Raw genomic sequence first — 109,734 nt, 5'->3', positions numbered from 1 at the left:
CCATGTTGACCAGGCTGGTGTCGAACTCCTGACTTCAAGTGATCTGCCCACCTTGGTTTCCCAAAGTGCTGGGATTACAGGCGTGAGCCACTAGGCCCCTCCTGGAGGTCCTCCTCCCTCCTGGTGTTCCTCCTACCTCATGGGTCCCTCCTTTGTGACCTGTGAGCCTTAGGAGCCCAGGGCGCGATCCTGGGGGGGTCTCTCCCTCTGTGCTAACTCCTTTGGTCTGCGTGTCGACAGCTCTGGAACACCAGCTCAAGCTAGAACTTTTCCTTGCACTAGAGTTCCACTGGCCTGGATGCCTTCAAAAACAGACTCTGGCCTGGCGCGGTGGCTCACGCTTGTAATCCCAGCACCTTGGGAAGCTTAGGTGGGTGGATCATGAGGTCAGGAGTTCAAGACCAGCCTGGCCAACACAGTGAAACCCTGTCTCTACTAAAAATACAAAAATTAGCAGGGGGTGGTGGTGGGTGCCTGTAATCCCAGCTGCTCGGGAGGCTGAGGCAGGAGAAATTGCTTGAACCCGGGAGATGGAGGTTGCAGTGAGCCGAGACTGCTCCACTGCACTCCAGCCTGGGCGACAGAGCGAGACTCTGTCTCAAAAAAACAAAACAACAACAAAAAGAAAAACAGATTCTAAGGCAAAGTGAAGTTTTATTCAGGAGTGAAACTTTAAGGAAGACAGGGAAAAAGGGAAGGCGGTGGGGGGTGCAGGGGGGCAGGGGAGGGACAGCAGATACAGGTGGTATGTTCCTAAGCTGAACACAGCCTTTCCAGAGGGCCCAGCTGGTTCCTGAGGCACTCACAGGCCTCGGGAAAGGCCAGAGAGAAGCGCGCTGTGTCTGGGAGAGGAAGGGACACCTCCTCTCCTGGCTGCCCTCCATCTCCCCTCTCTTATTTGTGCCACCTGGCCCCTCTGGGCAGCCTCTACAGAAGCTAGCAGCCGCACAGGGCCAATCTGGTGGGGACATAGCAGCTCCCTCCATGGAGGCCTGAGGTGGCCATGCCAAGGTGGGCCTGCACCCAGGGAAAGGCTGAGACTCCCGGAGGATAGAGGTCCCTGGAGTTTTATGACCACAGGACACACTGTTGCTGGGCTGCTCTGGTTGGGGAGGCCCAAAGGCTGGGTCCCAGTCACCCCCTACCTTGCTGCACTCAGCCTTCTCCATCTCTGACACACACGGCGGCTCCCAGCAGTCTCCTCGGATTCCATCCTCACCCCATGAGTTCTCTGGCTCTCCCTTTAATGTACCCTGCATCTGTCTCCGCCGTGGGGTGGGTCTTCCTCTCGGTGGTCACTCGGTGGCTGCCCCGGCTTCCTCCCCACCCCTCCTGTTCCACCCTTACCTGCCTCATCCCAGCTCAGCAGCCAGAGGACCCTTCAAAGCCACATCACTCCATGCCATCCCCTGGCTCCAAACCCGCCAAGAACTTCCTGTCAGGGGAACTGGGGGTAGAAGCCATGGCTTTGCTGGGGCCTTGGAGACCTCGTGCCGTCTGGCCTCCCAGTACTCCTACATCAGCTACTCTGGCCCCCCTGCCCCAACCAATCAGTGTCCTTGCTGTTCCTGGCTCACTCTCACCCTGTGATCTCTCTCTCCTGAGGAACCAGGACCCCAGCAGGAAATGCAGCTGAGCACAGAGGGATGGAACAAGCCCTGTCTACTGCTTTATTAAGCCCCAGCAGAAAATACACTGAAGCCAGGTTCTCAGTCACTTCAACGTTTCATTTGGGCTTCAAACTCTGAGGAAGCAAGCCCCACGAATCCCCTGTGGACAGGCATGACACAACGCTGGCAGGCATGTGCCAGGCAGGAAGAGGGTAGGATGGCTGGTGGACCCTCAGAAAGACCCGAGCTGAGCTTTCCCTGTAGGGACTGAGCGGAGTGGAGAATTGAGCCCCCTAAAGTGAGCAGCACAGAGCCAATGGGGGGCAGGGGCATCCCTGGCTGCATAGTGGGAAGGCAATGGCCTGGCCGCCAGGGACAGGTACAGGGATGCCCAGCCAGGCCCGCTGTCTCCCCGTGTGAGGAGTGAGGCGCCAGGGTATGCGGTGGGCAGGAAGCCACATCCTGAATGTCAAGGGGCAGCCCAGGCCGCTCCTCCTTCCCTCCCCTGCAGTGCAGCTGCAGCTCCTTGGGGTCTCCACTGAGGAGGAGGTCAGTGGGTACCTGCTGTGGGCACCTCCACTTCTGCTCCAAACCTAAGAGGGGCAGGGCAGGTCCCCACAGGCAGTGTCCTGGGGACCACCCAACTGAGACACAACAGGCTCTGGCTGTGATGCACTTTAATGAGTGCCCTGCCCCTATCCAACCATGCCTGGCTAGCTGTCCCATGGGCTCTGTCTGACCACCCCCTAGTCACAGGAGCCATCCTTCCAGCCGTCGCGCCAGCGCTCATCCACTTTTGAGCAGTCGAAGTCAGGCTTGCCCAGCTTGCGGTTCACTTCATTGTGCAGGTGGCACAGCCACTGTGTGAAGCATGCCCGGGTGCGGGTGTCTGGCTGGTTCCTGCACAGCCTGTGTAGGGAGAGCAGGTAAAGAATGAGAGGACGCAGCGGCTCCACTGCCCCTGCCAGTTCCCTGTCTGCTCTCAAGGAAGGAGAGCTGGGGCACTGCTGTGAGCTACACCTGGGAGTGCCCTTATGCTCCAAGGTACAGGCACTCCCAGAACAGGGCTGACCCTGCAGCTCCCCGGGTGTGATGAACTCCCAGGGCTGCGCAAACACCCACCTGGAGAGCTTGGCAAACTCCAACGAGGCCTCAAGGCAAGACATTACAGCACAGACCTGGCAATTTTATAAGCTCCTAACACCCAGGAAGCAGCATCCAGTGTCCCTGGCCTCAGGCAGAGTGTGGCCTGGGTGGGGCTGGGCACAGCCTTGTAACTGAAAACTGGACTTGTTTCTTAGCATCTGAGGGCAGGCCCTGGTGCGTCAGTTCAGCAAGAGACTTCATTCTAACTGACCAGGCTTATAGCAACAATGGCGGCTCTATCCTATACATCTGGCCTAGAAACACCTGCAAGGGCCAGTGCTGGCTCTTGGATGCCTCAGTGAGGAAGAGATGGCTCTTGGGAGCAAAAGCAGTGGATTTCCAAGATTTTGAAACCAGAAGTCCTACTCTAGAAGTCAGGCAAAGTGGAGTCTTCCCTAACTTGCAGGAAACCGCCTTCAGTGCCAGACAAGGCAGGGAATCCCTTCCTGGAAGCCCTGTGGCTGTGGCAGGAGCAGTACCCAGCAGCAGATCCCGACAGCTTGGCTTCTGAGACGAGAGGAGGAGGCTCAGATAGCCCCAGTCCTCACCTGTTGGAGGTCCCTGCTCCTCAGCAAACTTCTGCCACCTCTGCATCCGTTTCTCTACGTTCCCCGCTATAACGTCAGCCAGGAGCCCCAAGCCCAGGCTCCAGTGCAAAGCTCTGCTGCGTGCAAACATATCTTACCTTTTTCTTAGGTCTTCAGCACACTCCTCACAGGGGTAAAACTTAGAAAATAAATGTATGAACTGGGCCATGTCTTGCTGCTGTTCTGGGGTGGGCAGGTCGGGGTAGTAGGCGGCCAGGGTGTGGAGGACAGCCCAGCTGTGGCGGCCCAGTTCCTCGCGATCCGGCGGGCAGTCCTCCCTAAACTTGGTGTCCCGCTGCGGAAGCAGGCCGACCGAGAGTGAGTTCATTCTCCGAACAAAGGCGCCCAAAGCTCCCCACTGTACGGCCCAGCCGGTGGCCCACTGGACTCCGGCCAAAGTCCTGCAGACGATCCAACCCACGCGCGGATGAAGGCTGTAAGGCCGGGCCTACCCGGGGGGCAAGGTTCAGGGACAGGCAACCCTGGGAAGCTCTGCCGGGGCACCTGGGCGGGGGCGGGGACAGGGGCTGCGCGGGGCTGGGAGAAATCGGGCAGGGATCTGCACCTTCTGCTGCGTCCGCATCCACGTCTTGAAGTCGACGCAGGCCCGGCACGGCCGCCTCCGGGAGGCGTCCTCGGTGACCGGAGAATCGGAGGTCAGCGCCTGGGCTGGCGTCGAGGCCGAGGCGGCCGCGTCTCTCCGCCCCGCGCCCCGGCCCCGCGCGTCTGTCGCCAGGTCGTCCATCATCTCGGAGCGCGCGCCCCCCGGCAGGAAGAAGAGGTTCCCGCCGTGGAAGCGGCCCCGCTCGCCGGGCGCCGCCATGTTGCCCGCGCAAGGCCTGCCGGGTCAGCTCGGCCTCCAGATGAGCCTCCAGGTCAGCCTCCAGGCCAGCGCGTGGCCACAGGAGCCGGAGGCGCGCGCCGTGCTCGCGGGGGCCGGGCCCGAGCCGGGGCTGGGGGCAGAGTCGGGGGCGGTGCCTGCGCGCCGGCCCGTGTGGAGGCGGGGCCAGAGGCCGCGGCGCTGGCCGGGGCGGGGCCGGGCCTGGGGGCAGGGGCAGGGACGGAGCAGGAGGGTCGGACCCTGCTGGCGCCCTCAGGCGTCGATCCGCGGCGCACGCAGGGGTTGCGCCGTCCGTGGCGGCCTTCTCCCTTTCTCCAGTAAAAGAGCAGCGTATGGCGGAAGGTGCGCCTCGGCCGCGCTGTGGACCCGAGCTGACACCCAGGCAAAGTCCGTGTTGCGGCCCGCGACGTCCCCATCGCTCCGTTCTGAGTGTCCTGCGTGCCTGCGGCCAGGCTCTGTGCCCTCCGCTGAGGGGCGCGTCCACCCGCTGGCTGCCAAGCGCTCTCTCAACGCGGGCCGGGCGTGACCGCACAGATTGCGGCGCGCGCTAGGGTCCTGGGCTCTTGTCCCCTCACTGGCGCCATGGCAACGGGCGTCTGGCAACGCAGGGCGGGGCGCGGCCGCAGAGGGTTGGCGCGTGCGTTGGGCTCCCTGGCGCCCCTCGCCGGCTGTCGCGGATCCTAGAGCCCGGGATGAGGGGTCGGGCTCGCGGTTGGAGCGGCCTCTGGGATTCCTGTGCCCCCTTGCGTTCATTTATCCATTCCGCTATTATTTGCTCAGTGACCGCTCTGTTCCAAGCGCTGTTCCAAGTGCTGGGCAGAGCAGGGAACACAATTCTGTTCCCTGACCTTCTCTGTTCATAATCCAGTGGTCAAGACAGGAAAAAAAAACAAGGACTCACACTCATAAATGTTCACGTACAAACTTGTGGGTCCATGCAAGGGTGTAGTAAATCTGGAAGGCCTCCTTGAGGAGGTGACCCTTTCTGAAGGATGAGGAATCAGCTGAGGAGCGCCTTCGAGATCAAGCCCAAGGTGGCAGGGTCTTGGCATTTTGCAGGAACAAAAACGCCAGTGGGACGCTAGGGAGGGTTGTAAGGTGGGAGGGGAGATCCAGGGACGGACAGGGGCCCACCAAAGACTTGGTCGGCAGCTTCGGGGATTGGGAATTTATTATAACGGTAGGAGGGAAGATGCTAGACAGTTTTGGGCAAGGTTACCCAATCTGATCCCATTTCAGTTTGCTGCAGATTCCGCTGGCTATCATATGGGGAGTGGATTTTTTTTTTTTTTTTTTTGAGACAGGGTCTTGTTCTGTTACCCAGGGTGGAGTGCAGTGGCACGATCTTGTTCACTGCAGCCGCGACTGCTTAGGCTCAAGTCATCTCCCACCTCAGCCTCCCAAGTAGACTACAGGCACACGCCACCACGCCCAGCTAATTTTTGTATTTTTGGGGGGCATAGATGGAGGTCTCAACATGTTGCCCAGACTGGTCTCAAACTCCTGAGCTCAAGCAGTCCCCCTGCCTCGGCCTCCCAAAGTGCTTGGATTACAGGTGAGGCACTGTGTCTGTCCTTGGAGTGGATTTTGTAGGGGCAAGTGAGGAGCATACGGATGGAGGGTGGGGTGTACTATTCAGGCAAGAAAAGAGAGTAGGGGAGGAAAAAGTGGAAACCATGCAGGGCTGATGGGGTGTGGGACAGGAGCTGTCAGCTGGGGTAGGCAGGTGGCCTCAGAATCCCTCTAGGCCTCTGCTTGTGAATAAATCCTCCCCAGCTTCTCCTGTCTTCCAGGGGAGCAAGGTCTCCCCTGGGTTCACACGCTGGACCCCACCAGGTCAGCTGGGCCCTCAGCTGAGACAGGGAGAAGGTGACAGCTGGCTGGGGGAACCCTGCAAATCAGCCCTATGTGAGCAGGTGTTCATTGCCCATGCCAAGACCAGGGACAGCTTGAGGGCCTGAGAGAGAGTGCTGGTGGGACAGACACACAAAGGCCCTTTGTTGCAGCAGGGCAGCTTCCTGGAGGGATGCCTTAGAGGCTGACCGCTCCCTGAAGGGGCTGGAGTAGGGGCATCCCAACACAGAACTGGTGGCCCCAGCACGAGGAAAAACCACTGTGTGCCAGGGTTGAATGTGGCTTCCGAAGCCCGAACTATAAGGAAGCAGCCAGAGAGGTGGGGCACCTGGGCGAGCCTCTGCCCAGGCCATGTTTGCAGTAAGTCATGGCAAGTCATGAATTGAGAGGTGGTTCTCAAAACAGCCCTAGTGACCACTTCCCTGACCACCACCCCACCCACCAAATGCCAGTGACTGCACAGATGGGCCCTCTTTCTCCTACCCCAAGTCTCCTCACTGCAGGGGAACCCCTGGGGTGAGCCTGTGAGGTCTGCTCCTCCCCCAGCATGTATAGAAAAGCTCACAATAATTACGCATTTAACACACATTTCCTCCTCTATGAGTTGGGGACATTAAGAGACCTTTCCTCCAGCATTAGGATTAAGTCAGACAAAGCACTTAAAGCTGTAAGCACTGAGTCCTTGGTTCTGCACAGAAATCCCCAGGCCAGTTCAAAGACAGAGTTGTTGGGCGCACCCTGGCAGGGCAATTACCTCACAGGGTAGGGGAATCCAGAGAGGTGGGCAGGACAGGTGGCGCTTTGATTAGCCCTGCCTTCTCCTCCCTCCTCCTGTGGCCAGAGGCAGGCAGGAGGGCCCCAGGCAGCAGTCCCGCCTACCCTTCGCCCCTTCTTCAGTCTTGCAGGCCTCCAGGGCTGGAAAGCTCCTTCTTCTTCCTCCCAGCAGCTCTTCCTGGAAGTCCCCCAATCCCTGTGCTCCTGCCCCCAGATCGTGGGCTTGGGGGACAGCAAGAAAGCTGCAAAGGACTCAGCTGGGGCGGCTCCACAAGGACCCCACAGGCTTGAGGTGTTGCCAGGATTCTATCCCAGGCGGTTTTCTGGGTCCCCCAGAGCCCTCTCAAGCACGGGGAGGCAGAAGGGTCCTCGCCCATTTCAGGAATCTGCAGCCTGGAGGCCACAGCCATGGCAGGCCCCCGATACCCAGTTTCAGTGCAAGGGGCAGCCCTGGTGCAGATCAAGAGGCTCCAAGTAAGACCTGGCTGGGTCCCTAGTGGCCCCAAGGGATAGGAAGGGGGTGCCTGGACCAGCACCTCCAAGGCACTCCCAACTTTGTGTCCCCCAGACGTTTGCCTTCTCTGTGCGCTGGTCAGACGGCAGCGACACCTTCGTGCGCAGGAGTTGGGACGAATTCAGGCGGCTCAAGGTGAGTGACCCTGGGCCACCCTGATGCCGCGGTGGCGGCTTCCCCACGCGGCTGCCTCCCACTGGACTGCCTCCCATCAGTGACTCCCACTGGAGGCCCTTCGTTCCCGCTGAAGCTCCCAGCCCCTGCCATCCGGGTGAGGGACCCCGCCCTCTCAAGGGTGCACAGTGGGCTCTGGAAGACCAATGCCCTGGTTCCCGCCCTCAGAAGACCCTCAAGGAGACCTTCCCGGTGGAGGCGGGCCTGCTGCGGAGATCTGACCGCGTTCTCCCAAAGCTTCTCGGTCAGGCCAGCCTGGGTACGGGGGCGGGGAAGGCGGTGGCTTGCCTGGGGGCGCCAGGGACTAGTGAAGCCCAAAGCGGCGTATCACAGTACGGTTTTGTGGTGCCTTAAGATGCACCACTGTTGGGACGCGTGGGGCGCACGAGCCGCGGCCTGGCGCGCCTGCAGCTGCTGGAAACCTATTCTCGGAGGCTGCTGGCGACTGCAGAGCGCGTGGCACGGAGCCCGGCGATCACTGGCTTCTTCGCACCGCAACCCCTGGACCTGGAGCCCGCGCTGCCACCCGGCAGGTGCCTGACTCGCCCCAAACTCCCAGCATGCAGCGGCGTTTGGAGCTGGGAGAGGTCCAGGGTGGGGGGGATCAGCCAGCGAATAGGGGCAGAGAGTGGGAGGCTGGCGGTCTTGCCGGGGTGGCGCCCCCAGTTTCACCCTCCCCATCAGCCTACCTCTCACTCGTACGGGCTGCCCTTCCCAGCCGGGTGATCCTGCCCACCCCAGAGGAGCCGCCTCTTTCTCGCGCTGCGGGCCGCCTCTCCATCCACAGTCTGGAGGCTCAGAGCCTGCGCTGCCTGCAGCCCTTCTGTACCCAGGACACGCGGGATCGGCCTTTTCAGGCGCAGGCCCAGGAGAGCCTGGACGTGCTGCTGCGGCATCCCTCAGGTAGGGCCCCCCAAGAACCCAGGGATTTGCCCCTCTGCTCCTGGACCCGAGAGAGCCTCGAGATTTGAGTCCCTGCCCGCTTCTTGCGCACAGGTTGGTGGCTGGTGGAGAACGAAGACCAGCAGACCGCCTGGTTTCCAGCGCCCTACCTGGAGGAGGCGGCCCCGGGCCAGGGCCGGGAGGGAGGCCCGTCCCTAGGGAGCAGCGGTATGCGCCTAACCCCACCCCTCATGCCACCACTACGACTTGACCGTGTGGCAAGACTGGGCCAGAAGCACCGCGGGCAGGGCGGGCCAGGAGCCCGTGCTTGGTCTCCGCACCTAGAGGAAGCCCCGAACCGGTTTTAGAGCGGCCCCGCCGTCAGCAGACTCAAGCAAGGAGAATGTGGAGAAGGGTGCGGGCGGTCCTCGTCCTCTATGGCCCCGCGGTGACTCCAAACACCCACTCCCACCAGGTCCCCAGTTCTGTGCTTCCCGCGCCTACGAGAGCAGCCGCGCAGATGAGCTGTCCGTGCCCGCGGGGGCGCGCGTGCGCGTGCTGGAAACGTCAGACCGCGGCTGGTGGCTATGCAGGTACGCGGGAGCGGGCGTGGGCGGGGCAGGCTAGCCGAGGCGGGCGGGGCCCTCACCACACCCCGCCCCTCGCAGGTACGGCGACCGGGCGGGCCTACTCCCCGCGGTGCTGCTGCGGCCGGAAGGGCTGGGCGCTCTCCTGAGCGGGGCGGGGTTCCGTGGAGGAGACGACCCGGCGGGTGAGGCCCGGGGCTTCCCTGAACCCTCCCAGGCCACCGCCCCTCCCCCCACCGTGCCCACCCGACCTTCGCCGGGCGCCATCCAGAGCCGCTGCTGCACCGTCACACGCAGGGCCCTGGAGCGGCGCCCACGGCGCCAGGGCCGCTCTCGAGGGTGCGTGGACTCTGTGCCGCACCCCACGACGGAGCAGTGAGCGCGAGGATCCCGATGAGGGGATGGACCGCGCCATCCCAGGGCTGGGGAGGAGCGGGGAGGGCGGATCTCCCTGGCCAGCAGGGATGGGAGGGGGCCATTTGCTGTTCCTCTGAGTAAAGCTTGTTCTGAATGACCCCCACCATCTAAGCGTGCGGAGCCGCGGGCTGGATCTCTGCCAGGCCAGGGTGCGGGATGGGCGTGGCAGGGCCGAGACCATCAGCTCCAGTGCCCTTCTGGCTGGCTAGGTAGGGTGTTGGCCAGGGTGGGGGCTGGACTGCAGTCCAGAGAGACAGAGCCGGCCAAGAGAGCGGCCTTTATGGGTTTTCCAGGGGTTCAGGATGGACTGGAGAGAGACCGGACCGGCTAGGGGAGCGCGCCTTTATGGGTTTCCCAGGGGGTGGGGGCGGCGGCGGGCACAGGGAGCTTCATGTTGTGCCACAGGAAGTCCAAGAAAGTGGCGGCCTGGAGGGTCCTGCTGAGCCGCTGAAAGTGCCGCTCTGGGGTTGGACAGAGGGAGGTCAGGGGGGTGGTCCACACGCCCACCAGGATCCCCCAACCCCAGGCTATGCCCACATACCAGTGTAGGGCAGCAGGGCCTCAAGCGCTGCCCGCACGCCTTCGTAGGCCAGCAGCTCCTCGGGGGCCTCGCGCCTCAGGAGCACACCCAGCACGGCCTGGGCCTCGTGGCAGTGCCGCGAGTTGGTGTTCCACGTGACGCAGAAGCGCAGCAGGGCCTCTGTGGGCAACAGGACCCTCATCGTCTTGCCCAGCCAATCTGCCATGACTGGCCCTTGCCCACCGGGCCATCCACCCTGACTGGCCCCCAACCTTTCTGGTCGCGCCGCAGTCGGAGCATGGTGGCTTCCAGCTTCTCGCAGGCCTCGGGGTCCCTCCGGATGGCTGTGGGAGAAGGGAAGGCTGAGCTGGGGAAAGCAGAGCCCAGTGGTCCGAAGACCCAGCCCCTCGCCCCCCGGGGTGGGCACTGACCCTGGATGACAGTCAGCACGGTGTGGGGCCGATCCAGGGAGATGGCCAGGCCCAGCGCCCGCAGGTACCGCTTCTCATGCAGCAGGTTGTCCAGCTCTTGCTGCCTGCGGGGAGGGGAGGAGAGGCCACTGAGGGCCGCTGGCTGGGGCTGCAGGCAGAGCCATCGGAGTCAGCAGGCAGGGAGCCTGGCACTCTGCCTCGTTTTCCCTACAGCACAGAGCAGGGCTGATGTGGGGAGGGGCGCCACTGCCCTGGCCTTACCTGACCACCTGCTCCTCTTGCCTGGCCTGCTCCTCTGCCTGCTCCGCCTCGGTCACATCCTGGGGTTAGACTAGGGTTAGATGGGGCCTCCACTCCACCCCGACTCTTCCCTGCCCTTGGGGCCCACAACCTTCCAGAGGATGACTCGGGAGTCACTGGCCCCAGTGAGGGTGCGGTCGTCCAGCCGGCTGCAGTGCAGCCCCCAGACCTTGTCCTCGTGGGCATCCAGCGTCCGCACACACTCGTTGTTCTTGATGGTCCAGAGCTTCACGAGGCCATCCGAACCGCTGGGTTTGGGGTGGGGAGAGGCTCAGCGTCAGGCAGGTTCCCCCGCCACCCCCCACTCCATCGCTGCCCCCCCCAGCCCACTCACCTGGACAGCAGCTGCGTGCCACGGCTCACAAAGGCCACCTTCAGCACAGAAGCATCGTGCCCCTCAAATGTCTGCAAGGTGGGGGGTAGGGCATGAGATGTCACCAGGGCGGGAGGTGGGGAGGGCCTGGAGCGCTGCTTACCTTGAGACAGCTGAAGTCCTGGAGTGCCCAGAGCTTGATGGTACCATCAGCTGAGGCCGTGGCCAGCACCTGGTCCATGGGAGAGAACTGGACGCACCAGAGGCCACGCCGGTGGCCTGAGAAGACACCCAGCAGCTGGCACTGTGGCAGGGCCCAGAGCTTGGCCGTGCGGTCCTGTGAGCCTGTGGCCAGCAGCTTGTCGTTGGGGGCAATAGCCACGCTGTTGATGTCCTGGCAATGGGAGAAGGTGGTGGCTCAGCAACCCCCCATCTTCCCCCAGCAAGGGTTCGGCCACGCCCCCACCCCAGTGGCTATGGAGTTACTTTATCATGGCAGCGCTGAGTGGTCTGGGCCTGCAGGAGGATAGGGCCATTGTCTGGGGCTGTGTTCTTGGACAGCAAGGCTTTGGGAAGAGGCCACAGCTTCACAGTGCAGTCCTGGCTGCCTGTCACCAGGAAGGACTCCTTCAGCCTGTGACCCAACAGGAGAGGAGGAGACACAGCTGAGCCCCAGCCAGCCCTGATGGCCAGCTCCCCACAGAGCCAGCCTGGGAGCCCACGGTCCAGACCATGGGGCCTGTCCCAGGATGAGAGTTGGCCTGGGTCACCCCCAGGCACCTGTAGGATCAAGCCCTGTCTACACTGTCCACCTGCAGCACCGGGTGGCTCAGCCCTGGCCACAAGACCCTGGGCCTACATGCAGGGGTCACCTCTCCACCTGGGTCTCGTGCAGGGTCATTCTCTCTGCCTAATGCCCTTCCCCCTTTAACCACTTCGCCAGGGCTACTTCTGAGGACTGACCCCGAGGCACCTAGGGACTCTCCTGTCCTGTTCTGTTCCACATCTTTGGGCTGGAGCCTCAGAGCAAGCCAAAGCTGCCACTGCCTCCCCAGCTCCCTGAGCCGCAGCCCCTGCTGGCAGGCCTGGGCCTCCACCTCCCTGACACCCCTGGGCCCAGCCCGACTCACTACCTAGAGCAGCAGACGGTGCCCACGCTGTGTGTGTGACCGGAACCCTGAGCCACGCAGATCACCTGGCCAGCCTTGTTCATTCTCCAGATACGGACGCTCTGATCCTGGGGACAGGGAGTTGAGGAGAGAGGCTGGTCCGTGGGCCTACTGCATGGCCTCCCCGCCTGGTGCCCCTGCCCCTACCTCTCAGGGTGCCTCACCTTGGCACAGCTGGCAAAGAGCCACCCCTTCCGGAACACATCCAGGGCCAGGACGATATCTGAGATGTTGTGGGGAGGTATAGGTCACACAGCAAGACGGGGGAAGGGAAGCAAGCAAGGGACCGAGGCAGCTCCCAGGGTGTCAGGTGGGCTGGCCCCACTCACCCGTGTGGCCGTGGAGGATCTGGCAGGCTGACGTCTGCAGCTCAAACACTTTCAGGCAGGGGCTATTGGAGGCCACGACAACGTGGGAGTCCTCGGGCCCAAGAAACCGGACATCCAAAACCTCCTCACTGTAGCCAGCGAACTGCGGGGTGGCAGGGGCCAGGAGATGTGAGCCAGGACCTGTGCAAGAGGAGGGCTGGTGCCCGCAGCCTCCAGACTGAGCAAGGGCAGGTGTGCACCTGTTTCTGCAGCCGCAGGGAGCGAGCCTCGTAGAGCAACAGGTTGTGGTCGGCAGTGGCGGTGAGGACCACGCCGGCGGTGTGTGCCAGGGTGCAGTGGGTCAGCTCCCGCCCAGGGCCCGGCGGCTGGGCCTGCATGTACACACACTGCCCAGAAGCTGCCTCCCACACGCGCAGAGTGCCTGTGTGGGTGGGGACAGGGCTGCTGAGACTCTCAGGTCCACAGGCCTTCCCCAGCCCCTACCGCCTGCCCATGTCCCGGCCCAACACACCTTGGTCGCCTGCTGTCAGAAAGTACAGGCCTGGGGACTTCACACCCAGCTGGGACACCGGCTCCTCTGGCAACAGCACAGCAGCCTCCACGCTCTGGAGACGAACTGGGTCACAGGCTGCTATCATGCCCCCTCCCCACCCAACTCAACCAGCCCTGGCCTCCAGGCATCCCCACCTCAAACACAGGCACGGTCCTTGTGGCCTGGCAGCTCTGAAGGTCCCAGATGATACAGATCTTGTCACGGCCGGAGCTGAAGGAGCAACAGCAACCTCAGGTCAAGTCTTAGCCTCAGCCCCCACTTTCCAAGCCTCCCCCTCCTACGAGGGCCCACTGCTGACCTGAGCATGGTGTGGCCGTCGGCGCTGAAGGCCAGTGAGGTGACAGCGCTGTAGTGGGCAGTCAGCACAGCCAGGCATGACCGGTCCTGCAGTGACCACACGCGGATGGCGGCATCCGTGGCCGAGGAGAAGAGCAGCAGGCGTGTAGGGTCCGGGTGGAAGGCCACTAGGCTGCGGGCGGACGGGACAGGATGGGTGAGCTGTGCAGCCTGGGTGGTGCCTCTGCCCTGCCCCTCCACCTTCCAACTCACTGCACGACACCGGGCGAGCCTCGGAAGTGGTGTGTCCCGTAGTGCTGCACGATGTCCCAGACGCGCACGGCCCCATCACAGCCACCTGCGGGGAAGCAAGGTGAGGGGGTGGAATGCCCAAAGCCCCTGCATCTGTGCCCACGACCCACCTGCACGGCAGGGCCCTACCTGTGGCTAGCAGAGTGGAGGTGGGGTCGAAGGCCATGGTGGCCACGGGGGCTGTGTGTATCGCCTTCCACAGGCGGGTAACGCTGCCCTCTTGCCAGGCCCACTGAGCCAGCAGCAATGCACGACTGGCTGTCACCAGCACCTGGGGGAGGGTACAGGTCAGCAGAGGGGCAGCAATACCCTGCTCACATCTTCCTGGACTCAGTCTGGGAGGCAGGCGCTGGAGCGGGTCCCCTCCAGGCCCCGCCCCACATACCTCGTTGTCAGGGCTGAGGTCAAAGGCAGTGATGTCCTCCTGGTCCTCCTAGGAGAAAGAGTGGTGTGCAGAGCACGGTGTGAATGGGCTGCCCTCTCCACTTGCCCCTCACCCACCCAGGCTGCCCTCACCTGCTCCAGACTGCGCAGCACGGCCCCCGAGGCCACTTCCAGAATGTTGACTCTGGTGCCACAGACGCAGAAGAGGTGCTGGCCAGTCTGGTCCAGCTGGGGACAGAGAGGTCTCAGCCAGGCAACATTCAGCACCCCCCGCGGCCTCTGGCTGCCCGCCCCCCTGCCCTTCCCCAGGCTGGTACCTGTGCTTTTCCGCCTTTGTAGAAAGGCTCAATTTTGCGCTCCACAGCATAGCTGGAAGGAGAGCGGGAGGCGAATGAGCACCACCCATCCCCTCAGTCCCCAGGGCCCAGCCCTGTGCTCGGTGCTCCTCTCGAAGTGACCCCAATGGCCCCTGCCCTTGAGTTTCTGGGCAACAGCAGGGACAGGGCATGCGGTGGAACCAGCAGTAGTGCAGGGGGCTGTAGCTACCCTCGTCACTGAGAAGTAGAGACCCGCAGCTGGCTGGTGATCCCTGAGGCAGTAGGGGGTGGGCCTGTGTCAGCTGGAGTCAGCCCAACAGCCCAGGGCTCCCAGGGATTCCCCAGTGAGAGCCAGGGGGGTCCTTGGGGACACCGCTGCCGGCGGTGGGTGGCCAGGCCTGGGTAGCCAGCCCAGAGCACATCCTCCCAGTGTCTTCATCCCTGAAGTCTGGCATACCTCTTCCCCTCCCTGACTCCTCTCTCCATCCCCATGCTTGCCCAGAGCCCGGGTCCCACGAGCAGCTGTCATTTCTGTGACCTCACTCGTGCCCCTTCTCCTTCCTTCTCCACTGCCTCCACCTGGTCCAGGCCATCACAGTCTCTGGCCAGCCACTCTGGCCTCTTCACTGGACCCCCTACCTACCTCTTTTTATTTATTTATTTTTTGAGAAGGGGTCTGGATCTGAGAAGGGGTCTCCAGCCCAGGCTGGAGTGCAGTGGCGCGATCTCAGCTCACTGCAAGCTCCACCTCCCGGGTTCACACCATTCTCCTGCCTCAGTCTCCTGAGTAGCTGGGACTACAGGTGCCCGCCACCACGCCCAGCTAATTTTTTGTATTTTTAGTAGAGACGGGGTTTCACCATGGTCTCAATCTCCTGACCTCGTGATCCGCCCGCTTCGGCCTCCAAAACTGCTGGGATTACAGGCGTGAGCCACCGTGCCCGGCCTCCCCTACCTACCTCCTTAACCCTGCTGCCAGGTACCTTTCAGAACATAACTGAAGATGTCACTGCCCTGCGTCAGCCCCTCCCTTCTGCCCACACACCTCCCAGACCTTGCCCCGAAGAGCCTCTACCACCCTTGCCTCTGCTTTCTTTCCCTCTCATGGCCCACAGTGCACCCCACTGCTCCTGTCCCAGCCTCTGGGACAGGTTTCCTATCTTCCCCCTATTCCCTGTATGCGGCCTGGGCTTCTCTTCCCAGATGTCAAAGCCTGGCTCACTGCGCTTCCGGAAGCCTGACTGCCAAAACGAAAGCGGCCCCTCAGCCCCCGCACCCAGTTGACCCTCCCACGGCGGTGCTGCCAGCCTGGGACTTTCCTTTACCAGTGCTTGGCACAACCAAAGCCCCACAGCCGCCAGTGGAAACGATAATCCCATGAGGCTGCGCTGCCAGGGCGGGGGCACCAGCACTGCTGTTCGGCAAAGGCTTGGGGAGTGACGGGGTACAGCACTCAGGGCCTCCTGGGCTTCTGCGGACCCGCCCCTCTCCTGCATTCTCCCTGCTCCCTGGAGAAGACGGATCGCGGATGAAAGGTCCCGAGGCCGACTGCTCAGAGGTGGTTCTTCGCCCCCGCCGCCTCCCGGGACCAGCCCCGACCTAGGCTCAGCCCTCTCCTCCCCTCATCGGGACTTCTGGTCCCCACTCCACCCCATAGCCGGCTTCTCGATGAGCCCACGCTGCTGCTCCCGGCGGCCGGGCTCCGATCGCCGTCCTCCCCGAGAGCAGTCGGGGCCGGCTCTCCCGCCTGGTATCACCGCAGCCTCCGCGACCCCGCGGGCCGGCGCATAGCCTCTCGCCTCCACGGACCCCAATGCGTGCCCACCCCACGCGCGCCTCCGCTATGCCGGCTGCAAACCCAGCTCCCTCCCCGCACGGCCCCAGCGCTCCGGGCTCACTTGGTCTTGAAGCGGCCCACTCCGGCCGCGGTCTCTGCCATGTTGCCGCCGCCGCCGCTCCAGCTGAAACCTGCTAGGGTCCCGGCAGCCACCGCCGCGTGAGGGAGGTTAGCACCGAACTCTTCACAGAACGCCACACTCCCGGCGCGCTGCGATGGCGTCACCGCGCACGACCACCGTGACGTCCCCGCCGGCGCCGCCCACTTGGCGCCATCTTTGCTTCGGGCAGTGGCGGCTGCATCGGGAAGCGGAAGCGGGCGGAGACGTTTCCGGCCTGGAGGGAGGGCCGTGAGCAGTGAGGGTGCTTCGCGGGCCGGTGTGGGTAGACCGGCGGGTGTAGACCGGCGGGTGCGGCATCGCTGGTGGCCTGGCTCTTTGATACCAGTATAAAAAGGCATTCGTAGCCAGCGTTTACTCCTGCTTTTCGGCGTTCTGGGATTTGGGGGTACCAGCTGGCGGGTGTGGTCCGTGCGTAGAGCCGTCAACCTGACCCTGCCCCTGGGCTCGCAGTGTGGCTCTTGATAAATAACGTAGGTAAATGAATAAACCGGGTAATCTCAAAGGCATTCATGCATTGAGCACCTTCTGTGTGCAAAGCACTGTAATCGGCACTTGGCGGACACCAGAGAAGAAACAGAACGGGCGAGGAGTGATAGTTGCTGAGCGCGGTGGAAAAAGGAGGAGGGCCGGGCGCGGTGGCTCACGCCAGTAGTCCCAGCACTTTGGGAGGCCGAGGCGGGTGGATCACCTGAGGTCGGAAGTTCGAGACCATCCTGACCAACGTGGAGAAACCCCGTCTCTACTAAAAACAACAAAAAAAAATTAGCTGGGCGCGGTGGCACATGCCTGTAATCCCAGCTGCTTGGGAGGCTGAGGCAGGAGAATCGCTTGAACCCCGGAGGCGGAGGCTGCAGTGAGCTGAGATTGCGCCACTGGACTCCAGCCTGGGTGACAGCGTGAGACTCCGTCTCAGAAAAAAAAAAAAAAGAAAAGAAAAAACAGAAGGGAGGGAGCGGAAGGGAGGAAGGAGGAGGCTGTATTGAGAAGGTGACGCCTGAGCAGACACAAATTCGCGAAGCAGGGAGCCCTCTGGAACGAATGGTGTTGAGAACGGCCAGGGCACAGGCCCAGGACTGGGGGTGCCAAGCGTTGAGTAGCAACAAGCCGGGTGGCTGCAGGGAGTGGGTGCAGAGGGCAGAGGGCATGCAGTTGCCTGTGCGCCGTGGCGAGGAGTTAGCTTTTACTCCGAGTTCAAGGTTTTGAGCCGTTTGTGCTACTGGCTCTGAAGCTGGTAGAAAGTAACAGCCAGGCCGGGCGCGATGGCTCACGCCTGTAATCCTAGCACTTTGGGTCCGAGGCCGGTGGATCACGAGGTCAGGAGGTCGAGACCAGCCTGGCCAGCATGGTGAAACCCAGTCTCTGCTAAAAATACAAAAATTAGCCTGGTATGGTGGCGGGTGCCTGTAATCCCAGCTACTCGGGAGGCTGAGGTAGGAGAATCGCTTGAACCCGGAGGCGGAGGTTGCAGTGAGCCGAGATCGCAACGTCACTGCACTCTAGCCTGGGCGATAGAGCAAGACTGTCTCAGAGAAAAAAAAAAAAGTAACTGGGCCAGTCTGGGCATCATGGCAAGACCCTGTCTCCACATACACACACAGAAAATTTAGTGGGGGTGGTGGTGTGCCTGTAGTCCCAGCTACTCTGGAGGCTGAGGTGAGAGGGCTGCTTGAGCCTGGGAAGCTGAGTTTCTAGTGAGCTGTGATCGGGCCTCTGCACTCCAGCCTGGGCAACAGAGACCCTATCTCAAAAAAAATAGAAAAGAAAAAAATGAAAAAACGAAAGTAACTGAGAAGGAGAACTGAGAAGTATGATCAGGGAAAATCTCTGAGAGGAGAGCTAATGAGGGAAAGAAAGTAGGCCATCGTGGTGGCTCACACCTGTGATCCCAACACTTTGGAGGCAGGAGGATCACTTGAGCCCAGAAGTTTGAGACCAGTCTGGATAACACAGTGAAACCCCATCTCTAAAATAAATACAAAAATTAGCCGGCAGTCGTGGTGCGTGCCTGTAGTCCCAGCTACTCAGGAGGCTGAGGTGGGAGGATTGCTTGAGCCCAGGGAGGCTGAGGCTGCAGTGAGCCATAATCACGTGACTGCACTCCAGCCTGGGTGCCAGAGCAAGACCCAGTCTCAAAAAAGAAGAAAAAGGTATTCTGTCTATGGAGTAGCCATTCTTGTATTCCCCTTATTTATTTATTTTTATTTATTTATTTTTTGAGACAGTCTGGCTCTGTTGCCCAGGCTGGAATGCAGTGGCGTGATCTCGGCTCACTGCAAGCTCCGCCTCCCAGGTTCACACCATTCTCCTGCCTCAGCCTCCTGAGTAGCTGGGACTACAGGTGCCTGCCACCACGTCTGGCTAATTTTTTGTATTTTTTAGTAGAGACGGGGTTTCACTGTGTTATCCAGGATGGTCTCAATCTCCTGACCTCGTGATCCGCCCAACTCGGCCTCCCAAAGTGCTGGGATTACAGGCGTGAGCCACCGCGCCCGGCCTCGTTTTTTGAGACGGAATCTTGCTCTGTCGCCCAGGCTGGAGTGTAGTGGCGCGGTTTCCGCTCACTGGAAGCTCCGCCTCCCGGGTTCAGGCCATTCTCCTACCTCAGCCTCGCGAGTAGCTGGGGCTACAGGGGCCCGCCACCATGCCTGACTAATTTTTTGTATTTTTTAGTAGAGACGGGATTTCACCGTGTTAGCCAGGATGGTCTTGATCTCCTGACCTTGTGATCCGCCTGCCTTGGCCTCCCAAAGTGCTGGGATTATAGGCGTGAGCCACCGCGCCCGGCCTATTTATTGATTTATTTTTATGAGACGGAGTCTCACTCTTGTCGCCCAGGCTAGAGTGAAGTGGTGTGATCTTGGCTCACTGCAACCTCCACCTCCCGGGTTCACACCATTCTCCTGCCTCAGCCTCCCGAGTAGCTGGGACTACAGGCGCCCGCCACCACGCCCAGCTAATTTTTGTATTTTTAGTAGAGACGGGGTGTCGCCATGTTGGTCAGGTTGGTCTCGAACTCCTGACCTCAGGTGATCCACCCACCTCAGCCTCCCAAAGTGCTGGGATTACAGGCGTGAGCCACCCACGCCCGGCCTCCTTCCTTTGAAAAAGAAAAGATGAAAGAGAGCAGGCAAATGCCTGGAGAGGGCAGCAGGGATGCACCAGTGACAGTTGTGAGGGCCGCAGGCACAGAGGCAGGCAGGCCTGGGGTCCGCTTTTATTTACCTATTTACAAGGTACATTGGCCCTGGGCTCCACCACCTCAGCCCCAACGTTGCCTTCTGGGGCAGCCTCGGCCTCCTCCTGTGGGGCACCCTCCAGCAGAGCGGTGTCTTCCTCCAGGAAGTTGCTGAGCTCCGCCAGCTGTCTGCGAACGACACTGGTGGCTTGGTGCAGCCAGCGCACACGCCGCAGGAGGGACAGCAGCAGGGGCCGACGGCGCTCCTGGCGCGCGCTCCAGGCGTTGTGCAGCTCCCGGTAGCAGTTGTGGCGAGCACGCTCGGCCGGGTCCAGGGTGGCCCCGCAGCCCAGGGGGCAGCGCTGCTGGGACCCTTGCTGGCAATGCTGCCAGTGCTCTGCCAGGGTCCCACGCGGCACCTGCGAGGTGCAGCCCTCGTTGGGGCAGGCCGTTAGCTCAAAGGGGCATGAGTCCTGGTGCCCCTTGCGATGGGCCAGGGGGCACGTCACTATGCAGCCAGCGTCGGCGTTCTTGCACTGAGGGTGAAGGAGAACGTGTGAAGAAACCGGGCAGGACACCCACGGAATCCCCCACCCCTGGCTTTCCATTCGCCAGGAACCAGGGAACTGGGAGCCTCCCACGCTTTTCTGACTCCGGTGAGTTGGTGGAGAGAACACTGGGGCAAATGCCTAGAAGTGGGAAGAAGCTAGAAGTTCCAGGGGAGGGGGTGAGGCCTGAGTCTTGGACAACTGGAAGGTACACAGTTGGGTTGGTCTGGTGAGTGGTATGGATGCCAGGCTTTCCTTTTTAACCTCAGTTTACCCATCTGTAAAACTAGGGGACTAGAGAGTAGTGGCAGGTACACTGGGCACTTGATCCTCTAAAAATCCTCTATAATCTCCATTCTAAAAGTCCTCTAAAATCTCCATTTTCTAACCCCAGGGGCTTGGAAAAGTTAGGTGACTTGCTTAAAGTCACACAGCAACTAAGCAGTAGAGCCACGATTCAAACTCAGCTATGTCTGGTCGTCCCAAGGCTGCATTTGTTTTTCTCTGAAGATGGGATTCTCCTGCCCTCTCTCCTAAGCCCTGCCCCACCCCTACAAGGGTGAGAAGGGTTGAGGGTCGGGGGAGTGGGTACTTTGAGCTACCTTGACTTCCAGGCGGCCAATGGTTTTCTGGAGTTTATTCATGTGGACAATCTTTTTCCTTTTCACCTCTTTCCTACAGCACGGACAGGTCTTTTGTCTGGAAGGAGGCATGAGTAGGGGTGAGTGTTGGGAGTGGGAAGGGAGCCCTGGTCAAGCCTTCACTCGGTGACCCAGGTGGTCCCTTCATCAGCTGGATGAGGCATTAGGGCATATTACAGGGCGCTCTCAGCTCTGAGGGTGGGGCCAGGGTCTGCAGACACTACTGAGTGAGGGTACACACATTTTAGTTTAGGGAGATTTGGTGGCTGAGTCTTTTGGCTGACTTTCCCCTCTGTTCCGGGCCACAGCAATGGCCCCCAGTCTCACTCCTGCCCTCCCAGCCCCTTGGGTACCCGCTGGCACCTGGCTAGCCACTGGAGGATGCACTTTTTGCAGAAGATGTGGCTGCATGGCAACCTTGCTGGCCTCTTGAGAACCCCATGGCAGACGGAGCACACGAAGTTGCTGTCAGGAGGGCTGGCGAAGAGGTTGAGATCATACCCGCCACCCTGCAAAGGCCAGGTGTCAGCACCTGGCTGGGACAGTGATCCAGTCCCTGGTCCACATACCCAGCAAGAGAGCCCAGCAAGCTTTTGGCAGGGAGGTGGGCCACAGAACTTCAAGTAGAGGGGCTGGCTCAACACCCACTTTGAGGGGGCAGCTGTGGGGGTTAGGGCCCCCCACCCCAGGACTACTAATCCCTGGCTGGAGACGGGGGCCTTAGCCTGGAATTAGACCTAGCCAGAGCCTTCCAGAGGGTTTCCTTGTACCATATGGGGGTCTGCAACCCATTGCCCACCCTTTCCGAGTGGAGTGGGCTCGATCCCTGGACAACCGGGCAGGTTTCTGGAGTTGGGCACACATCTCAGGGCTGGAAGCAAGAGGGCCCCAGGCTCACCATGATCTGCGTCTAGACAGCAGCTCCACAGGCCCCCAGAGCTCAGGAGCCTGCATTTCACAGTGGGTGTGGGCTGACATCACAATAGCATTGTCCAGCTCAAGCCAGTCACAACCCTGGTTCAGGACGAGAGACCCCGTACAGCCCAGCCCTTGCCCCCTTCTCTGAAGGATCACAGGTAGCCGGGCACGGTGGCTCACACCTGTAATCCCAGCAGTTTGGGAGGCCAAGGCAGGAGGATCACTTGAGCCCAGACCAGCCTGGGCAACTCAGTGAGACCCCACCTCTTTAAAAAAAAAAAAGCCATACGGCTAGCTGCAGTGGCTCATGCCTGTAAGCCTAACACTTTGGGAGGCCGAGGCAGGCAGATCACTTAAGGTCAGGAGTTCGAACCAGCCTGGCCAACATGGTGAAACCCCATCGCTATTAAAAACACAAGAAAATTAGCCAAGTGTGGTGGCAGTTGCTTGTAGTCCCAGCTGCTTGGGAGGCTGAGGCAGAATTGCTTGAACCCAGGAGGCGGAAGTTGTAGTAAGCTAAGATGGTGCCACTGCACTCCAGCCTGAGTGACAACAAGACTCCGTCTCAAAAAAATAAATAAAATAAAATAAAATAAAATAAAAATAAAAAGAGAGCAGCTCTTGACCTGAGATAGGTCTATGAAGCGCCTGGGGCTTGAGGGTGGCTGACAGCGTTTCCCCAGAAGCACTGGGTCAGAACCAAGCTTCATGGAGCTGTCTCCTCCAGGCCAGGGCTTCAGTGGGATCACAGGGATTGCCACCCTCTTCTCTCCAATAGTGCGGCCCAGGTGGCTGGAGATCCTAAGGCTTAGGGGTTTTAGGCATTGACTCACTGGGGGTCTTCACTTAGGATCTGATACTCAGGTGCTAGCTCCACGGCAGTGAGAACTAAACTCCCGGGTAACCTGCCGCCCCAGAGCAGGGGGCCCAGCCTCCCAAACCAGGTGTCTGATCCACTCCAGCCTAGCACCACGGGGGCGCTGAGTTCATTTAGGCTTAGTTGGTCAAATCCTTTAGAATCACACCTGGTCTCACAAGCAAGCCACTGGAAGCCTCTGAGCTTCCCATCCTTGCTAGTGCTCTGCTGGCCCCACCTGGCGCCCTTTAGACCAAGACACTTTACCTGCCAGCGTAGTTTACCTGAGACGCGCATGGTCACAAGACTGTTCGCAATCTGGTTCCACCACTTAAGAGGCGTCGGACCTTACACGTCACCTGCCAACCTCCCATATCCTACCCTTGTGTCCAAAGCCAGGAAAGACGAGGAGGCATCTCGCTAGGGTCCTCCCCGCCACAACGTGAACATATGCACTTGCCAGGCTGATAGGCGAGTCGGGGCCCCAAGAACACCCGCACGCAGTGAGTTAGACAAACAGCTTTATTTGAAAGACGGGGGACAGCCAAGTTCCCCCGACCCCGCGGTCCTGGCGACGTCGGTGTCAGGCGTGGGAGGACCAGTATCCTGCGGAGAAAAAACAAGGTTAGCGGTCTGCAGTCGGGGTCAGGAGTCAGGGCCCAGACCTCGCGAGCGACCGCACCCGGGGGGGGAGGCCGCAGGGCCTGTCGGGGCCTGGGTTTCACCGCCGCACATGGGGCAGCGCGCGGTGAGCTGAGGCCCCCGGAGGCTCTGGGCGCCGAATCTCACCCGCGGCCACGGCCAAAGCCGGGGGTGATTTTCAACCAACGCCGGTCTCGAAGACCACCAGCGGGATGCCAGTGGTCAACGCGGCAAGACCTACCTAAGTGAAGAGAAGAGCGCAATGGAGGCGCGGGCGTTTATAGTCGCTTTTCGGGTGACGTAGATTCCCGGGCCGCGGCTGGGGACCGACAGGCAGGAGCACTCAGAGCCCGGTGAGGGCGGGGCACCGCGGAGCCAATCACAGGTTGTCTTATAGGAGCTCGGCCCGCTCCCGCTTGGGGCGGGGCTGCGGAGATCTCGCGGCGCTTGGCGTGCTATAAAAGCTGCTTCTCGGTAGGCCTCGTTCTTCTTTTCCGACAAAACACGTGAGTCTTGCTGGTTGCTGCAGCGGGCCTCTGTGTGGGCGGCGGGAATCCGCGGACATCGGGTCGGGTCTAGGCTCCCGAGTCCGCGCTCCTGGGCGGGAGCCCTTGTCTGGGTCTCGCGGGGGGCTGCCAGATGCGTAGGCCACACTGACTAGTTCCTTCTTGTCGCTTTTTCCAGCAAATGGCGGATGACGCCGGTGCAGCGGGGGGGCCCGGAGGCCCTGGTGGCCCTGGGATGGGGAACCGCGGTGGCTTCCGCGGAGGTTTCGGCAGTGGCATCCGGGGCCGGGGTCGCGGCCGTGGACGGGGCCGGGGCCGAGGCCGCGGAGCTCGCGGAGGCAAGGCCGAGGATAAGGAGGTAGGTATCAGCCACGCTCGGGGTCGGGCCCTTGGGCGGCGCCGGAGAGCGGTCTGGTCACTGGCGCCTTTTCTCCCTTTAGTGGATGCCCGTCACCAAGTTGGGCCGCTTGGTCAAGGACATGAAGATCAAGTCCCTGGAGGAGATCTATCTCTTCTCCCTGCCCATTAAGGTACGCGTCGGTCGTTGGGGCGTTGAGCAAGTGCGACCCCGGAGTCATTTGGGCTGGGGTTGGAGGATTAGCATCTGCCATTGACACGCATTAAACGGCCCAGCGTCTCGCTTGAGAGGTTGAGGTGTTGCGGGCTGGCTGAGGAGAGGATTCCATTTAGAGGCTGGATGGATACCTGAACGAAGCCAGAGCCACCAAAGGCATTTCAGCGCATCTTCCCACATTCGCAGCGAATTCATTTCCAAAGAACTGGAAGAGAAGCAGCGCTTGGTTCATGCCATCCGAGAGGATGATGAAGTTCAGGTTGTGGGAGGACACTGTAAGGGTTAGCAAAGTGTCGTAGTCCGCGTGTACGGGACAGCTGTCATCTGCGTCCAGCGGGTGCAGTGGGGAAAGGCTAATGGCATATTTGTCATGTGAGCGTTCGCCCTAGCAAGGAACGGTGGTCATGGCTAGGCCAAAGCTGGACAAAGCAAAAGGAAATCTGAGTGGAAAGCCACATCTCACCAAACAAGAGGAAAAGGGCAAATAGAAACGATTGAGATGCAGAAATACGGTAACCTTACATACAAGCCTCCAAAAACGAAACGAAGGGGACGGATCGGGGGGAAGCCAGGTGAGGGGGTTCATGACTTCGGTTTTTTTTGGAGGGGGGGTGCGGTTACAGAGTTTCGCGCTGTCGCCTAGGCTGGCGCGATCTGCAACCTCCGCCTCCCAGGTTCAAGCGATTCTCCTGCCTCAGCCTCCTGAATAGCTGGGGTTACAGGCACACTCCACCATGCCCGGCTAATTTTTTGTGTCTTTAGTAGAGGTGGGGTTTCACCATGTGGGCCAGGCTGGTCTCGAACTCCTGACCTTGTGATCCGCCCACCTCAGTCTCCCAAAGTGCTGGGATTACAGGCGTGAGCCACTGCCCCCGGCCGTGACTTTGGTTCTTGAATAGCATAATGGCATTAAGTTTTTTTTTAATGCTCTCCCTACAATTGTCTTGTTTGTTTCAGGAATCAGAGATCATTGATTTCTTCCTGGGGGCCTCTCTCAAGGATGAGGTTTTGAAGATCATGCCAGTGCAGAAGCAGACCCGTGCCGGCCAGCGCACCAGGTTCAAGGTACCCGGCTGTCCTGGAGGGGGCTGCGGTGGGCTTGCCGGGACTCTCTCGGCTCTGCATAGTTGCACTTGGCTTCACCCGTGTGACTTTCGTAATGGGGAGAGAGAGAAAAGATCTCCTCAGGACCTCGGATGGGCCTTACTGTGGTCTCTCTTTCCTTGAGGGGCGCAACAGGCCCTGGGCGGTGGGCAGTGATTGGGTGTAGGGCCACCAGCTGCCTCACACACATCTCTTCACAGGCGTTTGTTGCTATCGGGGACTACAATGGCCACGTCGGTCTGGGTGTTAAGTGCTCCAAGGAGGTGGCCACTGCCATTCGTGGGGCCATCATCCTGGCCAAACTCTCCATCGTCCCCGTGCGCAGAGGCTACTGGGGGAACAAGATTGGCAAGCCCCACACTGTCCCTTGCAAGGTAGGCTGGTGGCAGGTGATGGGCCTGCCGTGGGGCAGGCTCCCTCGGGCCCCCGTCTCCTGACTCCTTCCCTCACCAGGTGACAGGCCGCTGCGGCTCTGTGCTGGTACGCCTCATCCCTGCACCCAGGGGCACTGGCATCGTCTCCGCACCTGTGCCTAAGAAGCTGCTCATGATGGCTGGTATCGATGACTGCTACACCTCAGCCCGGGGCTGCACTGCCACCCTGGGCAACTTCGGTAGGTGGTCCACACATGGGGCATAGCTATGGTCTCTCAGCTCCGCTTAACCACACGGGTCCAGTGTGTGATTGGCGTGTTTTCAGGGAGGCAGAGAAAGGCTCTCCTAATGCACGACAAACCCGCCCAGAATGGCCTCTCTGTTCCTAGGAGTGCGACAATTTTTGGGTTGGGGGACTTGCCTCAAGCACACCACTGACCCTCGTGGGGTTCTTTTGTTTTGCAGCCAAGGCCACCTTTGATGCCATTTCTAAGACCTACAGCTACCTGACCCCCGACCTCTGGAAGGAGACTGTATTTACCAAGTCTCCCTATCAGGAATTCACTGACCACCTCGTCAAGACCCACACCAGAGTCTCCGTGCAGCGGACTCAGGCTCCAGCTGTGGCTACAACATAGGGTTTTTATACAAGAAAAATAAAGTGAATTAAGCGTGTTACTGTTTTTTTTCCCGTGTCCTGCATGGTTAGTGGTGGTTTGAATCTGGGGTGTGGGGCCAATAGATCACACCAGACACACAGGCAGTTTGTAGGGCTTTATATTTCAGCAACAGTCATACAGAGCCACACAGCAGGGGCACCCACAGCTGCCTCAGGAGGTGGCAGCGGCGGCCTCTTTTGCAGCTTTTCTCTCTTGCAGCATCCTCTGCCTCTGTTTGGCCAGGCACTTCCTGGCAGAATAGTAGGCCCCCAGGTCCTGATCTGGGGAAGCAATGGAAACAAGCTGGGAACTGAGGCCTCTGCTACATGCAAAGGGGGCAAAGTCAAGTGAGCACAAGGGAGGGGAGGGAAGATTCGCAATGGTTCTGGCCCCCAGGCCTCAGGAGGATGGGGGGGTGTTTGGGGGTGGGTGGGGCACGCACAGCGGTCCTGGTAGGCCTTGGCCACCTGGGTGAACTGCTCCACTTCCTTGATACAGTTCTGCTGGTAGTTCTGTCCTTCCCTCTGCTGACAGGCTTTGAGCCGATCCTGCATAATGTTGATAATCTCTTGGTCGACTTTGCTGGTGGAGAAAAGGAGCAAGAGAGGCTAATCACAAGGAATCCTTTCCCTGTACCCTGTGAGAACAATTGAAAGCAAGAGCCCTGGGGTCTGGCTCCTCCCATGTCACCCCTAAAATCTGGGCATGCCACCCTGTGGCATCCCAGGGACTGGTGTCCCAGCAGCACGCAGTGCAGATCTGCACACTCCCAGCACGGCTCACGTACTAGTCCCTCCTCCACTGCATTTCCGCTTCATACACGCACATGATGTCTTCCTCCTTGCACTCAGTAATGTCCGGCACGCGGCGGTACTGCCGGTGGTAGTAGTAATACCTGTTCTTTGCGTGCTGCCGCTCTATAAATTCTGCAAAGACAAAGCCACAGACTCAAAACGCCTCATCGGTTTGGACAGGCTTTTAGCTTTCTTATTTCTCATAAGCCCTTTGGAGGGAAGAGAGGAGAACTTCCTGAGTGTTCCAGCATTTAGAAAACAGCAATTCGTCTAAGAGATGTGGCCAGCCAGGCAGGCCTGTGAAGGCCTAGGCTACAGCTGATGGAGAGCTCCCGAGTACCAGGCATCATCCTCAGAGTTCCACATGCATTACCTTACTCTGTCCCCCACACAAGCCTACAGGCAGCTGCTTCTCACAGATGGCATGGACTGGGACGCAGCTCTGCCAGTGCACCTCCCCCAGCTGCACAGGGACCCCGCTGGGTGCGCAAAGAGGCTCCAACAGGGAGCCTCCAGCAAGCAGAACTTACCACCTTACGGCCTCAGCTTCCTCACTGGGAAATGAACGAGCTAAAAAGAGAGCTCGAACATCCAGACACATAGGGCAGACATACTCTACGACTGCTACAAAAGAGAGGGAGCTGGGTCCGCTGTTGCACGGTTTCCAGATCTTTGGGGGTTTGATTTGGAGACTTCACCCTCTTACGGAAGAACCACCAGAGCATGCTATGCACCCCAAGTGTTCAAAAAGAACTGAACCAGGCTGGATGCGGTGGCTCAGGCCTGTAACCCCAGCACTTGGGGGCCAAGGTGGGAGGATCACCTGAGGTCAGGAGTTCGAGACCAGCCCGGCCAACATGGTGAAACCCCGTGTCTACTAAAAATATAAAAATTAGCTGGGCGTGGTGGTGATGCGCCTGTAATCCTAGTACTGAGGAGGCTGAGGCAGGAGAATCGCTTGAACCCGGGGTGGGGCAGAGGTTGCAGTGAGCCGAGATCGCGCCACTGCACTCCAGCCTGGGCAACAGAGCGAGACTGTCTCAGGAAAAAAAAAAAAAAAAAAATGAACTGGGCATTTTCCCGGTTCGTTCCAGAGATGGTGAATTTCGGCATCTCGACCATCACCCCGACACTTGGTCATCTGGCAGAGAGACATTTGAGAGGCCTGAGGCCAGCGGTGCAGTGGAGGGGTTCCCGGGGCGGCGGGGGGCGGAGAGCAGTGCGGGGTCCTGGGGCAGTGGGCGCTGGGTGCGGCAGGGACTGAAGAGTCCTGGGAAGAAGCGGGGCATCCCGGCGTGCAGGGGAGAGTAAGGGATCCTGGGAGGTGAGGTCCGGGGTGCAGTGGGAGGCCAAAGGAGGCGACGGAGCTCGGAGGTCTCCGGGGGTGGGGAGTTGTCCCCGGGGTGCAGCGAGGGGCCGTCTCAGGGAGACGGGACCCCGGGGGCATTGGAGGATCCAGGCAGGGTGTGGGATCCAGGGGTCCCCAGAGGCCGGCGAGGGCGCCCCGGGCTGGGGCCTCGTACCTCTCACCAGGGTCACGGGTCGGTCCACGATGAGGTCGAACGCCTTCATCATGTAGACGATGGGATTGGGCAGCACCGGCGTGCGGCGCGGGGGCTCAGGGTACACATCCTTGTCCCAGCTGTCCGGCATGGCGGCGGCGGGCGCGGACTCCGCTCCCGGACGCGCTGCCCTGGCCTCTACCTCCGTCCCGGTCCCGCGGCCTAGGTCGCCCGCTACAGAGGACGCCGAGGGCGGCTGCGTCTGCGCGCTGGCGCCGCGATGCACCATGGGACTTGTAGTTCCCCGGCTCCGCCGGGCGCGGCCGGGACCCGCCTCGCCGCAAGGCGCCCCCACGTGGGGCCTCCGTTCTCGGTCTGTGCCGAGCGCCTACGCGGTGCTGGTCGCTGGTCTGGGGGCCTGGGAAGCAGCCGCGAACCGGACACATTCCTGCTTACGGTGAAAGAAACTGACACTAGGCAACTGACATAAGGAATAGGAGGGGGTCATTCGGTTCCCACTGCGCGCCAGGCACTGTGCTGAGTGCAGCAGGGAATAAGATAAACTGTGATGGAGAACACAGGCCGTTAGAGCGCACACGACAAAGTGAACAAATAGCACGCGATTCCAAACGCCCTACTCCTCCAGGAAGCTTTCCTGGATTGCCTAGCCCCTACAGACTTCTCTGGGCCCCGCTCTCTACAAGGGCCCCTCATGGACTGGCTGGTGCCAGTTAACTTGCGAGCCTGTCTGGGGGAGGGCAGGGAGCAGGCCAGGAGGCAGGGCTTGCCCTTAGGCGGCTCATAGGGAGAAGACACCTACCCTGGGCACAGGGCCCTCTGGCCGGCTTTGATGGTTCCATCCTGGCCCTGGGCACTCTGGTGCTTCTAGGCAGCTCCACTGAGCAGGGTCCTGCTGGCCACATCTTCAATCTCCACACCTGGCACGGCACCTGGCTGGTGTCCAGGGGGGACACTGGTCATGTCCTGTCCTGAGGCTGAGGCCAGCGACACAGAACCATCAACCCTACAGACAAACAGTGAGAGGTGACAGCGTGCTGGCAGTCCTCACAGCCCTCGCTCGCTCTCGGCGCCTCCTCTGCCTGGGCTCCCACTTTGGCGGCACTTGAGGAGCCCTTCAGCCCGTCGCTGCACTGTGGGAGCCCCTTTCTGGGCTGGCCAAGGCCGGAGCCGGCTCCCTCAGCTTGCGGGGAGGTGTGGAGGGAGAGGCGCAGGCGGGAACCGGGGCTGCGCGCGGTGCTTGTGGGCCAGCGTGAATTCCGGGTGGGTGTGGGCTCGGCGGGCCCCGCACTCGGAGCGCCTGGCCGGCCCTGTCGGCCCTGGGCAATGAGGGGCTTAGCACCCGGGCCAGCGGCTGCGGAGGGTGTGCTGGGTCCCCCAGCAGGCCGGCCCACCGGCGCTGCGCTCGATTTCTCGCCAGGCCTTAGCTGCCTCCCCGCGGGGCAAGGCTCGGGACCTACAGCCCGCCATGCCTGAGCCTCCCCAGCTCCGTGGGCTCCTGTGCGGCCCGAACCTCCCCGACGAGTGCCGCCCCCTGCTCCAGGGCGCCCAGTCCCATCAACCACCCAAGGGCTGAGGAGTGCGGGCGTACCGCGCGGGCGTACCGCGCGGGACTGGCAGGCAGCTCCACCTGCAGCCCCTGTGCGGGATCCACTGGGTGAAGCCAGCTGGGCTCCTGATTCTGGTGGAGACGTGGAGAACCTTTATGTCTAGCTCAGGGATTGTAAATACACCAATCGGCACTCTGTATCTAGCTCAAGGTTTGTAAACACACCAATCAGCACCCTGTGTCTAGCTCAGGGTTTGTGAATGCACCAATCGACACTCTGTATCTAGCTACTCTGGTGGGGACGTGGAGAACCTTTGTGTGGACACTCTGTATCTAGCTAATCTGGTGGGGATGTGGAGAAGCTTTGTGTCTAGCTCAGGGATTGTAAACGCACCAATCAGCGCCCTGTCAAAACAGACCATTCAGCTCTACCAATCAGCAGGATGTGGGTGGGGCCAGATAAGAGAATAAAAGCAGGCTGCCCGAGTCAGTAGCGCCAACCCGTTGGGGTCCCCTGCCATAGTGTGGGAGCTTTGTTCTTTCTCGCTGCAATAAATTTTGTTGCTGCTCACTGTTTAGGTCCACACTGCCTTTATGAGCTGTAACACTCACCGCGAAGATCTGCAGCTTCACTCCTGAAGCCAGCGAGACTACGAGCTCACTGGCAGGAACGAACAACTCCAGACGCAACGCCTTAAGAGCTGTAACACCGCGAAGGTCTGCAGCTTCACTCGTGAGCCAGGAGACCACGAACCTACCAGAAGGAATGAAACTCCGAACACGTCGGAACGTCAGAAGGAACAAACTCTGGTACACCCCGCCTTTAAGAACTGCAACACTCACTGCGAGGGTCTGTGGCTTCATTCTTGAAGTGAGTGAGACCAAGAACCCACCGATTCCGGACACAACAGGATCTACACTCACAGAAACATTTGATCTTCACATTATGAACTTTTTTTTGAGAGAGAGTCTCGCTCTGTTGCCCAGACTGGAGTGCAGCGCGTGATCTCGGCTCACTGCAACCTCCTCCTCCCAGGTTCAAGTGATTCTCCTGCCTCAGCCTCCTGAGTAGCTGAGACTACAGGCATCTGCCACTATGCCCAGCTAATTTTTTGTATTTTTAGTGGAGACGGGGTTCCACCATGTTTCTGGTCTCAAACTCCTGACCTTAGATGATCTGCCCACCTCGGCCTCCCAAAGTTCTGGGATTACAGACATGAGCCACCGTGCCCAGCCAAAGTCTTTGTTTGGGTCTCATGGTTCATATTTCTTTCAATCTTGACATTTTAGTAGCCTAGAATCTTAGTATCTATTGATGTAAGAACCACAGATTTTAGAGATGTCATAGGCCTGAAAAACTCTAGAATTCCACTGCTATAGAACTTTACTACTGGCTGGGCGGGGTGGCTCACACCTGTAATCCCAGCACTTTGGGAGGCCGAGGCGGGTGGATCACCTGAGGTCAGGAGTTTGAGACCAGCCTGGCCAACATGGTGAAACCCCATCTCTACTAAAAATACAAAAATCAGCCGGGCGTGGTGGCACACACCTGTAATCCCAGTTACTAGGGGGGCTGAGGCAGGAGAATAGCTTGAACCCAGGAAGCAGAGGTTACAGTGAGCCGAGATTGTGCCACTGAACTCCAGCCTGGGCAACAGAGTGAGACTCCATCTCAAAAAAAAAAAAAAAAAAAAAACCAAAAAAACAAAACTTTACAACCGTAGAATCTTCTAATTGAAAGAGATTTTGAGGGGCGCAGTGGCTCACATCTGTAATCCCAGCACTCTAGGAGGCCAAGGCAGGCAGATTGCTTGAGCTCAGGAGTTCAAGACCAGCCTGGGCAACATAATGAGATCCCCATCTCTATAAACAATACAAAAATTAGTGAGGCATGGTGGTAAGTGCCTGTGGTCTCAGCTACTCTGGGGGATGAAGGTAGGAGGATTGCTTGAACCCAGGAGACTGAGGCTGCAGTGAGCTATTACTGTGCTACTACACTTTAGCCTGGGCACCAGAGAGAAACCCTGTCTCAAAAAAAAATAAGATTTCAACCCCCTCTTCATTCAAAACTTAAATTCAAAATTTAAATTTGGCCAGGTGCTGTGGCTTATACCTGTAATCTCAGCACTTTGAGAGGCTGAGGCAGGAGAATCACTTGAGGCCAGGAGTTTCAGACCAGCCTAGGCAACATGGTGAGACGCCCGCCTCTACAACAAAACACATTTAAAAATTAGGTCCTGCTGAGGTAGAAGGACCACTTAAGCCCAAAAGGTTGAGGCTGCAAGTGAGCTATGATCACACCGCTGCATTCCAGCCTGAGCAATGGAATGAGACCTTGTCTCTTTAAATAAGACCGGGCGCGGTGACTTATACCTGTAATCCCAGCACTTTGGGAGGCTGAGGTAGGCAGATCAGAAGGTCAGGAGATCGAGAATATCCTGGCTAACACAGTGAAACCTCATCTCTACTAAAAATACGAAAAGGTAGCCGGGTGTGGTGGCGGGCGCCTGTAGTCCCAGCTACATGGGAGGCTGAGGCAGGAGAATGGCGTGAACCTGGGAGGGGGAGCTTGCAGTGAGCCGAGATCACGCCTCTGCACTCCAGCCTGGGCAGCAGAGCGACTCCGTCTCAAAAAATAAAATAAAATAAAGATAAATTCATAGAAGTATTTCAATGATTGTGCATGACAGGAGTCAGATCTTGATTTTTTTTTTTTTTTTTTGAGACGGAGTCTTACCCTATTGCCCAGGCTGGAGTGCAGAGGCACGATCTCGGCTCACTGCAACCTGCAAACTCTGCCTCCCAGGTTCAAGTGATTCTCCTGCCTCAGCCTCCCAAGTAGCTGGAATTACAGGCCCACACCACGATGCCCAGCTAATTTTTATATTTTTAGTAGAGATGGGGTTTCACCATGTTGGCCAGGCTGGCTTTTTTTTTGTTTTTAAGACAGTGTCTCGCTCAGTCACGCAGGCTGGAGTGCAGTGGTGCAGTCAAGGTTCACTGTGGCCTGACATCCTGGGCTCAAGCGATCCTCCTGCCTCAGCCTCCCAAAGTGCTGGGATTACAGGCATGAGCCACTGCAGTCAGCCAGGGATCTCAATCTGGAAGCACAGCTCTGGTGATCCTCAAGGTGCAGTCAGCCCTCCCCCTCGTCTCCCCCGTCCCCAGCCCTGCTCCCCGCTGTTTATCCAGCTGTCTCCCAGCCCTCAGGACAGGAACCCCCTCTGCCTCCAAGTCGGCAAACTGCTCCAGACCCCTCCTTTTGGCCGCTGCCTGGGAGAAGGCCCCCACCGGCTACCTTGGCCCCCACCTTGCCTGGCCAGTCCTGTCCTGGGAGGGTCATGACCCAGTCCCAGGGCCATCGAGGAAAGGAGTGCCAGCCCTGGCTCCAGGTGCCCCACTCAGGCTGTCCATCTGATGCCCCCAACACTGCCCCGCCCCTGCCTGCTCCTGGCACCGGAGACCCTGCTGACTGTGCCAGGGGCTAATCTGGGAGCTGGCAGCTGTGAGTCCTGGCCCTGCCACTCGACCTCTGGCGGCTAGCGGCGAGGCCCCTTCCTGACCTTCAGGGATCGGCCACCATGGTTGGTGGGACCAGGGTGAGGGTGGGCTGGGGTTGGAGCTGGAACTCTGAGGGGGTGGGACAGCTGGGCTTCTGGATGCTCCCTCAGAGGGACAGTCTCCCAGCTTGTGAGGGGATGGGAGGCTGGAGGGGGAAACAAGGGGACGAGGGCTGGGCTCCTGGGCCTGGGAGGGCCCTGGAGATGAACAGATGGCAGCGGCCACCTGCCCCAGGAGCCCTTGGCTGCAGTATGGGTGCGACCCTCCTGGGCCCCAGGCTGAGCCCACAGAGGCAGGAAGCCTGTGGCTATGGAGACCCCATCCCAAAGACGCTGCCTCTTGGTGAAACTTCCTCTCCCCTCCTGTAGGCAGACAGGGGAGATGCTGAGCACAGGCCTCAGTCTGAAGCCTCTAGTCCATTTCTCCAGGTATGGGTTCTGGGACCATCCAGCTCTACCGCCAGGGACACCCCAGGTCTGACCTCCTTTCTTCCTGCCCCCCAGTCCCACCGGAAATTTTCCGCCCCTCGGCACGGACACCTGGGCTTCCTGCCCCATAAGAGGAGCCACCGGCATCGGGGCAAGGTGAAGACGTGGCCACGGGATGACCCCAGCCAGCCCGTGCACCTCACGGCCTTCCTGGGCTACAAGGCGGGCATGACCCACACCCTGCGGGAGGTGCACCGGCCGGGGCTCAGTGAGTCACAGTTGGGACCCTCGGGGGAGGGGGAGGGCTGAACCTTCCAGATGCTCAGAGCCAGAACTCACGCTTTTGGTCCAGACAGGGCCACAGTCCCAGGGAGCACCAGGCCTCACCCCCGGGAATTGTGGTGGACGCTGAGCACAGGCAGGGCTTCCGGGCGGGTTCTGTCATGGCCCCAGCTCGCAGATGAGGACATTGAGGCACAAAGCAGTGAGGAACCTGGTCCAGTCACCGGGGCGGTAAGCGCAGGAGCTAGGATTCAAAGGCCAGCGCCCCAAGCCCTCGGTTCAAACCACCTGCCAGGACATCTGCACTTTTTGGCCATTTCGGGTCTATTTCATGTACCATTATTTCGTATGTACGCCTATGTATATAGTTAGTTTTTGTTGTTTTAATCGTAGATTCACAAGTAGTTGTAAGAAATAATGCAGGCTGGGCATGGTGGCTCACGCCTGTAATCCCAGCACTTTGGGAGGCCGAGGCAGGAGGATCATTTGAGGCCAGGAGTTGCAGACCAGCCTGGACAGCATCGTGAAACCCTATCTCTACAAAAAATACAAAAATTAGCTGGTCGTTGTGGCGAGTGCCTGTAGTCCCAGCTACTTGGGAGGCTGAGGTGGGAGGATCACTTGAGCTTGGGAAGTCAAGGCTGCAGTGAGCTATGATTGCACCACTGCATTGCAGCCTGGGCGACAGAGTGAAACCCTGTCTCAAAAACAGAAAAAGAAATCCATTGTAATCATTAGAATAACAAATGCTCATTTGGGCTCAGCCCCACCCTCTGGGGGATGCTGTCCTGGCTGGCCCCACACTCTCCTGGCCTGCCCCTGTGTGGGCGGCTCTCCACTCCCTCCCCCACAGGCCTCAGGAGGTCCCCCTTCATGCCCCATCCCTGTGTCTCATCCAGAAATTTCCAAACGGGAGGAGGTGGAGGCGGTGACAATTGTAGAAACGCCGCCCCTAGTGGTGGTGGGCGTGGTGGGCTATGTGGCCACCCCTCGAGGTCTCCGGAGCTTCAAGACCATCTTTGCAGAACACCTCAGTGACGAGTGCCGGCGCCGATTCTACAAGGACTGGTGAGCACCGCCCTTGGCTGGGCCGTCCAAGGGCTGCTGGGACCACAGAAGTTTGGTGCCTGAGGCTCTAGCTCTTGCTGAAATGATAGGTGTGGGTGAGTAGGAAGCGAAGTCTCAACGGTCTGTGGGAGGTAGGAGTGTCTGTGTGTGTGTGTGTGTGTGTGTGTGTGTGTGTGTTGTGTGGTTGCCTTCATTTCAATAAAAGATGAGTAGGCTGGGCGTGCTGGCTCCCGCCTGTAATCCCAGCACTTTGGGAGGCCGAGGCGGGTGGATCACTTGAGGTCAGGAGTTTGAGACCAGCCTGGCCAACATGGTGAAACCCCATCTCTACCAAAAAATACAAAAATTAGCTGGCTGTGGTGGTGCGCAACTGTAGTCCAGCTACTCAGGAGGCTGAGGTGGAAGAATCACTTGAACCGGGAGGTGAAGGTTGCAGTGAGCTGAGATCGTGCCACTGCACTGCAGCCTGGGTGGCAGAGTGAAACCCTGTCTCAATCTCAAGAAAAACACAAACAACAAAAAACATGAGTACTAGAAGGCTGGAGATGAAATCAGGATGGAGGAAAAAGAGGAAACAAATATTCTAATCCTCAGGGTTAATTAAAAGGCTAATGTGGGCGGCTTGTGGTGGCTCACGCCTATAGTAGTCCCAGCACTTTGGGAGGCCAAGGCGGGTGGCTCATTTGAGGTCAGGAGTTCGAGACCAGCCTGGCCAACATGGTGAAAACCCATCTCTACTAAAAATACAAAAAAAATAAAAAATAAAAAAATAAGCTGGGCGTGGTGGCAGACACCTGTAATCCCAGCTACTTGGGAGGCTGAGGCAGGAGAATCGCTTGAGCCTGGGAGGTGGAGATTGCAGTGAGCTGAGATTGTGCCACTGCACTCCAGTGTGAGCGACAGAGTGAGACCCTGTCAAAAAACAAACAAAAAACCAAAAGGCTAATTTGATGGAATGTTAGCATTGGCTCTGAGTTTCCTAGCAGCCATTGTGAAAAGTGAAATAGCCAGCTGAGAAGCTCTTACACATAGAAAGGTATTCTCGGGCCTCAAATCTTCCCTGGCAGTAAGTCCTGAAAGAAACCTTGGTTTCTTCACCTATAGAATGGGAATAATAATAATAATAATAATAATAATAATAATAATAATAATATCCACCTCCCAGAACTCTGGTGAGGGTTAGAAACTATGGCTTCTGGCTGGGCACAATGGTTCACTCCTATAATTCCAGCACTTTGGGAGGCTAAGGCAGGCGGACCGTTTGAGCTCAGGGCTTTGAGACCAGCCTGGGCAACATGACAAAACCCGTCTCTACAAAAAAATACAAAAAATTAGCCGGGCATGGTGGCGCATGCCTGTGGTCTCAGCTACATGGGGGGTGACGTGGGAGGATTGCTTGAGCCTGGGAGCTCCAGGCTGCAGTGAGCTGTGTTTGTGCCACTGCACTCCAGCCTGGGAGAGAAAGTGAGACCCTATCTCCAAAAACAAAAAAGAAAGGATGGCTCCCAAGCCCGAGGTGCCTGGCCATGGCACCCACTGCACCCTTGAGAAGTGGGACCAGCAGTCTGAGCCATGTGGCAGGTGGGGTGGTCTCTAGGTGCCTGGACTGCAGGGCTGGCCAGCCCCCTTCTCTGAGCTTCTGCACCTCTGCCACTCACTCTCAGGCCCTGGGAGACAGGGAGGGTACCCACTTTACAGAGGAGGAAACCGGGGCCTAGAGAGGGAGAGACAGTCTATGTTCAAAGATGGTGGCTGGAACCAGCTCAGAGGCCTCTGGGTTGGGGGCGGTCCCAGCGGTAGGACCCTTGCTTGGTGGGCTGGGGGTGAGGTGGGGGCAGGATAGGCCTGGGGAGCTGCCCCGGTTGGGGGCTTCTGAGCACCCTCCTGTGCGTGGCTCAGGCACAAGAGCAAGAAGAAAGCCTTCACCAAGGCCTGCAAGAGGTGGCGGGACACAGACGGAAAGAAGCAGCTACAGAAGGACTTCGCCGCCATGAAGAAGTACTGCAAGGTCATTCGGGTCATTGTCCACACTCAGGTCAGCCCCCGGCCCTCCGCTGTTGGTCCGTCTCTAGGCCCATGCTCCCTCACCCCAGCTTCCAGGAGCTGTGGCAAATGTCAGCCTAAAAATACCTGAGCCTCGGCACAGACCCAGAGGAGCGGCTGACCAGCCTGGCTGGCCACGTGCAGCTCCAGGCATGGCTGCTGAAAGGCATCGGTGCCTTCTGGGGTGCCGGGGGCATCAGCCACGCCGGCTAGTCAACTAAGACCCTGGCACGCCCTGAAGAGCCGGGTCCCCAGCCAAGTGTGCTGTGTGGAGGGCTGGTCACCTCCCTTCGGTTTCCAGCGTAAGTGTGCACAGGAATCCGTGTTTGTACATGGGTCTGGCTTGCTGTAGGCTGACAGGCAGGCGGCACCCTCCAGCTTATTCTGGAACACTCTTTGGCATCTTTGTCCTCAGGGAAGGCTTCCCGAGGCCCTAGAGCAGTGCCCCCGACCCTGAGCTTCCCACAGCCCGCACACTGCCCCCAGCTGCTCGCACACTTGTACACCATGCCTGGGCCAGTCATTGGTGCATGTTCATCTCCCTGGATAGACTCCAGACAGGCAGAGGCCCTGGGCGGGGCCACAGCTGCCACCAAGAGCCTGGTATGCAGGAGGTGCTCTGTAAATACCTGCCCCATACATACCCGCCCCCTACATACCTGCCCCGTCCATACCTGCCCCGTCCATACCTGCCCCGTCCATACCTGCCCCCTACGTACCTGCCCCCTACATACCTGCCCCCTACATACCTGCCCCCTACATACCTGCCCCCTACATACCTGCCCCGTCCATACCTGCCCCCTACATACCTGCCCCCTACATACCTGCCCCGTCCATACCTGCCCCCTACATACCTGCCCCCTACATACCTGCCCCCTACATACCTGCCCCCTACATACCTGCCCCCACATACCTGCCCCGTACGTACCTGCCCCGTACGTACCTGCCCCGTACGTACCTGCCCCCTACGTACCTGCCCCCTACGTACCTGCCCCCTACGTACCTGCCCCGTCCATACCTGCCCCGTACATACATGCCTCATACATGCCTGCCCCATACATACCTATGGGTCACTATGTGTTCCCCGCTGGCCTCTCTGTCTCCACCTCTACGTTGCACAGCCTGTGCCTCACACAGCACCAGCCAGAGACCTTACCAAAAAAAAAAAAAAAAAATCAAGCCAGGCATGGTGGATCACGCCTGTAACCCCAGCACTTTGAGAGGCCAAGGCAGGCGGATCACCTGAGGTCAGGAGTTCGAGACCAGCCTGGCCAACATGGCAAAACCCCATCTCTAGTAAAAATACAAACAAATTAGCTGGGCATGGTGGGCACCTGCAATCCCAGCTACTTGGGAGACTGAGGCAGGAGAATCACTTGAAACTGAGAGGTGGAGGTTGCAGTGAGCCGAGATCGCACCATGGCACTCCAGCCCGGGCGATAGAGTCTCAAAAAAAAAAAAAAACAAACCAGAAAAAACAAAAAAACAAAAATCAGGCCCGGTGGCTCACAGCAGTGATCCTAGCACTGTGGGAGGCCAAGGTGGCAGCCTGGGCAACTTAACGAGACCTCGTCTCTACAAAAAATTTAAAAATTGGCTGGGCATGGTGGTGCATGCCTGTAGTTCCAGCTACTTGGAGAGGGGTGCTGAGGCAGGAGGATTGCTTGAACCCAGGACTTCGAGACCAGCCTTGGCAACATAGGGAGATCCCCATCTCTACAAAAAATTAAAAAAAAAAAAAAAAGCCAGGCGCGGTGGCTCACGCCTGTAATTCCAGCACTTTGGGAGGCCGAGGCAGATCAGGTCAGGAGATCGAGACCATCCTAGCTAACGCGGTGAAACCCCATCTCTACTAAAAATACAAAAAATTAGCCAGGCGTAGTGGCACACACCTGTAGTCCCAGCTACTCGGGAGGCTGAGGTAGGAGAATGGCGTGAACCCAGGAGGCAGAGCTTGCAGTGAGCCGAGATTGCGCCACTGCACTCCAGCCTGGGCGACAGAGCAAAACTCCATCTCAAAAAAAAAAAAAAAAAAAAACCAAAAAACAACTGGGCATGGTGGTGAGTGCCTGTCATCCCAGCTACTCAGGAGGCTAAGGTGGGAGGATTGCTTCGGCCCGGGAGGCTGAGGCTGCAGTGAGCCTTGATCATGCCACTGCACTCCAGCCTGGGTGACAGAGCGAGACCCTGTCTCAAAATAAAAATATAAAAAAATAAAAATCAGGCCAGGTGCAGTGGCTCATGCCTGTAACCCTAGCACTTTGGGAGGCCAAGGTGGGTAGATCACTTGAAGTCAGGAGTTTGAAACCAGCCTGGCCAACATGGGGAAACCCCAACTGTACTAAAAATACAAAAAAATTAGCCGGGCATGGTGGCACACACCTGTAATCCCAGTTACTCAAGAAGCTGAGGCAGGAGAATCACTTGAATCAGGGAGGCAGAGGTTGCAGTGAGCCGAGATCGCCCCACTGTACTCCAGTCTGGGCGACAGAGCGAGACTCCATTAAAAGAAGGCCGGGCGTGGTGGCTCATGCCTGTAATCCCAGCACTTCGGGAGGCTGAGGCGGGCGGATCGCGAGGTCAGGAAATCCAGACCATCCGGGCCAACACAGTGAAACCCTGTCTCAACTAAAAATACAAAAAATTAGCTGGGCGAGGTGGCGGGCGCCTGTAGTCCCAGCTACTCAGGAGGCTGAGGCAGGGGAATGGCAGGAACCTGGGAAGCGGAGTTTGCAGTGAGCCGAGATCATGCCATTGCACTCCAGCCTGGGCGATAGAGCGAGACTCAAAAAAAAAAAAAATCCGATCAGATCACATCACAGCTTGCACTTGGAAGAAAGTCCGAGCTCCCCACCTCCAGGCGCTGCCCCACGCCCCTTGCTCCCCACCGTCTGCCCACACTGGTCTCCTCTCTGTCCCACCAACTTTCCAAGACCACCTCTGCCACCAGGCCTGTGCAAGTGCAGGGTCCTGCTGCCCAGAGCCTCTCCAGTGTTTGCCTCGTGGCTCCTACTTGTTAGCAGCGGCGCCTCCTCAGAGAAGCCCTCTCTGCCCTGACGACTGTATCTGAAACACCAGCCCCCATAGCCCATCAGAGCGCACTGTCCTCTCCAAGAGTTACTTGGCTTCCTTCTGTCCCCCAGTGAGATGGTGGCTCCCGAGGTGTGGGACTCTGTCTGCGTCATTCTGCACCGGATCCGCAGTGCCTAGCACAACACGTGGGTTGCAACCTGATCCTGGGAACACCTGTGAATGAATGCATGCGTGGAAGGCGGCAGGGGTCACTGCTGGCCATGCCATGTTTCAGGTGGGGGTGTGATCCCGTGGGCCGTGGCGTGACCTCCGGCCATGTCCTGCAGATGAAACTGCTGCCCTTCCGGCAGAAGAAGGCCCACATCATGGAGATCCAGCTGAATGGTGGCACGGTGGCCGAGAAGGTGGCCTGGGCCCAGGCCCGGCTGGAGAAGCAGGTGCCCGTGCACAGCGTGTTCAGCCAGAGTGAGGTCATTGATGTCATTGCTGTCACCAAGGGTCGAGGCGTCAAAGGTAGGGCTCAGTGAGGATGGCAGCCCCAGGGCAGGCTGCCTGGAGGCAGTGGGGACCAGCCTGGCCTCTCAAGCACCAGCCCCTCTCACTCACAGGGGTCACAAGCCGCTGGCATACCAAGAAGCTGCCGCGGAAGACCCATAAGGGCCTGCGCAAGGTGGCCTGCATTGGCGCCTGGCACCCCGCCCGCGTGGGCTGCTCCATTGCTCGGGCCGGACAGAAGGGCTATCACCACCGCACGGAGCTCAACAAGAAGGTGCGTCCTCAGCCGGGGTAGGGGGACACTGTGTGGTCGGACCCCAGCCCTCAGTACTGGCCTCAGTGGGTGGGGTGCATGACCCAGACACTGCCGGGGACACAAGATGCCCCCACCAGCACTGAGTCTGAGCATGTGGGTGGATGGGCCTGGATGGGCTGCTGGCCTCAGAGACCACTTCCTGCCCCTGGCATGTGCCCCCTTCTGGCAGATCTTCCGCATCGGCAGGGGCCCGCACATGGAGGACGGGAAGCTGGTGAAGAACAATGCATCCACCAGCTATGACGTGACTGCCAAGTCCATCACACCGCTGGTGAGGCCGGGAGGGGGCGACTGCCAGGCCCATCACACCGCTGATGATGGCTGGAGTGGGGTCAGGCTGGCCGAGGGGGCCTGGTATACATGTAGGGGGCATGCTCCAGCCTCAGCTGGACGCTCCCTGCCCCAAGGGCTCAAGATTTTTGCCCCACAGCTGGACGCTGCCCCGCCAGGCACACTGGACAGAAGACCTTGACAGCTGGGCAGTTATGTGGGACCCTTGCCTTGGCTGTCCAAAACATTTGGATATGGTCACAAGCAAGAAATCTCTGCTGCGTCCCACATCCTCCAAGCCTCCTCTGGAGGCAGCTTCCACTCCAGCTGCTGTCATGTGGGTGTGGAGCGCGGCAGCTCCTACTGTGGCCTGGGAGTCAGGCCACCTGGGCTCAAACCGCATCTCCAGGACTTAGCAGCTGTGGAGGCTGGAGCAAGTGACTCCACTCCTCTGATCCTCAGTCTCCCCCAACAAAAATGCAGACTGTCAAGTGAGATAATGCATGAAAAGGACTTAGCTTGTGACTCAGATGCTGCCCTCAGTAGGGGCGGCGTGACAGTCACCCCTACATCTGGGGGCTGGGCACGGCGCTCCTGCCTATCACTGCCCCCCGTGGGGGTTCTGCTAGGGCCCCCAGCCACCCACTAACTCAGAAGCCCTTTCCGGGCCTGGCCTCTGACCTGTGTCCTCTGCAGGGTGGCTTCCCCCACTACGGGGAAGTGAACAACGACTTCGTCATGCTGAAGGGTTGTATTGCTGGTACCAAGAAGCGGGTCATTACGCTGAGAAAGGTTGGCAGTGCTGGGTGGGCTGGGGACTGGGTGCCCGAGGGCTGCCAGCCTGTCCTGCCCTGCGGCCTGCTACGAGCGGGACGGAGTGGTGGGAGCAGAAGGGGAGGGCTCTGGTAGGAACTAGGTGAGCAAGACCTTCCTGGTGGGGCTTGGAGGTTCACAGCAGGGTGTGGGGGATCCCCACCCTTGATGTCTACTTTACCATGGATTCCCCAGTCCCTCCTGGTGCACCACAGTCGCCAAGCCGTGGAGAATATTGAGCTCAAGTTCATTGACACCACCTCCAAGTTCGGCCATGGCCGCTTCCAGACAGCCCAAGAGAAGAGGGCCTTCATGGTGAGCTCACTGCCCCCATCCTTGTTCTTCTCTGGGGCTCCAGCTCCACATCCAGCCTGCCCGAGTAGGGAGCTGGAGCTGGCAGGGAATCCCCTGAGCTCAACTGCAGGAGAGACTCTTTTTTTTTTTTATTTTTTATTTTTTGAGATGGAGTCTCGCTCTGTCACCCAGGCTGGAGTGCAGTGCCGTGATCTTGGCTCACTGCCATCTCCGCCTCCTGGGTTCAAGCAATTCTCCTGACTCAGCCTCCCCAGTCGTTGGTACTACAGGCACGTGCCACCACGTCAGGCTAATTTTCTGTATTTTTAGTAGGGATGGGGTTTCATCGTATTAGCCAGGATGGTCTCTATCTCCTGACCTCATGATCCGACCGCCTCGGCCTCCCAAAGTGCTGGGATTACAGGTGTGAGCCACCGTGCCCGGCCTGCAGGAGAGACTCTTAAGGGTCTATCCCTGGGCACTGATTCTTTAGAAGAGAAGGTGGGGGAGGAAGCAGCCTTAGGGGGGCAGCAGGGCCGGCCCTGAGTGATCTAGAGGCTGGCTGGGGGAGGGCGTGTTTCTGGCCAGACTCTTGTGACTAAGGCTCCTCCTGCACCACCCCCTCAACCAGGGCCCCCAAAAGAAGCATCTGGAGAAGGAAACGCCGGAGACCTCGGGAGACTTGTAGGCTGCATGGGGTGGATGAACCCTGAAGCGCACCGCACTGTCTGCCCCAATGTCTAACAAAGGCCGGAGGCGACTCTTCCTGCGATGTCTCAGAGCGCTGTGTAACCGCCCAAGGGGTTCACCTTGCCTGCTGCCTAGACAAAGCTGATTCATTAAGACAGGGGAATTGCAATAGAGAAAGAGTAATTCACGCAGAGCCGGCTGTGCGGGAGACCGGGGTTTTATGTTTTATTACTCAAATCGATCTCTTTGAGCATTTGCGGAGCAGAGGTTTTTTTTTTTTTTTTGAGAGAGAGTCTTGATCTTGTCGCCCAGGCTGCTGGAGTGCCGGGGAGCAGAGTTTTTAAGGATAACTTGGCGGGTGGGGGGAGCCAGTGAGCCAGGAGTGCTGATTGGTCAGGGATGAAATCACAGGGACTAGAAGCTGTCTTCTTGCGCTGAGTCAGCTCCTGGGTGGTGGCCACAAGATCAGATGAGCCAGTTTATCAATCTGGTTGGTGCCAGCAGATCCGTCAAGTGCAGGGTCGGCAAAATATCTCAAGCACTGATCTTAGGGGCAGCTTAGGGAGGGTCAGAATCTTGTAGCCTCCAGATGCACGACTCCTAAACCATAATTCCTAATATTGTGGCTAATGTTAGTCCTAAAAATGCAATCTAGTCCCCAGGCAAGAAGGAGGTCTGCTTTGGGAAAGGGCTGTTACTGTCTTTGTTTTAAACTATAAACTGGCTGGGCGCGGTGGCTCACACCTGTAATCCCAGCACTTTGGGAGGCCAAGGTGGGCGGATCACCTGAGGTCGGGAGTTCAAGACCAGCCTGGCCAACATCGAGAAACCTCGTCTCTACTAAAAATACAAAATTAGCCGGGCGTGGTGGCGCATGATTGTAATCCCATCTACTCCGGAGGCTGAGGCAGGAGAATTGCTTGAACCAGCGAGTTGGAGGTTGCAGTGAGCTGAGATCGCGCAACTGCACTCCAGCCTGGAGACAGAGTAAGACTCCGTCTCAAAAGAAAGAAAAAAACAAAAAACTATAAACTGAGTTTCTCCCAAAGTTTTTTCAACCTACCACCAGGGATGAACAAGGACAGCTTGGAGGTTAGAAGCAAGATAGAGTCGGCTGAGTTAGATCTCTTTCACTGTTTCAGTCATAATTTTGCAAAGGCGGTTTCACCTGGGCGCAGAAAGGCTGCATGACCTCCGGCAGCTCCGGGCTTAGCACCAGGGACTGGACTGGGGGGACACGACCCTACGGGTTCGCGCCGCCGCCTACCTGGCCAGGCCCCACGTGCGCCCCTAGCCACCAGGGCGCGCAGGGCGCGCAGGGCGGCAGGGGCGGGGCCTTGGGGAAGCGGCCCAGGGGTGGTCCCTGGGAGTTTCCATGGGCGGGGCCTGCGGGAGAGATGCGATTGGACTGGCACCAGGGGGGCGGGGCCTTGGGGAAGTGGCCCAGGAGAGGTCCCAGGGAGTTAACGTGGGTGGGGCCAGCTGGGAAGATCGTATTGGACCATCCCTCAGGAGGGGCGGGGCCTCCCGAAGGCGGAAGCCGGGATTCGCACTCCGGGGAGCGATTGGTCCTCGGGAGGGGCGGGGAGGTGGACGCGGGTCCCGGCGGTCGTCGGGTCGGCAGCCTTTGGTCAGCTGGGAGCGGCAAGCACGCTGCGGTTCCGGTGGCGCCATGTCGTTCTGCAGCTTCTTCGGGGGCGAGGTTTTCCAGAATCACTTTGAGCCTGGTTGGTCCTGCGGCCTCTCGCTGGGAGGGCAGCGCGGCGGGGGGCGCGCATTAGCGGGGGCGCCGCCTTCCTCCGGGGGTGATGTCTCTCCCAAGCCGGGAATGGGGGCGAATGTGGCTGCCGGGGAGAAGCGAACAGGGGTCAAAAGGACTGCGGAGGAGTGGGGAGCCTGGGGGCGAGGAGAGTGGGGTACCCGAGGAGAGGGGGCCTTGGGGCTCACCGTCCTGGAGGGGGCAGGCCTCGAGTGTGAACGTGCCGTTTCGGGGGGGCGGGGTCTAAGGGATCAGGATACGTGGGGGTGGTACCCCTTCCCTACCCCGTACACTCCAAAGTGATGGCGCTGGGGGAATTCGGGTTAGGGTCGGGGCTTCGGAGAGGCCAGGTTCTTGTCCAGGGCCAGCTCCTGTGGCCGGGGCGCCCCTTCGCGGGTCATCCCGCAGGTGTTACCCTGGCCCTTCCCATTCCCCCGGGTCCGGGATCTCTGGGAGGAGTCCGGCAAGCATAGAAGGCACCGGCCCAGGTGCCTCCCCCCATGCCCAGGGACTCCAAATTGGGGAACCAGGAGTGCCACCAGGCACCTGCCAACAGCCAGTGAATTTTGACCAGGCAGGCAGGATGGGGTGGTTTGGGGCATGGCCAGCCCTCCACACTGGCCCTGATGAATCCCTTCTGGGCTGGGCTCGCCCGGTAGTGGACTAATTTGGTAAAAACACATCCACAGGCAAGTCTGAGTGCACTGGTCTCCTTGGGCGGATCTGCTGGGTGCCACCCCTGTAGCGGGTTGGGCTGTGACACAGGACCATCCCGGCAAAGCCTCCCCCAACAAGACTCTCTGGCTGTGGACCCCAGTTGTCCTCAGGCTGCTCTGCCAAGCCAGAAACTCCACTTCCACAGCAGCTGCTGGCTTCTCTTTGCTTTTTTCTCCAGTTCCTGGAAAAGGCTGGGTAGTTTACAGTCTCCAGGGGAGGGTGTCCCCAGGTGATGGGTGAGAGGTGACTCAGCACCCCTGGAGGTTCTTGTTTTCAGTCCTTAAAACAGTTCTGCAAGTCAGTTTTGCAACTTTCCCACCCCCTCCACTCGAAAGTGATCCTTTGTGGGTAGGCTGAAATCTGTTGTCCCCAGCCCTCTTTTTTCCTGGGCTCCTGTGTGGCCTGGAGGCCTTTTCTCTGGGACTGTTCTCTTCCTGCCTGGAGAGCAGGGCAGTGCCTGGGTGTCCAGCTTAGGGCCTCGTTGGGCAGCAGGGAGGACCACTTGAGAAAGGAGAGGGACCAGGTGGTTGGGCCACATCAGGGCCCCTGCCCTCTATGTTCCTGGGGGAACTAGTGGGGTGAGGGGGAGTTCCTTCACGCTGCACACGCTTGTAGCTGGGTGTCTTTGCATCACCAAGCACAGATGGAAATGTTAGGAGATGCCCCGTCACGGGGCTATGAGAAGAATCAGGAGATAATTGTGAAAGGGGACTCCCCTGGTCTCTGGCACATCTACTAAATGTGAGCTCAGCACAGCGCCTCCTGTGGCGGGTGCCTGGGGAAGGAGCACAGCCTACCCTTGGAACGGGGGCAGCGCTGTCTTTGCCTGGGTTGGTGGATTTGGGAGCTTGACCCCAGAAAGGCAGGAGCTGATGACTCCACATTTGCCTCTCCTTCCACCACAGGCATTTATGTGTGTGCCAAGTGTGGCTATGAGCTGTTCTCCAGCCGCTCGAAGTACGCACACTCGTCTCCATGGCCGGCGTTCACCGAGACCATTCACGCCGACAGCGTGGCCAAGCGTCCGGAGCACAATAGATCTGAAGCCTTGAAGGTGAGAGGCCACAGGGGTGGGGGAGGGATGGGGGCAGCCAGGGAGAGCAGAGAGCCAGTCCCATCTTCCTCCCTCTGCTTGCCCCACAGCTCCAGGGGCTTAGAGGCGTCTATTCCAGGCCTGTTGCCTCTGCCAGGGAGCTGCCACCCCAGGCTATTGGGAGAGCCTGGCCTTCTGGTGCAAATGTGGGAAACAGGACAGGTTTCCTGTACGGGCTCCAGGACAAAGGTCAACCTCTTATGTCGGCGGTCAGCTTGGGAAATGGGTGTGTGGGAAGAAACACCATCTGCCAGCCCCAGTAAGGGCCTTCACTGTGGCTGTTTCGTGGCCAGAAGCTCACCCAGCTGCCTTGTGATCTTTCCAGGTGTCCTGTGGCAAGTGTGGCAATGGGTTGGGTCACGAGTTCCTGAATGACGGCCCCAAGCCGGGGCAGTCCCGATTCTGAATATTCAGCAGCTCGCTGAAGTTTGTCCCTAAAGGTGAGCTTGCTTTGCACAGCTGGGGCCAGGCCTGTTGGCCTTTGAGCCCAGGCTGGGGGGCCCAGTGTTGGTGCTTGTCCACTTACCATGACAGGGTACGGGGCCACCAAGTCACGCTGCCTGGGAACTGTCCAGGATCCCCCTGAAAGACGGCTGCAGCGCAGGGGCAAAGGAGCTGGTGTTCCGCTTCCTCGCTTGGTTGATCATGACTGTCCCAAAAAGGGGCTTCAGAGTGAGAATGTGGCAAATGGTTTTCCTCAGAGGCCTGGCCTTTCCCGGAGGCTAGAGTCAGGGGCGGGGCAGGCAGAGCCTGAGGCCCCAGTCTGTGTGGCTGTGTCTCCCACTGGCTAGGACTGTGGCCTTGCTTCTTAGCCGCTCAGAGCCTGCCTCCTCCTCTGCAGAGTGGCGGTGGTAGCAGGGCTGTGAGGACAGCTGCGTGTCATGTGCACCTGGGCCTGGCACACAATAATAGCTTGATGAATTCTCATCCTTTTTTTTTTTTTCTGAGATGGAGTCTTGCTCTGCCGTGCAGGCTGGTGTGCAGTGGCGCGATCTCAGCTCACTGCAACCTCTGCCTCCTGGTTCAAGCAATTCTCCTGTCTTGGCCTCCCAAGTAGCTGCGATTGCAGGCACGCATCACCACGCCCAGCTAATTTTTGTATTTTTAGTAGATACGGGGTTTCACCATGTTGGCCAGGCGGTCTTAAACTCCTGACCTCAGGTGATCTGCCCACCTTGGCCTCTCAAAGTGCTGGGATTATAGGCATGAGCCACCACACCCAGCCCACACCTGGTTAATTTTTAATTTTTTTTTTTTTTTTTTTTGGTGACAGAGTCTTGTTCTGTCACCCAGGCTGGAGTGCAATGGCCGATCTCAGCTCAATGTAGCCTCTGCTTCCCGGGTTCAAGTGATTCTTCTGCCTCAGCCTCCCGAGTAGCTGGGATTACAGGCTCCCACTACCACGCCTGGCTAATTTTTGTTTTTTTGGTAGAGACGGGGTTTCACCATGTTAGTCAGGCTGGTCTGGAACTCCTGACCTGAGGTGATCTGCCTGTCTCAACCTCCCAAAGTGCTGGGATTATAGGCGTGAGCTACCGCACCCAGCCAATTTTTAAAATTTTTATAGAGATGGGGGTCTCACTATGTTGCCCAGGCTGGTCTTGAACTCCTCTGGGCCTTGGCCTCCTAAGGTGCTGGGATTACAGGCTTGAGCCACTGTGCCTGGCCTCAAATGGGGTTGTTAACAGCACACGCTCATGGCCATCACCGTGCTGTGCGGTTGAGCGAGCAGCCTGTCAGGGCCTGGTGCGTGGTAAACCTGCGATATTTTCGTCCTTTTGTTGTTATTTGTCCTCCGTGTGAGTGGAGGGAGAAGAGATTCTGGGTTCTCCTGTGGATCTCAGAACAAAATGGGGTACACAGACTCCCCTGAGTCGGGCATCTGGTCTTTTCAGCTCCCCTCTGGCCTGCAGGCCAGGGCAGAGTGTGAAAGCACAGGGAACGGCACCTGAAGCTCTGCCTTGCAGTGACTTGCTTTCTGCCCCCACCCTGGCTTTCCACTGCCCCCGCCCCCAGCTTTCCGCCCCTGCTTGCTTTCTGTCCCCGCTTACTTTCCGCCCCCTCTCCTTTCTTTCAGGCAAAGAAACTTCTGCCTCCCAGGGTCACTAGGCGGGCAGCCCACACCTACCCCAGACGGCCACCGCACTGAGGCCACACGTTGGCCATTCCACCTTGGAGTTGGAACCCTGGGCGTAGAGACAGGAAGGCAGGGCGCAGTGGTTGAAACATCAGGACACTCCCAAGACCCCGGCTCTGAACAAGACCTTTTCGTTTCTTGGAAAAGAGACTCATTTGCTGGTGGTTCATGCCTTCTGCTGGGACAGGCCTGGGCTGTGCAGCCACATTGTCGGCTGACTTAGCCCCCTGCTCACTCTAGGTGCCTCCAGGAGGTGAGCCCTGGGTGCAGCTGGTCTCTGAATGACGTTACACCCTCACCTTCTTTTCCTGGCCCTGTCTCCGGACTCTCCCCTGTGAGGCCCAATTCCAAGACAGACTCTCGTCCTCACCGAAGCTTAGGCCCACATCTCCCAGGCTGCTTAGGAGACAGAATGGAAACGGAGGCCGCCCCTGCCAGCCGCCCGGGCCCTGGTCACTGCATGATCTGCTCTGGTGAAACCCTTCCAGGCCAGCCAGGGTGGGGATGGTCTGTGACCTGCTGGGGAGGCAGGCTGATGGGGCACACCCTTGGCCTCTCGTCCACGAGGGGAGAAACCTAAACCCTGTTTCACAATCTGTGCGGAAGTAGCTTGCCTCACTCCTGCTGAGGAAAGCGGCTGTTGCTCCATAACTCTAACCAGCACAGGGCTGAGGCCTGCAGTTCACACCTGCAGGGAGGCCCTTCCCAAGGTGTGGTGACTGTGCCTTACTGTACATGCTCGGAGGCCTGGCCATGTAGGAGGGTGGGTGATGCTGAAATCACCCCCCATCTTAAGTAATTACTTTCTGGAGTAATCAGGTGGAAATCCATAAACAAATGAAACATTCAGATGTACTGTCTTTTTTTTTGTTTTGAGATGGGGTGGGGTCTTGCTCTGACATCGAGGCTGGAGTACAGTGGTGCAGCGTGGCTCACTGCAGCACTGACCTCGCAGGTTCAAGTGATTCTCCCACCTCAGACTCCCAAGTAGCTGGGACCACAGGTGGGCACCACCATGCTGGATAATTTTTACATTTTTTGTAGAGATGGGGTCTCACTATGTTGCCGAGGCTGCTCTTCAACTCCTGGACTCAAATGATCCTCCCACCTTGGCCTCCCAAAATGCTAGGATTACACATGTAAGCCACCTTGCCCCGGCCCTGCTGTCTTCATTAACAACATCAGAGATGCCAGGACATGAGTGTCAGGCCTTTATATAGCTAAAAAAGGCAGGCATGGTGGCTCACGCCTGTAATCCTAGCACTTTGGGAGGCCGAGGCAGGAGGATCACCTGAGGTCAGGGGTTCAAAACCAGCCTGGCCAACATGAGGAAACCCCGTCTCTACTAAAAGAATACGAAAATTAGCCAGGTGTGGTGGCACACACCTGTAATCCTGGCTACTCGGGAGGCTGAGGTGGGAGAATCGCTTGAACCCAGGAGGCAGAGGTTGCAGTGACATGAGATCCTGCCACTGCATTCCAGCCTGGGCAACAGAGACTGTGCCTCCAAAAAAAAACAACCCCCCAAAAAACTTTGCAAATATTTACTGAGTATCCTTTCAGTAAATATTTGCCAAAAAAAATATGGCTGGGGGTGCAGCTGTGAACGAGATAGGTGAGGCCCCGCGCTCAAGGTCTCACAGCATAGCTGGGGAGACCTGGTAGTGAGGTAGTGTCAGAGGATGATAGGGCTGGGAGCAACTGCAGCAGAGTAATGATGCTAGGATGTATGGAGGAAGCTCCAGGGGTCAGGGAGGGGGACTCAGGAGGGCTTAGCTCAGCAGTGATGGGCACAGCATGTGCACAGGCTCAGCACACATGGGGCCTGCCCCAGGCCCTGGAGGGCATGGAGCAAGGCTCCACAAGAAATGCACCATTTTCCCAATTTATACCCACAGAAATCCGGGGAGCATGTGGGAGTGGATTTTAAGGGTGGATGTTTCACCCTGCAGAACCCACAGCTGGCATCGCCCCAAAAGCGGTGGCCAGGAGTGCCCCAAAGGGCACAGGATGGCCCCGAAGCATCGCAAGATGGGGCCAGTTGGGTTCTGAACTAAGGAACGCTAAACGCCAGGGTGGGCAGTCCAGAGCATTTATTAGGGGGACTTACAGAAGGCCGCAGCGTATCCTTGCCACAAAAGCGTGAGAGAAGAGGTGCCCTCCCTTGATATCTCTGCAGCAAGGGGACACAGTGTGGAGTGGATATGGAAGTTTAAGGGATTTGGCTCAGGGCTGGGCCAGTTTCTTTCAGTGTTTTAGCCAACAACCTAGATTTTTTTTTTTTTTTTTTTTTTTTTTTGGAGACAGAGTCTTGGTCTGTCATTTAGGCTGGAGTGCAGTGGTGAGATCTCGGCTCACTGCAGCCTCCGTCTCGCGCCTCCCGGGTTCAAGCAATTCTTGTGCCTCAGCCTCTTGAGTAGCTGGGATTACAGGCGCTCGCCAGTATGCCTGGCTAATTTTTGTATTTTTAGTAGAGATAGGGTTTCGCCATGTTGGCCAGGCTGATCTCGAACACTGCACCCAGCCTAGAATTTTTTAATTTAATTTTTAAAAAATTAGAGATAGGGCCTTACCATCTCACCCAGGCTGGTCTTGAATTCCTAGGCTCAAACAATCCTCCTGCCTCAGTCCCCCAAAGTGCTGGGATTACAGGCGTGAGCCACATGCCTGGCTGCACTTTGTGATTCTTGGTCAGGACACAGAAAGAAAGCAGGGGAGGCCGGGTGTGGTAGCTCATGCCCGTCATCCCAGCACTTTGGGAGGCTGAGGTGGGTGGATCACCTGAGGTCGGGAGTTCAAGAGCAGCCTGGCCAACACGGTGAAACCCTATCTCTACTAAAAATACAAAAATTAGCTGAGTGTGGTGGCTCATGCCTGTAATCCCAGCTACTTGGGAGGCTGAGGGATGAGAATCACTTGAATCTGGGAGGTGGAGGTTGCAGTAAGCTGAGATTACACCACTGCACTCCAGCCTGGGCGACAGAGTGAGACTCTGTCTCAAAAAAAAAAAAAAGAAAAAAAAAAAAGCGGAGGGAACCAGGAGACCCTACAGTAGGGATAATGGGGAAAGGAACAAAAAATTGGGTCAGGTTGCGTTTATTGATACGGGTCCACTAAGCAGAGGTTCTGGACCTCGTGCTGCCACTGCTGGGGTTTACTGGTTGGTTGGTGAGCTGCAACACAGAACAAAAAGTGACCTACACAAAGTGAGGCTGAAATGCCAGGCCTGCCTCTCTGCGTGGCGGAGGATGGGACTCAAAGGCTTGGGGAGGCTGGAGTGTCAGAGTGGATTTATCTTTTGAGACCTACTCACCCTGGAGTAGGAGAGGAGAGAGGACACACCTTTTACTACCCCCACGAGAAATAAATCTGTGAGGGGAACACTCCTCCTTCATGAGCTCTGTGATGGCCTTTCTCCAGCAGATCTGGAATTACAGTGGCAACTGCAGTCCCTGGGTTGGGAAACCTACGTGCAGGGGAATAAGTGGATCCCCCGGGGGGCAGGGGCCAGGTGGCAGGGCTCAAAGGCTCAAAACAAGGTGGGCGTGGCCGCTGCAGTGCACAGCAGAGGTCAACCAGCGATCACAATAGTCTGACTCACAGAGACCCACAGCGTTGACTTGTGGATCATGGTGTTCCCAGAAGTGAAATAGACAGAAGCCGACTGACCTCTTTTTTTTTTTTTTTTTTCCTGGAGACAGATTCTCACTCTGTCGCCCTGGCTGGAGTGCAGGGGTGCGATCTTCGCTCACTGCAACCTCTGCCTCCTGGGTTCAGGCAATTCTCCTGCCTCAGCCTCTGGAGTAGCTGGGACTACAGGAATGTGCAACTACGCCCAGCTAATTTTTGTATTTTTAGTAGAGACGCGGTTTCACCAAGTTGGCCAGGCTGGTCTTGAACTCCTGACCTCAGGTGATCCTCCTGCCTTGGCCTCCCAAAGTGCAGGCATTACATGAGCCACTGTGCCAGGCTGACTGAATCTTACTTAATCTGTGTAAGCAGAAGAGTTCTAGGTCAAGTGAACAAAAGTCTAAGACAAAAAACCCAGAGTCAGGCTGGGCATGGTGGCTCACGCCTATAATCTCAGCACTTTGGGAGGCCGGGGAAGGAGGATCACTTGAGCCCAGGAGCTTGAGACCAACCTAGGCAATATACTGAGACCCCCACCCCCGCCATCTCTACAGAAAATACAAAAATTAACTAGGCGTGGTGGCACACACCTGTAGTCCCAGCTACTCGGGAGGCTGAGGCAGGAGAATTGCTTGAGCCCAGGAGGCTGAGGCTGCAGTGAGCCTTGATCATGCCACTGCAGTCCAGCCTGGGTGACATAGTGAGACCCTGTCTCAAAGAAAAACAACCTTCCAGCCAGACGTGGTGGCTCACCCCTGTAATCCCAGCACTTTGGGAGGCCGAGGTGGGAGGATCACCTGAAGTTAGGAGTTCTAGACCAGCCTGGCCAAAATGGTGAAACCCCGTCTCTACTAAAAATACAAAAATTAGCCGGGCATGGTGGCGGGCGCCTGTAATCCCAGCTACTCGGGAGGCTGAGGCAAGAGAATTGCTTGAACCTGGGAGGCAGAGGTTGCAGTGAGCTGAGGTTGCGCCATTGCACTCCAGCCTGGACAACAAGAGCAAGACTCCGTCAAAAACAAAAACAAAAACAACAACAACAAAACAGCCAGGCACGGTGGCTCACGCCTGTAATCCCAGCACTTTGGGAGGCCGAAGCAGATGGATCACAAGGTCAGGAGATCGAGACCATCCTGGCTAATACGGTGAAACCCCATCTGTACTAAAAATACAAAAAATTAGCCGGGCGTGGTGGCAGGCGCCTGTAGTCCCAGCTACTCCGGAGGCTGAGGCAGGAGAATGGCGTGAACCCGGGAGGCGGAGCTTGCAGTGAGCGGAAATCGTGCCACTGCACTCCAGCCTGGGCGACAGAGCGAGACTCCCTCTCAAAAAAAAAAAAAAAAAAAACAAACCCAACCAATCAAACAAACAAAAAACCCATCTCCCGAGAAAAACCAGAACCACGGCCCTCAGTGAATTCCCAGACTGGAGCCAGGTCACAGACCCAAAACCTCCATTCAGACCCACGCCGCTGAATGGAGGGGACCAGGGTGCCTTGAGGAAGGACCCTCCAAATTTATCCTGTTCGTCTTTTCCCAGCCTTCTCCAAAGGGATCTCTATGGCTGTGCACTGGGGAAAAGGAGATCTGAGACCTGGGGACTCCTGGATGCTGGCTCTGAACCGATGCTAACTCTGGAGTCAGACGTCACTGGGTCAGAGTAGGGGCTTATGAAGGCCCAGTGACTGAGGGAGCGTTGGCTCGGGTCCGATCCCAGTGGGCCTGTCCCGTGGCCATCCCCGGTTCCGGGTGTACAATTGGAAGAGGCACCCTCAATGGAAGGCAGCGTCCCCCCACAGGAGGGGCAGCGCCTGCAGTACAGGCCACAGTGGAGACCAGGGAGAGGCCAGCCGTGCTGCTAGCCCCTTCAGCCTGCTCACCCCTCACGGAGCTGACTCTGTCACCTGCCAGCCCCTCCGCAGCCCAGTCTAGCAGTCCCTGCTCTGACGTGGAGTCAGCGGCCGTTGCAGAGGCCGCCGTCTCCCTTGCTGGCCTCAGACTCCTTGCGTGACACTGATCTTGGGTGGGACATTCGACTTTCCTCTCTTTGTGCCTCCCTTAGTGGCACCCAGCCTGTCTCCCTGTCGGATGAGGGCACAGGAGAGCCACCCGGGGCGGGCAGGGGATGCTACGGTTGAATCGGTGCTGTCTGCACTGCCCTGTGGGTCAGAGGCCTGACTGCTGGCACTGCTGGCCAGTGGGTTCTCGGTCTAGAGGTGGGGGTGCGTGGGGCGGGTGCTGGGAAGAGTAAGTGTTGACGAAAGCACCAAGGGCCCCTCGGGGAGGACCGTACCCAGAAGGGGTTTCCTGCTGCTTGCCCCTCCCCCACCATGTGCTGTGGCAGCCTCCTGTTCTAGCAAATGTCTCCATCTCTGCCCTGCTGGGGGCCAGAACTGAGGCTAGCTGCCAGAATCTCCCTGGAGCTGCGGAGAGCAGGGGGGTGTCTCTCAAGCCCTGATTCCAGCTCCCACCCATGCCCTGACTTTTTTACACCTGGACCCCACTGTGTCCGACTCTGGCCACCGGCTAAAGTGGAGCCCGCTCTGGGGCTGCCCTGGCCACCCAGTGTCTTCGTTGGCTCTCGGGCACTATCCTAGCACAGCCTGTGGCCTGCCCACCCCCTAGTTCAGCAGGTGAGAGCAGGCCCGCTGCAGTGACTGACCCCAGTGCAGCAGGTACTCTCCTTAGCCTCATTCTTCTGGGGAGACAAGGGGGACTCAGAGAATGCAGTGATTAGTCTGAGGCCACACAGCTGGGAGAAGCCCTATGTCCTCTGCCGCCAGGGACCTGAGCCACTCCAGGCCACATGTGGCCGGCTGCCAGTGGCCTCTGATCAGGGTCCTTGTCCTGCCATGCTGAGTCATTTGGTGATGGCGGGTCTGGCAGGGGGTGCACAGGGCTCCCAATACTGTTCTAGGCAGCCAGTTCAGGTCCTCTATGCCCACACCTGTCCCTTTCTGCTTCTCCCTGCAGGAGGAGCAGTGGCTCTGGGAAGGGCTCTGTGGGCAGGTCCTGTGGAAGGCGGCTCTGCTGCGGCAGGGAGGGAGCTGCTGAATGGGCAGCAGGCTTCCCAGGCACAGGGCCAGGCAGGGGCCTGGGCTGTGCTGCCTTCTCCCAGCACTCCCAGCTGTGCACCTGGGGCCAGTGTTTCCCCGAGAGTGGACTCAGGCCCAAGAGCAGACTGGCCTTCGCCTGCAAACTGGGCCTCTGTGTGCAGGGTTTTGTCCCCAGGGGTGTCTACCAGGCTCAGGCCGATAGCTGGGTGGCTGGAGGCCTGCTGGCGCCTGGGGATCTCAGCCACAGCAGTGCAGGGATGCTGATCCTGGTGGGGGCTGGGGAGTAGTGCCTCCTGCCTGCATCCCAGGGCCCCAGGCTCATCCAAACATCCATGTTAAGGTGGTGGGCCGGACACAGTGGCTCACGCCTGTAATCCCAGCACTTTGGGAGGCCGAGGCAGGTGGATCACCTGAGGTCATGAGTTCTAGACCACCCTGACCAACATGGAGAAACCCCATCTCTACTAAAATACAGAATTACCCGGATTACCCGGGCGTGGTGACGCATGCCTGTAATCCCAGCTGAAGGGGAGGCCTGCCCCTCCACACCTATGGGTATTTCTAGTCGGGTGTGACGAGAGACTGAGAAAAGAAATAAGACACAGAGACAAAGTATAGAGAAACAACAGTGGGCCCAGGGGACCGGCGCTCAGCTTACTAAGGACCTGCACTGGCACCGGTCTCTGAGTTCCCTCAGTTTTTATTGATTATTATTTTCGTTATTTCAGTAAAAAAGAATGTAGTAGGAGAGCAGGGTGATAATAAGGAAAAGGTCAGCAAAAAACGTGAGCAAAAGAATCTATGTCGTAATTAAGTTCAAGGGAAGGTACTATGCCTGGATGTGCACGTAGGCCAGATTTATGTTTCTCTCCACCCAAACATCTCAGTGGAGTAAAGAATAACAAGGCAGCATTACTGCAAACATGTCTCGCCTCCCGCCATAGGGCGGTTTTTCTCCTATCTCAGAATTGAACAAATGTACAATTGGGTTTTATACCGAGACATTCAGTTCCCAGGGGCAGGCAGGAGACAGTGGCCTTCCTCTATCTCAACTGCAAGAGGCTTTCCTCTTTTACTAATCCACTTCAGCAGACCCTTTACGGGTGTCGGGCTGGAGGACAGTCAGGTCTTTCTCATCCCACGAGGCCGTATTTCAGACTATCACATGGGGAGAAACCTTGGACAATACCCCGCTTTCAAGGGCAGAGGTCCCTGCGGCTTTCTGCAGTGTATTGTGCCCCTGGTTTATTGAGACTAGAGGATGGCGATGACTTTTACCAAGTATACTGCTTGTAAACATTTTGTTAACAAGGCACGTCCTGCACAGCCCTACATCCCTTAAACCTTGATTTCATACAACACATGTTTTTGTGAGCTCCAGATTGGATCAAAGTGGTTGGGTCAAAGTGGCTGGGGCAAAGCTACAAATTAACAACAACTCAGCAAAGCAATTATTTGAAGTACAGGTCTTTTTCAAAATGGAGTCTCTTATGTCTTCCCTTTCTCAATAGACACAGTAACAGTCTGATCTCTCTTTTCCCTACACCAGCTACTCGGGAGGATGAGGCAGGAGAATCGCTTGAACCTGGGAGGCTCAGGCTCAGCCTGGGAGGCTGAGGCTCAGGGAAGTTGTGGTGAGCCGAGATCACGCCATTGTACTCCAGCCTGGGCAACAAGAGCAAAACTCCGTCTCAGGAAAAAAAAAAAAAAAAAAAAAAGATGTGGTAGGGAGGTGGGGGTGGGAGGGGGCAACTGGGCTCAGGTGGTGGGGGGGCTGGCAAGCAGACTGCTTGAGTGGGGAGACGGGTGAACCCCGGGACCCCAAGGCCCCCTCACATTGAGAGTCCAGTGAGGGATGGCTGTGGGCAAGGTCTGTATGCCAGGTCACCGGAGGAGGGGGTGGTGTTTCCAGCAATGGAGCGTCTGGTGTGGAATCAGTCACCTCACCCTCCCGCTCCTGCTGGGTGATACCCCATCCTTGGGGCCGCCCCCGCGTCTTCCTTGAGGAACAGAAGACTCTGAGGGGGCAGCCCCTTCCTCCCCAGGGCACGGCCTTGCCCCTCAAGGGTTGGGTTCAGGGGCAGCGGGCAGGCCTGGGCACGGCTGGGTCGTCACCTCGGGCGAGGGATGGGGAATAAAAAGGAACTCTGTCTGAGACACCGTGGTCCCTCGCCGGGGCCCAGGCCTGGCTCAGAGCAGCCACCAGGAAGCGTCTGCGGCCCGTATGGGGGAACAGACCACACTTCAGACCCTTGCTCAACCACCGCTTTCCGCTCTCTCAGTGGCAGGTGCCGCGCAGAGCCTGGCCCTGGTGGGGCTGTGGCCCCTGGTGGGGGTGGGGGCCGTGGGCAGCTCCCGGGAGCCTCCTACCCGCGGACGGGCCGGCAGGTGGGAGGAGGGGGCGTCCGGTAGGGTCGGCGACGGCACCAAGGCCACGTGCAAGCCCCGGCCCTCGAGGCGGCCTCCCGGGGCCGGGCGCGGGACCGAGCGCAGGACTGACCAGCAGGGGGCGCTCGCTCCGTGCTCCCAGGCCGGGTGGTCTGAGTGCGCAGGCGCGGGGGGGAGGGGGCGAGCCGGCGCTGCAGTTCCCCGGGTGGCCGCGGGGGGCGCAGCGGAGGCAGCGAGCGGTCCGCACAGAGAAACCGCCTCGGCCACGCCCGCCCTTGGGCCGGAGCTGGGGACCCAGGCTGAGGCCTCTGGTCGTCTGAGGGTGCCAGGGGCAGCTGCAGGGGGTTTGCCGGGCTTCGCGAAGTGACCGTTACAGGGAGTGCAGTCGCAGCCACGGGTGCCCCTTCCAGGGTCACCGGAGGACAGAGCCGGGGGCGGGGGCGGCGCGGCCGGTGGGAACGGCAGGCGTGGTTGGGGGCGCGGGTGGAGGCAGGACGCCCCCAGCCCCTTCTTCAGGGCAGCTGCGTGGGACCCAGGCTGCCCGGACCTGGCCCGCCCTCAGGGCTAGATCCTAGGGTTCCACCTCCCAGGCCTCTTTCCTCCGCCCACCTCTGCCCACTACAACCCAGGCAGCTCCTAGCTGCCTTCCCCCAACCAGAGTCCTCTCTGCAAAATAATAACCAGACCAGGTCCCTCCCTCAAAGGTTCCCACAGTTCTTGCCTGCTCTGACCTAGGCTGACCCCACCTCTCCAGCTTGATTTCCTACTCCATAAATGAGATCGGTGTTGTTTATCATAATTACAGTTTGGGGTTGTTTCTTTTTTTTTTTTTTTTTTTTTTGAGACGGAGTCTGGCACTGCCGCCCAGGCTGGAGTGCAGTGGCGCGATCTCGGCTCACTGCAAGCTCCGCCTCCCGGGTTCACGCCATTCTCGTGCCTCAGCCTCCCGAGTAGCTGGGACTACTGGCGCTTGCCACTGCACCCGGCTAATTTTTTTGTATTTTTGGTAGAGCCGGGGTTCCACTGTGTTAGCCAGGATGGTCTCGATCTCCTGACCTCATGATCCGCCCACCTCGGCCTCCCAAAGTGCTGGGATTACAGGCATGAGCCACCGCGCCCGACCTGGTTGTTTCTTCTTGAGAAGGGGGTTTCTCTGTTGCCTGGGCTGGAGTGCAGTGGCATGACCATGGATCACTGCAGCCTTGAATTCCTGGACTCAAGCGATCCTCTCAGGTCAACCTCCCGAATAGCTAGGACTACAGGTGTGCTACTACGCCCCGCTAATTTTTGTATTTTTAGTAGAGACAGGCTTTTGCCATGTTGTCCAGGCTAGTCTGGAACTCCTGGGCTCAAGTGACACTCCTGCCTTGGTCTCCCAAAGTGCTGGGATTACAGGCATGAGCCACTGTGCCTGGCTAATTTTTTAAAAAAACTTTTTGTAGAGACGTGCTCTGGCTTTGTTGCCCAGGCTGGTCTTGAATTCCTGGGCTCAAGGGATCCCCCGCCTTGGCTTCCCAGAATGCTGGGATTACAGGTGTGAGCTCGTCAGCCCAATTATGTTGTTGTTACTGCCCGCATCACCTGAACCCAAACCCTTTCACCTGCACCTCCAGGCAAACCAGACCCCGCTCTAGAAACACATCCTTGCATTCCTAGAGTTTGTTTTTCCTTCTTCTGTTTTGTCCTTCCACACGCATCACAACCCTTCTAGAAGCTTTTCTTGGGGGCTCTGCCCCGGTGGTCCTCTCCTTCCCCCACAGCAGGGGCCCGGGTGGGCCTCCTCTGTGCATGCATAGACTGGGCCCCTGTTATCCTCTTGCGGGCCTCGCCCGTCCCAGGCCAAGGAGCTCCTCAAAGCCATCAACCACAGCACCTTCATCTCATTCTCTCTCTTTTTTTTTTTTTGAGATGGAGTCTCGCTCTGTCGCCCAGGCTGGAGTGCAGCGGCACGATCTCGGCTCACTGCAACCTCCGCCTCCCAGATTCAAGCGATTCTCCTGCCTCAGCCTCCTGAGTAGCTGGGACTACAGGTAGGCGCCATCACGCCGGCTAATTTTTGTATTTTTAGTAGAGAGGGGGTTTCACCATGTTCGCGAGGATGGTCTTGGCTCTTGACCTCATGATCTGCCTGCCTTGGCCTCCCAAAGTGCTGGGATTACAGGCGTGAGCCACCACGCCCGGCCACAGTGCTGGCCTTGAATCAGCCTTGAAGGTCCCTACAGCCTTTGCTGTTACCGTTGCCCCATCCTAGCAAGGGGCTCCTGCCCCGCCTCGGTCCCCACCAGGGTGAACTGGGAACAGCCGGCCCTCGGGGAGAGTAGGATGGGGGACTGGCCTCTCTGAGGGGCCCCTCCCTGGGAGGGAACCACATCCTTTATGAGCTCGGGCAAATCAGGCATCTGAAGTGGAAAAACCCCACACAAATCAAGGACAGCTGGGCCCGCCCTCTGGCGGCAGCCCCCTCCCCTTGCTCCCCTCGCAGGAATCCTGGCAGGAGGCACGGAGCGGGGCAGAGCCAGTCTCAGGGATGAAGGGTGTGGTTCTCAGGGAGGGAGTTCCTGGAGCTCCTCCTCGCTGTGTGAAATCTACCCTAGCTGTCTTCGGTGGAGGGCGGGGCTGCTAATCACTTTCCAGAGTGGGGCCACGGTCCTGCCCTTGCCTGTGAGGGCCCAGGCTGGGGCTGCCCACACCGGGGAGGGGACAGACTGGGAAAGAGGTGGAGAGGGGTGTCAGGGAGGGACACACACAGACACACACACACAGTCACTTAGTTGCTCAACAAACATGAGCTGTCACCCTGGTCAGGCGTGGAGCCACAAAAGGTATCAAGACTGACCCCGTCTCTGCCCTTGTAGAGATCATGGGTAGGTGGAGACAGGGATCAAAATCACCCACAAAGAAATAGTTACAGACTGTGAAGGGGGCACAAATGTAGCCAGGATGCTGGTTGAGGATCTGACGCCGGGTAGGGCCTTCCTCCCAGCACGGCCTTGCTCCCCAGGACTCCCCACCTCTTCCCCTCTCCATCCCCTCCTGCCCTGGCCCTCCTTGTCACCTCTCCAAGGGACAGCATTTACTGGGCCCAGCAGCTGGGGCAGCACAGCCCATCTCCCCTCCCAGATCCTCTCCTCCCAGCCACTACATCAGGCTGACCATCCACATGTTCGTCAGCTGGAGGGTGGACAGACCATCTGCCTGGCTGTCTGGCTTATACAGGGGTCAAGATGAGCTCAGGCAGTGTGGACCCTCAAAACCCCTGGGGCCTTGGGAGATCTGGCTAGGCAGAAGGAACTTGTTGATGTCTGTTTCTTGGTGGAGGAGGACATTCAGAGAGCAGGAGGCGAGGGACCCTCTCAGGGTGCAGGGACTGCCCCCACCCTTTGTCCCTATGGTCTGGTTGCTCAGGTGTCCTGGGGCAGAGGGAAGGAAGTTTGTGTGTGAGGAGCATGGAGAAGAAGTTCCTGAAATTATCAGATTTAACCTTCATAAGGCGCTCAACACAGAGTTACCACATGACTGAGCAATTTCACTCCTAGGTATATTCCCTAGAGACATGAAACGTATGTCTGCTCAAAACCGTATACCTGAATGTTCATGGCAGCGTTATTCATGAGAACCCCACAGTGGAAACAACCTAGATATCCATCAACGAATGAGGGAATCAACAAAAGGTGGTCCATCCATACGATGGAGTATTAGTCAGGAAGAGGAAGGAGGCACTGGCACACGCCACAATGTGGATGAACCTGGAGAACATGCTGAGTGAGAGACCCAGACACAAAAGGACGAACATTGTATGATTCTCTTTCTTTTTTTTCATTTTAGAGATGGTGTCTCACTCTGTCTCCCAGGCTGGAGTGGAATGGTGCAATTTCAGCTTCACTGCAACCTCTGCCTCCCGGGTTCAAGGGATTCTTGTGCCTCAGGCTCCCGAGTAGCTGGGACTACAGGCGTGCACCACCACACCTGGCTAATTTATTATTATTATTATTTGAGATGGAGTTTTGCTGTTGTTGCCCAGGCTGGGGTGCAATCGCGCGATCTCGGCTCACCACAACCTCTGCTTCCCGGGTTCAAGCCATTCTCCTTCCTCAGCCTCCCAAGTAGCTGAGATTACAGGCATGCACCACCACACCTGGCTAATTTTTTGTATTTTTAGTAGAGACAGGGTTTCTTCATGTTGGTCAGGCTGGTCTTGAACTCTCAACCTCAGGTGATCTGCCCACCTCGGCCTCCCAAAGTGCTGGGATTACAAGCGTGAGCCATGGCGCCTGGCCCACACCTGGCTAATTCATGTATTTTTGGTAGAGACAGGGTTTCACCATGTTGGCCAGGCTGGTGTCGAACTCCTGACCTCAAGTGATCCACCTGCCTTGGCCTCCCAAAATGCTGGGATTAGAGGCATGAGCCACTGTGACTGGCCATATTTCTTTCTTTCTTTTTTAGAGATGGGCTCTCACTCTGTCGCCCAGGCTGGAATACAGTGGTATGATCATGGCTCACTGCAGCCTTGTACACCTGGGCTCAAGCAATCCTCCCACCTCAGCCTCCTGAGTAAGCTAGGACTATAGGTGCATACCATCACGCTTGGCAAATTTTGAAATTTTTTGTAGAGACTGGTACTCCCTATGTTGCCCAGGCTGGTTTTGAATTCCTCGCCTCAAGTGAACCTCCTGCCTCAGACTTCCAAAGCGCTGGGACTACTGGTGTGCGCCACTGTGCCTGGCTAAATTTAAAATATTTTGTACAGACGGGTTTCTCGCTTTGTTGCCCAGGTTGGTCTCGAACTCCTGGCTTCAAGCAATGATTCTCTTTTTGTGAAATGTCCAGAATAGGCAAACCCATAGAGACAGAAAGTAGATTCGTGGTTGCCAGGGGCTGTGGGAAGGGGAGAAGAGGGCATCATTGCTAATGGACACAGGATTTCTTTTTGGGGTGATAGAAATGTTCTAAAATTGATTGTGATTGCACAACTATGAATATACTGAAAACCATTGATTTGCATGCGACAAATGGCTGGATTGTGTGGTGTGTGAATTACATCACAATAAAGCTGTTACTCTTCAGAGACTCTTGCGAGTCATGACTGAGGTCTTCATTTTACAAAGGAGGGTCTGGTAGCTCAGAGTTGGTGGGAGCATGAGGAGGAGGCGGGGCTGGACCAGCCTCAGGCCAGACTCTAAGCCCCGCCCCTGTTCCCGGAGGGCCTTAAGCTCCACCCCATCCTCTACTGCCCGGGCTCTCTGCTGCTGAGCCTTCACCCACGCGGTTCCTTGGCCTGGAATGCTGTTCTCCTTGTCTTCACCTGGCTGTCACCTCCAGAAAGCCTTCCCGACCTCTCCTCCCACATATACCCTTCCACTGAGCGACATTAATGGAGTGTCCACTGCGTGCCAGGCTCTGTTAGGTGCTGGGGATCCACTGGTGAATGAACAGCCCCAGTGCTGCCATCCTGGGTGCCCCGAGGTGTGTAGCCACCGTCAGCCGAGTGCCAGACGGAGGGAGGGGTCAGCTTCCAGGAGAACCCTCCGAGCCGACTCCTGGTCCCTGCATCTCTCTCTCCCTGTCCCCAGTCCATTCCACATCCTGCCGTTCTGCGTTCTGGTCAATTCCTCCTGGAAAGTCCTTCTGCCCTCAGCGGGGACTAAGGATAAAGCATCCAGCAGGGAGACGGCAGCGGAAAGGCCAGGAGATGGAAATGACCATGCTGGGCTGGGCAGGGGGCTGGAGGAGCCATCAGGGAACCAGTGCTGGAATTTCAAATCCTGAGTAGGGACTGCTGAGACCGTGGGGACGGCTGAGACCATGGGGACAGCTGAGACCGTGGGGACTCCTGAGACCGTGGGGACGGCTGAGACCGTGGGGACTGCTGAACCGTGGGGACAGCTGAGACCATGGGGATGGCTGAGACTGTGGGGACTACTGAGACCGTGGGGACTCCTGAACCTGTGGGGACGGCTGAGACCGTGGGGACTCCTGAGACCATGGGGACGGCTGAGACCATGGGGACTCCTGAGACCGTGGAGACGGCTGAGACCGTGGGGACGGCTTGGACCGCGGGGACTGCTGGGACCGTGGGGACGGCTGGGACCGTGGGGATGGCTGAGACCGTGGGGACTGCTGAGACTGTGGGGTGGATGCTGCAGGGTGGGACCCCCGCCCCCACCCCGAGTCAGCCCGTTGGGAACAATGCCATTTCAAGCTAGACCAGAAGAAGAATTTCCTGTGACCCAGCGTAAGCCAGCATGCTCTCCTCGCAGTGTGCCCGCTGCCTGCCCACGGGGCTCCTGCAGAGGCTTGCCCAGATGAGCAGGTGCAGCCCGCATGTCTGGAGCCGGGGCCGGGGGACTGGTCAGTGGTCTTCACCCCGTCAGCCCCGTGTGGCCCCCTCTGGCCAGGGCTGCTGCTGGGTAGGAGCTCCGGAATGTCTGTGGGTCGTGGAGGCCTTCGGCCCCTTGAGGCAGCCCGGCTGCTGGGACTTGTCCAGATGCCATCAGGGCTGGAACGGCTCATTAACAAGCAGAGCCCAGGACAGGGGCCGCAAGCCCTTGGCTGGGAAGAGGCTGGGCCTCTGCCGGGAGCCTGTGCCTGCCTGGCGCCAGCCCTGTGGCCAGGAAGGCTGGGGCAGAGGTGGAGAGAGGACCTGGGTCTCATACCACCTTCGCCTTGGGATGGGGCAAGTTGCTCGCCCTCTCTGAGCCCGGCTCCCCTCCCCTGCCTTCCCTGCAGGCTGCTGCTGGGCGTTGGGGATGTGAAGTTCCCGCAGTGTCTAGCGTCCCCCGCAGGTCCCACCCGAGAGGCCCGTGAATCTCACGCCCCTCAGAGGCAGCCCCTAGGGGAGGTCCTGGGCCCCTTCTCTTCCCCAGCACAGGGCTCCCTGAGTCCTTCGTACTCCAGTGGGGTCCACTTTGCCAACTTCCGAAATGCATCACTGATGTCTCAGGGCAGTGCCAGGTGGACTAAGGCTGGGCAGATGGGGTGACTTAGTAGACAGAGTGTTTCAGGCCTGAATTCAGTTCACCACTGGGCCCCTGGGAGGGAAGCCTATTTTCTCTGAGCCTGTCCCCTCCATTCTAAAACAGTAACCAGAGGTGACTTGACCTCTCAGCGGCCAGGCTGTGACCCCGATGTGTGACTGTCAGCTGGGAGTGCAGGACGCACGCCATTCCCGGCCGCAGACTCCCCCCACAGGTTCTGGGACCCCTCTCTGCACACTAGGGTGGTGTCCCGGCCTCTTTCTCCCTTGGCAGGCCGAGTGCCCAGATCGACGCGTTTCCTGGGTCCCCTTGGCCTGGCGATGAGGCTTCCGCTCCTGCAGGCCAAGGCTTGGCCTATGCACCTGCCGCGCACATCCCGGAGTGGGGTCGGGGGGGAAGGGGATCGGCCTTCAAACAGAGGGTCCGGAGGCCCGCGCGCCGCCTTGTCCCTGCCCTGCGTCCCGAACGGCCACCGCCGCCGCATCCTCCCCGCGCAGAGGGGAAGATGCCGGAGTCAAGCGAGCCAGGGCCTGGGATCTCGGAGCAGGAGCGTCCTGGTGGTCCCGGCAGCTCGAGTCGCGCCCGGGTAGTGGCGGCTGCCGGCGGGTCCAGCCCAGGCAGTGGCCTCGGAGGCGGAGTGGGTGGGGGAGGGGGAGGGGGGAGGGCGTCCAGACCCCGCCCCCGGTCCCGCCCCGCGCCCGCTCCCAGGCTGCGGGACCGCGGGGCGCAGAGCAGAAGCCGGGCACCCACGGACTGAGCGGCGCGCGGGCCGAGATGCGCGCCCGCCTGCTGCCCCCGCTCCCGGGCCTGGGAGCGGCGCGACCCCATGGCAGGTAGCGGCGGCCTGGGCGGCGGGGCCGGGGGCGGCCAGGGCGCAGGGGCCGGGCAAGGGGCCGCTCTGCGGGCGTCCCGCGCGCCGATGCTGCTCGTGGCCCTGGTGCTCGGCGCCTACTGCCTCTGCGCCCTCCCCGGCCGCTGCCCGCCGACCGCCCGCGCCCCCGCGCCGGCCCCCGCGCCCTCCGAGCCGTCCAGCTCCGTCCACCGCCCGGGAGCACCCGGCCTGCCCGTGGCCAGCGGTCCCGGCCGCCGGCGCTTCCCGCAAGCGCTCATCGTTGGCGTGAAGAAGGGCGGCACGCGCGCCCTGCTGGAGTTTCTGCGGCTGCACCCCGACGTCCGCGCGCTGGGCTCTGAGCCCCACTTCTTCGACAGGTGCTACGAGCGCGGCCTCGCCTGGTACCGGTGAGCACCCTGGCCCGTCCGCCCTGACCGGCGCCTTCCTGGGGAGGGTATCGTGCGCCCCAGGGAGCAGCGGCACGATGTCGTCCCTCCCAGGGAGCAGGGGTGCGCTCCGGGCAGTGGGGTTGGGACCGCCCTGTGGGGGGCCCAGGCTTGACCTGGGGTCGCGGCTCCGGAAGAAGAAATGATGCTTGGCTAGGATTCCCTGAAACTTTGAAAACTGTGGGGAAAGCCCCGGTTCCGTTCTCTCTGCTGAGGGACCCAGCAGGACTGGGGGAGGCGGTGCCATCCCAGCCCGGAGGTCGTTTCCAGACCGTGGGATTACCTGGCAGCGTTAGAAATGCCTCTCCCGCCCGCTCACTCTGGGCACGCAGGTGTGACTGACCGGTGGCCAGGTACTGTAGAAAGGGGCCTCCAGGTTCCAGGCAGCCACCTAGAAAGCGTCCTTCCTCCCCAAGACCCCCGAGTCTGCGCACAGGAACCCTTGTTGGTGGTCCTGGGAGTCCGGAGAAAGTCTGGGCTTTGGAAAGGAGACTGCCTTTAGGTGAGTGCCCAGGGTGAGTCCAGCCCCGTGCATGGGGCTCTGTGGCTGTCCTGCCTCTACCCAGGATGGAGGTGGGGGTGCGGCAGTGGAATGTGGGGAGCACGCAGCCCCAGCTGAAGCAGCCCGCGCTGGTGGCTGCTCATCCCCAAGCTTGGACCGAGCCCCTGCCGAAAGGACCCTGCCCAAGGCCACTTGGGGAGTCAGTGGGGGCGGCAGGACCCAGACGCTTCTCCAGGTGCTCCAGTTTCTCCGTTCCCGATCCTCTGATCCTCTTCCTCTCCTGACGCCTACCCCTATTTGTTAACTTTGCCTTTTGTACTAAAACTACTCTTGGGTTTGGAGGGCAGGCAGGAAGGGGCTCCGTGAGAATAGGGTGGCTCGCTTCTGAGATCTGAAGGGCTGGTGCCAGTGTGGGGTGCTGGGGAAGTCAGGTGGTGGCTAGGGGACATGGAGTCCATCCCGGGGCTCACCTGGCTGAATTGGGCATCCTCAGCTCAGGCTCCAGGGAGAGACCTCACTCCCCTGACGGTAGGCAGGGGTCAGAATGCATCCCTAATCCGTGCTGCAGGGAGGAGGGGAGGAGGGGAGGAGGGGCTGCCAAGCTAGAAGTTGGGGAGGAGGGGAGTGGCGAGACGGGGGGAGGAGGGGAGAGGCGGGAGGGAGAAGGGAAGAAAGGGCTTTGGGTTAAGGATGCACAGTTAACTGGAGTAAACACTTCGGAGCCACCCCTGAGCCCCATGAGCTTTGACAGCAAGAGACTGGGGGTGGGATCTGAGCTGGGCTGTGAGGAGCCACAGGGGAAGCTAGGGTTGGGTTTAGCCCTAAAGGGTTCTGGAAGAGCCCAGGCTCCTGAGGCCAGTCCAGGCCCGCCCTGGGCGTGTGTCCAGCGCTGGGGGATCAGTCTGGGGAGGATGAGAGGCAACCAAGGCCAGGCCCAGCTTGGGAGTCAGCTCCTTAGCCTGGGGGTGGGGTTCCGGGGACACTGACGTGCCCAGGGTTGGAGGGGGGGTACAGGAGAGTGACTGCTCTGGTAGACTCTTGACGTCCTCATTTTTTAGAAGGGGGAGGGGTGGGTGTGGAGAATTCCAAGGGGTCAGTCCTGTGGCTTCTGCCCCATTAATCTGGGGTTGTCCCTTGGACTGACTGTGCTGACCCCTCACTGGGCGGTGCAGAGCCAGTAAAGCTGGGCCTGCTGAGCTTCCGGATTGCGGGTGTCCTCGTGCTCTCCGAGGGGCCGTGGCCACGTGGGCCCGCTGAGCTTCCGGACTGTGGGTGTCCTCGTGCTCTCCGAGGGGCCGTGGCCACGTGGGCCTGCTGAGCTTCCGGACTGCGGGTGTCCTCGTGCTCTCCGAGGGGCCGTGGCCACGTGGGGCTGGTGTGCTCCTAGGTGCCTGTGCCTCTGTCCTTTCAGCCTGCTAGGAGCCTGCAGTGAGCCTCTGAAAGTTCTCACCCTGTCTCAATTTCCCAACTGCAAGGCAGCATTGTCTGCTCTTGAGACCCTGGACTGGGCCCCCAGTGCCTGCAAGCTCTGTTCTGGGTGCCGACGCGGGGAGGCGAGCAGAGTAACCAGGGCCCCCAGTTGAGTGTCTGGGCCACGGCTCCCACTGGGCTGTGACCGACCTAGTTCCAGGCGGTGACCCGGCCTTCCTGTGGCCTCGGCAGGTGGGTCCTGCCACCCTCAGTCAGCTCATCCAGGCTCTTGAGGGGCCTCCCACTTGGGGACTGTAGCCCGCTAGTGCCCCCGAGCTCAGCACATGCTCAGCCGTTCCCCCACTAGTGAAGCACCTGTGTCTGCCAGGTGTGGGGGTCACGCAGACTCCCCAAGGTCTCGGTCTGGGAAGGGTGCCCTGTCTGGGGGCAAATGGGGGCTGTACTTTGACCATAATCTTTTAGAAAAGCAAGAGGAGGGTCGGGCACAGTGGCTCATGCCTGTAATCCCAGCCCTTTGGGAGACTGAGGCGGGCATATTACCTGAGGTCAGGAGTTTGAGACCAGCCTGGCTAACATGGTGAAACCCCGTCTCTACTAAAAATACAAAAATTAGCCAGGCGTGGTGGTGAGTGCCTGTAATCCCAGCTACTTGGGAGGCTGAGGCAGCAGAATCGCTTGAACCTGGGAGGCAGAGGTTGTAGTGAGCCGAGATTGTACCACTGCACTCCAGCCTGGGCGACAAGAGTCAGCTGGAGTGCAGCTCTGTCTCAAAAACAAACAGAACAAAAGAAAAGCAAGAGGAGACAAGGAGCGGGGTGGGTAGGGGAACCCTTAGTTCCTGGTTTGCAAGAGCAGTGGGTGCAGGGAGTGGGGTCTGAGTATGTAGCGGGGAAGGACCCGGTCTCCTGTGGGGGATGCAGTCCCCCTGCACTTTCTGGCTTTGGCATCTGCCAGGCCCTTTTGGCATCTGCGAGTCCCAGGCCTGAGGTGTGGGGCAGGAGGAGGGAGGCTGAGACGGAGGAGGGAGGGTCGCCCAGGGCTGGATGAAAGCCGCAGGGAAATGCACACCAGATGAGGTGGGCTCCACAGGGAGGGAGGGTCCTCAGAGCAACTTGTCAGATGTTTGTCACACGGGGGTCCAGTCCTGCTCCTCTCCCTCCTCCCCCATCTCTCCCACCCTCATCCACACCTGGGCTAGGACAGGCTTTGGATGCCTGGGGAGGGAAAGTAATTGATCCCAAAGATCAATCTCTGAGCTGGTTTATGCAAGAGGGGACCTCGAAAGCCCTTGCTGCCTCTCTGTGTTCCCACTCCGCTTCCATGGCAGGGGGTCCGGGAACTCCATCCCCCTACGGAGCTCTCTCTGACTCTTTGGAGAGAAGGCCTGGCAGGGCGAACATTCTTATTTTGGTGCTGGTCCCTCCAGCAGGCGGGAAGAGGAGGATATTCAGAGTCACTGGTGTGCCATCTGGGAAAGGAAAGGGGTGGGCTCCTGGTCTCGCTTGGTGCCTGGGGTCAGGTATGCCCGAGACGGGAGGGAAGGGCCTGGGGCTTCCTTCCTGGCCGAGCGGAAAGGCAGGCAGTGACTTCTCATGAGGCCTGGGGTCTTTCTCCTCCCAGCACTGGCCTGGTTTCTCTCTATGGGCATCGTCAGCGAGGTCCTGTGGTGGGGGGGGTGCCTCCCCTTCTTGATCTCTCTCAGGGATGGGGGTGCCCCTGAGCTGCCAGGCCTCAGACCTTGGTACCGCCACCACCCAAGGCCTCTGTGTTTGTCCCTGGGACGCTGGGTGCGGTTCCCACGTGGGTTCCAGCTGCAGGAGGTGGGGCGGGGAGTGCAGGGGCTCTGGGACTGACACCGCCCTTCCAGGTGGGCTGGAAGGAGGCAGCCCCCCAGGGTGGGAAGAGGGAGGGCTGAGCCCCACGCTCATCCCCAGCACCCCTGCCCCTCCCAGTCTCCCTGTGGCTGCTTCTGAAGTGGCAGTGGGTGGGTGGAGGGAGTCCCAGCTCCCTCTGTCACCAAGATGGAGGAGGACTTGTCCAGTAACGTCTGTAGGCCAGCTCTGCCCAGGGCCTGGTTCTGCGGGGTGGGGAGGCTCCTGTGCCGCCCACCCCTACTCTGCACCGCTCATGGTGGGTGTTGTGGGGGAAGCCTGGATTCTCTTCCGCTGCCTCACACATCCTCCCTCCCACCTCCAGCGCTCTCCACCGAGCACCCCAGTGCAGGGGTCTGTGCAGCTGCCTCTGGCCCAGCCTGCGTTTCCCTGGGGGTCTGAGCAGGAAAAGGGGACTCAGAACCTGCCTCCCAAGGGCTCAAGTCTGGGGCGGTCACTCCTGGCAGGTCAGCCTCCTGGCAGGGGCCGGTCCTGGGGCTGTCAGCAGGGGTGGGGGAAGCCCCCTCAGAGGGCAGGAGGCAGGGCTGGGCGTGACCGGCAGGGCATCCCCTCCCTAACACAGTCCCTGTGTTTCTATCGACCTAGTTCCCGGCCCTCCCCAGCTCTCCCTCCGAGCTGTTTGCTCAGCTGACCTGCCACGCCCTGCCCTGCCCAACCTCACCCTGCACTACCTGGCTGGCAGGTGCTGCCCGGGGCACTGCTGGGGGTGCCTGGGCCTGCCCGGGCTGGGCACCCAGAATGGGCTCTCTGCCCAGGTGGGACAGTCCTGGGCTGTAGTCGGCTGATTCCCCCGGGACCTTGGGACTGGGTCAGTGCCCTCCTCTCCTGTGTCAGAATGAGGAGAATCTCAGAAAGGCCCCCTCCCTGGCCTGGCACCCTGGCAACCTGCAAGATCTAGGGGGCCACAGCAGCCCAGGGTCTTGGGAAGGATCCTCAGGCCGACGCCGCCACGTCTCCGACTTTCCTCACATGTGCTGGGCTCTGCTGGTAACTTTTTGGCCTCCTGAGTCCAGGCCCAGGCTGATGAGAATTCACAGGGCTACAGTTAAAGAGGGGGAGAGAGGCCAGCTGCAGTGGCTCACGTCTGTAATCCCAGCACTTTGGGAGGCTGAGGCAGGCGGATCACCTGAGGTCAGGAGTTCGAGACCAGCCTGGCCAACATGGCGAAACCCCGTCTCTACTAAAAATACAAAAATTAGCTGGGTGTGGTGGCGGGCACCTGTAATCCCAGCTACTCTGGGGGCTGAGGCAGGAAAATCGCTTGAACCCGGGAGGCAGAGGTTGCAGTGAGCCGAGATTGCACCACTACACTCCAGCCTGGGTGACAGAGCAAGACTCCGTCTCAAAAAATAAAGATGGGAAGAGATGTAATTACATCAGGGGAGGGAGGGAGCAGGGAGGACTACTTTTGGTTGAGGACACACTGTCAATAATTGGTGAAGGGCTGATTTAGGGGATGCTGTCAGCCACTGAGTGAACGGGTGACCTCAGGTGATCTAGGCGGGCGGGCCTCGGGGTACTTGGTCTGGGATGAGAAAGGAGCTGGGGGCAGCCTAGTTCCAGGAGAGTGTGGGTCCGGTGGGAGGGAGCTGGCTCTGGAAGCGAGGACGGCAGGGATTGCACAGGGAAGATATGTGGGTGGTGAGGAGCATGTTGGGCCTCCCGACCGGTGACCGTCACCCTAATCCTCAGTGCAGCAGCAGGTGGGGCAGGCGGGCGGAACAGGCCGGGCTGCAGGCAGGTGCTGGGCTGGGCACCCTCACAGTCCATGTTCCAGGCTGCCCAGCCGTGCACGTTAGCAGGGGTGGGCCCGAGCAGGGAGGAAGACTTGCCCGCCCTGGAGGCCTGGGCTTCCCGGGCATAAGGGGGCCTTGGTCCCGGGTCCCTGGGGGCCGGTCTAGGGCTGGGGAGGCTCAGGCCCCCTCTCCTTGCACCCGTCCTGCAGGAGTCTGATGCCCCGAACCCTGGATGGGCAGATCACCATGGAGAAGACCCCCAGCTACTTCGTGACGCGAGAGGCCCCCCGCCGCATCCACGCCATGTCCCCGGACACGAAGCTGATCGTGGTGGTGCGGAACCCCGTGACCCGGGCCATCTCCGACTACGCCCAGACGCTCTCCAAGACCCCGGGCCTGCCCAGCTTCCGCGCCCTGGCCTTCCGCCACGGCCTGGGCCCCGTGGACACAGCCTGGAGCGCCGTCCGCATCGGCCTGTACGCCCAGCACCTGGACCACTGGCTGCGCTACTTTCCCCTGTCCCACTTCCTGTTCGTCAGCGGGGAGCGTCTGGTCAGCGACCCTGCCGGAGAGCTCGGCCGCGTGCAGGACTTCCTGGGCCTGAAACGGGTCGTTACGGACAAGCACTTCTACTTCAACGCCACCAAGGGCTTCCCCTGCCTCAGGAAGGTCCAGGGCGGCAGCCGTCCCCGCTGCCTGGGCAAGTCCAAGGGCCGGCCACACCCACGCGTGCCCCAGGCCGTGGTCCAGCGCCTGCAGGAGTTCTACCGGCCCTTCAACCGCAGGTTCTACCAGATGACGGGCCAGGACTTCGGCTGGGGCTGAGCGGCGCCCTGGGGATGCTCAGCACCTTGATTGACATCCGCTCGCCTGGCCGGAGCGGGCTGCGTGCACATGCTGGGCAGAGAGGAATATTTAAGAAAGAAAGCTTGGACCCAGACTTTTCCACAAACCTCGAGGTTGGAGGGTGGAGGCGCTGCCCCCAGGGATGTGGTAACCGTACCAGCGAACTCCACTGGGCACTGACTGTGTGCCTCGTGTCACACTTTTTTTTTTTTTTGAGATCGAGTCTCGCTCTGTCGCCCAGGCTGGAGTGCAGTGGCGCGATCTCGACTCACTGCAAGCTCCACCTCCCGGGTTCACGCCATTCTCCTGCCTCAGCCTCCCAAGTAGCTGGGACTATAGGCGCCTGCCACCACGCCCGGCTAATTTCTTTGTGTATTTTTAGTAGAGACGGGGTTTCACCGTGTTAGCCAGGATGGCTACGATCTCCTGACCTCGTGATCTACCCGCCTTGGCCTCCCAAAGTGCTGGGATTACAGGCGTGAGCCACCGCGCCCGGCTATTTTTTTTTTTTTTTTTTTTGAGATGGAGTCTTGCGCTGTCACCATGCTGGAGTGCAGTGGTGCGATCTCAGCTAATTGCAACCTCCACCTCCCAGGTTCAAGCAATTCTCCTGTCCCAGCCTCCCAAGTAGCTGGGATTACAGGTGTGAACCACCGCACCCAGCCAATTTTAATTTTTTCTTAGGACGGAGTCACCCTCTGTGGCCCAGGCTGGAGTGCAGTGGTGTGATCTCAGCTCACTGCAGCCTCCACCTCCTGGGTTCCAGTGATTTTCCTACCTCAGCCTCCCAGGTAGCTGGGATTACAGGCATGCACCAACATGCCCAGCTAATTTTTTTGGTATTTTTAGTAGAGATGGGGTTTCACCATGTTGGCCAGGCTGGTCTTGAACTCCTGACCTCAGGTGATCCGCCCATCTTGGCTTCCCAAAGTGCTGGGATTACAGGCATGAGCCACCACACCTGGCCCAAGACTCATTCTTTATACACCCTCAGAGGTGGGCGGTGTGCCTGGTCAGGTCTAGCCTGTGAGCTCAGAGAGGCTTAGGGCCTGCCCAGCGACATGCAGCTTAGCCCTAGTGATGCTGGGGGTCATGCTCAGGCTCTCTTCTCAGCCCTGGGAGGCTGGGCAGGGCTGTCCTCAAGTTCAGGATGAGGAAACTGAGGCCGCAGGCCGCGCTGTGGAGTGGTGGGGCAGGCTCAAAGTCGGGTCCGCACCCATCCCCTTGGCTCATCCAGAATCCAGGTGCGCAGTGGACGCTTCCTTCTGGAGCCTTGTGGAATTGCCTGAGTGTCGGTGAGGTCAGCGAGTGTTGGGTGTGTGCACAGGGAGATGGATTAATAGCCTCTTAGCCTTCCCTGAAGAGGCCCACCCATTCAGGCCCCACCCACTCCCCCAGGCCCCTGCTGCCCCAGTTCCGTGGTATTTGTTCTGTGCCCTCCCCTGGGGACAGGGCTGGGATCAGTGGCCATCTGCAGTCCAGCTGCTCGCTCATAACTGAGGCCAGACTCAGGCAGGCTGGGGTGCCCTGTCCGCCCCTGTGTCCTGGGAGTGGGAGGGACTCCTCGGTAATGACTCTCACCTGCTTGTGGCCACGTGCTGTCTGCCAGGTGCCCACCAGCTGCCCTGACGATGACCTCCGGGGCTGCTTGGGCTTAGCCCCAGGCCTGTCGCAGGGCCTAGCTGTGGTCTCCACAGCCCCGCTGAGTCCCACAGGCCCTGATATGGTCTTTCTGCCTCTCAGCTACTTGGAGCCACTCCCTGTTTTGGGGATGCAGGCAGTGAGGAAGGATTTGCAGGAGGGGCTGCGTCTGGACACCCACCCCGCCTCCTGCTAGTTTCTGGGCCCAGTGGACACTCTGCTCTGCAGCTGCCCTGAGGGGCAGGCACTTCCCACAGGCCTCTCCATCCCAGGCCAGGACAGAGGCAGGGCTGGAGGCTGGTTCTGAGCTCCCCTCCGAGCACCCACCCAGAGACTGCAGTGGCAACATGGTGGGCAGATGTGGGCCCAGATGTGGACAAGTCATAGGCACAGCCTCCGTCCTACCTCGAAGCTCTGATGTGGGTGGAGGGGAAAGGGCCCCCCCGACTGACAGCAGCTTTGGGAAGAGGGAACAGACTCCACCTCGGATCCCTGCCAGGAGGGGATCACTGGGCTGGGCTGCTCTGTCCCCACCCCCTGCACGGGTGCCCTCTGTGAAGACCGGGCCAACTGCCTGCCCCGGGCCTGGGGGTGGGAAGGAATACAGGACAGCCCCTGGCCCCTGGTGACCCAGTTCCCAGCCCAGTGCATGTGGATTTCTTCTTCCTGGACACACCCTTCTTGTGCCTGGGCCGTTTCAGGGGCTGCTCACCGTCATCCCAGCACCTCTTTTGTTCTACAGTGAGCTCTCCAGATGGCAGCTGGAGAGCCGTCGCAGAATAAACCAGATCCTATTGTTTTAAAACTCTCTGATCCCCACCTTTTCCCCTTATTGCTTCTAGGATGAAAACCAAACTCCAGATCACAGCTGTTACAGCCCTCTACGGCTTGCCCCTCTGTCCTACATGCGCTCCCTATTCCAGCACGCCCACCACACTGGCACCTGCCAGCTCCTTCCACCTGCCGTGGCCTGTCCAACCTCATGGGCTTTGCATGTGCTGTTCCCTCTGTCTGGAATGCCTTTCCCTGCAGAAGGTGCTGACGGGATGGAGGGGCAGCTGCTCTCACTGAGGCTCTGCTACTTTCCTCCCTCCGTTTAGAGTTCCTTTTCTGAGTCCACCAAATGACCCCATTGTTTCCGTCCCAACACAGAGCTGTGAGGGGTGGGGCACTGGTTTGGCTGGCTTTGGGGCCTGAACCCAGGGCCTTGGGGGGGGGCAGACTCTGGAAGCAGCGAGGGGAGAGGGTGGGCTGGCGTATTCTGCACCCGCCTAACCACCAGCACTCAATGCGGGTGAGGTGCCCAGCTGGGCCTCCGAACACACGGAGGGCAGATGTGGGGGGACTTACGGGCTGCGTGCGGGGAGGCGCTCCCCGGGAGAGTCATCGGCCTTTAATTAAAGTCCCTAAATTGCTTCCCCAGCCGCTCCGTGGGTTTTCCATGTTGGAATGTTCCAGATGGGGCGAGAAGCGCTGATTCAATTACCCTCTTCCTGTTCCGCCCGAGGAGGGGAAGGGGCCTGGGAGCCCATCTCCAGCCCTCCTACCCCAGCCAGACCAGGATGGTGTGGGCCATGGATTGGGGTCCTCACAGCCCTGGGAGTCCAGGAAGGGGCTCAGAGAAGCCTGGGGAGGAGGCTGCTTGCGCCTCGAGGGTTCTCACAAAGCCCCTGCCCTCCTGGCCCACTGGGATGGGTGGGTGGGACCAGGTGGCCGTGCTCTCCGCCCTGAGCCTTGCACACACGGGCATGGAAGCCCTGAGCAGGCCCTGGCCCCAGCAACCCAGCCCCAAAGGGGAGACAGGGAAGGGTCAGCCCCTGAGCCCACCCTCTCCACAGGCCTGAAAATATTGATGAAGCCCCGTCGTAGAGGAAGAGAGGAGACTAGAGGGGGCCAGCAGCTTGCCCGCCTCTCACCGCACCAGCGCTTCCTGCGAGGCCCAACCCTGGGGAGCTCTGAGATCCCCCGTGTGCAGGGAGTCGGTGTGTGGGGGCAACCTTGCTCCCTCCCTCCCCTGGGGCAGGGGTCCTCACTGGGTTGATCGCCTGACCCGGGGGTCCTCAGAGCTCAGTTGGGGCTGCTGACCCCTACCCTCCGTGGGGGGACAGGCCTGGGGCCCCTGGTTCTGGACGGCCTCTCTGCCCGGGGCCTCTCTGCCCGGGGCATGGGGCTGGAGGGTCAGGGGGAGGCGGGCTCTGGCTTCCTCCCTGCCGGGCTCCTCAGTGTGGCCATGCAGGGCAGAGCCAGGGAAGGGAAGGGGGTGAAGCCTGGATTATGGGGTGCCATGTGGGCAGCGCCTGTGAGTCCCCTTTGTCCAGGAGGAGGGGTGCTTTGGGGAAAGGCGTGTTTCCCCTGGGTCATGTGGCCAGATCTAGAGGCCCCTCGCAAGCCTGAGATGGTCTAGATCCCAGGCTCCAGGAGGGGGCCGGGCCACAGGTGAGAGGGGCTTGAGTGACTTAAAATGAATTGAGTCCCCTTGGAGCTCCTGTCCTCACCCCTTTCCTGGCTCCCCAGGCCTGAGCCCCTTCTCCTATCTGCCAGACTGTCCCGGGCGCCTTGTTCCCCTAAGGAGCTGCGGGGTTGTGATTTCCACGTGGGTCCCTCTGCAGGGGCTTGGCCATGGCCCAGGAGAGGCCAGGGACCCCTGAGATGCTTTCTCCAGGGCGGCCACAGCAGCCCGCTGCTACACTAGTCTCTTCTGTCCCTGCAGAAGCTGTGCGGGGAGGGGCTGCAAATTTGCTGACCTCAGGAATGTGGTGTTTCATTTCTGCGGGACGCTCCCTTTCTAGAAGGTTCCTCTCAAACTGGCAAGGGCTGACTTCTGAGGTCTCTGTCATTGGGACCAACACTTATGCCGGAGGGTGAGGTGGGAGGCAGGGGTGCAGGAGCAGCCTCGGGTTCCTGGATGAATCCGTTTTATTCTGTTTTATCCATTGTAGCCCTGGCGGCAGCTCTGGGCAGCCGGGAGCCATCAGTGCCCCTGGGCAGGGCCAGCGCCAGCGCCCCCTGCAGGAAGTCCCCACTCCTGAGGCCCAGACTCCTTTCGTGTCCTCAGGGGCTCTCGGGTTCTGAGCTTGCCCTTCCTGTGTCCTGCATGCCTGCCTTATTCCCTTGGCCGGCACGTGAGCCCCTCCTCCGTCTGTGCTCCCGGGTGCAGCGCTGAGGCTCTAGGAGTCGGGGTGGAGCCCGACTGAGGGTCTGGAGAAAGAGGAGGAGGCTCAGGGACAGTGGCTGAGAGAGCCCCACAGTGGACTTCCTTCCACCAACAGGCACCCAGGGCTAGAGTGTGTGCTTCTGAGAACTCACAGGGCAAGCTGGGGGGACCACACGGAGGCCCAGCATTGGGTGAGACGAGCGAACCACCCAGCTGCCAAGAAAGCAAAGCATGAACTGCAGAGGGACACGGCACAGGGCTGGAGGGGGGGAGCTGAAGTTCGGAAGAGCCCCGGCAGGAGAGCCTGGTGCAGAGATGACGTTTATCTGCACCCTGGAGTGGGACCAGCCATGACAGTCAGGCAGACTGCCAGTGCATCAAGGTGCCGGGGAGACAGACAAATGGGGTGGGGTGATGGAGGCTGGCTAAGAAAAATTCTGGGCTGGGCGCGGTGGCTCATGCCTGTAATCTCAGCACCTTGGGAGGTTGAGGCGGGCGGATTACTTGAGGTCAGGGGTTCGAGACCAGCCTGGCCAACATGGCGAAACTCCCTCTCTACTAAAAATACAAACATTAGCCAGGCATGGTGGCCTGTGCCTGTAATCCCAGCTACTTGGGAGCCTGAGGCAGAATCGCTTGAACCCAGGAGGCAGAGGTTGCAGTGAGCCGAGATTGCACCACTGCACTCTAGCCTAGGCAACAGAGCCAGACTCCATCTCAGAAAAAAAAAGCAAAGTGGGGACGGAAGGGCTGGCCCAGGTGGCATAAGGGACCCACTTTCCCAGCACACTGGATAGGGCACATCTGAGCCCCACTGGGCTGCTGGGGCACTTAGTATTTCTGAAGGCAAGAGTTTTGTTTCCTGACTTAGAATTCTCTGCAGATACTGCCTCAAGATGGTTCTTTCTCAGGACTATCCATCTGACAGTGAAGATCCTGGGCCCAAAATGAGGGAATGAGGGCCAGAGACCTAGGTTAAAAACCAGGATCTCAAAATGCACCCTCCAGATTTTAATTTATGTAGCCAAGGTGTGTAGTAGGCTATGCCATATAGGATTTTTGGTTTTTCTTTTCTTTTCTTTTCTTTTTTTCTGAGGAGTTTCATTCTTGTTGCCCAGGCTGTGAGTGCAGTGGCGTGATCTTGGCTCACCGCAACCTCTGCCTCCCAGGTTCAAGCGATTTTCTTGCCTCAGCCTCCCGAGTAGCTGGGATTACAGGCGCCCACCGCCATGCCCAGCTAATTTTTGTAATTTTAGTAGAGACAGGGTTTGGCCATGTTGGTCATGCTGGTCTAGAACTCAAGACCTCAGGTGATCCATCCACCTTGGCCTTCCAAAATGTTGTGATTACAGGGTGAGCCACCGCGTCTGGCCTTTTCTTTTTTCTCTGTAGAGACAGGGTCTTGCTCTGCCGCCCAGGCTGGAGTGCAGTGGTGCTATCGCAGCTCACTGCAGCCTTGAAGTCCTGGGTTCAAGCAATCTTCCTGCCTCAGCTTTCTGAGAGTTGGGGCTACAGGCACGTGCTACCACGCCTGGCTAATTTTTTTTTTTGAGATGGAGTCTTGCTCTGTTGCCCAGGCTGGAGTGCAGTGGCGTGATGTTGGCTTACTGGCTCACTGCAGCCTCCACCTTCCAGGTTCATGCCATTCTCCTGCCTCGGCCTCCCGAGTGGCTGGGAATACAGGTGCCCACCACCACGCCCGGCTAATTTTTTGTATTTTTAGTAAAGATGGGGTTTCACCGTGTTAGCCAGGATGGTCTCGATCTGCTGACCTCAGGTGATCCACCCGCCTTGGCCTCCCAAAGTGCTGGGATTACAGGCGCGAGCCACCGCGCCCGGCCCATCCTTTTTTTGTTTTGTTTTTTTGAGACAGGGTTTCACTCTGTCACCTGGGCTGGAGTGCAGTGGCGCAAACTCAGCTCACTATGGCATCGGCCTCCTGGGCTCAAGCGATCCTCCTACCGCAGCCTCCTGAGTAGCTGGGACTATGGGCACACGTCACCACACCCAGCTCCCCTTTTTTTTTTTTTTTTTTGAGACGGATTCTCACTCTGTCGCCCAGGCTGGAGTGCAATGGTGTGATCTCAGCTCACTGCAACCTCTGCCTCCCCAGTTCAAGCGATTCTCCCGCCTCAGCCTCCCATGTAGCTGGGATTACGGGAACCTGCCACCATGCCTGGCTCATTTTTGTATTTTTGTAGAGATGCGGTTTCACCATGTTGTTGGGCAGGCTGGTCTTGAACTCCTGACCTCAGGTGATCTGCCCACCTCAGCCTCCCAAAGTGCCAGGATTACAGGCGTGAGCCACTGCACCCCAGCTTGGCTACTTTTTAATTTTAATTTTTATAGAGATGGGGTCTCACTATGTTGCCCAGGCTGGTCTGGAACCCCTTGGTTTAAGTGATCCTCCTGCCTTGCCCTTCCAAAGGGCTGGATTTACAGGCGTGAGCCACTGTGCCTGGCCACTGGGTCTGAATTAACCCTGGGCTCCACGCCACAAGGCCACGGGTGACCTTGGCCTGTCTGTGGCTGGTCTGTGGGGTGAACAGGGGCTGGCTGCTGGGTCTGTGTGTGAACACAGGCTGTGGCTGCTCCCTGCAAAAGCTCAGGGTGTGGGGCTCCATGAGGTTCATCCTCTCCTCCCCAGCCACCCACATGCTACATTTGACTTCCTTTTCTAAAGTGTTCACCTGTGCAAATATTTGTGGTCGGCCCAGCCCGCAGCTGCCATGTCCCTTCGGCCGCCTGGGGTTGCCGCCGGGGCTGCGTTCTGGAGAAGAGCGTGTCTCTCAAACTCCGAGGTTTAATTCTTTTGCTCTCCCCAGGGACAGGCACCATCTGTGTTCACCTGCACAGCACGCACACACAGGTTCTATTTACAAAGCGCTTAAGAACAACACAGTGCAATCATGAACACATCACAACTGTCAGGAATGGTTCACAGTCAGTCGTGAGAGTGTGCATTTGCCAGCCGGGAGCTCTCAGTGCACACGTGGGTTGCAGCCTCACCCGGTGCTTCCAGCCAGCAGCGCAGCCACCTGCCGCCCCGCCCGGTGTTCTGGTGCTCACTGGCCTCCAGGGCTCAGGCCCCCCCAAAATGGCAAAACAACCCTCCTGTGATTCCCTGAGATCCTCTTTGGACCAAAGGTGCTTTACCCTTTCTTTCCTTCTTTTTCTTTTTTTTGAAACAGGGTCTCACTCTATTGCCCAGGCTGGAGTGCAGTGGTGCGATCTCGGTTTACTTCAGCCTCCGCCTCCCAGGTACAAGCAATCCTCCCACCTCAGCCTCCTGGGTAGCTGGGACCACAGGCTTGCGCCACCATGCCTGACTAATTTTTACATTTTTGGTAGAGATAGGGTCTCACTATGTTGCCCAGGCTAGCCTCAAACTCCTGGGCTCAAGCAATTCACCTGCCTCAGGCTCCCAAACTGCTGGGATCACAGACATGAGCTACTGTGCCTGGCCTCTTTCTTTTTTTCTTTTTTGGGATGGAGTCTTGGTCTGTTGCTAGGCTGGAGTGCAGTGGCACAATCTCGGCTGACTGCAACTTCCGCCCCCTGGATTCAAGCAATTCTCTGCCTCAGCCTCCCAAGTAGCTGGGATGACAGGCGCCCGCCACCACGCCGGATAATTTTTTTTTTGTATTTTTAGTAGAGACGGGGTTTCATCATGTTGGCCAGGCTGGTCTTGAACTCCTGACCTCAAGTGATCCACCTGCCTCGGTCTCATCAAGTGCTGGGATTACAGGCATGAGCCACCATGCACGGCCTTTTTTTTTTTTTGAGATTGAGTCTCACGCTATTGCCCAGGCTGGAGTGCAGTGGTGCAATCTTGGTTCACTGCAACCTTCACCTCCCAGGTTCAAGAGATTTTCCTGCCTCAGACTTCCGAGTAGCTGGGATTATAGGTGTGCGCCACCACGCCGGCTAATTTTTGTATTTTTAGTGGAGACGGGGTTTGACCATGTTAGTTGGCCAGGCTGGTCTTGAACTCCTGACCTCAAGTGATCCGCCCGCCTCAGCCTCGTAAAGTGCTGGGATTACAGGTGTGAGCCACCACGCCCAGCCTTGCCTGGCCTCTTTCTTGGAAGTTACACTGCACCGGAATGCGATTCACTGGGGAGAGAACGTTTCATCCACCCTGGCTGGGACCAGTGCTGGGAGGGGTTCTGGGTTCTGGGGCTGGTCCCTCCAGTTCTGATCCTGGCCGCCGGCAACTGGTCAGTTTGTGCCCTGGACGGGTGGGCAGAAAAATCAATGGTTTTGCTCTGCCGATGAAAGTGGTCCGGACAACTCCCGTGCTGGAGACCAATAAAGCCCCATGGACACAATTATTTACTATAAAGACGTAGCTATCGATTGAGCAGTTATGAGGATGAAGTGCAGGAAGGCACTGACATCAGGTGGCCTGCTTTCTCCAGAAGGTGATGGGAAAGCCTAGCTGTTTTTCTTTCTCTTTTGTAAACATTTTAAAACCTTTTTCTGGCCGGGCGCAGAGGCTCATGCCTGTAATCCCAGCACTTTGGGAAGCCAAGGCGGGCGGATCACCCCAGGTCGGAACTTCAAGACCAGCCTGACCAACATGGGAAACCCATCTCTACTAAAAATGCAAAAATTAGCCGGGCGTGGTGGCTCGCGCCTGTAATCCCAGCTACTCAGGACGCTGAGGCAGGAGAATCGCTTGAACCTGGGAGGCGGAGGTTGCAGTGAGCTGAGATCGCGCCACTGCACTGCAGCCTGCGCAACAGAGCGAGACTCCGTCTCAAAACAAAATCAAAAAACCTTTTTCTTATGCAGTGCAGTTGACCCGTGACCAACACAGGTTTGAACTGCCTGGGTCCACTTAGACATAGCGTTGTTTCTTTTATTTTCTTTCTTTCTTTTTTTTTTTTGAGACAGAGTCTCGCTCTGTCACGTAGGCTGGAGTGTAGTGGCACAATCTCGGCTCACGGCAACCTCCAACTCCCGGATTCAAGTGATTCTCCCCATTCAGCCTCCCGAGTAGCTGAGATTACAGGCACCCACCACCATGCCCAGCTAATTTTTGTATTTTTAGTAGAGATGGGTTTTGCCACGTTGGCTGGGCTGGTCTCGAACTCCTGATCTCAGATGATCTGCCTGCTGTGGCCTCCAAAGTGCTGGGATTACAGGCGTGAGTCACCGTGCCCAGTCACACTTTTTCTTTTCTTTTCTTCTTCTTCTTTTTTTTTTTTTTTTTTTTGAGACAAGCTCTCCTTGTGCCCCAGGCTAGAGTGCAGTGGTGCAATCTCAGCTCACTGCAGCCTCGACTTCCCTGGGCTCAGGCAATCCTCCCACCTCAGCCTCCCAAGTAGCTGGGACTATAGGCGCCTGCCACTACACCCAGCTCACTTTTGTATTTTTTGTGGTGACAGGGTCTTGCTACATTGTCCAGGCTGGTCCTGAACTCCTGGCTTCAAGCAATCTTCCTGCCTTGGCTTCCCAAAGTGTTGGAATTATAGGCATGAGCAACTGTGCCCAGCCTCAAAGAAGATCAATGTCTTTTTTATTTGTTTGTTTTTGTTTTGAGACACAGTCTTGCTGTGTCACCCAGGCTGGAGTGCAGTGGCGCAGTCTCGGCTCACTGCAACTTCCGCCTCCCGGGTTCAAGGAATTCTCCTGCCTCAGCCTCCCGAGTAGCTGAAATTACAGGCATGCGCCACCACGCCCAGCTAATTTTTGTATTTTTAGTAGAGACAGGGTTTTGCCTTGTTGGCCAAGCTGGTCTCGAACTCCTGACCTCAGGTGATCCGCCCACCTCAGCCTCCCAAAGTGCTGGGATTACAGGTGTGAGCCACCGCGCCTGGCCAGACCACTGTTTCTGTTTTGATACTTTGATATCAGGTGCACATCGTGTTTCTCCTTGAACGTGAGCCCACGATCTTAGCATTCATTGGTGGATTGAGTGGTTGAATTCTGGAAGTTCTCGGAACGGCCTTGTTTTCCTTGTCTGCAGAATGAAACTCCAGCTGCCGGAGGGCTTCAGGCAGAGTCATCCTATGAAGCATCATGGTTTAAGGGACCCAGGAAAACTGTCACTATGTGGCTACCTCAAGGTGGTACAATTAAGCGAGCGGCTCCAATAAGTCACCCATCCAGACATTCCTGGAGGAGAAGTGACCTTTGGGCTCCTCTCTGTCTTAGGTTCGGGTCACAAATGTGACTTTAGGCTTAGATCGAAAGGCACCCTCGTCTCCAAGCCCACAACGCTGCCATCGGCATGTCACTTTCGTCAAGAGGAATATGTGCAATTAATAAAGGAGACAGGGCTGGCGGGAGCCAATTATAACAAACACATCAGATGCCAATAGCCCCGCACAAACACGCTTTCCCATTGATTCCTGACAATCATTGTTGGCATCTGTGCCTCTCGGGGCCTGTTTTCTGCCCCTTCAGGGACCTTGGTAAAATGTCAGTTCCTGCGCCTTTCCCGAGCGTGCACACTTTCACCGTGTTTGCTCTGCGATACACCTGGGTCGTGTGTACAGAGAAACAAGGGGGTGCTTTCTGCCGCTAATTTTGCTTTGTTTGACTCTTCTCTGGTGCACAATGTAAGATTTAAAAGCCGTGTAGGCCGGGTGCAGCGGCACACGCCTGCCATCCCAGCCGCTCAGGAGGCTGAGGCCGGAGAATCGCTTGAACCTGCGAGGAGGAGGGTGCAGTGAACCGGGATCGCGCCACTGCACCCAGCCTGAGGGACAGAGCGGGACTGCCACCGCCACGCACCCAGCCTGGGGGACAGAGCGGGACTGCCACCGCCACGCACCCAGCCTGGGGGACAGAGCGGGACTGCCACCGCCACACACCCAGCCTGGGGGACAGAGCGGGACTGCCACCGCCATGCACCCAGCCTGGGGGACAGAGCGGGACTGCCACCGCCACGCACCCAGCCTTGGGGACAGAGCGGGACTGCCACTAGCACACCCTCAGTGATGGTTCCCTCACTCCAGAACTTTCCAAGGGGGCCCATTGATCCCATAACGGAACAGACTGAGTGAACCCAGCTTCTGAACATGCCTCCGACAACCTGGGCTCTGCCCACCAGGCACAGGTAGCACCAGTTTGTTCTCTGCCCCACGGCAGCGACCCCCTGTCTGTGTGTTTCCTCCCTGGATCCCCTCGCGGGGCCTGACCCAAGCTTGTGCTCAGTGCAGCTTTGTTGAGTCACAGCAGGTGTTTGGGGAGAGCTCCTGGCACAGAAACACGGGTGAGCCCCAAGCCCTGCCAGCTTCTGGAACCTCTGGAATGTTCTCCAACAGAACAAACAGCTCCGCACCTGATGTTGAGTCTGATATCACTCAGCTGTGTTCCAGGTCAGTTGCACATCTGGGTCCACAATGCCTTTGGCGTCGGGGGCATTACCTGTGGGGCCAGGACAGGCCAGACACAGGCCCCACGGGAGGGAAACCACTGAGAGCAGGACGGGCTGAAAATGTGGGTGTAGATTCTTCCCCTGCAAATGTCAAAGGGAGCTCTTAACAGCGGTTATTCCAGGGACTAGGACACTTGCATGTGTCTTAATCTAATTAGAGCAAATGGCAGATGTTCTTCCAGGGGGCTTTCAGGCGAGGGGCCAGAACATTTTTCTTTTCTTTCTTTTTTTCTTTTTTTTTTGAGATGGAGTTTTTGCTCTGTCGCACAGGCTGGAGAGCAGTGGCGCGATCTCGGCTCACTGCAACCTCCACCTCCTGGGTTCAAGCGATTCTCCTGCCTCAGCCTCCTGAGTAGCTGAAATTACAGGCATGTGCCACCACACCCAGCTAATTTTTGTATTTTTAGTAGAGATGGGGTTTCACCATGTTGGCCAGGCTGGTCTCGAACTCTTGACCTCAGGTGAGCCACCCACCTCAGCCTCCCAAAGTGCTGGGCTTACAGGTGTGAGCCACTGTGGATTGTCCAGAACATTTTTCGAATTAGTTGATGGAATGAGTTGATGTTGCTGGGATGGGTGTGGAGGGAGAGCTGTGCCCCTCCCTTCTGTGGACTGGAGAGGCTCACAGCAGAGCAGGCCTAGAACCTAGCTAGGCCACTGTGGTAGCAGCCACCACCAGAGTCTACTCACTGCATTGGGAGTTCCCTTTCGCCAGGCCGGGCCCAGTCGTCTGCAGCTGAACCAAAGCATGTTGCTGGCCAGAGCTCCTGGGCTAATTTCAGGACCATCAAAGTAAAGGGGCACTTCTGTCTTCAGCTCTCCTTGGACCTTGGCTCTTCTGCCTCCTTCCTACTGATAAAGGCCTACCTTTATGGCCTTTATAAAGATAGGAAATTACTTTTTTTTTTTTTTTTTTTTTAAGATTGGCTCTTTCTGGCTGGGCGCAGTGGCTCACGCCTGTAATCCCAGTGCTTTGGGAGGCCGAGGCAGGCGGATCACGAGGTCAGGAGATCGAGACCATCCTGGCTAACACAGTAAAACCCTGTCTCTACCAAAAATACAAAAAAAATTAGCCGGGCGTGGTGGGGGGTGCCTGTAGTCCCAGCTACTCGGGAGGCTGAAGCAGGAGAATGGCTTGAACCTGGGAGGTGGAGTTTGCAGTGAGCCAAGATTGTGCCACTGCACTCCAGCCTGGGTGACGGAGTGAGACTCTGTCTCAAAAAAAAAAAAAGACTGGCTCTTTCTCTGTTGCCCAGGCTGGAGTGCAGTGGAGCAAACACAGCTCACTGCAGCCACCACCTCCTGGGATCAAACAATCCTCCTGCCTCTGCCTCCCATGTAGCTGGGATCACAGCATGCACCGTTGCACCTAGTTAATTTTTAAATTTTTTGTAGAGGTGAGGTCTCCCTATGTTGCCCAGGCTGGCCTTGAACCCCTGAGCTTAAGTGATCCTCCCACCCCGGCCTCCCAAAGTGCTGGGATTACAGGTGTGAGCCACTGTGCCCAGCCCTAATTCCTTCCTTAAACAATTCCTTGTTTCAAGATCAACTGAGGGGTATGTAAGCAACAGAAATGCCTTTCTCACGCTCTGGAGGCCGGACACCCACACTCCAGGACAGGCAGGTCCGTGTCTGGTGAGGGCCCCCTCCTCGATGGCCATCTTTTCACTGTCCTCGCATGGCAGAAGGGGCAGATGAGGGCCTTGGGGCCTTTTTTTTTTTTTTGAGATGGAGTCTTGTTCTGTCACCCAAGCTTGAGTGCAGTGGCACGATCTCGACTCACTGCAACCTCCACCTCCCGGGTTCCAGCGATTCTCCTGCCTCAGCCTCCTGTGTAGCTGGGACTACAGGTGCGAGCCACCACACCTGGCTAATGGTTTGTATTTTTAGTAGAGATGGGGTTTCACCATATTAGACAGGATGGTCTCGATTTCCTGACCTCCTGATCCGCCTGCCTTGGCCTCCCAAAGTGCTGGGATTACAGGCATCAGCCACCACGCCCAGCCGCCTGGCTAATTTTTTATATTTTTGGTAGAGATGGAGTTTCGCCATGTTGGCCAGGCTGGTCTCAAACTCCTGACCTCAAGTGATCTGCCTGCCTTAGCCTCCCAAAGTGCTGGAATTACAGGCGTAAGCCACCACACTTGGCCTTTTTTAAAAAAAATAAATTTTATTTTCTGAGACAGGGTCTTGCTCTGTCACCCAGTCTGGAGTGCAGTGGTGCAGTCTCGGCTCACTGCTGCCTCCACCTCCCAAGCTCAAGCAATTCTCTCACCTCAGCTTCCGAGTTGCTGGGACAATAGGCGTGCACCACCATGCCTGGCTAATTTCTGTGTTTTTTGTAGAGATGGGAGTCTCACCATGTTGCCCAGGCTGGTCTTGAACTCCTGGGCTCCAAGTGATCCACCTGCCTCAGCCTCCCAAAGTGCTGGGATTATAGGCATGAGCCGCGGCACCTGGCTGTGATGAACTGCTACAGTGAATTTTACCAACTGGTTTGGAGACATCAGATGTCGTCAATACTTTGTAAATGTGCGTGAGAGACACCTGTGACCTACTTCTTCTCACACCGGTGCTGGGTCCCACCCCTAGAAATTCTGGTTCTATTGGTCTGGGGTGTGACAGTGTGTGGTTTAAAGCTCCCAGGTGATTCTAATTTGTAGCCAAGGCCAAGAACCTCTGCCCTGGAGCCTGCTCCTCAAAGTCTGCTCCCGAGAGTCCTCGGAGGGCAGAGAGCAGGCAGTCAAGGAAGGCTTCCTGGAGGAGGAGTGAAGAGGTGGCAGAGAGCGTTCCAAGCAGAGGGCAGGGCTTAAGAGAAGGCACAGAACAAAAAGCAGCATCAAGGGGCAGGAAAGAACAAGCTTGATGTTTCTGAATGTCATAGCTGGGATACTGTGTGTGCAAATTGGAGAAGACCCAGCCTAAACAGGCTTGTGTGCAAAGGGAGTTTACTGGTGTCAGCATCAGCCCCATCTGGGAGCTGGTTTGAAAGGCAGGACCTCAGGCTCCTCCCAGGCCCCTTGAATCAGAATCTGCATTTTAACAAGATTCCTGGGTCTGCTCACTCATGTTTGAGAAGCACGGCTTTAGAAGATGAGAAATGGAAGCTAAAATTTAAGCATGTCTTTTTCATTTTATTTTTTTGAGACAGAGTCTCGCTCTGTTGCCCAGGCTGGGGTGCACTGTCATGATCTTGGCTCACTGCAACCTCCACCTCCTGGGTTCAATTGATTCTCCTGCCTCAGCCTCCCGAGTAGCTGGGATTACAGGCACTCGTCACCACGCAGGCTAATTTTTGTATTTTTAGTAGAGATGGGGTTTTGCCATGTTGGCCAGGCTGGTCTCAAACTCCTGGCCTCAGGTGATCTGCCCACCTCGGCCTCCCAAAGTGCTGGGATTACAGATGTGAGCCACTGCACCCAGCTATTCTGTCTTTTTCCACAAGACAGCACAGCCCATACTGTATCTGCACATCACATCTCCCAGGCTTTCTCGTCTTTGCATACAAGTCCCAGGAATGGTACTTGTTGCTCGATGATGGGGCAACTCAAATTTTCCCTGCTTTACCCTCTGATCAGTAAGACCATGTCTTTTTTTTTTTTTTTTTTTGAGATGGAGTCTCGCTCTGTCGCCCAAACTGGAGTGCAGTGGCACAATCTCGGCTCACTGCAATCTCTGCCTCCTGGGTTCAAGTGATTCTCCTGCCTCAGCCTCCCGAGTAGCTGGGACTACAGGCATGTGCCACCACACCTGGCTAATTTTTTGTATTTTTAATAGAGACTGGGTTGCACCGTGTTAGCCAGGATGGTCTCGATCTCCTGACCTCCTGATCTGCCCATCTCAGCCTCCCAAAGTGCTGGGATGACAGGCGTGAGCCACCGCGCCCGGCCGAGACCATGTCTTATTCATCTTTGTACATCAGCATGGTGTGTTGCAAGAATCCTGGAATGAGTTGGGTATAAAATCAGTATAGTACCCTAAAACTTAAAGTATGATAAAATAAAATAAATAATAATAATAATAAAAAAACACTGATAACAACAACAACAACAAAAAATCAGTGGCCGGGTGCAGTGGCTCACGCCTGTAATCCCAGCCCTTTGGGAAGCTGAGGCAGGCGGATCGCAAGGTCAGGAATTCGAGACCAGCCTGGTCAATATGGTGAAACCCCATCTGTACTAAAAATACAAAAATTAGCCGGCTGTGGTAGCGGGTGCCTGTAGTCCTAGCTACTTGTGAGGCTGAGGCAGGAGAATCGCTTTATCCCAGAAGGTGGAGGTTGCATTGAGCTGAGATCGCGCCACTGCAGTCCAGCCTGGGAGACAGAGTGAGACTCCATCTAAAAAAAAAAAAAAAAATCAGTTTGCAATTGATCATGTGGAATTCGAAATCATGGGCTCAAACGATTCTCTCACTTCACTCTCCCGAGTAGCTGGGACTACAAGTGTGCACCACCATGCCTGGGTAAAGTTTAACTTTTTTTAAGAGATGAGGGCTTGCTATGTTGCCCAGGTTGGTCTCAAACTCCTGGGCTCAAGTGATCCTCTTGTCTTGGCTTCCCAAGGTGCTGGGATTATAGGTGTGAGCCACCATACCCAGTGTGATTCTTATTTTTTTATTTTTTAGACCGAGTCTTGCTCTGTCGCCTAGGCTTGAGTGCAATGGCGTGATCTTGGCTCACTGCAATCTCTGCCTCCTGGGTGCAAGCGATTCTCCTGCCTCAGCCTCTTGAGTAACTGGGATTACAGGTGTGCACCACCACGCCTGGCTAATTTTGTATTTTAGTAGAGACGGGGTTTCACCATGTTGGCCAGGCTAGTCTTGAACTCCTGACCTCAGGTGATCTGCCCGCCTCGGCCCCCCAAATTGCTGGGATTACAGGCATAAACCACTGCACCCAGCCTCCTGATTCTTTTTTTAAGGGACGATTAGTAAAAATAAACGTCAGCAACTTGGGAGCAGTGCTAAACCAAGCCCTGTTTTTGCTCTACTTCCTAACCCCGAACCAAATGTAACTAAGCCATTGGGGACCTCCACCGTGTGGATACTCCCCTCCCTTCCAATTGTGAGCTCCTCAAAGATGAGGGCAATGCCGGCTCCAAAAAGCACATGACGCATGAATGAATTTGTGAGTGGGTGCAGACAACCTGTCTACACAGGTGTCAGCTTTCCTACTAGTGAAGCAAGCTCCAACAAAAGATTTTTTTTAAGGCAAAGAAAAAAGAGAAAAAAGTCTCCCGTAGGTTGCTTGCCTCATGTGTCCACAGAAGATAATGGATTGCGTTGAAATCCAGGAGCCTTTTCTCTGAAACCCAAGGTCTGTGAGCAGCGGAAGGTGGATGGTCGGAAGATCTGATAAAAGAGTCTAATATTCAAAACAGCCTGGTTAAATGTGCACAGCCTCGAATGGAGATGTGAGCCACATGCTCTCAGGATGCACTGACATTGTTTCGTTATCGAGATGAGGCACTAATGTTTTAGAAGAGTGATGGTGGAAGACAGCTGAAGATTTCCTGTCATTTGAGTGTTTATCTATAATCCCTCCCAGTCTCAGTCGTTGCTCCTAAAAGCGTCCGCATCAAGATGATGATTAAACGCAAATACCTCATCAGGCGTCCCCTAAATCCCGGGTACAGATGGGCAATCTGCAGGTACCTTCCGCCCTGCACAGAGGGAGCATCGAAGCTGCAACCCAGGCTGGACCAAAGGAGGACACGCCAAGCGTTCTCCTTGGGGATCCCCTGATAAGGAGGAACAAGATCCGTCCATAGCTGAGTTGAGCTTTTCCTCAGGAATTCAGCTCCATCCACCTGTAACAAAAAACCCAATTTAGGGCTGCGGGCAGTGGCTCACACCTGTAATCCCAGCACTTTGGGAGGCCGAAGTGGGTGGATCACTTGAGGTCAGGAGATCGAGACCAGCCTGGCCAACATAGTGAAGCCCCTGTCTCTACTAAAAATATAAAACTTAGCCGGGTGTGATGGCGCATGCCTGTAGTCTCAGCTACTCAGGTGGCTGAGGCAGGAGGATTGCTTGAGCTTGGGGGGTTGAGGCTGCAGTGAGCCAAGATTGCACCACTGCACTCCAGCCTGGGTGACAAAGTGAGACTCTGTCTCAAAAAAAAAAAAAAAAAAAAAAAAAAGGAAAGAAAAACAAGCTATTTAGAGGAAATAATACACACATTATTTATAAAAGTCTGAAACCAGGCTGGGCGTGGTGGCTCATGCCTGTAATCCCAGCACTTTGGGAGGTTGAGGCTGGAGGATCGCTTGAGCTCAATGGTTCAAGACCAACCTGGGCAACATGGCAAAATCCTTTCTTTGCAAAAAATACAAAAATTAGCCAGGTGTGGTGGTGTGTGCCTGTAGTCCCCGCTACTTGAGAGGCTGAGATGGGAAGATGGCTTGAGCCCAGGAGGCAGAGGTTGCAATGAGCCGAGATCACACCAGTGCACTCCAGCCTGGGCAACAGAGCCAGACCCTGTCTCAAAAAAAAAAAAAAAAAAAAAGAAAGAAACAAAAAGTCTGAAACCAAATTGCAACTTGTGCATCTTATGCAAATTGTACAGAAGTCATACGCTACTGATTACACTGAGTGGCTTTATGCACTCACTGTAGGGTTACCCTTAGGAATTTCTGATTTGAAATCCACCGAGGCAGCTCTGATTTCGCTGATAACTCCATGGCTCTTCTCCACCTTCTCCACCATGGCTCGGCAGTTGGCCCATCCGTACCTGGCTACACAATGGCTTGACTTTGACACAGTAAACGGGAACTCGTTCACAATGAAGCCATCTCACACTAAATCTATGTGTTCTACAGTGATTTCAATGCTAGTCTGGGAATAAAAGTTTAACACAGACTTTACAAAACAGGAGATTGCCAGAAACAATATTTAGGTGTTTCCTTTACCATGAATTCATGTTGGAAGGTTCTGGATGCCTAGGAAAATATAATTTGACATAACTTAATTTTTTTGTTTGTTTTTGAGATGGAGTCTTGCTCTGTCACCCAGGCTGGAGTGCAATGGTGCAATCTCAGCTTACTGCAACCTCCGCCTCCCAGGTTCAAGCGATTTTCTGCCTCAGCCTCCTGAGTAGCTGGGATTACAGGCACGCACCACCACACCTGGTTAATTTTTGTATTTTTAGTAGAGACGGGGTTTCACCATGTTGGTCAGGCTGGTCTCGAACTCCTGACCTTGTGATCCACCCGCCTTGGCCTCTCAAAGTGCTGGGATTACAGGCGTGAGCCACCGTGCCTGGCTGACATAACTTAATTTTAAGAATATAATAGAGGGCGGATGTGGTGGCTCGTGCCTGTAATCCCAGCACTTTGGGAGGCCAAGGCCGGCGGATCACTTGAGGTCAGGAGTTTGAGACCAGCCTGGCCAATATGGCGAAACCCCGTCTCTACTAAAAATAAAAAAATTTGTCGGGCATGGTGGTGTGCCTGTAATCCCAGCTACTTGGGAGGTTGAGGCAGAAGAATTGCTTGAACCCGGGAGGCGGAGGTTGCAGTGAGCCGAGATCACACCACTGCACTCACTCCAACCTGGGGCTCCTTCTCAAAAAAAAAAAAAAAAAAAGAAATTACATTAAATTTTATTTTGTTTTTGAGACGGGGTCTTGCTTGGTCACCCAGGCTGAAGTGCACTGGTACATTATGGCTCACTGCAACCTCAAATTCCTGGGCTCAATTGATCCTCCTGCCTCGGTCCCCCACGTAGTTTGGACTACAAGTGCTCACCAGCATGCCTGGCTAATTTCATTTATTTTTGTGTTTTTAGAGACAGGGTCTCACTAAGTTGCCCAGGTTGGTCTGGAACTCCTAGCTCATGCAGTCTGCCTACCTTGGCCTCCCTAAATGCTGGGATTACAGGCGTGAGCTACCGTACCCAATCCACATGTCCTTCTGTTTTTTTTTTTTTTTTTTTTGAGATGGAGTCTCGCTCTGTCGCCCAGGCTGGAGTGCAGTGGCACGATCTCTGCTCACTGCAAGCTCTGCCTCTCGGGTTCACGCCATTCTCCTGCCTCAGCCTCCCAAGTAGCTGGGACTACAGGCGTCTGCCACCACACCCAGATAATTTTTTGTATTTTTAGTAGAGACAGGGTTTCACGGTGTTAGCCAGGAGGGCCTCGATCTCCTGACCTTGTGATCCACCCGCCTCGGCCTCCCAGAGTGCTGGGATTACAGGCGTAAGCCACTGTGCCTAGCGTGTTTTTTTTTTTTTTTTTGGAGATGGAGTTTTGTTCTTGTTGCCAGGCTGGAGTGCAATGGCGCGATCTCGGCACACCACAACCTCCGCCTCCCAGGTTCAAGTGATTCTCCTGCCTCAGCCTCCCAAATAGCTGGGATTACATGCATGCGCCACCACGCCTGGCTTATTTTGTATTTTTAGTAGAGACGGGGTTTCACCATGTTGGTCAGGCTGGTCTCGAACTCCCGACCTCAGGTGATCCACCCACCTCAGCCTCCCAAAGTGCTGGGATTAGAGGCGTGAGCCACCACGCTGGGCCTCGCACGCCCTTCTTCTAAAGCATCAGCCGTTGGCGGCAGAGCCCGCTCAAATCCAGCACGTCCTCCTCTTCACTAATTACAGCCAGTCCTCACTATAGGCTTTTGGAAACTGCAACTTTAAGCAAAACCTATTTTTTTTATGTAACAAAAACTATTTTTTTTCCTTGTTAACATTATAATGAAACAACAAACAACCTAATTTGAATACCTGTTTTACTTTGTTTTGCTTAAAGTCAGATTCCAAAGATCCACTGATGATGTTAAATGAAAACTTCACATCTTATTTTGTAGAGATGGGGTCTCGCTATGTTGCCTAGGTTGGTCTCAAACTCCTGGGCTTAAGTGTTCTCCCCCACCTCGGCCTTCCAAAGTGCTAGGATTATAGGCGTGAGCCACCTTGCCCGGCCCTTTTTAATTTTTAGTTAATTAATTATTATTTTTTATTTTTAGAGACAGGGTCTCGCTCTATCACTCAGGCTGGAGTGTAGTGATGCAATCATGGGTCACTGCAGCCTGGAACTCCTGCGCTCAAGCGACCTTCCTGCCTCAGCCTCCCAAGTAGCTGGAACTACAGGGCGCCACCACAGCTGGCTCAGGAAAGGACGTTCTAAGGAGGAGACATTTAAGCTGAAACCTTGTGAGTGAGAAGCAGCCAGGCATGTGAAGAGGGTTCCAGCAATATAGAACATGCTGCGCAAAGGCCCTGGGCCGGGAAAGAACTTGAATTGTTCCCAGCACTGGAATAAATCCAGAATGCCGGGCTTGCTGAGCTTTGGTGAGGAGGTCACAGAGGCAGGGCGTCCCAGGCCTTGCTGGGGGAGGTCCTGAGCCCAGGTTGTCGGATAAAATGTAGGGCTCCCAGTTAAATTTTTTTTTTTTTTTTGAGACAGAGTCTTACTCTGTCACCCAGGCTGGAGTGCAGTGGCGAGATCTTGGCTCACTACAACCACTGCATCCCAGGTTCAAGTGATTCTCCTGCCTCAGCCTCCCAAGCAGCTGGGATTACAGGCACCCACCACCACGCCTGGCTATCTTTTTGTATTTTTATAGAGATGGGGTTTTGTCATGTTGATCAGGCTGGTCTCGATCTCCTGACCTCAGATGATCTGCCTGCCTCGGCTTCCCAAAGTGCTGGGATGACAGGCGTGAGTCACCACACCCGGCCAACTCAAAATTTTAAAAACATTAAATGGTACTTTACATGTAGAGAAGTTGAATAAAACGTAGTTTTCCCCCCATGATGTTCTTTTAGAAGTTTTTTTTTTTTTTTCTTTTGAGACAGGGTCTCACTCTGTCACCCAGGCTGGAAAGCAGTGGTGCCATCTTGGCTCACTGCACTCCAACCAGCCTGGGCAACAAGAGCAAGACTCCATCTCAAAACAAAACAAAACACAAAAAACAAAAAACAGCACCCCTGCATAGGACAGCTTCATCTGACGGCACCACCGTCTTCTACGTGGACTGAAAAAAATTTAATTACAAGCTGGGCGGGGTGGCTCACGCCTGTAATCCCAGCCCTTTAAAGGCCAAGGCCGGGTGGATCACCTGAGGTCGGGAGTTTGAGACCAGCCTGAACAACATGGTGAAACCCTGTCTACTAAAAATACAAAAATTAGCCGGGCGTGGTGGCGGGTGCCTGTAATCCCAGCTACTTGGGAGACTGAGGCAGGAGAATCGCCTGAACTGGGACTACAGGCACACACCACCACGCCCACTTAATTTTTGTATTTTTAGTGGAGACAGGATCTCACCATGTTGGCCAGGCTGGTCTCGAACTCCTATACGATCCCACACCAGCATTCCTCAAAACCGTCCAGGTCACCAGAAACACTGTCACAGCCCAGAGGAGCCCAGTGAGACATGGTGACCAAAGGCAATGTGGGGGCCTGGAGCAGAAAAGAAAATTAGGGGAAGAGTAAGCAAACCTGAATCAACTACCGACTTTGGTTAGTACTAATGTAGCAATATGGGTTTATTCATTGTAATAGATGTACCATACTAATATATTTTTATTTTATTTTATTTATTTATTTTTGAGACTGAGCCTTGCTCTGTCGCCCAGGCTGGAGTGCAGTGGCTCGATCTCGGCTCACTGCAACCTCCGCCTCCTGGGTTCAAGTGATTCTCCTGCCTCAGCCTCTGGAGTAGCTGGGATTACAGGTGTGTGCCACCATACCCAGCTAATTTTTGTATTTTTACTAGAGATAGGGTTTCACCATGTTGGTCAGGATAGTCGAACTCCTGACCTCAGGTGATCCCCCCGCCTCGGCCTCCCAAAGTGCTGGGATGACAGGCGTGAGCCACTGTGCCTGGCCCACACTAATATGTTAATAATAGGGGAAACTGGGCATAGGGCATATAGAAACTCCCTGAACTAGCTTCTCAATTTTTCTATAAATCTAAAACTCTTCTAAAAAATAACATCTATTTTTAAAATTCTATTAGACAATTCTCATATCAACTTTCTGTAAAGGACTGACAAAGATTCTTCTATACTACATTTTTACTTTTTTTTTTTTTTTTTTTGAGACGGAGTTTTGCTCTTGTTGCCCAGTGGAGTGCAATGGCACGATCTCGGCTCACCACAACCTCTGCCTCCTGGGTTCAAGCGATTCTTCTGCCTCAGCCTCCGGGTAGCTGGGATTACAGGTGTGAGCACCATGCACCACAACTCCTGGCTAATATTGTATTTTTAGTAGAGACGGGGTTTCTCCATGTTGGCCAGGCTGGTCTCAAACTCCTGATCTCAGGTGATCCACCCGGCTCAGCCTCCCAAAGTGCTGGGATGACAGGCATGAGCCACCGTGCCCAGCCCTTTTTTTTTTTTTTTTTTTTTTTTGAGACAAGGTCTTGCTCTGTCACCCAGGCTGGAGTGCAGCGGCACAATCACAGCTCACTGCAGCCTCAACTTCCCTGGGCTCAGGTGATTGTCCCACCTCAGGCTCCCAAGTAGCTGGGACTACAGGTGAGCCACCACGCCTGGCTATTTTTTGTAGAGATGGGATTTCACCATGTTGCCCAGGCTGGTCTCAAACTCCTGAGCTCAAGCAATCCATCCGCTTCCACCTCCCAAAGTGCTGGGATTACAGGCATGAACCACTGTGTCTGGCCCATTTTTACATTTTCAAAAAATGTATTGAATATTATACACATAGAAAGAAGTGCCCAAGCCATCAGTGTACAACTCAATGAATTTTCACAAAGGCGACCATTTACCATTGCTCAGACCAAGGAACAGAAGGTAACCAGCACCCCAGAACCCCCCTCACTCCCCTTCCTCTGCCTACCCCTCCTCAGCAAGAGTAACCACGACTGGAACTTGTAAAGCTATGTATTTGTTCTGCTTATTTTTAAATCTTATGTAAATGAATCATAGATGATCTCACACTGCATTTTAATAGACACCACCATTCTCTTTCTCCTCTCTAGGGCTTTTAGCACTTCTCAAATCTTACAAGTTGTGAGAAAATGTATCATTCTTTTACACTCAACTGTGTCAAACATCCTAAATAAAGTTCCCAAACCCAGGAAAGCCAGGGACTGTCTGCGATTTGCTGTTCCCAAACCCACGAAACCCAGGGACCGTCTATGATTTGCTGTGGCTTCACCTGTTTGGGTCCAGGTTGCTCACGCCCACCTGTTCACCCTTATGAGAACCCATCACATCAAGAAGATGGAAAACAGGCCGGGTGCAGTGGCTCACGCCTGTAATCCTAGCACTTTGAAAAGCTCAGGCCAGGATCACTTGAGACCAGGAGTTCAAGACCAGCATGGCCAACGTGGTGAAATTCCGTCTCTACTGAAAAAACAAAAATTAGCTGGGCGTGGTAGCACATGCCTGGAATCCCAGCTACTCGGGAGGCTGAGGCAGGAAAATCGCTTGAACCCGGGAGGCAGAGGTTGCAGTGAGCAGAGATCGCGCCATTGCAATCCAGCCTGGGCCACAAGCGCGAAACTCTGTCTCAAAATAAATAATAAAAGTTTATCATATTTTATTATTTAGTCGTAGCTTATTTAGACGATACTTGTATTGATTTGCCCACAGAGTCACTCTGGGTTGAGACAGAAAGCAGTCAGAAGCAATTCGTGCTCTCTGTTGGCATTAGAGCTAAGAATAAAATAAGTCAATACAGTCACTTCCACAGTATGACAAAATGTTCTGTCTTGATCAGTCATTTTCTGACCCAAGGTCACAGCTCTTGCAAAATTTTATTGTAGCTCGACAAACTCTCCATATCAACTCCACATTACAAGATCTTTCATTTCTTCAGTTAAACAACTGGAAATGGATACCATCCATGCTCTCAGATTTATGATGTCAATAAAGCCCATTATGATCACACCGTGCTGTTGAAAAATGGGATGGCAGGGAACTGACAGGCTGTTTTTAGGTCACCGTCTTACACAATACCAACCGCCCATCAGGTTGTTTCAAAGGCTTTCAGCCGCCGACTAATAGAAAAAGAGACTGCATACAACGTTTCATTTATGTTTTGTCAGGCTAGATACATTTGTTGTAGCGGTCTCATATTTGTAAGTCCATGAAAAAACCTGAAAGTATTTTTTTCTTGAAAACTTTTTTGAAAAAAAAAGGTATTCTTTGTACAATAACTATAGAGAAAAGATGTTAAAATGTCACAACAGTGATTCCATATAAATTCAGTTTCTTTTTTTCTTTTTTTTTTTTTGAGACAGGATCTCATTCTGTTGCCCAGGCTGGAGTACAGTGGCGCAATTTCAGCTAACTGTAGCCTCGACCTCCTGGGCTCAAGCGATCCTCCTACCTCAGCCTCCTGAGTAGCTGGGACTACAGACAAGCTCCACCACACCGGGCTAATTTTTGCATTTTTTTTATAGAGACGGGGTCTCACTCTGTTGCCCAGGTGGAACTCAAGCTCCTGGGCTCAACTGATCCTCCCTCCTCGGCTTTCCAAAGTGCTGGGATTACAGTCATGAGCCACCGCATTCAGCCCAAATTCACCTTGTTTTTCTTTTTTCTTGAGATGGAGTTTTGCTCTTGTTGCCCAGGCTGGAGTGCAATGGCTTGATCTTGGCTCACTGTAACCTCCACCTCCCGGGTTCAAGCGATTCTCCTGCCTCACCCTCCCGAGTAGCTGGGATTACAGGCATGCGCCGCCACGCCCAGCTAATTTTTGTATTTTTAGTAGAGATGGGGTTTCACCATGTTGGCCAGGCTGATCTCCAACTCCTGATCCCAGGTGATCCACCCACCTCGGTCTCCCAAAGTGCTGGGATTACAGGTGTGAGCCACTGCAGCTGGCTCAAATTCACTTTTAAAGTATTATTTTATGATGGGAAATATTGATAGAGGGTACATGTTGCATTTATAAGTTTTAATATAATTTTTCATTTATTAACTCATTGGACAACCCAGTAAAATGTCATTAGGAGTGAGAATCAGGAATGATGGATTCAGGGTCTAGTTGCAAGATTCATCACAGGCCATTAACCTCTGAAAAGCCTTTATCTGCTTCGGTGAGTGCTTCCAGAGTTTGCAGCACGAATATATGTCCACGAATATAAGTTTGATATGATAGTGAGAGTCTGCCTATTCAGAAGAAAAAGTTGCCCAACTGGATTTAGTTTATCTTCGTCTCAGTGTTCTTTGTTTTAATTTAAAAATATTTGAGTATTAAAGATTGAATTCTATTTGGGATGATGGAAACATTCCGGAAATAGACAATGATGATGGTGATACAACCTTATTAATGTACATAATGGCACTGACTTGTGCCCTTAAAAATGGTTTAGGCCAGCCTGGCGCGGTGGCTCATCCCTGTAATCCCAGCACTTTGGGAGACCGAGGCGGGTGGATCACCTGAGGTCAGGAGGTCGAGACCAGGCTGGCCAACATGGTAAAATGCCGTCTATACTAAAAATACAAAAAATTAGCCGGGCGTGGTGGTATGTGCCTGTAATCCCAGCTACTCGGGAGGTTGAGGCAGGAGAATCGCTTGAACCCCGGAGGTGGAGGTTGCAGTGAGCCGAGATCGCGCCACTGTACTCCAGCCTGGGTGACAGAGTGAGATTCCGTCTCAAAAAAAAAAAAAAAAAAGTTTCAGTGGTACATTTAGTCATGCTTTTTTTTTCTTTTGGTAGCGACAGGGTCTCACTAATGTTTCCCAGGCTGGTCTCAAACTCCCGGGCTCAAGCATGTTAGCATATTTTATCACAATTTAAAAAATAAAGGCCAGGTGGCTGGGCATGGTGGCTCACGCCTGTAATCCCAGCACTTTGGGAGGCTGAGGCGGGTAGATCACCTGAGGTCAGGAGTTCAAGACCAGCCTGGCCAAGATGGTGAAACCTTATCTCTACTAAAAATACAAACAAATTAGCTGGGCGTGGTGGCGGGCACCTGTAATCCCAGCTACTCAGGAGGCTGAGGCAGGAGAATTGCTTGAACCCAGGAGGCGGAGGTTGCAGTGAGCCAAGATCATGCCATTGCACTCCAGCCTGGGCGACAGAGCGAGACTCGGTCTCAAAAAAAAAAAAAAAAAAAAAAGGAAAGAAAGAAAGAAATTATCTGTGATCCTTAGATTGTTTGTGAATCAGTGGCCGCTTTGGCTCCCCGTGGGGTTCGTTTTAGTGTTCTATTTCTCCCCCACATCACTACCTTCTCCCAACAGCCACTGCATCTGCCTCACAGTTGCGAGATAAAATACAGGATGCCGAGGCCAGGCGCAGTGGCTCGCGCCTATAATCCCAGAGCTTTGGGAGGCCGATGTGGGAGGATCGCTTGAGCCAGGAGGTTGAGACCAGCCTGGGCAACGTAGCAATGCCTTATCTCTACTAAAAATAACAATAGTAGGCCACTGCAGTGGCTCACACCTGAAATCCCAGCACTTTGGGAGGCCGAGGCAGGCAGATTGCTTGAGCCCAGGAGTTTGAGACTAGCCCAGGCAACGTGACAAAACCCTGTCTGTACAAAAAAATACAAAAATTAGCCGGGTACAGCCAGGCGCAGTGGCTCACACCTGTGATCCCAGCACGCTGGGAGGCCAAGGCAGGCAGATCACCTGAGGTCAGGAGTTTGAGAACGACCTGATCAACATGACGAAACCCCCTTTCTACTAAAAATACAAAAAAAAAGAAAATAATAACTGAGTGTGGTGGTACATGCCTGTCGTCCCAGCTACTCGGGAGGCTGAGGCACGAGAATCGCTTGAACTCAGGCTGCAGAGGTTGCAGTGAGCAGAGATCACGCCACTGCACTCCACCCTGGGTGACAAAGCGAGACTCCATCTCAATTAAAAAAACTTAGCCGGGCATGGTGGGGCATGCCTGTAATTTCAGCTACTCGGGAGGCCAAGGTCGGAGGATCACCTGAGCCCAGGAGTTCAAGGCTACAATGAGCCATGTTCATGCCACTGCACTCCAGCCTGGACAACAGAATGAGACCCTGTCTCAAAATAAAAAAGACATTTTAAAAAAGGAAATGATTTAAGGGACCTAGCAGAGACTATAATTACCTTTTCTCTTGTTTAATTAATAAAGAGATGTCTAGAACATTTTACTGTGGCTAATATTCCCAGAGAGAATCACTTCTTGATTTGCTGATAACACAAATACAGGGTCCCAATAGCATCCAATAATTCACAAAGTAATTTTTTCAAGATTAGCACCATGTTCCCACGGGAGCTCACGTTGCTGTCATGCACACTGCACACGTTGCAGGCAAGAATTTTATTCACCTGTTTATTCTGCCTCTTAGAAAATCTATTTTAATTATTTAGGAAACGTTACCAAGTAAAATTTTAACCTCAAAGGTTGATCAAAGTCACATTACAAAGTTGTATTTGCCTCATGTGCTGGTGAAATACTTTAACACTTGTCTACACTTCAAACGAGAATTTACAAAGTGAAATGAGAGGACTCGTAATTTAATTTTTTTTTTTTTTTGAGGCGGAATCTCACTCTGTCGCCCAGGCTGGAGTGCGATGACTTGATCTTGGCTCACTGCAACCTCAGCCTCCCGGGTTCAAGCGATTCTCCTGCCTCAGCCTCCCAAGTAGCTGGGACTACGATATACTGAGGAAGCTTTTCTGGTTTTTTAAGAAAAAAGTGGCTGGGTGTGGTGGCTCACGCCTGTAATCCCAGCACTTTGAGAGGCCAAGGCAGGCAGATCACGAGGTCAAGAGATCGAGACCATTCTGGCCAACATGGTGAAACCCTGTCTCTACTAAAAATACAAAAATTAGCTGTGTGTGGTGACCCACGCCTGTAATCCCAGCTACTTGGGAGGCTGAGGTAGGAGAATGGTGTGAACCCAGGAGGCGGAGGTTGCAGTGAGCCGAGATCTCGCCATTGCATTCCAGCCTGGAGACAGAGCGAGACTCCGTCTCAAAAAAAAAAAAAAAAGAAAGAAACAATTGAGATGCCTCCTGAAAAAAAGAAGAAAAAGGTGGAGAAAAATAAAATTTTTTTTTTTTTTTTGAGACAGGATGTTGCTGTGTGGCCCAGGCTGGAGTGCAGTGCTGCGATCACGGCTCGCTGCAACCTTGAACTGCTGGGCTCTGGGGATCCTCCCACTGCAGCCTCCCAAAGTGCTGGGATTACAGGCACACACACCACACCCAGCTGATTTTTTGATTTTGTGGAGATGGTGTTTTGCCATTTTGCCAAGGCTGGTCTCGAACTCCTGGGATCAAGCGATCTTCCCGCCTTGGCCTCTCACAGTGCTGGGATTACAGCGCTGGCATGCCTGGCGAAAATGTGATGTTAAAAGTGTTAGAAACCAATACAAGGGAAAGAATTTCCCACTTTGTGAGCTGTGGGTGTCCCTTGAGTGGAACCAGGACACCCATAGGACGCTGCTGTGGCCATGAGCCCTCTGGGGCCATTTGCATGTGAGCCCCAAGAAGGAAGGTGGTGGGAGGAATGGACACACCGAGGAAGCTGGTATGTTAACAGTGACTATTCTCTGCTTCTTTTGTTTTTTTTCCCTACTTAATTGAAGGAAAATATGAACTGAAAGAGGGGAATGAATGGTAAAGCCAGTTCAGCAGGTGCAGTCTTATGCAACCCATGTTAGTAACAGTTATCCACAGAATGTAGCCTTTCATATTTTCCCATCCATTATTTCAGAGTATGCTAACTTTGACCTTTATGAGCTTTTTAAGGGAGTTATGTTTATCTACATTTTACACATTGTTTTAAGGTTCTAGAGAAGTAACTTCTAAGATCTTACAGCAAATTATTATTATTATTATTTTATTTATATTTATTTTTTTGAGATGGAGTTTTGCTCTTGTGGCCCAGGCTGGAGTGCAATGGTGTGATCTCAGCTCATTGCAACCTGCGCCTCCCAGGTTCAAGGGATTCTCCTGCCTCAGCCTCCTGAGTAACTGAGATTACAGATGTGGGCCGCCACGCCCGGCTAATTTTGTATTTTTAGTAGAGATGGGGTTTCACCATGTTGGTCAGGCTGGTCTCGAACTCCTGACCTCAGGTGATCTGCTCACCTTGGCCCCCCAAAGTGCTGCGATTACAGGCTCGAGCCACTGCGCCTGGCCAAATTATTATTACTGTTATTTTTTCAGACAGGGTCTTGCTCTGTCACCCAGGCTGGAGTTCAGTGGTGCGATCACAGCTCACTGCAGCCTCAACCTCCCCAGCTCAAGTGATCTTCCCACCTCAGCCTCCAGAGTAGCTGGGACTACAGGCGTGCACCACCACGTCTGGCTAATTTTTTTTTTTTTTTTGTAGAGATGGGGTCTCACTGGGTTGCCCAGGCTGGTCTCGAAGTCCTGGGCTCAAGTCTCGGCCTCCCAAAGTGCTGGGATTATAGACATGAGCCACCACACCCAGCTGATCATACAGCAAATTAAATTAAGGGCTAAAACTAGCAGCAAGCGCTATGGTACCAATCTGCCAGTCTCCCTGTCATAGCATGCAGCAACCTAGATATGCCCTATCAAGTGAATTTAATGCCTTCTCCCCTTTTTTTGCAGCTTTGTTACGTATCAGACGCGGATATTACTTACGAGTATTGAATGATCCCCTCAGTAAACACCAGCTATGCAGGAGGTGCTACCTTAGCAATACGAGCTTCAGTCTGGGAGGAGAGTGGGACATATAAGCAAATAAATACATCACGTTTCCCACAGGGCGCGTATTTTGTGTTCATCTTCGTCCCACTGGATCTGTCCAAACTTTCCATTTTTGACAGATAAGGAAAATGAAGTTCAGATGCTTGAGTGACACAGCTAATTAGTGGCAAGGCTGAGACTTTTGACCAGACAGCCTGACTTTTAGTTTCTACCATGCATGTTAACTCCTCCTAAACCCCATTTATTTTCTCATTTCAGACAACTGCGCAATAACACTGCTAAGATAAAAGCGCTCTGATTAATGCACACTGAAATTAAGCAGGTTAAGAAATATCTATTGTCCTTTTCTCAGAGTGATAATTTTAAAAACTGAAATTGGTCTTTTGCACTCACAGTTTTCTCTTGCTTCCTTAAACATTTGCGAAATGTAAGAACAATATAAATAGGTTCTCAAGCTCTGAGCAAACCCTTAACCATGTAAATAAGCCCCATAAAGAACAAAGCTTGGCCGGGTGCGGTGGCTCACGCCTATAACACCAGCACTTTGGGAGGCAGAGGTGGGAGGATCGCTTCAGCCCAGGAGTTCGAGACCAGCCTGGGGAACCTAGGGAGATCCTGTCTCTACAAAAAATACAATAAATTAGCTGGGTGTGGTGGGGGCACGCCCGTAGTCCCAGCTACTCGGGAGGCTGACGTGGGAGGATCACTTGAACCTGGGAGGTTCAGGTTGCAGTGAGCTGTGATTACATCACTGGACTCCAGCCTGGGTGACAGAGCAAGACCCTGTCTCAAAACACAAATAAATAAATAAATAAATAAATACATAAAATAAAATAAATAAAAGTAGAGTAGAGTTGGTTCATTGCAACAGATACTGTCTGGCCCACAAAGCCCTTTACATATAGCAACTTACAGAAGAATTTGTGCCCCTGTGATAGATAGCATTGGAGGTTTCCACCTAGGGAAAGCTGTGGTGCAGCCCTGAGAAGCGTCATGGGGTAAGATTCATCCCTCTGAGGGCAGGAGATGGGCTGGGGCAGGGGAGATGAGAGCCCCTGCAGCGTGCTGCTCCATCCCCTGACAACACTGCCAGAGCCGCAGGAGGGTGGCAGCAACAGATGTGGAGAGACAAGGGCAGGTGCTAAGGAAAAACAGAACCTGGCTCCTGATGATGAAAGTGGAGGAGAAGGGAGGATTCAAGGCTGCCTTTGAGACGCTGAGCTTCAGTTACCAGGTGTTTTCCATAGAATTGGAAGGTGCTGAGCTGGCTTGGGGTGAGCTTAGGAGCTGAACTTTAGATACTTGGCAATGCTGCAGACGGCTGGCAAGGTGGGGCTGGGACAGCTCGGTCAGAGATGTTGTTAATGGCCACATAGCTGGCAAAGGTACGCTGCAATGATTCAGGAGGGTTTAAAAAATTATATATGTTTATGGCTGAACGCGGTGGCTCATGCCTGTAATCCCAGCACTTTGGGAGGCTGAGGAGGGCAGATTATTTGAGATCAGGAGTTCAAGAGCAGCCTGGCCAACGTGGTGAAACCCTGTCTCTGCTAAAAATACAAAAATTAGCTGGGTGTGGTGGCGCGCACCTGTAATCCCAGCTACTTGGAAGGCCAAGACAGGAGAATCGCTGGAACCCGGGAGGTGGAGGTTGCAGTGAGTCAGGATTGTGCCACTGCACTCCAGCGTTTGTGACAGAGCGAGACTCTATCTCAAAAAAAAAAAAAAAAAATATATATATATATATATATACGTGTGTGTGTGCGTGTGTGTTTAATATAAATGGTGCTGAAACATGGCCATGATAGCACTCCCAAGATATGGGCCCTTCCTTCTGTTGTCACCTCAGTAAATTTCCCATGGGATAGGCTTCCAAAGGTCAAAGCCTGTGCCTTGTGTGCTCATGCCCTCTTCTGCTCCCTCTAGTACGGGGTGCCAGACATGCAGCACGCAGGAACCACTCCAGGTCCCTGGGCACGGACTACGGACGCCGAGTTATTTCAAGCCCAGCACATTACTCACTTCAGCTCAGCACCTCTCACCTTGTCCTGAGGCTTTCAGTTCCAGTTTCAATTCACCGTTCAACCTTTTTTAAAATTTTTATTTATTTATTTATTTTTTGAGACGGAGTCTTAAAAGAGCTTAGGAGCTGAGCTTTACATACTTGTCAATGCTGCAAATGGCTGGAGCGCAGTGGCGCGATCTCGGCTCACTGCAACCTCCACCTCCCAGGTTCAAGCAATTCTCCTGCTTCAGCCTCTCGAGTAACTGGGATTACGGGCACCTGCCACCACAATACATTTTTGTGTTTTCAGTAGAGACGGGGTTTAGCCACGTTGCCCAGGTAGGTATCCAACTCCTGACCTCAGGTGATCCGCCCACATTGGCCTCCCAAAGTGCTGGGATTATAGGTGTGAGCCACCACACCCGGCCTCCAATAGCTCTTAAATCGCTTCTTTTTGGCCCTAAACACGATTTCCACATCTAGTTCTTCCAGTCCCTTTTGCAGGTTACCTCACTCCTCTTCTCTACATAAACTTCTGCAAAAGTTTACAAAAAATCTGTAAATGTTAGTGTATCTACAACCTATTTATTTATTTATTATTATTATTTTTTTTTCTGAGATGGAGTTTCACTCTTGTTGCCCAGGCTGCAGTGCAACGGCGCAATCTCGGCTCACTGCAACCTCCGCCTCTCGGGTTCAAGTGATTCTCCTGCCTCAGCCTCCCAAGTAGCTGGGATTACAGGCATGTGCCACCATGCCGGCTAATTTTTGTATTGTTAGTAGAGATGGGGTTTCACCATCTTGGCCAGGCTGGTCTCGAACTCCTGACCTCAGGTGATCCACCCGCCTCACTCTGTCAAAGTGCTAGGATTACAGGGGTGAGCCACCACGCCTGGCCTACAATCTATTTAAAACATGATTAGGCCAGGCACAGTGGTTCATGCCTATAATCCCAGTGCTTTGGGAGGCTGAGGCAGGAAGATTGCTTGAGTCCAGGAGTTCAAGAGCAGCCTGGGCAATATAGCGAGACCCCATCTCTACAAAAAATACAAAACTTAGCCGGCGTGGTGGTGTGCACCTAAGGTCCCACGGGAGGCTGAGGTGGGAGGATCACCTGAGCCCAGGGAGGTCGAGGCTGCAGTGAGCTGTGATCGTGCCACTGCACTCCAGCCTGGGTGACAGAGTGAGACCCTGTTTTGGGAGAAAAACAAAAAAGATGATCAGTCCTTTGATGGAGTGAGGAGTGGGGGTGAGACTAATTATGCCAGTAATTGATCTATTAGTATTTCAGCTCCTGGGAGGAAGACCATAGTCACGGGATCAATGTTGGAAAAGTTATAGTTTTGTTAAATAAATAAAAGCTTATCTTGTAATTCATTAAAATAACTGTCAATTTTTTCTACTGATTAGAACGTGTAAAGTTTATGACTATATATTTTGCCTGTCACTCCTTTGTGACAGGTCCTAGATGTTTTGACAGCTGGCATGCTCTGGGGAGCTGACCATGTAGCCAACTACCATTTCTTTAGCCAGACATGTGAGCAATTTCAGCTCTGACCCTTGTTCGCTCACCCTTGACTTCCGCATCAAGAGGCAAGGGCAAGCTAGCATTTCTAGTCCTTATTTCTGTTCGTGTACATCCAAAATATATTGACAAGTCAATCCTATTGTTAAGAGCAAGCCAATTTCACAGAACTGCTATAAAAAATGGAAGAAACAAATTCCGTACACAACAAGGGAGACTTAATTTCACGAGCGTGAAGCAATTCCACTCTTTTAGGCTTGTATTTTGAAGCGTCATGGCTTATGAGAAGCCTGTTGTGTCCTGGCAAGGCTGACACTGTTTGCTTAACCTTATGTAGCTTTCTGCAAAAATTAATTTACTAAAACGTGACAAAATTTAAAAAATTTAAAAATATTATTGCTTCACTGAGGCTCAAATGAAAAATGCATGAAAACTATTTTTATATTTTTTCCTCTCCTTTAAGATGGACTTAAAATGCTAGTTTATTTTATTTTGTTATTTTTTTATTTATTTTTTTTTTTGAGACAGAGTCTCTCTCTGTTGCCCAGGCTGGAGTGCAGTGGCCCGATCTTGGCTCACTGCAACCTCCACCTCCTGGGTTCAAGCAATTCTCCTGCCTCAGCCTCCCGAGTAGCTGGGACTAAAGGCGCATGCCACCACGCCTGGCTAATTTTTTGTGTTTTAGTAGAGACGCGGTTTCACCGTGTTGCCCAGGCTGGTGGCCAACTCCTGAGCTCAGGCAATCCGCCCACCTTGGCCTCCCAAAGTGCTGGGATTACAGACGTGAGCCACCGCCCCCGGCCACTAGTTTATTCTTTGGAAAGATAAAGATAGGTGTTTTTTTTTTTTTTTTTTTTTTTGAGATGGAGTCTCCATCTGTCACCCAGGCTGGAGTGCAGTGGCATAATCTTGGCTCACTGCAACCTTTGCCTCCCAGGTTTAAGCGATTCTCCTGCCTCAGCCTCCCGAGTAGCTGGGATTACAGGCTCCCGCCACCATGCCTGGCTAATTTTTGTATTTTTAGTAGAGATGGGGTTTCACCACGTTGGGCCAGTCTGGCCTCGAACGCCTGAGCTCAGGCAATCTGCCCTCCTCGGCCTCCCAAAGTGCTGGGATTACAGGCATGAGCCACCAACCCCGGCCAAAAATATCTTCTTTTAAAGGCAGAGACTGGAAAGGAATAGGGATGATTTAAAAACCCAACTCTTCCCATTATATTTGAAATGGTGAAATGCAGGTACTTTATCTTACTTCCCAGTATTATTTGGTAAATTAAAAAAAAATGAGGAAAAGAAAAACTGTATTTTAATAATAACATAAAACTTGGTTCTACAGTGGTATTTTTCTTTTATAATATGTGTGTGTTATATGCACCAAAGTTGTTCTTCTCTTTTAAAAGAGAAACTTAAATAATGCTACATGTGGACAGTAGTAGGTGACAAATTTAATGGACTTAGTTTTTGGATCTTACTTGCCCTGGGTTGGTACTCTGTTAACAAAAATTAGTATAAGTCATTAAACTAAAAAGATTTCTAAATGGAAGTAATTAAAAACATGAAGAGCTGAGAAAATTTTTGTCAGATTCAGCTAAGTCCAATCCTTAGCACATCTAATTATATATATTTTTTTCATACATAGATATACACATCTAGGGTTTTTTCTTTCTTTTTCTTTTTTCTTTTCTTTTGAGACGGAGGCTCGCTCTGTCACCCAGGCTGGAGTGCAGTGGCGCGGTCTCAGCTCACTGCCAGCTCCGCCTCCCGGGTTCACGCCATTCTCCTGCCTCAGCCTCCGGAGTAGCTGCGACTACAGGCGCCCGCCACCACGCCCCAGCTAATTTTTTGTATTTTTAGTAGAGACGGGGTTTCATCTTGTTAGTCAGGATGGTCTCCATCTCCTGACCTCGTGATCCGCCCGCCTCGGCCTCCCAAAGTGCTGGGATTACAGGCGTGAGCCACCGCGCCCAGCCCATCTATGGGTATTTTCGTGATGTACTACATGCCAAATCTATCATTAGATGTAGATATATTAATTAATTAATTAATTTTGTCGAGACAGGGTCTTACTCTTGCCCAGGCTGGAGTGCAGTAGCGCCATCATAGCTCACCACAGCCTTGAACTCCTGGGCTCAAGCGATTCTCCCCCCTCAGCTTCCCCAGTAGCTGGGACTGCAGGCATGCATCATCGTGCCTGGCTCATTTTTTCTTTTTTTTTTTTTGGAGACAGAGTCTCACTCTGTTGCCCAGGCTGGAGTGCAGTAGTACAGTCTCGGCTCACTGCAACCTTCCTCTCCTGGGTTCAAGCGACCTCTCCTGGGTTCAAGCGATTTTCATACCTCAGCCTCCTGAGTAGCTGGGACTACTCGGGTGGGCGGGCGGCGCCACAAGACACCCGGGCACTCACCACCACGCCTGGCTAATTTCTTTCGTATTTTTAGTAAAGACGGGGTTTCACCATGTTAGCCAGGCTGGTCTTGAACTCCTGAGCTCAGGTGATCCGCCCGTCTCTGCCTCCCAAAGTGCTGGGATTACACGCGTGAGCCACCGCGCCCGCCCTTCATAATATAGATAGATATGTTTATTTTTTTC

General features: G+C 56.2%; 9 protein-coding genes, 1 long non-coding RNA gene and 3 other non-coding genes across 19 annotated transcripts; 8 read left to right on the top strand and 5 right to left on the bottom strand.

The window, feature by feature from the left end:
* Nucleotides 1-634: 634 nt before the first annotated feature.
* GFER (growth factor, augmenter of liver regeneration) lies at nt 635-4,166 on the bottom strand. The gene is made up of 3 exons (XM_004056981.5): nt 3,909-4,166; nt 3,442-3,638; nt 635-2,519 (listed from the first exon to the last, which is right to left on the bottom strand). Exons 1-3 carry the CDS (start codon nt 4,164-4,166, stop codon nt 2,357-2,359), a joined length of 618 nt encoding a protein of 205 aa, XP_004057029.1. The 3' UTR covers nt 635-2,356.
* Nucleotides 4,167-7,160: 2,994 nt separating this feature from the next.
* NOXO1 (NADPH oxidase organizer 1) lies at nt 7,161-9,348 on the top strand. 4 transcript variants are annotated; one of them, XM_055364934.2, is made up of 8 exons: nt 7,161-7,286; nt 7,381-7,461; nt 7,672-7,744; nt 7,856-8,033; nt 8,219-8,403; nt 8,497-8,610; nt 8,858-8,975; nt 9,051-9,348. In XM_055364934.2, the coding sequence occupies exons 1-8, from the start codon at nt 7,221-7,223 to the stop codon at nt 9,346-9,348; spliced, it is 1,113 nt and encodes a 370-aa protein (XP_055220909.1). In that variant the 5' UTR covers nt 7,161-7,220. The 4 variants fall into 4 exon arrangements, with proteins under 4 accessions (XP_055220909.1, XP_055220908.1, XP_018867279.1 ...); XM_055364933.2 differs by having other exon boundaries at nt 7,672-7,759; XM_019011734.4 differs by having other exon boundaries at nt 7,669-7,744.
* A 99-nt stretch (nt 9,349-9,447) lies between these two features.
* TBL3 (transducin beta like 3) lies at nt 9,448-16,422 on the bottom strand. Its single transcript, XM_004056975.5, has 22 exons — nt 16,189-16,422; nt 14,291-14,342; nt 14,106-14,201; nt 13,975-14,022; nt 13,719-13,860; nt 13,551-13,635; nt 13,300-13,470; nt 13,136-13,211; nt 12,960-13,053; nt 12,688-12,869; nt 12,449-12,590; nt 12,284-12,342; nt 12,084-12,187; nt 11,437-11,584; nt 11,114-11,344; nt 10,972-11,042; nt 10,729-10,885; nt 10,599-10,657; nt 10,338-10,441; nt 10,179-10,250; nt 9,928-10,086; nt 9,448-9,847 (listed from the first exon to the last, which is right to left on the bottom strand). Exons 1-22 carry the CDS (start codon nt 16,227-16,229, stop codon nt 9,714-9,716), a joined length of 2,427 nt encoding a protein of 808 aa, XP_004057023.3. The 5' UTR covers nt 16,230-16,422; the 3' UTR covers nt 9,448-9,713.
* Nucleotides 16,423-19,410: 2,988 nt separating this feature from the next.
* Nucleotides 19,411-22,647, bottom strand: RNF151 (ring finger protein 151). Its single transcript, XM_004035884.5, has 4 exons — nt 21,511-22,647; nt 20,976-21,121; nt 20,574-20,670; nt 19,411-19,959 (listed from the first exon to the last, which is right to left on the bottom strand). The coding sequence occupies exons 1-4, from the start codon at nt 21,511-21,513 to the stop codon at nt 19,471-19,473; spliced, it is 735 nt and encodes a 244-aa protein (XP_004035932.1). The 5' UTR covers nt 21,514-22,647; the 3' UTR covers nt 19,411-19,470.
* Nucleotides 22,648-23,084: 437 nt separating this feature from the next.
* RPS2 (ribosomal protein S2) lies at nt 23,085-26,269 on the top strand. Its single transcript, XM_004056982.5, has 7 exons — nt 23,085-23,534; nt 23,713-23,892; nt 23,975-24,064; nt 25,066-25,173; nt 25,413-25,586; nt 25,666-25,825; nt 26,052-26,269. The coding sequence occupies exons 2-7, from the start codon at nt 23,716-23,718 to the stop codon at nt 26,222-26,224; spliced, it is 882 nt and encodes a 293-aa protein (XP_004057030.1). The 5' UTR covers nt 23,085-23,534; nt 23,713-23,715; the 3' UTR covers nt 26,225-26,269.
* Nucleotides 23,089-23,215, bottom strand: LOC115932951 (small nucleolar RNA ACA64). Its single transcript, XR_004069040.1, has one exon. It is a non-coding gene; the product is annotated as a small nucleolar RNA ACA64 (small nucleolar RNA).
* Nucleotides 25,216-25,349, top strand: LOC115932949 (small nucleolar RNA SNORA64/SNORA10 family). Its single transcript, XR_004069038.1, has one exon. It is a non-coding gene; the product is annotated as a small nucleolar RNA SNORA64/SNORA10 family (small nucleolar RNA).
* LOC115932950 (small nucleolar RNA SNORA64/SNORA10 family) lies at nt 25,856-25,988 on the top strand. Its single transcript, XR_004069039.2, has one exon. It is a non-coding gene; the product is annotated as a small nucleolar RNA SNORA64/SNORA10 family (small nucleolar RNA).
* A 78-nt stretch (nt 26,270-26,347) lies between the features above and the next one.
* On the bottom strand, nt 26,348-29,560 carry NDUFB10 (NADH:ubiquinone oxidoreductase subunit B10). Of its 2 annotated transcripts, XM_055364248.1 has the most exons (5): nt 29,362-29,560; nt 28,563-28,989; nt 27,033-27,171; nt 26,688-26,827; nt 26,348-26,526 (listed from the first exon to the last, which is right to left on the bottom strand). In XM_055364248.1, exons 2-5 carry the CDS (start codon nt 28,828-28,830, stop codon nt 26,417-26,419), a joined length of 657 nt encoding a protein of 218 aa, XP_055220223.1. In that variant the 5' UTR covers nt 28,831-28,989; nt 29,362-29,560; the 3' UTR covers nt 26,348-26,416. The 2 variants fall into 2 exon arrangements, with proteins under 2 accessions (XP_055220223.1, NP_001266583.1); NM_001279654.1 differs by lacking the exon at nt 29,362-29,560 and having other exon boundaries at nt 26,417-26,526; nt 28,563-28,692.
* A 1,045-nt stretch (nt 29,561-30,605) lies between these two features.
* Nucleotides 30,606-44,614, top strand: RPL3L (ribosomal protein L3 like). Of its 2 annotated transcripts, none has more exons than XM_019011732.4 (10): nt 30,606-30,979; nt 33,071-33,692; nt 34,173-34,365; nt 35,279-35,447; nt 37,347-37,482; nt 40,850-41,036; nt 41,132-41,292; nt 42,301-42,396; nt 42,613-42,732; nt 43,343-44,614. In XM_019011732.4, the coding sequence occupies exons 2-10, from the start codon at nt 33,690-33,692 to the stop codon at nt 43,397-43,399; spliced, it is 1,122 nt and encodes a 373-aa protein (XP_018867277.1). In that variant the 5' UTR covers nt 30,606-30,979; nt 33,071-33,689; the 3' UTR covers nt 43,400-44,614. The 2 variants fall into 2 exon arrangements, with proteins under 2 accessions (XP_018867277.1, XP_063555972.1); XM_063699902.1 differs by lacking the exon at nt 30,606-30,979 and adding an exon at nt 41,504-41,605 and having other exon boundaries at nt 33,631-33,692; nt 43,343-44,612.
* Nucleotides 44,615-44,836: 222 nt separating this feature from the next.
* Nucleotides 44,837-49,956, top strand: MSRB1 (methionine sulfoxide reductase B1). Of its 2 annotated transcripts, XM_004056983.5 has the most exons (4): nt 44,837-45,128; nt 46,783-46,931; nt 47,296-47,410; nt 49,048-49,956. In XM_004056983.5, exons 1-4 carry the CDS (start codon nt 45,074-45,076, stop codon nt 49,077-49,079), a joined length of 351 nt encoding a protein of 116 aa, XP_004057031.2. In that variant the 5' UTR covers nt 44,837-45,073; the 3' UTR covers nt 49,080-49,956. The 2 variants fall into 2 exon arrangements, with proteins under 2 accessions (XP_004057031.2, XP_055220907.1); XM_055364932.2 differs by lacking the exon at nt 47,296-47,410 and having other exon boundaries at nt 44,917-45,128.
* Nucleotides 49,957-65,892: 15,936 nt separating this feature from the next.
* HS3ST6 (heparan sulfate-glucosamine 3-sulfotransferase 6) lies at nt 65,893-75,597 on the top strand. Its single transcript, XM_055364930.2, has 2 exons — nt 65,893-66,396; nt 72,206-75,597. Exons 1-2 carry the CDS (start codon nt 65,984-65,986, stop codon nt 72,819-72,821), a joined length of 1,029 nt encoding a protein of 342 aa, XP_055220905.1. The 5' UTR covers nt 65,893-65,983; the 3' UTR covers nt 72,822-75,597.
* A 22,390-nt stretch (nt 75,598-97,987) lies between these two features.
* Nucleotides 97,988-103,626, top strand: LOC129527500 (uncharacterized). Its single transcript, XR_008672465.2, has 3 exons — nt 97,988-98,139; nt 98,942-99,042; nt 103,518-103,626. It is a non-coding gene; the product is annotated as an uncharacterized lncRNA (long non-coding RNA).
* The last annotated feature ends 6,108 nt before the right edge of the window (nt 103,627-109,734 follow it).

Source organism: Gorilla gorilla, chromosome 18 (genome assembly GCF_029281585.2).
Source record: "Gorilla gorilla gorilla isolate KB3781 chromosome 18, NHGRI_mGorGor1-v2.1_pri, whole genome shotgun sequence".
Classification (NCBI taxonomy): domain Eukaryota; kingdom Metazoa; phylum Chordata; class Mammalia; order Primates; family Hominidae; genus Gorilla; species Gorilla gorilla.
Note: the sequence above shows the minus strand (reverse complement) of the source record. Positions and strands in the feature narration are given on the sequence as shown.

Bases quoted from the DNA above. Each gene is read 5' to 3' on its own strand.
- GFER (XM_004056981.5), bottom strand. From the start codon at position 4,166: ATGGCGGCGCCCGGCGAGCGGGGCCGCTTCCACGGCGGGAACCTCTTC. The intron at 3,639-3,908 runs GTGCAGATCCCT...CTGCTTCCGCAG, and splicing joins GGATGCGGACGCAGCAGAAG to CGGGACACCAAGTTTAGGGA. The intron at 2,520-3,441 runs GTAAGATATGTT...CTCCCTACACAG, and splicing joins GCTGAAGACCTAAGAAAAAG to GCTGTGCAGGAACCAGCCAG.
- NOXO1 (XM_004056978.5), top strand. From the start codon at position 7,221: ATGGCAGGCCCCCGATACCCAGTTTCAGTGCAAGGGGCAGCCCTGGTG. The intron at 7,462-7,668 runs GTGAGTGACCCT...TCCCGCCCTCAG, and splicing joins ACGAATTCAGGCGGCTCAAG to AAGACCCTCAAGGAGACCTT. The intron at 8,611-8,857 runs GTATGCGCCTAA...CACTCCCACCAG, and splicing joins CCCGTCCCTAGGGAGCAGCG to GTCCCCAGTTCTGTGCTTCC.
- TBL3 (XM_004056975.5), bottom strand. From the start codon at position 16,229: ATGGCAGAGACCGCGGCCGGAGTGGGCCGCTTCAAGACCAA. The intron at 14,202-14,290 runs GTACCAGCCTGG...CTCTGTCCCCAG, and splicing joins ACAAAGGCGGAAAAGCACAG to CTGGACCAGACTGGCCAGCA. The intron at 13,861-13,974 runs GTATGTGGGGCG...ACCCTCCCCCAG, and splicing joins ACCTCAGCCCTGACAACGAG to GTGCTGGTGACAGCCAGTCG.
- RNF151 (XM_004035884.5), bottom strand. The intron at 20,671-20,975 runs GTGCCAGCGGGT...GCCTCCTTCCAG, and splicing joins ATCCTCCAGTGGCTAGCCAG to ACAAAAGACCTGTCCGTGCT. The intron at 19,960-20,573 runs GTAGCTCAAAGT...CTTCACCCTCAG, and splicing joins TTGGCCGCCTGGAAGTCAAG to TGCAAGAACGCCGACGCTGG.
- RPS2 (XM_004056982.5), top strand. From the start codon at position 23,716: ATGGCGGATGACGCCGGTGCAGCGGGGGGGCCCGGAGGCCCTGGTGGC. The intron at 24,065-25,065 runs GTACGCGTCGGT...TGTTTGTTTCAG, and splicing joins TCTTCTCCCTGCCCATTAAG to GAATCAGAGATCATTGATTT. The intron at 25,174-25,412 runs GTACCCGGCTGT...ATCTCTTCACAG, and splicing joins GCCAGCGCACCAGGTTCAAG to GCGTTTGTTGCTATCGGGGA.
- NDUFB10 (XM_055364248.1), bottom strand. From the start codon at position 28,830: ATGGTGCATCGCGGCGCCAGCGCGCAGACGCAGCCGCCCTCGGCGTCC. The intron at 26,828-27,032 runs GTACGTGAGCCG...TTTCTCCACCAG, and splicing joins ATGCAGTGGAGGAGGGACTA to CAAAGTCGACCAAGAGATTA. The intron at 26,527-26,687 runs GTGCGTGCCCCA...TTGCTTCCCCAG, and splicing joins CAAGGCCTACCAGGACCGCT to ATCAGGACCTGGGGGCCTAC.
- RPL3L (XM_063699902.1), top strand. The intron at 35,448-37,346 runs GTGAGCACCGCC...TGCGTGGCTCAG, and splicing joins CGCCGATTCTACAAGGACTG to GCACAAGAGCAAGAAGAAAG. The intron at 41,606-42,300 runs GTGAGGCCGGGA...TGTCCTCTGCAG, and splicing joins CCAAGTCCATCACACCGCTG to GGTGGCTTCCCCCACTACGG.
- MSRB1 (XM_055364932.2), top strand. From the start codon at position 45,074: ATGTCGTTCTGCAGCTTCTTCGGGGGCGAGGTTTTCCAGAATCACTTT. The intron at 45,129-46,782 runs GTTGGTCCTGCG...CTTCCACCACAG, and splicing joins CCAGAATCACTTTGAGCCTG to GCATTTATGTGTGTGCCAAG. The intron at 46,932-49,047 runs GTGAGAGGCCAC...CCTTTCTTTCAG, and splicing joins ATAGATCTGAAGCCTTGAAG to GCAAAGAAACTTCTGCCTCC.
- HS3ST6 (XM_055364930.2), top strand. From the start codon at position 65,984: ATGGCAGGTAGCGGCGGCCTGGGCGGCGGGGCCGGGGGCGGCCAGGGC. The intron at 66,397-72,205 runs GTGAGCACCCTG...CCCGTCCTGCAG, and splicing joins CGCGGCCTCGCCTGGTACCG to GAGTCTGATGCCCCGAACCC.